Raw genomic sequence first — 138,486 nt, 5'->3', positions numbered from 1 at the left:
ACACATCCCAGAATCATGGAATGGTTTGGTGGGATCTTAAAGCTCCTGCAGTGTCACCCCAGCCATGGCAGGGACACCTCCCACTGTCCCAGAGCTCCCAGTGCCCCTGCAGGGGCTCCAGGAGAGCTGAGAGGGACTGGGGACAAGGATGGAGGGACAGCACACAGGGAATGGCTCCCAGTGCCACAGGGCAGGGCTGGCTGGGATCCTGGGCAGCAATTCCTGCCTGGGCTGGAATTCCAGAGCAGCTGTGGCTGCCCCTGTGTCCCGATGTGCTGCTCCAGCATCCTGGGAATTCAGGGGGAGCTGCCAGAGCTCCAGTGCCAGCCTCTGATCCCCACCTGGCCCCTGGGTTTGTCCCAGCAGCTCAAGGTGGCAGCTTGGAGCCTTGTCCCTCATTGTGGCACACCTGGGCTGGCAGCAGCTGCCGGTGCCAGATCCTGCTGGCTCCATGGGCGTGGGAATGTCCTGACAGGGCTCCCCTGGGGACAGGGCTGTGTTCATGGACTCAGACTGGAAAAGCCCTGCCAGAGCACTGAATCCAGCTGTTCCCAGCACTGTCCCCAAGTGCCACCTCCACAGGGATGTGAAGTCTCTCCAGGGATGGGGATTCCACCCCTGTGCCAGGGCTGTGAGCCCTTTCCAGGATGGAATTCCCTAAAATCCACCCTGCCCTCCCTGCCCAGCCTGTGGCCGTTCCCTCTGCTCCTGTCCCTGTTCCTGGAGCAGATCCCAAATCCCCCCGGTGTCCCCTCCTGGCAGGGACTTGTGCAGAGCCACAAGGGCCCCCTGAGCCTCCTTTTCTCCAGGCTGAGCCCCTGCCCATCTCCCCCAGCCCCTCCCCAGCCCCTCCCAGCTCCCCCAGCCCCTCCCCAGCCCCTCCCCAGCTCCCCCAGCCCCTCCCCAGCTCCCCCAGCCCCTGCCCAGCTCCCAGGGCATTTCCCACCCCCTGTTTGGTGCTGCCCCGGGGATACCCAGCTCCTGCCTCGTTCTCAGAGCCCCATCAGTGTCCTGCCCATCAGGGCTGGGCCTCGTTGCCTGTGCTGGGATCAGAGCTCAGCTCTGAGTGCCCCTGGCACAGCTCCAGCTCCTGGCAGGTTGTGTGGCCTCGTGCCTGCTCTGTCCCTGCCTCTGCAGGAGTCACCTCAGGGACTCCAGGCAGGGCCTTGGAGCACCAAGGATTTTCTGGTGCTGTAAAGCTGCTGAATTTATAAATAATTCCTGCAGCTAAAAGCTCTCAGAAGCCTCACTGGCACTTCCAGGCAGGGATGAGGCTGTCCTCGAAGCTGGGGGGAGCTGGAGAATCATTAATGGTGTGAAATGTTTGTGGAATCTGAAGGTAGCTGAAGTAACTGGGTGTTTGTAAAGTGATTCCACACTCTGTCCTGGCTGGACATCACCTCCAGGCTGGAGTCTGGGGGAAGGAGAGCTGGAACAGCTCTGGCTGCTGTGGGGAGGACTTGGAATTGTGGAATGGTTTGGGTGGGAAGGACCTTAAATCTCACCCAGTTCCATGGCAGGGACCCCTCCCAGTGCCCCAGCTGCTCCAGCCCCAGTGTCCAGCCTGGCCTTGGCCACTGCTGTGGGCACCTGTGCCAGGCCAGCACCCAGCTGTGCTGTCCCAGCTTTGGTTCCTCTCCATGATTTCATCCTGAATTTCTGAGGTTCAGGGGTGTGGGAGCCTGCAGGGGAGCCCTTCTTGGGACTGCTGGGCCAGGGTCCTGTGCTGGGGGTGGAGAGTGTTGGCTGTGAGGGGTGGGATGGACTGGGATGGACTGGGATGGGCTGGGATTGACTGGAATAGGCTGGGATGGGCTGGGATAGGCTGGGATAGACTGAGATGGGCTGGGATGGGCTGGGATAGGCTGTGGGGCTGGGATGAGCTGGGATGGGCTGGGATTGACTGGAATGGACTGGGATGGGATGGACTGGAATAGGCTGGGATGGACTGGGATGGACTGTGGGGCTGGGATGAGCTGGGATGGACTGGGATGAGCTGGGGTTGACTGGGATGGACTGGAATAGGCTGGGATGGACTGGGATGAGCTGGGATGAGTTGGGATGGACTGGAATAGGCTGGGATGGACTGGGATGGACTGAGATGCACTGGGATGGACTGGGATGGACTGGGATGAGCTGGGGCTGCTGTGCTCCACCTGTGAGTGCCCCAGGGATTTTCCAGGGAAGGTGGGCACGTCCTGGGAACGCTCCTGAGCCAGGCCTGGCTGCTCTCTGTGCAGGCTGAGGCCCAGCTCCTGTTTTCCCAGCACTGAGGGGACACTGGGAGCAGGGACAGCGCTCGTGTGTCCCTGACCCCTGTCCGGAGCCGTTCCCGGCACTGTCCCGGCGTGCCAGCGCTCCCAGCCGGGGTCATCCTGTGCCGTGCCTCAGCCCGAGTTTAACTCTGGGCTTATTTAGCATTTCCTGTGTTACAACAACATCCCCTGCCCTTCCCGGAGGGGCTGGGCTGCCCCAGGTGTCCCCCAGCCCTGCAGGAAGGAGGGAGCAGCAGCAGCTGCATGCAGGGAGGGCACAGCGAGGGGCACAGGAGCTTTCCCAGACAGGTCCAGCTTTCCCAGGAATCTCCAGCTTTCCCAGGAATCTCCAGCTTTCCCAGGCATGTCCAGCTTTCCCAGGCATCTCCAGCTTTCCCTGGCAGCTCAGCTGGGGTGGCAGGAGGAGGGAAGGGGCAGGAAGGAACGTGCTGATCCCACAGCCCGATATGGAGCTGAATGCTGGGAAGTGGGAAGGTCGGGATCAGCTGAGGAGCAGCTGAGGGAAGTGTGGCTGTCCAGGATCCCTGAGTCAGGCTGTTGGGGACAGTCCCTGAAATCAGGATGTGCCTGCAGCTGGCTGAAGGGTGGCAGCTCCTGGCTCTGGGAAAATCCCAGGAGTTGAGATTCCCATTGTTCCCAACAGCCCTTGGAAGGGTTTTTGTTTGTGTTGAGGAGGATGAGCCTGAGACCCTGGCAGGGAGGGGAATCCTGCCCCTGTGCCAGGTGAGACCCCACTGCAGAGCTGTCCCAGCCTGGGGACACAGCAGCAGCACCTGGAGCTGCTGGAGAGCCCAGAGGAGCCCCAGGGATCCAGGCTGGGAGAGCTGGGGGTGCTCCCCTGGACAGGAACAGGATCCAGGGAGAGCTCAGAGCCCTGCCAGGGCCTGCAGGGGCTCCAGGAGAGCTGAGAGGGACTGGGGACAAGGCTGGAGGGACAGCACACAGGGAATGGCTCCCAGTGCCACAGGGCAGGGCTGGCTGGGATCCTGGGCAGCAATTCCTGCCTGGGCTGCAATTGCCAGAGCAGCTGTGGCTGCCCCTGGATCCCTGGCAGTGGCCAAGGCCAGGCTGGGCACTGGGGCTGGGAGCAGCTGGGCCACTGGGAGGGGTCCCTGCCATGCCAGGGGGACACTGGGGGGATTTGGGGTCCGTTCCCACCCAAACAACTCCAGGATTTTATGATCTTGTATCCATTTCCCTTTAACTGAGGCTATTCCAGTGAAACCATTGCAGGGCTGGAGCTGTCAGAACCGTAATCCTGATGGGTGGATCTCAAGGGATTTTACAGTCTGGAGCTTGAGCCCAGCCCTTAACAATGGGAGTGGGGGAGCCTTTGCCCAGGGCTGTGTCCAGGGGGGCCAGGGTGTGGGAGCAGGGCTGTGTGTAAAAGCAGGGCCGTGTGTGGGAGCAGGGCCGTGTGTGGGAGCAGGGCTGTGTGTGGGAGCAGGGCCATGGTGTGGGAGCAGGGCCGTGTGTGGGAGCAGGGCCATGGTGTGTGAGCAGGGCTGTGTGTGGGAGCAGGGCCGTGTGTGGGAGCAGGGCTGTGTGTGGGAGCAGGGCCATGGTGTGGGAGCAGGGCCGTGTGTGGGAGCAGGGCCATGGTGTGGGAGCAGGGCTGTGTGTGGGAGCAGGGCCATGGTGTGGGAGCAGGGCCGTGTGTGGGAGCAGGGCCATGGTGTGGGAGCAGGGCTGTGTGTGGGAGCAGGGCCATGGTGTGGGAGCAGGGCCGTGTGTGGGAGCAGGGCCGTGTGTGGGAGCAGGGCCATGGTGTGGGAGCAGGGCCGTGGTGTGGGAGCAGGGCTGTGTGTGGGAGCAGGGCCGTGTGTGGGAGCAGGGCCGTGTGTGGGAGCAGGGCCGTGTGTGGGAGCAGGGCCGTGTGTGGGAGCAGGGCCGTGTGTGGGAGCAGGGCTGTGTGTGGGGGCCATGGTGTGGGAGCAGTGCCATGGTGTGGGAGCAGGGCCGTGTGTGGGAGCAGGGCCATGGTGTGGGAGCAGGACCGTGTGTGGGAGCAGGGCCGTGTGTGGGAGCAGGGCCGTGTGTGGGAGCAGGGCCATGGTGTGGGAGCAGGGCCGTGTGTGGGAGCAGGGCTGTGTGTGGGAGCAGGGCCGTGTGTGGGAGCAGGGCCGTGTGTGGGAGCAGGGCTGTGTGTGGGAGCAGGGCTGTGTGTGGGAGCAGGGCTGTGTGTGGGAGCAGGGCTGTGTGTGGGAGCAGGGCCGGGTGTGGGAGCAGGGCTGTGTGTGGGAGCAGGGCTGTGTGTGGGAGCAGGGCTGTGTGTGGGAGCAGGGCCGTGTGTGGGAGCAGGGCTGTGTGTGGGAGCAGGGCTGTGTGTGGGAGCAGGGCTGTGTGTGGGAGCAGGGCTGTGTGTGGGAGCAGGGCTGTGTGTGGGAGCAGGGCTGTGTGTGGGAGCAGGGCCATGGTGTGGGAGCAGGGCCGTGTGTGGGAGCAGGGCCATGGTGTGGGAGCAGGGCTGTGGTGTGTAAAAGCAGGGCCGTGTGTGGGAGCAGGGCTGTGTGTGGGAGCAGGGCCATGGTGTGGGAGCAGGGCTGTGGTGTCAGAGCTCGTGGCCAGGCTGAATCTCCTTGACCCAATCCCTGTTAACCCAGTCCCTGTGGGTATTTGGTGCCCAGTTTGGCTCCAGCCTTTCCATTTTTGGCCTAGGGCTATAAATGGCCCCTTTCCCTTTCCCTCTGCTGGTTCTGCTAAATCCAGCTGTGGTGGTGGGTGGTGAGCAGGACCCTGGGGACCGTCTGGCCTCCCAAAATAGCCCTTCCCTGGTGCTCCTCCTGCTTTCCCAGCCCCATTCCGTGGCCAGGACCCGTCTCCCAGGGTGGTCCCTGGCAGTGGGATGATCCCTCAGCAGGGATGCCTCTGGAAAGGGCTGGAATATTCCCCCTCTGGGCCAGAGTCCTCGTGTCTGTGATCCCAGCAGTGTCTGTGATCCCAGCAGTGTCTCTGATGGATGTGGGCAGTGTGGGAGCCCTTCCCAGCCTGGCAGGGGCTGTGACAGGAGCACTCGGTGCTGCTGTCACCCCGGGCTGTCCCTCAGCCTGCCCTGCTGAGCCCTTTGCAGGGGAAGGAGCAGGGTTTGGGGTGTGGGATGGTGTGTGCTGGGGGCAGTGAGGGTTTGGGGTGCTCCCAGCCTGCAGAGAGCCCCAGGGAGGCAGGAGGTGTCGGATCCCAGGCAGGGCTGTTTGGGAACGGCCAGCAGGGAGATGAGGAGCAGGGAATGCAGCTTGGATTGAGGGCTGCTGTCCTGCTGGGGTCACAAGGAGGGAAGCTGTGGCTGGAGAGGGAGCAGAGCTGCCCCAGTGCCGTTCCCAGCCCCAGGGGAGGCTCTGGCAGCTCCAGGATTCCTTGGAATCGCTGCTGTTCCCTGTGTGAGGGCCGGGCTCTGTGCTGTGCTGTGCTGCCCCATCCCCTCGCTGTTCCATTCCCCTTGGGGGGGTTCCTGCTGCCCTCTAACCCCGTCCTGTCCCCACAGGGAGCGGGGATGGCCAGGGACAGATCCTGCAGCGCTTCCCGGAGAAGGACTGGGAGGACAACCCCTTCCCCCAGGGCATCGAGCTGGTGAGTGCCTGGGGAGCAGGGGGGCAGGGGTGACAGGGACACATCCCAGGGCTGAGGCTGGGGGGCCAGGGGGGAGCGGGTCCCACTCAGGAACTCTCCAGAAACGGTGGGGTCAGTGTGCTGGTTCTGTCCCAGCCTGTCTGCACCCCCCTTTTTCTGGGATCAGCTGCTGGGGTGCTGGAATGCCTCCTGGAGGAGCCATGGCAAAACTTCCTTCTGTATTTTTACCCTTAACGATTTTAATTTTAATTTTAATTTCAATTTTAATTTTTATTTTATTCCCCACCATGGATGCAGCCCTGGTGTCCACAGCCCCCTCAGGAGCATGGCCAGGCCTTTCCCAGTGCCCTGCCCCAGGCTGGATCCCAGGTTTGGGGTCTGGGTGCCCCCCAGCCCTCTGGACACGGTCATGGTTCTCAGGAGTGCTTTGGGATCCCTCAGAGCTGGGACATTCCCGGGCTGTGCCACCTCCACGTGGGTTTGGAATCCCTGCAGGGATGGGGACTCCACCTGGGACATCTTTCAGGTGGGATAATGGGAGGAATTCCTGACTGGGCTGGAAGTGCCAGAGCAGCTGTGGCTGCCCCTGGGTCCCTGCAATGTCCAAGGCCAGGCTGGACACTGGGCTGGGAGCAGCTGGCATGTCCCTGCCCATCATCTCTGGGGTCAGTGGGGTCACTGGCTCCTCATCCCATTGCTACTGGGATTATTTTTATTTCTATTTTTATTTTTATTTTTATTTTTATTTTTTAAAGTTATTTTTATTTCTATTTCTATTTTTATTTTTATTTTTTAAGTTATTTTAATTTTAATTTTAATTTTTTATTTTTAAAGTTATTTTAATTTTAATTTTTATTTTTATTTTTTATTTCTATTTTTATTTTTCTGCTCCGAGTTTCCTGGTGTCTGCAGGGACTTGGGAACTGTCCCAAGCAGGAGCAAAGCTATTTTTTTTTTTTTTTTTCTTTTCCCAAGGGTCTAACTGTCCAGCCAAAAAATCCCAGGAATTTAAACAATTGGAGCCCTGTGCTGTTGGGAGCCAGGGGTGGCTTCAGGGCTTCCCACAAACCCTCCAAGGGAGCAGCACATGGGGCTGGTCCTGGGGCTGATCCCGAGGCAGCTCAGGAAATCCACAGGATCCATCCCCTGGGCCGGGTGGGACGTGACTCTGTGGTCAGGGCTGATCCTCCTTGGCAGCTTTTTGGGGAAAAAAAAAACCAAAAAACATCCCCAGGGTGTGCAGGGAGGTGGAATTTGGAGCTCCTGGCTGTGTCCAGTGTGTCCAGTGGCAATTCCCACTCATCCCCCGAGCAGGGCTCAGGGCATTCCCACTCTCCCCTTTGGATCCTTCCTGGCACTGGGGTTTAGGACCTTCCCTGCCATGGTCCCACAGCTCTGCCAGGCTCAGTGTGGGATTTTCCATGTCCCCAGGCAGCTCTGGGATGGTTTGGGCACCTGCTCCACCTCTGCCAGCATTCCAGGACATCCAGCAGCTTCCAGAGCCTGCAGGGGCTCCAGGAGAGCTGAGAGGGACTGGGGACAAGGATGGAGGGACAGCACACAGGGAATGGCTCCCAGTGCCACAGGGCAGGGCTGGCTGGGATCCTGGGCAGCAATTCCTGCCTGGGCTGCAATTGCCAGAGCAGCTGTGGCTGCCCCTGGATCCCTGGCAGTGGCCAAGGCCAGGCTGGGCACTGGGGCTGGGAGCAGCTGGGCCACTGGGAGGGGTCCCTGCCATGCCAGGGGGACACTGGGGGGGATTTGGGGTCCCCTCCCACCCAAACCATGGATTCCATGGGGAGGTGAGCACAGGGGTGTCCCAGGTTTGCTCCCTGGGGCCAGCACAGGGGTGTCTGTAGGAAATCTCTGGTTCCCAGCCCTGACTGAGGGGGGTTGCTGGGACAGGGAGCTCAGGATGGGGGTCCCCATTTCCAGAGGGTGGGAACTGCTGGCAGGAACCTTCTCCTGCTGGTTGGATTTAGGCACTGGTGGCTGAGCCTCACCTGGTGTGTCCATGGAATCCTGGCATGGTTTGGGTGGGAAGGGACCCCAGAGCCCCCCCAGTGCCCCCCTGCCATGGCAGGGACCCCTCCCAGTGCCCCAGCTGCTCCCAGCCCCAGTGCCCAGCCTGGCCATTCCCTCCCCTGGCAGGGCAGCCACAGCCCAGCCCTCAGAGCCCACAGCTGCTTTGGGAACGCTCCAGAGGGAGCAGAGGCACCACCACACTCCCCCAGCAGGGAAAATAAACCACCAGGAGCACGGCTTGGGACATCAGGGCTGGGATCCTTGCAAAATGAATCCTTGGGAAGGGCTGTGGAGTAACTGGGAGGAGCTGGGAGGGTCAGGCTCTGCTCCAGGAACAGGGACAGGAGCAGAGGGAATGGTCCCAGGCTGGCCAGGGGAGGGCAGGGTGGATTTTGGGGAATTTCCTCCTGGAAAGGGCTCACAGCCCTGGCACAGGGGTGAGGTCCCCATCCCTGTTGGGATTTCAGAGCCCTGTGGAGGTGGCACTTGGGGACAGGGTGTGGGGCAGTGCTGGGAATGGCTGGGCTGGGCTGCTCAGAGGGCTTTTCCACCCCAAACAATTCCATGCTCCTGCTCTGTCCATGGGAGCTGTGATTTTGCTTCCCCTCACGTGTGGCACCTCAGGGTGGCCGAGCTCCAGGTGCCACCATGGCTCAGGTGGGGCTGGGTTTGGACACCTGTCCTGGCCCTGCCAGCCCTGCCCATTCCCATGGCTTTCCTTCCTGGAAGGTCCAGCTGAGGTGTGGCACTGGGGGTGACATCACGGGGCTGCTGCAGGATTAATTATCCAGGTGGGACCCAGTGAGGTCACGCTCTGGGCTGGGAGTGACTCTGGCATTTCCCCGTGGTGCCACCTGACCCAGGAGTCACCTGCTGCTGTTGGAGGTGGCCCAGCCTCTCAGCAGGTGCTGTTTTTAGGGAGCTTTTCTGTATCCCACGGCTCAGGGAGCATTCCTAAGTGCTTGGTGGGTTTTGGGGCCTCCCACCCCTGCTGTCTCCCAGGGGAGGGGACCTGGAGTGCATTCCTGTCTGGGATGTGGCAGTGGGAGTGCTGGGTGGGACCCAGGGCACGGGGAAGGGTTAAAACTGAAAGAGGGGAGATTTAGATGGGGACTTGGGAATTGATTCCTGGCTGGGCTGGAACTGCCAGAGCAGCTGTGGCTGCCCCTGGATCCCTGGCAGTGGCCAAGGCCAGGCTGGGCACTGGGGCTGGGAGCAGCTGGGCCACTGGGAGGGGTCCCTGCCATGCCAGGGGGACACTGGGGGGGATTTGGGGTCTCCTCCCACCCAAACCATGCCAGGATTCCCTGATTCCATGATCCTGACCCAGCAGCTCTGGACCCCTCATTCCCACAGTGCCAGGAGATCTCGGTGTGGGGTGGGAGCAGCAGGAGGGAATTCCCACATGGGGACAGTGACACGGGGATGGGGAGAGAGGGGCTGTGGGATGGGGAGAGAGGGGCTGTGGGATGGGGAGAGAGGGGCTGTGGGATGGGGACAGAGGGGCTGTGGGATGGGGACAGAGAGGGGCTGTGGGATGGGGAGAGAGGGGCTGTGGGATGGGGAGGCTGTGGGATGGGGACAGAGGGGCTGTGGGATGGGGAGAGGCTGTGGGATGGGGACAGAGGGGCTGTGGGATGGGGACAGAGGCTGTGGGATGGGGACAGAGGCTGTGGGATGGGGACAGATGCTGTGGGATGGGGACAGAGGGGCTGTGGGATGGAGAGGGGCTGTGGGATGGAGAGGGGCTGTGGGATGGGGACAGAGGGGCTGTGGGATGGGGACAGAGGCTGTGGGATGGGAACAGAGGCTGTGGGATGGGGACAGGGACTCTGGGATTGGGACAGGGACTCTGGGATGGGGAGAGGCTCTGAGGCAGCTGGAGCAGGGTTCCTCAGCCCTGGTGCCACCTGCTTCTCCTGGATTTGCTGAATTCCTGTGTCCTCAGCCCTGGAAGGAGCTGGGAATTATCACAGCTCCTCGGCAGCCCAGTGCAGCCCTGGGGAAATGAAGAGACCCCCTGAGAGCCGGGGCAGTCCTGGGGGCTCTGGCTGGAATTACCCCGGCCCTGGGAGGGCTTTGGGCAGTGCCAGGGGCTGCTGCAGTGCCAGTGGCACAGCCGGGCCGGTGTTTGTGCCAGGGCAGTGGTGCCACCTCCTGGAGCCACTCCAGAGCCCGTGTCCCTCCTGTCCCCTTTCCTTCTGGGCTCTGTGTGCTGCTGCCATGGGGTGGGCTGGGGCTGGGCAGGGTTTGGGGTCTCTGTGCCATGGGATTGTGAAGAGTTTGGGGTCTCTGCTATGGGATTGTGAAGAGTTTGGGGTCTCTGTGCTATGGGATTGTGAAGAGTTTGGGGTGGGTCTGAGGGCTGTGCAGAGTTTGGGGTCTCTGTGCGGAGTTTGGGGTCTCTGTTCCATGGGGCTGTGCAGAGTTTGGGGTCTCTGTGCAGGGTTTGGGGTCTCTGTTCCATGGGGCTGTGCAGGGTTTGGGGTCTCTGTGCAGGGTTTGGGGTCTCTGTTCCATGGGGCTGTGCAGGGTTTGGGGTCTCTGTGCAGAGTTTGGGGTCTCTGTGCCATGGGGCTGTGCAGAGTTTGGGGTCTCTGTGCAGGGTTTGGGGTCTCTGTGCCATGAGGCTGTGCAGAGTTTGGGGTCTCTGTGCCATGGGGCTGTGCAGAGTTTGGGGTCTCTGTGCAGAGTTTGGGGTCTCTGTGCCATGGGGCTGTGCAGAGTTTGGGGTCTCTGTGCAGAGTTTGGGGTGTCTGTGCCATGGGGCTGTGCAGGGTTTGGGGTCTCTGTGCAGAGTTTGGGATCTCTGTGCCATGGGGCTGTGCCATCCCCCGAGCCCTCTGCCATCCCCCCGAGCCCACTGTCACCCCTGTGTCCCCGCTGCCATCCCCCCCATGCCCACTGTCCCCCCTGTGTCCCCGCTGCAGTTCTGCCAGCCCAGCGGGTGGCAGCTGTTCCCCGAGAGGAACCCCCCCACGTTCTTCGTGGCCGTGCTGACCGACATCAACTCGGAGCGGCACTACTGCGCCTGCTTCACCTTCTGGGAGGCCGTGGAGAGCCCGCAGGTAGGGACAGGGACGGGGACACACTGGGGACAGGGGGACACAGGGACAGGGACACACCGGGGACACGGGGACACACCGGGGACATGGGGACACAGGGACAGGGACACACCGGGGACATGGGGCTGGGGGACACAGGGACAGGGACACACTGGGGATAGGGGGACACAGGGATACAGGGACAGGGACACACCGGGGACATGGGGACACGGGGCTGGGGGATACAGGGACAGGGACACACTGGGGACACGGGGATACAGGGACAAGGACACACCAGGGACACGGGGCTGGGGGACACGGGGACACGGGGATACAGGGACAGGGATACAGGGACACACCAGGGACACGGGGCTGGGGGACACAGGGATGCAGGGACAGGGACACACCAGGGACACGGGGACACGGGGCTGGGGGACACAGGGACAGGGACACACCGGGGACATAGGGACACACCGGGGACATGGGGACAAGGGATACAGGGACAGGGACACACCAGGGACACAGGGACAAGGACAAACCGGGGACACGGGGATACAGGGACAGGGACACACCGGGGACACGGGGACACAGGGATACAGGGACAGGGACACACCAGGGACACGGGGACACAGGGATACAGGGACAGGGACACACCAGGGACACGGGGACACAGGGACAGGGACACACTGGGGACACACCGGGGACACGGGGACACAGGGCTGGGGACACAGGGCTGGGGACACAGGGATACAGGGACGGGGACACACCGGGGACATGGCTGGGGGACACACAGGAGGCACGGGGACACAGGGATATGAGATATGGGGACAGGGGGACACAGGGATATGGGGACATGAGGATACGGGGACACAGGGACAGGGGGTCACAGGGGCAGGGGGACACAGGGATACAGGGACAGGGACACACCGGGGACACGGGGACACAGGGCTGGGGACACAGGGATACAGGGACAGGGACACACCGGGGACACGGGGACACAGGGACAGGGACCCACTGGGGACATGGGGACACAGGGACAGGGACACACCGGGGGCACGGGGACACGGACACAGGGACAGGGGCACACCAGGGACACGGGGACACAGGGATACAGGGACAGGGACACACTGGGGACATGGGGACACGGGGCTGGGGACACACAGGAGGCACGGGGACACAGGGACAGGGACACACCGGGGAAACGGGGCTGGGGGACACACGGGAGGCACAGGGACACAGGGATTTGAGGATATGGGGACAGGGGGACACAGAGACAGGGGGACACAGAGATACAGGGACAGGGACACGGGGACACACCAGGGGCACGGGAACACAGGGATATGAGGATATGGGGACAAGGGGACACAGAGACAGGGGGACACAGGGATATGGGGACATGAGGATACAGGGACAGGGGGTCACAGGGACACAGGGTCAGGGACAGGGACACGGGGACACACCAGGGGCACGGAAACACAGGGATATGGGGACACAGGGATATGGGGACACAGGGATACAGGGGTGGGGACACAGAGATGGGGGACATGGGGATGTGGTACACAGGGACATGGGGACGGGGGACACAGACACAAGGATGGGAACACAGGAGTGCAGGGGACAGGGAACACAGACACAAGGATGGGAACACAGGAGTGCAGGGGACATGGGGACACGGGGACAGGGCCTGGCAGCATTGATGAAGAAGGATCTGGCTGCTTTTGGCTGTGGCCAAGGGTTCCTGCCCTCCCTGTGCTGCAGGAAATCAGCCCTTGGCACTGGTGGCTTGGGACAGGCAGGAGCACCCCTGAAGCCCTAAGCCAGACTGGTTTGTGTCTCCCCAGCCCCAGAGCCACTCCAGGAACGGGGAGGGGGAGGAGGAGGAGGAGGAGGCCTCGTCCCCCGTGCAGCCTGCCCAGCTGTTCGCTCCCAAGAGCCTGGTGCTGGTGTCGCGGCTGGACCACGCCGAGGTGTTCCGGGTGAGCTGCTGGGGACAGGGAGCTGTGCTGGGGGTGGGAACAGCCTGGCCCTGCCCTGCCCTGCCCTTGGCACGGGAACAGCCTGGCCCTGCCCTGTCCTTGGCACCCCGGAGCTCTGGGGCCAGGAGCTGCCACTGAGCCCGGCCGGGCACGGGACACGGGACACGGAGCAGCCAAGGCGTGAGGAACAGCCCAGCCCGTTCCTGGAGCACTCTGTGCCTGCTGTGCTGGCTCCAAATGCTGCATTGTCAGCCTGGCAAGGGCTGAGAGCTGTATGGATTGTATCCATGGGGATGGGGCTGGGAGTGCCCAGCCTGGAGAGGGGAAAGCTCCAGGGAGAGCTCAGAGCCCTTCCCAGGGCCTGCAGGGGCTCCAGGAGAGCTGAGAGGGACTGGGGACAAGGCTGGAGGGACAGCACACAGGGAATGGCTCCCAGTGCCACAGGGCAGGGCTGGCTGGGATCCTGGGCAGCAATTCCTGCCTGGGCTGCAATTGCCAGAGCAGCTGTGGCTGCCCCTGGATCCCTGGCAGTGGCCAAGGCCAGGCTGGGCACTGGGGCTGGGAGCAGCTGGGCCACTGGGAGGGGTCCCTGGCTTTCTGTGGAGTGGGAATTCCCTGAAATAAAGGATCTGGGACAGCAGAGTGGGGTCCTGCCAGGCAAAAGCTGGGGCAGCTCCAGGGGATGGGGTCACCTCACTTGTTCCCAAAGTCAGAGGTGTCCTGGCAGCTGCACTCAAACAGTTCCCAGCTCCTCATTGCAGAGCCCACGAGTCTGAGCTTCGTGTTCCCTCACCATTCCATTGGGCTGGGCTTTATCCTGCTCTTCCCTCACCATTCCATTGGGCTGGGCTTTATCCTGCTCTTCCCTCACCATTCCATTGGGCTGGGCTTTATCCTGCTCTTCCCTCACCATTCCATTGGGCTGGGCTTTATCCTGCTCTTCTCTCACCATTCCATTGGGCTGGGCTTTATCCTGCCCTTCTCTCACCATTCCATTGGGCTGGGCTTTATCCTGCTCTTCCCTCACCATTCCATTGGGCTGGGCTTTATCCTGCTCTTCCCTCACCATTCCATTGGGCTGGGCTTTATCCTGCTCTTCCCTCACCATCCCATTGTGCCAGACTCTGCCTGGCCCTGCTCTCCAAATCCCAGCGTTTGTGTTTTCCCTTTTCCTCGGTGGAAAACAACACCTTGAGGATCCCTGGAACACAAATTCCTCAAATCCCTCATTCCCAGCCTGGCTTGAGGGCTGGTGCTGGTGCCCCCAGACCCCATCTGAGCTGGGACTGATGTTGTTTCCCAGCTGGAATGGGCTGGTGTGGAGGGAAAGGACCCACAGTGACCAGCCAGGGCTGACCAGAGTCCAGTGTGCCATCAGGGCCATCACCCAAATTCTGGGCAGCTGGGAAAGGGTCTGCTCCCATTCCATCTGTGGGGTCTGGGAGTGCTGGGAGGGTGGAGCAGCCCAGCTGCTCCCATGGAGCTCTGGCACTGGGGGGTGCAGGATGGGGACACCCCCTGGCTGCAATATCCCATCCCTGTGGCCAGGGCAGACCTGGAGCTGGCACTGCCAGGGTGTGTTTGTGGCCGGGGACAAGCGCTGGGAGTGTCCCCAGCTGCCAGCCCTGCTCATCCCTGCTCTGCTCCCCCCTCCAGAACAGCCTGGGGCTCATCTACACCATCTACGTGGACGGGCTGAGCGTGTCCCTGGAGAACGTGATCGGGAACCTGCTGACCTGCACCATCCCCATCACGGGGGGAGCACAGGTGGGTGTGCTGCTGTGCTGCTGGGCTGCTGGGCTGCTGTGCTGCAGTGCAACTGGGCTGCAGTGCTGCTGTGCTGCTGTGCTGCAGTGCTGCTGTGCTGCAATGCTGCTGGGCTGCAGTGCTGCTGGGCTGCAGTGCAGCTGTGCCACTGTCCCTGCTGGTGTGTCTGTGGGCTCCTGTCCCTCTGTCCCTGCTGGTGTCCCTGTGTCTGTGTGGGCTCCTGTGCCACTGTCCCTGCTGGTGTCCCTGTGTCTGTGTCCCTGTGCCACTGTCCCCACTGTGTCCCTGTGTCTGTGGGCTCCTGTGCCACTGTCCCTGCTGGTGTCCCTGTGTCTGTGAGCTCCTGTGCCATTGTCCCTGCTGGTGTCCCTGTGTCTGTGAGCTCCTGTGCCATTGTCCCTGCTGGTGTCCCTGTGTCTGTGTCACTGTCCCCACTGTGTCCCTGTGTCTGTGGGCTCCTGTGCCATTGTCCCTGCTGGTGTCCCTGTGTCTGTGTCACTGTCCCTGCTGGTGTCCCTGTGTCTGTGGGCTTCTGTCCCTCTGTCCCTGCTGGTGTCCCTGTGTCTGTGGGCTCCTGTCCCTCTGTCCCTGCTGGTGTCCCTGTGTCTGTGGGCTCCTGTCCCTCTGTCCCTGCTGGTGTCACTGTGTCTGTGTGGGCTCCTGTGCCACTGTCCCTGCTGGTGTCCCTGTGTCTGTGCCACTGTCCCTTCTGTGTCCCTGTGTGTGTCTGTGGGCTTCTGTGCCACTGTCCCTGCTGGTGTCCCTGTGTCTGTGGGCTCCTGTGCCACTGTCCCTGCTGGTGTCCCTGTGTCTGTGTCCCTGTGCCACTGTCCCTTCAGTGTCCCTGTGTCTGTGTCCCTGTGCCTCTGTCCCTGCTGGTGTCCCTGTGTCTGTGTGGGCTCCTGTGCCACTGTCCCCGCTGTGTCCCTGTGTCTGTCCCTCTGTCCCCACTGTGTCCCTGTCCCCTGTGTCCCTGTCTGTGTGTCCTAACTGACTGTGCTCTCTGTCTGTCCCACCTCAGCCTGACGTGGAGGATGAAGCCGTGGTACGAACTCCTTTTCTCTCCCACCTCCTTTTCTGTCCCTGCTCTGGGCCTGTCCCCTCATTAGCAGCCTCTCTGTTCATTGCTGTGCCCCTCGGGTCCCTGGCCTCTGGGAAGGGCTGAATTCCTCTCTGAGTGTCCCCCTGGGGTTGTGACAGCCCAGCTCAGGGCTCTGGCTCTCCCAGCAGTGGATTTTGGGGCAGCTCTGGCCAGGAGGTGGCTGCAGTGGGAACGCTGCTCCTGCAGGTTTTCCCTGGAGAGGAGTGGAAAGAGCAGGAGAGGGGTCTGGAGGCAGCCTGGGACTGTGTGAGTGTCCCTGGGAGCAGCTCAGGGCTGGGAATATTCAGTGATATCAGAATCCTGTGCCTGGGATGTCCATCCCTCCCTCCAGGATATTCCCCAGGATATTCCCAGGATGTTCCTTCCATGGAGAGCCATGGAGCTGGGGCTGTGTTGGGCACAGCCAGGCTGGGACAGGAGAGCTGCTCCCTCAGCTTCCATGGCATGGGAGAGGCTGAAACTCCCCTGAGTTTGGGGAGCCCTGGAGATCCCTCACATTCCAGGGAGCCCTGGAGATCCCTCAGGTTCCAGGGAGCCCTGGAGATCCCTCACATTCCAGGGAGCCCTGGAGATCCCTCACATTCCAGGGAGCCCTGGAGATCCCTCACACTCCAGGGAGCCCTGGAGATCCCTCACATTCCAGGGAGGCCTGGAGATCCCTCACATTCCAGGGAGCCCTGGAGATCTCTCACATTCTGGGGAGCCCTGGAGATCCCTCACATTCCAGGGAGCCCTGGAGATCCCTCACACTCCAGGGAGCCCTGGAGATCCCTCACATTCCAGGGGGCCCTCGTGTCCCAGAGACCCTTTGAGTCCTGGGGACCCCTCATGTCCTGGGGAGCCCTCGTGTCCCAGAGAGCCACTGTGTCCACATCTCCATGCAGATCTTGGGGCCGTGGGGACATTGCTGGTGCTGCCTGGGGACACTGCAGGAGGTGACATCCTTCCTCTCAGCCCAGGGACCCACTCAAGCACCCAGTGCTGTGGCAGCACCTTCTTCTCCCTTTCCCTTTTCCTTTCCCTCTTTCCCTCTTTCCCTTTCCCTCTCTGCAGTAGAGGGGCTGTTCTGGGGCACGGTGCCGCTGGCCCTGTGCCCAGGGGGGTCTGTCTGTCCCTGTCCCCACCCTGTGTGGTGGCCCTGGTGACGAGGTGTGTGTTGCCTTGCAGAGGACGATCTCTCTGGGAGCAGGGGACAGGCAGGTGATCCAGACCCCCATCAATGACTCGCTGCCCGTCAGCAGCTGCAGCGTGGCCCTGCTCTTCCGCCAGCTGGGTGAGAGTGTCCCCACCCTGTCCCCGTGTGTCCCCACCCCCGTGTGTCCCCACCCTGCCCCCGGGGCACCCAGGGTCCCTGCGGGTCACCTCCTGCACGCTCTGAGGCTCCCCAGCTCCCTGTGCCATCCCTGTTCCAGGAGGGTGGGATTGGGGCTGGGGTCTGGAGGAGCAGCCCAGGGCTGCCACTGGCCCTGTGTCCCTGGGAAAGGCCACACCAGGAAAGGCCACCCTGTGCCACCAGGAAAGGCCGCCACCAGGAAAGGCCACCCCCAGGAAAGGTCACTCTGTGTCCCCAGGAAAGGCCACCCCCAGGAAAGGCCACCCCCAGGAAAGGTCACTCTGTGTCCCCAGGAAAGGCCACTCCCAGGAAAGGCCACCCTGTGCCACCAGGAAAGGCCACTCCCAGGAAAGGCCACCCTGTGCCACCAGGAAAGGCCACCCCCAGGAAAGGTCACCCTGTGTCCCCCAGGAAAGGCCACCCCCAGGAAAGGCCACCCTGTGCCCCCCAGGAAAGGCCACCCCCAGGAAAGGCCACCCTGTGCCCCCCAGGAAAGGCCACCCTGTGCCACCAGGAAAGGCCAGCCCCAGGAAAGGCCACCCCCAGGAAATGCCAGCCTGTGCCATCAGGAAAGGTCACCCTGTGCCCCCAGGAAAGGCCACCCTGTGTCCCCAGGAAAGGCCACCCCCAGGAAAGGCCACCCTGTGTCCCCAGGAAATGCCACCCCCAGGAAAGGTCACCAGGAGCATCTCCAGGAAGGGGGAGCACCCCTGGAGTGCCCTGAGCCAGGAATGCCTCTCTGGGGATGCTGAGCTCCTCTCCTGGGCAGGATGCAGGGATGGCAGTGGGACAGGGGCTCTGGGGGGTGGCAGAGTGTCACCCCCCCATTGCTGAGCCCCTGCTGTGCCCTGCCCAGGCATCACCAACGTGCTGTTCCTGTTCTGTGCTGCACTGACCGAGCACAAGATCCTGTTCCTCTCCAGCAGCTACCAGAGGCTGACGGACGCCTGCAGGGCCCTCCTGGCTCTCATGTTCCCCCTCAAGTACAGGTGAGGGTCCCTGAGCTCCAGCTGTGCCAGCTGTGCCCCTGCACTGGGGCAGTGCTTGGGGCTGCTCTTGAGGCTGATTCTGGTTGCAGTTTCACCTACGTGCCCATCCTGCCTGCCCAGCTCCTGGAGGTGCTGAGCACCCCCACCCCCTTCATCATCGGCGTCCACTCCATCTTCCAGTCAGAGACACAGGAGCTGGTGAGAGGCCACAGGGCCTGTGCTGCTGCCAGGGGGCCAGGGGCAGTGCTGTGGGTGTCACAGGCTGGGGTGACAGCTCAGGCCATGCTGGGGGTGCCCAGGGCCACAGGCTCTGAGTGCTCAGCACGGGGTGCAGCCAGGTGTCCCACATGAGCCAGGGGGAATGGCTGGGTGTGAAGGGAATGGCTGGGTCACAGGGAATGGCTGGGTGTGAAGGGAATGGCTGGGTGTGAAGGGAATGGCTGGGTGTGAAGGGAATGGCTGGGTGTGAAGGGAATGGCTGGGTGACAGGGAATGGCTGGGTCACAGGGAATGGCTGGGTCACAGGGAATGGCTGGGTCACAGGGAATGGCTGGGTCTGAAGGGAATGGCTGGGTCAGGGGGAATGGCTGGGTGTGAAGGGAATGGCTGGGTGTGAAGGGAATGGCTGGGTGTGAAGGGAATGGCTGGGTCAGGGGGAATGGCTGGGTCACAGGGAATGGCTGGGTCACAGGGAATGGCTGGGTGTGAAGGGAATGGCTGGGTGTGAAGGGAATGGCTGGGTGTGAAGGGAATGGCTGGGTCACAGGGAATGGCTGGGTCTGAAGGGAATGGCTGGGTCACAGGGAATGGCTGGGTGACAGGGAATGGCTGGGTCACAGGGAATGGCTGGGTCACAGGGAATGGCTGGGTGTGAAGGGAATGGCTGGGTGTGAAGGGAATGGCTGGGTGACAGGGAATGGCTGGGTCACAGGGAATGGCTGGGTCACAGGGAATGGCTGGGTCTGAAGGGAATGGCTGGGTCACAGGGAATGGCTGGGTCTGAAGGGAATGGCTGGGTCAGAGGGAATGGCTGGGTGTGAAGGGAATGGCTGGGTCACAGGGAATGGCTGGGTGTGAAGGGAATGGTTGGGTCACAGGGAATGGCTGGGTCTGAAGGGAATGGCTGGGTCCCAGGGAATGGCTGGGTCACAGGGAATGGCTGGGTCTGAAGGGAATGGCTGGGTCACAGGGAATGGCTGGGTCACAGGGAATGGCTGGGTGACAGGGAATGGCTGGGTCTGAAGGGAATGGCTGGGTGTGAAGGGAATGGCTGGGTCACAGGGAATGGCTGGGTGTGAAGGGAATGGCTGGGTCACAGGGAATGGCTGGGTCACAGGGAATGGCTGGGTCCCTCTCCTGTCAGGTGTCCCCCTGTCCCTCCAGTGAGGGATCCCAGTGTGCCCTTGGATTTGGGGACAGGGTGGGACACGGGGGGTGCTGAGCACTCAGGGAAGGTGGGGAAGAGCCAGAACCTCCCCCCAGCCCTTTCCTGAGCCTGCTCACCTGGGCAGCTCCTCCTCACCTGTGGGGTGTGGGATATGGGGTGTGGGATTGGGAAGGGGGCTCTGTCCCGCTGCTGTGTCCCACTGCTCTGTCCCCTGGCTCTGTCCCATGGCTCTGTCCCATTCTGTCCCCCCTCCCAGCTGGACGTGGTGATCGCAGACCTGGACGGTGGCACCGTGAACGTCCCCGAGTGTGTGCACATCTCCCTGCTCCCAGAGCCCCTGCTGCAGCAGACCAGGGAGGCCCTGTCCATGGTGAGTGCCAGGGCATTCCCTTCCCACAGCAGGCCCTGTCCATGGTGAGTGCCAGGGCATTCCCTTCCCACAGCAGGCCCTGTCCATGGTGAGTGCCAGGGCATTCCCTCCCCACAGCAGGCCCTGTCCATGGTGAGTGCCAGGGCATCCCTTCCCACAGCAGGCCCTGTCCATGGTGAGTGCCAGGGCATTCCCTTCCCCACAGCACCCCTGGGACCTGGCATCCACACCCATTCCCTGGGTGACACCGTTCCCTGGCAGGGACACACGTGGCCAGGAACTGGGAATGGAACTGGGGCTCCTCTGTGGGCAGGATTCCTGCCCTGGGGTCATGTTCATACCCTGGGATCCTGTCACAGGGACCATTCCTGATCCAATGGCCTCTGGCCAGCACTCTGGGACTGACACACATTCCCGAGGGAGCTGGGAGTGGAGCAGCAGGGGTTCCTCTGTGAGCCTTGATTGCTGCCTTTGGGTGCTGCTGCCCAGTCCCAGTGACCATTCCCACTCCAGTGACCATTCCCAGTCCTGTGACCATCCCCAGTCCCAGGGGCCATCCCCAGTCCCAGGGGCCATTCCCAGTCCAGGGGCCATTCCCAGTCCAGTGACCATTCCCAGTCCCAGTGACCATTCCCAGTCCCAGTGACCATTCCCAGTCCCAGTGGCCATTCCCATTCCCAGTGGCCATTCCCACTCCAGTGACCATTCCCACTCCAGTGACCATTCCCAGTCCCAGTGCCCATTCCCAGTCCCAGTGGCCATTCCCAGTCCCAGTGACCATTCCCATTCCCAGTGGCCATCCCCAGTCCCAGTGACCATTCCCACTCCCATGGCCATTCCCATTCCCAGTGGCCATTCCCATTCCCAGTGCCCATTCCCACTCCAGTGGCCATTCCCATTCCCAGTGGCCATTCCCATTCCCAGTGACCATTCCCATTCCCAGTGGCCATTCCCAGTCCCAGTGGCCATTCCCAGTCCCAGTGGCCATTCCCAGTCCCATGGTCTCTGATACCCAGCAGTGCCCAGGGTTTTCCTTGGCAGAGGTTCTTGGGAACAGGGCTCTGGCTCCTGGCCCAGGGCAGGAAGCAGCTGTGGCCTGGCTGCTCCTGTGTTCCTGAGGCACTGCTGGAGCTGCTCCTGCTCCTCCTGGGGGCAGTGGGGGGTGAAGGAAGGACTCCCTGGCACAGCAGGAGGGGTTGAAGGACACCCTGGCAGAGTTTGTCTCCAAGCCCCTCAGATCTTGTCCACAGGGACTCTGGGGTCTCTGGGGGAATCTCCTTGGCCTCTCCAGCCAGGATGGGGCCTGAGCTGAGTGTCCTCCCTGGGCAGGTGCTGGACCCAGAGCTGGAGGTGGCTGACCTCGCCTTCCCCCCTTCCACCATTTCTGCCTCTTCCCTCAAGATGCAGGTGAGTGGTGGGAGGGAGAGAGACCCTGGGTGGGGGGCAGGAGGGACAGGGACACCTGGGGCAGGTGAGGGGCTGTGCTCCAGGGGCACCTGGGGCAGGGGAGGGGCTGTTCCTCAGGGACACCCCAGGGCAGGTGAGGGGCTGTTCCCCAGGCACACCTGGGGCAGGTGTGGGGCTGTTCCCCAGGGATACCCAGGGCAGGTGAGGGGCTGTTCCCCAGGGCAGGTGTGGGGCTGTTCCCCAGGCACCCCAGGGCAGGTGAGGGGCTGTTCCCCAGGCACACCTGGGGCAGGTGAGGGGCTGTTCCCCAGGGCAGGTGTGGGGCTGTTCCCCAGGCACACCAGGGCAGGTGAGGGGCTGTTCCCCAGGGCCATCCCATGCCAGCCCTGTGTCCATCCAAGCCCTGGCTGGATCCTGCAGTGCTGTGGTCTCTGGGTTCCCAGCTGGGCTGGAGCAGACAGGGAATGTTTTGCCTTCCAGCATTCCCAGAGCTGCAGAGCTACCTCTGCTCCCAGTGCAGCTGCAGGGATCAGAGCAGTGAGCCCCAGCTGCCATGTCCCCTTTCCCTGGAATCTCAGCCACACTCTCTGGGTTGATCCCATGCTGGGGGGATGTTGCTGCCCTGCCCCATGCCCTGTGCCCCACTAGCCAGGCTGTGTTTCCCTGCTGCAGGACAAGGAGATCCGGGCTGTGTTCCTGCGCCTGTTTGCTCAGCTGCTGCAGGGCTACCGCTGGTGCCTGCACATCATCCGCATCCACCCCGAGCCCGTCATCCGCTTCCACAAGGTGAGGGAGGCTGCAGGAAACGCCCCCTGATTCCCAGCAGTGACCTGCTGAGATCCCTGCCAGGCCCAGCTGCATCCCGTGTTTGTCCTTGGGGTGTCCCAGGGCAGTTCCCTGCTTGTGCCCCGGCGCGTTCGGGTGCTGCTGCAGGCTCAGCAGGGAGGGAGCCCAGGCCTGGAGCTCCTTCTGGAGATCTTGGCACTGCTGAGGGAACCACCTGCAGTCCTCTGGCTCTGTGTCCCTGAGTGCCTCTGGCCTTGTTCCTGTGTCCCTGAGTGCCTCTGGCCTTGTTCCTGTGTCCCTGAGTCCATGTTCCTGCATCCCCGTGTCCCTGTGTTCTTGCATTCCTGTGTTCCTGTGTCACTCTGACCTTGTGTTCCTGACTACCTCTGGCCTTGTTTTCCTGTGTCCCTGTGTCCTGGAGTCCCTCTGGCCTTGTTTTCTTGTGTGTCTGTGTCCTGGAGTCCCTCTGGCCTTGTGTCCCTGTGTCCCTCTATCCCTGAGTCCCCATGTCCCTCTGTCCCTGCATCCCTGTGCCCCTATATCCCAGAGTCCTTCTGACACTGTATCCCCGTGTCCCAGAGTCCCTGTGTCCCCGTGCCCCTGTATCCTTCTGTCCCTGTATTCCTCTGCTCCTGTGTCCCTGTGTCCTGGAGTCCCTCTGGCCTTGTGTCCCTGAGTCCCTGTGTCCCTGTGTCCTGGAGTCCCTCTGTCCCTGCATCCCTGTACCCCTATGTCCCAGAGTCCCTCTGACACTCTGTCCCCATGTCCCAGAGTCCCTGTGTCCCTGAGAACCTCTGACCTTGTGTCCCTGTGTCCCCGTGCCCCTGTATCCTTCTGTGCCTGTATTCCTCTGCTCCTGTGTCCTGTATTGCTGTCTCTGTGTCCCCATGTCCTTCTGCCCCTGTATCCCCATGTCCTCTGTCCCTTTCCCCCCATGTCCCTGTGTCCCTGTATTTCTGTGCCCTTGTGTCCCCTTCCCCTTGCACCCCTATGTCCCTGTGTCCTCTGCCCGTGTCCCTGTGTCCTTATATTCCTGTGCCCTTGTGTCCCTCTCCCCCTGTGTCCCTGTGTCTGTGTGTCCCTGTATTCCTGTGCCCTGCCTCTGCATGCCGAGGTGACCCAGAGCCCTTCCCTTGCACCTTGTCCTGCTGCCGTGTGCCCGAGGCTCAGCTTTCCATGCCAGCCCTGTCCCTACACCCAGGTGGCACAGGGCAGGAGGTGGCACCGTCCCAGTGCCACCCATCCCTCCCTCTGCCCATGGCTGGCTGTCCCCACCCTGCTGATGGCGCTGTGGCTCCCTTTGCAGGCGGCGTTCCTGGGCCAGCGGGGGCTCACTGAGGACGATTTCCTCACCAAGGTGCTGGAGGGGATGGCCTTCGCTGGCTTTGTCACCGAGCGCGGGGCTCCCTACCGCCCCATCGACCTCTTCGACGAGGTGAGGCCTGGGGCAGCTCTGCATTCCCCATCCCGGGTTTGGGAGGGGCAGCTCTGCCTTCATTCCCCCATCCCGGCTTTGAGAGAGGCAGCTCTGCCTTCATTCCCCCATCCCGGGTTTGAGAGGGGCAGCTCTGCTTTCCCCTAATCCCGGGTTTGGGAGGGGCAGCTCTGCCTTCCCCAATCCCGGGTTTGGGAGAGGCAGCTCTGCCTTCATTCCCCCAATCCCGGCTCTGGGAGGGGCAGCTCTGCCTTCATTCCCCCATCCCGGCTTTGGGAGGGGCAGCTCTGCCTTCATTCCCCCATCCCGGCTTTGAGAGGGGCAGCTCTGCCTTCATTCCCCCAATCCCGGGTTTGGGAGGGACAGCTCTGCCTTCATTCCCCCATCCCGGCTTTGGGAGGGGCAGCTCTGCCTTCATTCCCCCAATCCCGGGTTTGGGAGGGGCAGCTCTGCCTTCATTCCCCCATCCCGGCTTTGAGAGGGGCAGCTCTGCATTCCCCAATCCCGGGTTTGAGAGGGGCAGCTCTGCCTTCATTCCCCAATCCCGGCTTTGGGAGGGGCAGCTCTACCTTCCCCTAATCCCGGGTTTGGGAGGGGCAGCTCTGCCTTCATTCCCCCAATCCCGGCTCTGGGAGGGGCAGCTCTGCCTTCTTCATCCTGGGTTTGGGAGGGGCAGCTCCTCCTTTCCCCATCCCGGCTTTGGGAGGGGCAGCTCCCCCTTCCCTCATTCCCCAGCTCTGCCTCGGGGCAGCTCCCCCTTCCCTCATCCTGGCTCTGGGAGGGGCAGCTCCCCCTTCCCTCATCCCGGCTCTGGGAGGGCTCTGGAGCTGTCCCTGTCACCCCTGTCCTCCCCAGCTCGTGGCCTACGAGGTGAAGCGCATGAAGGCAGAGGAGGGGAACAAACAGAAAATCCTGAGGCACATCAAGGAGCTGGCAGAGAAACTCTACAAGAATGTGAGTGCTGGAGCCTCCCAGGCAGGAGGGGGATGTACTGGGGGAGCCTGGGGTGGAGGCCTGGTCACTCTGTCCCCATGGTGATGGCTCCTGTCCCTCCTGGCACTGTTGTGTGTGGTCAGGCACGTTCTCAGAGCTCCTGGCAGTGGGATTCCCTGGTTTTATAGGATCCCAGAATCCCAGAGTCACCAAGGTTGGAAAAGACCTCCAGGCTCATCCATTCCCAGCTGTGCCTGATGCACAGAGCACTCAGTGCCACCTCCAGGGATGGGCACTGGGCAGTTCCAATCCCTGAGCACCCTTTCCATGGGGAAATCCGTGCTGATGCCACCCTGAGCCTCCCCTGGCCCAGCCTGAGGTTTCCAGTGGCACCTAAAGGCAGGAGCCTGGACGGGCTGGCACGGAGCTCCTGGTGGCACTTGGCTCATGGGGCTGGGGGCAGCAGATCCTGGGGGATGCAGATTGGGGCTGGGGACAGATTGGGGCTGGGGGCAGCAGATCCTGGGGGGATGCAGATTGGGGCTGGGAGCAGCAGATCCTGGGGGATGCAGATTGGGGCTAGGGACAGCAGATCCTGGGGGATGCAGATTGGGGCTGGGAGCAGCAGATCCTGGGGGATGCAGATTGGGGCTAGGGACAGCAGATCCTGGGGGATGCAGATTGGGGCTAGGGACAGCAGATCCTGGGGGATGCAGATTGGGGCTGGGGGCTGGGAGCAGAGCTGGGGCTGGGGGTTCCTGTCCCAGGAGGGGCCAGGTGCCCTGAGGGCTGAGCAGGACCCGTCCCTGTGCAGGAGAACCCGTACCCTGCCGTGGCCATGCACAAGGTGCAGAAGCCCACCGAGGGCTGCCACCTGAGGCTGCACCAGAAGCCCTTCCCTCACCTGGACGAGGGCACGGTGCAGTGGATCATCGACCAGGCCACGGCCAAGCTGCAGACGGCCCCGCCCGCCGTCAAGGCTGAGAAGAAGTGCATGGTGCCCTCGGGACCCCCCATCGGTGTGTGGGGCACTGGGGACCCTGTCCTGGGGGGCTGTGGGGGGCACAGTGCCCTCGAGACCCCCCATGGGTGTGTGGGGCACTGGGGACATGGGGCACAGTGCCCTCGGGGCCCCATGGGTGTGTGGGGCACTGGGGACCCTGCTTTGGGGGGCTTTGGGGGTGCACAGTGCCCTAAGGATCCCCATGGGTGTGTGGGGCACAGGGGACATGGGGCATAGTGCCCTGGGGACCCCCATGGGTGTGTGGGGCACAGGGGACATGGGGCACAGTGCCCTGGGGACCCCCATGGGTGTGTGGGGCACTGGGGACCCCGTCCTGGGTCACACCACTGGGGTACAATGTGGAGAAACAGCAGGTCCGACCCCCTTGGGCTCCTCAGCTCACTTGGGGCTCCCATGAAGGTGCCATGGTCCCTTGGACAGGGGTGCCCCATGTTCCCCAGTGCCCCATGTCCCCTACACCCCATGTCCCCAGTGTCCCATGTTCCCCACAACCCATGTTCCCCACAACCCATGTTCCCCAGTGTCCCATGTCCCCCATATCCCCCACGCCCCATGTTCCCCAGTGCCCCATGTCCCCACGCCCCATGTCCCCACGCCCCATGTCCCCACGCCCCATGTTCCCCATACCCCATGTCCCCATACCCCATGTCCCCAGGCCCCCATGTCCCTAGCACCCCATGTCCCCAGCACCCCATGTCCCCCATGTGTCCAGCACCCCATGTCCCCAGTGCCCCATATCCCCACACCCCATGTCCCATATCTCCCAGTGCCCCATATCTCCCAGTGCTCCATGTCCCCAGTGCCCCATGTCCCATGTCCCCAGCACCTGGCCATGTCCCATGTCCCCAGTGCCCCCTGTCCCATGTCTCCCAGTGCCCCATGTCCCCAGTGTCCTCATGTCCCCCATGTCCCCAGCCCCCCATGTCCCCCATGTCCCCTGTGCCCCATGTCCCCATGCCCCATATCCCCCACCCCCCATGTCCCCCACGTCCTCAGCACCCCCTGTCTCCAGTGCCCCATGTCCCCCATGTCCCCATACCCCATGTCCCCCACACCCCATGTCCCCAGTGCCCCATATCCCCCACGCCCCATGTCTCCCATGTCCCCACCCCCCATGTCCCCAGCCCCCCCGTCCCCACACCCCCCAGGTGACCGGGGTCTGTTCCCAGCCGCCATCCTGGAGCGCAATGGGAACGCCCTGGCCAACAGCGCGCGGCGCCTGGAGGTGGTCAGGAACTGCATCTCCTACGTCTTCGAGAACAAGATGCTGGAGGCCAAAAAGGTGAGGGGAGGCTGGGCTGGGGGGGTCAGTGTCCTCTGGGGATGGAGGGGGTGTTCCCTGCCCGTGTCCAGGTCCTGCTGGTTGGCTTGGTCCCATTACTGAGGTTGGAAAATCCCTCTGAGCCCATCGAGTCCAACCGTCCCCAGCACTGACCCTGTCCCCAAATGCCACATCCAGGATTTGAAATCCCTGCAGGGATGCGGACTCCAGAGCTCCCTGGGCAGCCCCTGCCAAGGCCTGACCACCCTTTCCTGAATGGAAAATTTCCCTGCTGTCCAACCTGCCTGCCCTGGCACAACTTGTGCTCCTTCTGGTGCTGTCCCTGTTCCCTGGGAGCAGAGCCCTCTCCCACCTCAGTAATGGGACCACGGAGCCGTTTGGATTGGGAATCCCTCTGGGACCATCAAGTCCCACCACTCTCCCCCAGTGGCCACTGCTGGCCCATGATGTGTCTCTCTCCTGGTGTTGCTGGGGTTTTGGCTGGTGGCTCCACACCATCACCTCTGCTGTTCCAACCCAGTGCCCCTGGACTCCTCCTTTCCTCCCTGCCTGTGTCCAGCTGGCCACACCTGGACTTTCACCCTGATTTTTCTCCACATCTGACCACATCCCATGGCAGCAGAGCAGACCCTGGAGCTGTGTGCTGTGCAGGCCCCATCCCAGAGCAGCCCCAGGAGCTGTGTGCTGTGCAGGCCCCATCCCAGCCCCCAATCCCATTATTCCCCAGCTGTTCCCAGCTGTGCTGCGTGCCATGAAGGGCCGGGCCGCCCGGCACTGCCAGCCCCAGGAGCTGTGTGCTGTGCAGGCCCCATCCCAGAGCAGACCCAGGAGCTGTGTGCTGTGCAGGCCCCATTCCACCCCCCCAATCCCATTATCCCCCAGCTGTTCCCAGCTGTGCTGTGTGCCATGAAGGGCCGGGCTGCCCGGCACTGGCAGCCCCAGGAGCTGTGTGCTGTGCAGGCCCCATCCCAGCCCCCAATCCCGTTATTCCCCAGCTGTTCCCAGCTGTGCTGCGTGCCATGAAGGGCCGGGCCGCCCGGCACTGCCTGACCCAGGAGCTGCACCTGCACGTGCAGCAGAACCGCGCCGTGCTGGACCACCAGCAGTTCGACTTTGTCATTCGCATGATGAACTGCTGCCTCCAGGTAGGGCTGGGCAGGGCTGGGGGGTCCTTGTGCTGTGGGGCACAGCAGGGGTGGCTTTGGGTTGTCCCCATGTCACCCCTGCTCTGTCCTTGCCCAGGACTGCACGGCCATGGATGAGCACGGCATCGCTGCCGCCCTGCTGCCACTGGTCACCGCCTTCTGCAGGGTGAGTGACCGCAGTGTCCCCAGCCCAGTGTCCCCCTCAGCATCCCCCTGAGGCTGCAGGCAGGTGTCCCCTCAGGAACTGTCAGCCTGCAGCTCCTGCACAGAGCTTCCATCCTGCCCAGACTGGCCCCAGGGTGCAGGAGCAGCTGTGGGCAGGGGTTTGCTCTCGAGTGCCATGATCAGGCTGGGCTGGGATGAGCCTCTGGGTGGGCTCTGAGCAAGGGAATTTTCAGGGAATGCTGGAGGAGCTCTGGTGCAGACATCCCTCCTGCCTGCCTGGGGCTTTCCCAGTGGCCAGCTGGAGGAGCAGGGATACTGAGTGCAGAGCTCAGTTAAACACAGAGCCTGGGTTTACATGGACCTTCTCTATCTCCTTGCACAGAAACTGAGCCCTGGCATCACCCAGTTTGCCTACAGCTGCGTGCAGGAGCACGTGGTGTGGACCAACATCCAGTTCTGGGAGGCCATGTTCTACTGCGACGTGCAGAACCACATCCGGGCCCTGTACCTGGACAGCACCGAGGAGAACCACACCGAGCAGGTGGGAGGGTGGACAGCAGGGCTCTCCCTAAGGGCTGGGGCAGGACAGGGCTACACAATCATGGAATGGGTGGGAAGGGACCTCAGAGCCCCTCCAGTGCCAGCCCTGCCATGGTTGGACACCTCCCACTGCCCCAGCTCCCAGTCCAGTGTCCAGCCTGGGATCCAGGGCAGCCACAGTTGCTCTGGGAATCCCGTTCCTGCTGAGATGAGGCTGAGGAGCTGCACCCCAGTCCTGGGGGATCCCCTGGGTCTGTCCATGCACCCACCCCAGTCCCCTTGCCCTGCTCCAGGAGAGCACAGAGGAGCCCCAGGAGGCCAAGTCGGCGCTGGAGATCGCGTCGGAGCAGCTGCGCCTGTGGCCCACCATGAGCAGGGAGAAGCAGCAGGAGCTGATCCAGAAGGAGGAGAGCACGGTGTTCAGCCAGGCCATCCACTACGCCAACAGGATGAGCTACCTGCTGCTGCCCCTGGACACCAGCAAGAACCGCCTGCTGCGCAGCTCCGGCCTGGGCGACGTCGAGAGCGTCAGCAACAGCTTCGTCACCAACAGGTGACACCTGGGACACTGGCTGGGACACTGGGCTCTGCACAGAGAGGGGTCCCTGCTCGCTGTGGGGGTGGGACCAGGGGATTCTAAGGGTTCTTCCCAGTCCCAGCTGTGCTAGGTTCTAGGGTTGTGTCAGGATTGTGGTGCCCAGGGGGTGTCTGGGAGTGGGAGCAGTCTGGGACTCCTGTCAGGAGTGGGAACAGTCTGGAGTCAGGAGTGGGAACAGTCTGGAGTCAGGAGTGGGAACAGTGTCAGACTCCTGTCAGGAGTGGGAACAGTCTGGGACTCCTGTCAGGAGTGGGAACAGTCTGGAGTCAGGAGTGGGAACAGTCTCAGACTCCTGTCAGGAGTGGGAGCAGTCTGGAGTCAGGAGTGGGAACAGTCTCAGACTCCTGTCAGGAGTGGGAACAGTCTGGAGTCAGGAGTGGGAACAGTCTGGAGTCAGGAGTGGGAACAGTCTGGAGTCAGGAGTGGGAACAGTCTCCCTGTCAGGAGTGGGAACAGTCTCGGACTTCTGTCAGGAGTGGGAACAGTCTCCCTGTCAGGAGTGGGAACAGTCTCAGACTCCTGTCAGGAGTGGGAGCAGTCTCGGACTTCTGTCAGGAGTGGGAACAGTCTCAGACTCCTGTCAGGAGTGGGAGCAGTCTCGGACTTCTGTCAGGAGTGGGAACAGTCTCAGACTCCTGTCAGGAGTGGGAACAGTCTCCCTGTCAGGAGTGGGAACAGTCTCAGACTCCTGTCAGGAGTGGGAGCAGTCTGGAGTCAGGAGTGGGAGCAGTCTGGAGTCAGGAGTGGGAACAGTCTGGAGTCAGGAGTGGGAGCAGTCTCAGACTCCTGTCAGGAGTGGGAACAATCTGGAGTCAGGAGTGGGAGCTTCTCAGGGTCTCTGTTAGGAGTGGGAACTCTCCTGTATCACATCAGGAGTAGGAACTCACCTGTGTTCCTGTGAGGAGTGGGAACTCTGTTGGGATCATATCAGGAATAGGAACTCACCTGTGTTCCTATGAGGAGTGAGAATTCTCCTGGTACCATATCAGGAGTAGGAACTCTCCTGTGTTCCTATCAGGAATGGGAGCTCTCCTGATATCATATGAGGAGTAGGAACTCACCTGTGTTCCTGTGAGGAGTGGGAACTCTCTTGGTGTCACATCAGGAGTAGGAACTCACCTGTGTTCCTATGAGGAGTGAGAATTCTCCTGGAATCACATCAGGAATAGGAACTCACCTGTGTTCCTGTAAGGAGTGGGAATTCTCCTGCCTTTTTCCAAGTGCAAGAGCTTTCCTGGGTTTCTGTCACAAGTGGGAGCTCTCCTGGGTTTTTATCAGGAGTGGGAGCTCTCCTGGATTTTTGTCAGGTCCATGTAGGGAGTGGTCCCTGCCCAGGGCTGTCCCTACCCGGGTCTGTCCCTGCCTGGGCTGTCCCTGCCCGAGCTGCCCTGGCTGAGCCCTGCCCGAGCTGTCCTGGGCTGTCCCGGGTCTGTCCCTGCCCGGGTCTGTCCCTGCCCGGGCTGTCCTGGGCTGTCCCGGGTCTGTCCCTGCCCGAGCTGTCCTGGGCTGTCCCGGGTCTGTCCCTGCCCGGGTCTGTCCCTGCCCGGGCTGTCCTAGGCTGTCCCTGTCCTGGGCTGTCCCGGGTCTGTCCCTGCCCGGGCTGTCCCTGGGCTGTCCCTGCCCGGGCTGTCCCTGCCCGAGTCTGTCCTGGCTGAGCCCTGCCCGGGTCTGACTCTGCCCTGGCTGAGCCCTGCCCGAGCTGTCCTGGGCTGTCCCGGGTCTGTCCCTGCCCGACTCTGTCCCTGCCCGGGTCTGGCCCTGCCCGGGTCTGTCCCTGCCTGGGCTGTCCCGGGTCTGTCCCTGCCCGGCTCTGGCCCTCCCCTGACTGAGCCCTGCCCCTTTCCCTCGGGCAGCATCGCGGGCAGCGTGGCCGAGAGCTACGACACCGAGAGCGGCTTCGAGGACGCCGAGAGCTCGGACGTGGCCAACTCGGTGGTGAGGTTCATCAACCGCTTCGTGGACAAGGTGTGCACCGAGAGCGGCGTCACCAACGAGCACCTCAAGGGGCTGCACGTCATGATCCCGGGTGAGGACACCGGGGACACGGGGGGCAGGGAGCACAGGGAGAGGGCAGGTGGGGTTGGGGCAGGGCAGGTGGGATTTAGGAAGGGACAGGTGGGATTGGGGCAGGACAGGTAGGATTGGGGCAGGCCAGGTGGGATTGGGGCAGGACAGGTGGGATCTGGGGCAGGACAGGTAGGATTGGGGCAGGGACAGGTGGGATTTGGGGCAAGACATGTGGGATTCGGGCAGGGACAGGTGGGATTGGGGCAGGACAGGTGGGATTCAGGCAGGGACAGGTGGGATTGGGGCAGGGACAGGTGGGATTGGGGCAGGGACAGATGGGATTGGGGCAGGACAGGTGGGATTCAGGCAGGGACAGGTGGGATTCAAGCAGGACAGGTGGATTGAGGCAGGGACAGGGTGGTATTGGGGCAGGGACAGGTGGGATTGGGACAGGACAGGTGGGATTGGGGAAGGGACAGGTGGGATTGGGGCAGGGACAGGTGAGATTGGGACAGAACAGGTGGGATTGAGGAAGGGACAGGTGGGATTGGGGCAGGGACAGGTGGATTGAGGCAGGGACAGGGTGGTATTGGGGCAGACCAGGTGGGATTGGGGCAGGGACAGATGGGATTGGGGCAGGACAGGGGGATTGGGGCAGGACAGGTGGGATTGGGGCAGGACAGGTGGGATTCAGGCAGGGACAGATAGGATTCAGGCAGGACAGGTGGGATTCAGGCAGGGACAGGTGGGATTCAGGCATGCCAGGGGGATTGAGGCAGGGACAGGGTGGGATTGGGGCAGGGACAGGTGGGATTGGGGCAGGACAGGTGGGATTCAGGCAGGCCAGGTGGGATTTAGGCAGGGACAGATGGGATTGGGGCAGGCCAGGTGGGATTGGGGCAGGACAGGGGGATTGAGGCAGGGACAGGTGGGATTGGGGCAGGGACAGGTGGGATTCAGGCAGGACAGGTGGGATTTGGGGCAGGGACAGGTGGATTGAGGCAGGGACAGGTGGGTTTGGGGCAGGGCAGGTGGGATTGGGGCAGGCCAGGTGGGATTGGGGCAGGCCAGGACTCACCCCTGCCCCACAGACATTGTGCAGATGCACATCGAGACGCTGGACGCCGTGCACAGGGAGAGCAAGAGGCTGCCCCCCATCCAGAAGGTAGGGACCCCCCTGCTGGGCTGGGGGCCGGGCTGGGAGCCCCTCCCCACGGCCTGAGCCCCCCTTTGTCCCCCCAGCCCAAGCTGCTGCGGCCCAGCCTGCTGCTGGGGGAGGAGTGTGTGATGGAGGGGCTGCGCGTGTACCTGATGCCGGACGGGCGCGAGGAGGCGGCCGGGGGCAGCGTCGGGGGGCCCCCCCTGCTCCCTGCTGAGGGGGCTGTGTTCCTCACCACCTACAGGATCATCTTCAAGGGAACCCCCACCGACCCCCTGGGTGAGGGGCTGCGGCCTGGGGAACGGGGGAGGCTGGGTAGGGGATCCCTGGGGAGCACGGGGATGAGTGGGGAGCCTTGAGGAGGAGTGATCCTGGGGGTCAGGGGGGTGGTGAGGGATTCTGGGGGTCAGGGGGCTGGTCAGTGATCCCTGGGGATCAGGGTTGGTGATCCCTGAGGGGTCAGGGGGCTGGTCAGGGATCCCTGAGGGGTCAGGGGACTGGTCAGGGGTCCATGGGGGAGCAGGGGCTGGTCAGTGATCCATGGGGGTCAGGGTTTGTGATCCCTGAGGGCTCAGGGGGCTGGTGAGGGATCCTGGGGGTCAGGGGACTGCTCAGGGATCCCTGGGCATCAGGGGTTGGTCAGGGGTCCCTGAGGGGTCAGGGGTTAGTCAGTGATCCTGGGGGTCAGGAGGATGGTCAGGGATCCCCAGAAATCAGGGTTGGTGATCCCTGGGGGTCAGGGGGCTGGTCAGGGATCCCTGGGGGTCAGGAGGATGGTAAGGGATCCCTGGGGGTCAGGGTTTGTGATCCCTGAGGGGTCAGGGGCTGGTCAGGGATCCCTGGGGGTCAGGGTTTGTGATCCCTGAGGGGTCAGGGGGCTGGTCAGGGATCCCTTAGGGGTCAGGAGGATGGTAAGGGATCCCTGGGGGTCAGGGTTTGTGATCCCTGAGGGGTCAGGGGCTGGTCAGGGATCCATGGGGGTCAGGAGGATGGTAAGGGATCCCTGGGGGTCAGGGTTTGTGATCCCTGAGGGGTCAGGGGCTGGTCAGGGATCCCTGGGGGTCAGGGTTTGTGATCCCTGAGGGGTCAGGGGGCTGGTCAGGGATCCCTTAGGGGTCAGGAGGATGGTAAGGGATCCCTGGGGGTCAGGGTTTGTGATCCCTGAGGGGTCAGGGGCTGGTCAGGGATCCATGGGGGTCAGGAGGATGGTCAGGCATCCCTGGGGATCAGTGCTGGTGATCCCAGAAGGAGCAGGGGCTGGCCAGGGATCCTGGGGGTCAGGGGACTGATCAAGGATCCCTGAGGGATCAGGGATTGGTCAGGGATCCCTGAGATCAGGGTTGCTGATCCCTGGTGAGCAGGGGGTTGGTTATTTCTGGTGGCTGTGGTAGGACACACCCCAGGAGTGGCCTGGGGTGGCCTGGCCCAGGCTCTGAGCCGTTCCTGTCCCGTTCCTGTCCCGTTCTGTCCCGTGCCAGTCGGGGAGCAGGTGGTGATCCGGTCCTTCCCCATCGCCTCGCTGACCAAAGAGAAGAAGATCACTGTCCAGGCCCAGGCGGATCAGTTCATCCAGGAGGGATTGCAGCTGCGCTCCTGCACCTTCCAGGTGGGACCCGGGGCTGGGAGAGAGACCCCAAACCTGCTGGGCACTGGGAGATCCCAGGAACAGCACTGGGAGACCCGGGAACAGCACTGGGACAGCCAGGAACAGCACTGGGAGACCCCAGGAACAGCACTGGGAGACCCAGGAACAGCACTGGGAGACCCCAGGAACAGCACTGGGAGACCCCAGGAAGGAAGGGAATGGGGCAGGGGAGGGGTAACGGGACTGGGGAAAGGGAACGGGAATGGGAGTGGGGAAGGGGAATGGGACAGGGGAAAGGGAAAGGGAATGGGACAGGGGAAAGGGATTGGGGCTGGGGAAAGGGAATGGAGCAGGGGAAAGGGAATGGAGCAGGGGAAAGGGAATGGGACAGAGGAAAGGGAATGGGACAGAGTAAAGGGAAAGGGACAGGGGAAAGGGAATGGGACAGAGGAAAGGGAAAGGGAATGGGACAGGGGAAAGGGAATGAAGTGAGAGGGAATGGGACAGGGGAAGGGGAATGCAGTGAAAGGGAATGGGACAGGGGAAAGGGAAGGAGAATGAGATGGAGAAAGGGAATGCAGTGAAAGGAAATGAGACTGGGGAAAGGGAATGGGAATGGAGCAGGGGAAAGGGAATGGGACAGGGGAAAGGGAATGGGACAGAGGAAAGGGAATGGGACAGGGGAAAGGGAATGGGACAGAGGAAAAGGAAAGGGACTTGGGGAAAGGGAATGGGACAGGGGAAGGGGAATGCAGTGAAAGGGAATGGGACAGGGGAAGGGGAATGCAGTGAAAGGGAATGGGACAGGGGAAAGGGAAGGAGAATGAGATGGGGAAAGGGAATGCAGAGGCAGGGCAGCCTCAGGCCAGCCTGTGCCTGTGGTGCTCCTGGGCAGATTCAGGCTGTGCCCCCATCCATGGGAAGGGCTGTCCCCCACCCTGACCCCTCTGTCACCCCCTGGCTGTGTCCCCCAGCTGCTGAAGATCGCCTTTGACGAGGAGGTGGCCTCAGAGAGCGCCGAGATCTTCCGGAAGCACCTGCACAAGCTGCGCTACCCCCAGCACGTGCGCGGCACCTTCGCCTTCACCGTGGGCCAGTCCCCCAAGCAGGCCATGCAGCCCAAGGCCAAGGAGAAGAACCCCTCGCTCAGGTGCTGTGCCAGGAGAGGGAGCCACACCTGGGAGTGCCTGGGACACCCCCTCCTGTCCCTGCTGCGGCAGAGCCACCGGGCTGGGGGCACTCGGGATGGGACACGGGGAGCTGAGCCCTCCCCTGGTGCAGGATTTGTGTGGCTGGAGGTCAGAGAGCCCTGAGGGTTGGAAAAGCCCTGTGAGATGATGGTTCACCATCCCCAGCACTGTCCCCAAGTGCCACCTCCACAGGGCTTTGAAATCCCTCCAGGGATTGGGGCTGGCAGCCCTTTCCAGGAGGGAATTCCCCCAAATCCACCCTGCCCTCCCCTGGCCCAGCCTGGGGCAGTTCCCTCTCCTCCTGTCCCTGTCCCTGGAGCAGAGCCTGACCACCTTGAATGTCCTCTTCCTGGGAACCACACATGTTCCCTGTCCTGCAGTGTCCCCAACCCCACAAAGTCACCCTGGCAACTGGGAGTTTGTCCCCTGCCTGAGGAGGTGTCCCAGGAGGGGATCCAGTTGTCTGGGTGACTCAGGCACATTGTTCTGCAGTGCTGGGTGATTTGGGGACATGGCCATGCAGTGCTGGGTGATCTGGGGACACTGTTCTTGCACAGTGTGTCTCAGGGATGCAGTGCTGGGTGACCTGGGGACATGGCCCTGCAGTGCTGGGTGACTTGGGGACATTGTCCTGCAGCACTGGCTACAGCCCTGAGCCCAGGCTTGGCTGGCAGTGGCCCTGCCATGGATCCTTTTGTCCCTGTGCTGAATCCCTTTGTCCCTGTGCTAGATCTCAGTGCTGGATCCCCTTGTCCCTGCCATGGATCCCCTTGTCCCTGTGCTGGATCCCTTTGTCCCTGTGCTGGATCTCATGGATCTCAGTGCTGGATCCCTTTGTCCCTGTGCTGGATCTCAGTGCTGGATCTCCTTGTCCCTGCCATGGATCCCCTTGTCCCTGCTGTGGATCCCCTTGTCCCTGCCATGGATCCCTTTGTCCCCGTGCTGGATCCCTGTCCCTTGCTGTGACATGGACCCTTCTCCTCCTCCCCTGGGATGAGCTGCAGCTCTGCCTGTGGCCGTGTCCCCTCGGATCCAGGGGCACTGCCCCATCCCACCTCCCCACCTCCCCAAATCCCTCGGGAGTGGCAGCACTGGGGCTCTGCAGGGCCGGGGCGCTGGCAGGTGACACAGCCGTCCCCTCCCGTGTGACAGCCCCGCGCTGAGGGCTGCTCTGGCTGTGGCTGCCAGGGTGACAGCGCTGTCCCTGTCCCCAGGACGCTGTCCAAGAACCTGGTGAAGAACGCCAAGAGGACGATCGGCCGGCAGTACGTGACCCGCAAGAAGTACACGCCGCCCGCCTGGGAGCAGCGCGGCAGCCAGCACTTCCCCGAGGACAACGAGGACGAGATCTCAGGTGGGGACAGGCACTGGGACAGGTCCTGGTGTCCCTGCAGTGGCAGCAGGGTGGGAACACCCCCTGTTCCCAGTGCTGGATAACCCTGGGGGCTGTGGGGGTGGTGACAGGTGACAGCAGCAGGGTCGGGCACTGCTCCATGCCGTCCCTGTCCTGCTGTGCTGTGGCACCCAGCGAGCTGTCCCCAGCCCCGCTGTGTCCCCGCCGTGTCCCCGCAGTGTCCGAGGAGCTGGACAGGAGCACGCTGACGCCCAGCAGCACCATGAGGCCGTCGGAGAAGATGACCATGACGCACGTGGTGGAGCGCGCCTGCTGCCGCGACTACCAGCGCCTGGGGCTGGGCACGCTGAGCAGCAGCCTGACCCGCTCCAAGAACGAGCCCTTCCGCATCTCCACCGTCAACCGCATGTACGCCATCTGCCGCAGGTGAGCACTGCCAGGCCGGGCAGTTACAGAGCTCAGAGAGTCACAGACCTCACACAGTCACAGAATTCACAGAACTCACAGAGTTCACACAGTAACAGTGTCACAGAACTCACACAGTCACAGAACTCACACAGTCACAGAACTCACACAGTCACAGAATTCACAGAATTCACACAGTCACAGAACTCAGAGTCACAGAACTCACACAGTCACAGAACTCACACAGTCACAGAACTCACAGAATTCACACAGTCACAGAATTCACAGTCACAGAATTCACAGTCACAGAGCCACAGAGTCACAGAACTCACAGAACTCACTGAATCTCAGAATTCACACAGTCACGGAGTCACAAAATTCACTGAATCACAAAATTCACACAGTCACAGAACTCAGTCTCACAGAATTCACACAACCACAGAATTCACAGAATCACAGAACCACAGAATTCACACACAGAATTCACAGAATCACAGAACCACAGAATTCACACACAGAACCACTGAATTCACAGAATCACAAAATTCACACAATCATAGAATCCACAGAATTCACATAATTCACACAATCAGAATCCACAGAATGTACAGAATCACACAATTCACACAATCACAGAATCACATAATTCACACAATCACAGAATCACAGAATCACACAATTCACAGAATTCACACAATCATAGAATCCACAGAATTCACATAATTCACAGAATCACAGAATTCACACACAGAATTAACACAATTCACACAATCACAGAATCACAGAATGACCAGGTTGAAAGGGACCTCCAAGATCATCGAGTCCAACCCATGCCCTAACACCTCAGCTGAGCCATGGCACTGAGTGCCACACCCAGCCTTGTTAGAAACACGTGGTGTCCTTGGATGGCCCTGAGCCCTGGTCACTCTGGTGTCCTTGGATGGCCCTGAGCCCTGGTCACTCTACATGTCCTTGGATGGTCCTGAGCCCTGGTCACTCTGGTGTGTCCTTGGATGGCCCTGAGCCCTGGTCACTCTGGTGTCCTTGGATGGCCCTGAGCCCTGGTCACTCTACATGTCCTTGGATGGTCCTGAGTCAGTCCTGGTCACTCCATGGTGTCCTTGGATGACCCTGAGCCCTGGTCACTCAGGTGTCCTTGGATGGCCCTGAGCCCTGGTCACTCTGGTGTCCTTGGATGGCCCTGAGCCCTGGTCACTCTGGTGTCCTTGGATGGCCCTGAGCCCTGGTCACTCTGGTGTCCTTGGATGGCCCTGAGCCCTGGTCACTCTGGTGTCCTTGGATGGCCCTGAGCCCTGGTCACTCCAGTGTGTCCTTGGATGGCCCTGAGCCCTGGTCACTCTACATGTCCTTGGATGGCCCTGAGCCCTGGTCACTCCATGGTGTCCTTGGATGGCCCTGAGCCCTGGTCACTCTACATGTCCTTGGATGGCCATGAGCCCTGGTCACTCTGGTGTCCTTGGATGGCCCTGAGCCCTGGTCACTCCAGTGTGTCCTTGGATGGCCCTGAGCCCTGGTCACTCTGGTGTCCTTGGATGGCCCTGAGCCCTGGTCACTCTGGTGTCCTTGGATGGCCCTGAGCCCTGGTCACTCCATGGTGTACTTGGATGGCCCTGAGCCCTGGTCACTCCAGTGTGTCCTTGGATGGCCCTGAGCCCTGGTCACTCCAGTGTGTCCTTGTTGACCATGAGCCCTGGTCACTTCATGGTGTCCTTGTTGGCCATGAGTCAGTCCTGGTCACTCCAGTGTGTCCTTGTTGACCATGAGTCAGTCCTGGTCACTCTGGTTTCCTTGTTGGCCATGAGTCAGTCCTGGTCACTCCAGTGTGTCCTTGTTGACCATGAGCCCTGGTCACTCAGGTGTCCTTGCAGCCCATACATCCCAGCTCCCAGGTGCAGCCCTTAACTCCCCTGGGCTTTGTTCAGTGCAGCTCCTCAGGGTGGCTTTTACCCAACTCAGCTTTGATTAACGATCAGGTTAAGGAGCAGTCGGGTGTGTGGAGCACTCAGGTGTGTGAGCAGGTCAGGTTAAGGAGCAGGTCAGGTTAAGGAACACTCAGGTGTGTGGAGCAGGTCAGGTTAAGGAGCAGGTCAGGTTAGAAGCACTCAGGTGTGTGAGCAGGTCAGGTTAAGAACAGTCAGGTTAAGGAACACTCAGGTGTGTGGAGCACTCAGGTGTGTGAGCAGGTCAGGTTAAGAACACTCAGGTTAAGAACACTCAGGTGTGTGAGCAGGTCAGGTTAAGAACAGTCAGGTTTAAGGAGCACTCAGGTGTGTGAGCAGGTCAGGTTAAGAACACTCAGGTTAAGGAGCACTCAGGTGTGTGGAGCACTCAGGTGTGGAGCCCAGCTGGCGTGGCCCTGATGGACTCCAGCCCTGCCGAGGCTGCTCAGGAGCCCCACGCCGTGCCGGGTTTGTGCCCGCAGCTACCCCGGGCTGCTGATCGTGCCGCAGAGCATCCAGGACAACACGATCCAGCGGATCTCGCGCTGCTACCGCCAGAGCCGCTTCCCGGTGGTGTGCTGGCGCAACTCCCGCACCAAGGCCGTGCTGCTGCGCTCCGGGGGCCTGCACGGCAAGGGCGTCGTCGGCCTCTTCAAGTCCCAGAACGCCCCGACCCCGGGTGAGCGTCCTGCCGCGGCTGGAACGCGGGGCTGGGGCTGTGGGAGCGGCCCTGCTCGGGGGGTGGCACTGGGGGGGTCCTCTGGTTCCAGGTTGGGACACTCAGGGGTCCCCTGGCTCGGGTGGTGGTGGCACTCGGGGGGTCCCAGGTTGGGACAATCAGGGGTCCCCTGGCTCGGGGTGGTGGCACTCGGGGGTCCCAGCTTGGGACAATCAGGGTTCCAGGGTGGGACACTCAGGGGTCCTCTAGTTCCAGGTTGGGACACTCAGGGGTCTCCTGGCTCCAGGCTGGGACACTCAGGGATCCCCTGGCTCAGGATGGTGGCACTCAGGGGTCCCCTGGTTCCAGTTTGGGACACTCAGGGGTCCCCTGGCTCGGGGTGGTGGCGCTCGGGGGTTCCAGGTTGGGACACTCAGGGGTCCCCTGGTTCCAGGTTGGGACACTCAGGGGTCCCCTGGTCCCAGGTTGGGACACTCAGGGGTCCTCTAGTCCCAGGTTGGGACACTCAGGGGTCCCCTGGTTCCAGGTTGGGACACTCAGGGTCCCCCTGGTTCGGGGCGGTGGCACTGAGGTTTCCCTTGGCTCTGGGGTGGTGACACTTTGGGGTGTCCAGCTCTGTGTGGTGATGTTTGGGAGTCCCCTGGCTCTGGGAGGTGACACTCAGGGTTCTCTCCACCTCTGGAGGTGACACTCAGGGTTCTCTCCACCTCTGGAGGTGACACTCAGGGGTCTCTCCACCTCTGGAAGGTGACACTCAGGTGTCTTTCCTTGGTACAGTGATACCTGGGCTCTCCCCGGCTGTGGGAGGTGACACTTGGGAGTGTCCCAGCTGTGGGAGGTGACACTCAGGGATCGGAGGTGACACTTGGGGGTGTCCCAGCAGTGGGAGGTGACACTCAGGTGTCCCCCCACTGTGGGAGGTTTCACTCAGGTGTCCCCCAGCTGTGGGAGGTGACACTTGGGGGTGTCCCAGCTCTGGGTGGTGACACTCAGGGCTCTTCCCAGCTCTGGAAGGTGACACTCAGGGGTCTCTCCTTGGTACAGTGATACCTGGGCTCTCCCCAGCTCTGGGAGGTGACACTTGGGGGTGTCCCAGCTGTGGGAGGTGACACTCGTGGATTCCCCAGCTGTGGGAGGTGACACTGAGGTGTCCCCCAGCTCTGGGACTGTCACACTTGGGGGTGTCCCAGCTGTGGATGGTGACACTCAGGTGTCCCCCAGCTGTGTGAGGTGACACTCAGGGGTCGGAGGTGACACCTGGGGGTGTCCCAGCTGTGGGGGGTTGCCCTCAGAGGTCTCCCAGTTCCCGGTGGTGACAAGCTGGGGGTATGCAGGTGACTGTGGGGGTGTCCCCTGCAGGCCCCTCGCAGGCAGACTCCACGAGCCTGGAGCAGGAGAAGTACCTGCAGGCCGTCATCAACTCCATGCCCCACTACTCGGACGCCGGCGGGCGCAACACCCTCAGCGGCTTCACCTCGGCTCACATGAGCAGTGCAGGTGAGGGGCAGGGGGCACAGGGGGGCTCCTGCCAGCCCTGGGGGCTGCCCTGCATCCCAGGGGAGCCTCCCACAGCCCAGGGGCCAGCACAGCCCCTCCAGAGCTCCCAGCTCCAGCTGGGTGTCCCTGCCTGCGGGTGGGGATGGGATTTGGGAGGTCTGGTGTTCCTGGGGCTGGGAGCACTGGGGGATTTGGGAATCCCAGTGTCCCTGGAGCACTGGGGGATTTGGGAATCCCAGTGTCCCTGGAGCACTGGGGGGTTTGGGAATCCCAGTGTCCCTGGAGCACTGGGGGATTCGGGAATCCCAGTGTCCCTGGAGCACTGGGGGATTTGGGAATCCCAGTGACCCTGGAGCACTGGAAACCATGGGGATTTGGGAATCCCAGTGTCCCTGGAGCACTGGGGGATTTGGGAATCCCAGTGTCCCTGGAGCACAGGGGGATTTGGGAATCCCAGTGTCCTGGAGCACTGGGGGATTTGGGAATCCCAGTGTCCCTGGAGCACTGGGGGATTTGGGAATCCCAGTGTCCCTGGAGCACTGGGAGCCACAGCCTGTGCTGTGGTCTGTGCCCTTTGTGGGGGCTGGTGGGGACAGACCCTTCCCACCAGGATCTCAGCACTGTGTGTCCCCTGTGCACGGTGCTGGGGTCAGTCTGGGGACCCCGGTAAGTCTGTCCCCTCCCAGCTGTCCCCTCCCAGCAGGGCAGAGCTCCATCATGCCCTGCCACACTCCAGTGCCATCAATGCTGTCCAGTGCCATCTGTCCTGTCCTGGTGCCATCCATTCTGTCCCATCATCCCACCCATCATCACTGTGGACACAGCAGGGGCTGAGGGCTCTGGGGAGCCCAGGGGGGAACTCCCTGATCCTGCAGGATCCCCTGGACTGGGGGTTCCCTGATCCTGCAGGATCCCCTGAACTGGGGGCTCCATGATCCTGCAGGATCCCCCTGAACTGGGGGCTCCATGATCCTGCAGGATCCCCCTGAACTGGGGATCTCCCTGATCCTGCAGGATCCCCTGAACTGGGAGCTCCCTGATCCTGCAGGATCCCCTGAACTGGGGACTCCCTGATCCTGCAGGATCCCCCTGAACTGGGGATCTCCCTGATCCTGCAGGATCCCCTGAACTGGGGACTCCCTGATCCTGCAGGATCCCCCTGAACTGGGGGCTCCCTGATCCTGCAGGATCCCCTGAACTGGGGGCTCCCTGATCCTGCAGGATCCCCTGAACTGGGATCTCCCTGATCCTGCAGGATCCCCTTGAACTGGGGGCTCCCTGATCCTGCAGGATCCCCTGAACTGGGGGCTCCCTGATCCTGCAGGATCCCCTGGACTGGGGGCTCCCTGATCCTGCAGCCGCTCCAAGGCCTTTCCCTCGGCGTGGGGGGCTGGAGCAGGGGCTCAGCCTGGCTCTGGGGGTGGCACAGGGTGACCCCACGGTGGGCTGGGGGCCGAGCCCCTGCCCCGGGGCTGCCTGGGGCACTGCTTTTCCATGGCTCCAGCTGGGTGCCCCTGCCCCAGGGCTGCCTGGGCACTGCTTTTTGGTGGCTCCAGCTGGGTGCCCCTGCCCCAGGGCTGCCTGGGCACTGCTTTTCCATGGCTCCAGCTGGGTGCTGCTTCCCGTGCTGCCTCTGCAGCCCTGGGCTCCGCTTGCTGCCGCTTCCTCCCGCCCTGCCCGGCTACCGGGAGCCCCGGGAGGGCCTCGGGAGATCTCGGGAAGCTGACGTTCTCTTGGTGCTGCAGATTTCTCCGACAAGAGGCAGCAGCCTAAGCTGGGATCGCTCATGAAGCAGGTGATGGGAGGGAAGGACGAAGGCCTGGGACTTTGAGCCGCGGAGGTGAGGACGGGGCGTGGGCACTGCCTGGGGGGGTCAGCGAGACCCCCCGGCCCCGGGCAGCTCTCGTAGAGTAGATGGATCCTGGGGGGAGCAGGAGAGCCCCTGGGAAGGGCAGGAGATCATTCCCTGGGAAGGGCAGGTGATCATTCCCTGGGAAGGGCAGGAGATCATTCCCTGGGAAGGGCAGGTGACTCCCTGGGAAGAGCAGGAGATTCCCAAGGAAGAACAGGTGATTCCCTGGGAAGAGCAGGTGATCATTCCCAAGGAAGAGCAGGTGATTCCAAGGAAGAACAGGTGATCATTCCCTGGGAAGAACAGGTGATCATTCCCTAGGAAGAGCAGGTGATTCCCAAGGAAGAACAGGTGATCATTCCCTAGGAAGAGCAGGTGATTCCCAAGGAAGAGCAGGTGACTCCCTTGGAAAGGCAGGAGATTCCCAAGGAAGAACAGGTGATTCCCAAGGAAAGGCATGTGATCATTCTCTGGGAAGAGCAGGTGATTCCCTACAAGAACAGGTGATTCCCAAGGAAGAACAGGTGATCATTCCCTGGGAAGGGCAGGTACAGGGAGGGAGGGAGGGCTCGGCCGCAGCCCCGGCGCCATCACCTCCATCCCATTCCATGTCCATGGTTCCGTGTCCGTGGCTCCATGTCCGTGGCTCCGTGTCCCTTGCTGAGGTCCCTCTCATCCTGTGCCCCCAGGGCTGGGTCACAGAGCCAGGGTCTCACCCTGTCCTCCCCCAAGTGCGCGTCGCCGAAGGGCCGCGAGACGCCCCGAGGTACGGACGCGCCCGAGTGTGACTGACCACTGACCACTGACCCCTCACTCACTCACTGACCCCCTCCCCACACCACTAATGCCCAGTAACCCCAGTCAGTAACCCCAGTAACCCCCAGTCCCCGCTGCTCCAGGTGTGCCGTGGGCACGGTAAGTACCGGGCAGCCTCGCCAGGTTTGCTTTGGGCTCCTCGGCCTCTGCGGTGCTGGGGCAGGGCTGGGGTGCAGGTGGCAGGGCTGGGGGCACAGGTGACAGGGCTGTGGTGCAGGTGGCAGGGCTGTGGTGCAGGTGGCAGTCCTGGTGACGCTGGAGTGGGGTGTGACAGTGCCAGTGCCAGTGCCGAGACACGGAGCTGCCAGGGCAGGAATGCAGCAGGCAGGAATTGCTGCAGCACCCAGAGGAGAAGGAGCCAAAGCAAACCTGGTGCCCTGCACCTCCCTGGCATGTGCCCCCCGGGCGGGCTGTGGGACAGCTCCAGCTCTGCCCCCCCAGCTGGGGCCGTGGGGCAGCACAGCCCCGAGCCCAGCCCGGCCTGACCCTGCCCCGGCCCCGCAGGGAAGTGGGGCAGCATCCGGGCCAGCGGCCGCATGAGCAGCTACGCCCTGAACGTGGAGATCGGCTCCAGGCTGGCGGGGAAGGACCTGCTGGGGACACAGCACAACGGGACCCCCGCCGAGCCCTCCTTCCTGCGGCAGCACCGCGCCTCGCTCTACATCATCGGGGACAAGTCCCAGCTGAAGGTGACACAGCCGGGAGGGGCTGGGGGAGCTGGGGAGGGGCTGGGGGAGCTGGGCAGGGGCTCAGCCTGGAGAAAAGGAGGCTCAGGGGGCCCTTGTGGCTCTGCACAAGTCCCTGCCAGGAGGAGACACAGGGGGGATTTGGGATCTGCTCCAGGAACAGGGACAGGAGCAGAGGGAATGGCCTCAGGCTGGGCAGGGCAGGCTCAGGGTGGGCGCAGCAGGAATTTCCCCATAGAAAGGGGGATCAGAGGTTGGATCTGCCCAGGCAGGGGTGGATCCCCAGCCCTGTTGGGATTTAAAATCCACGTGGATGTGGCACTTGGGGACAGGGTCAGCGGTGGCCTTGGCACAGCAGGGAGTGGTTGAACTCCACGGTCTCCGAGGGATTTTCCAGTCCAAGGAATTCCCTGGTGTGGAGGGTGGGCAGTGGCCCTGGCCAGCCCAGGCCATCCCAGCCCAGCCAGGCCGTGCTGTCCCCCGCAGGGTGTGAAGCCAGACCCGCTGCAGCACTGGGAGGTGGTGCCCATCGAGGTGTTCGACGTGCGCCAGGTCAAGGCCAGCTTCAAGAAGCTGATGAAGGCCTGCGTGCCCGGCTGCCCCTCCAGCGACCCCAGCGTGGCCTACCTGCGCTCCCTGGAGGAGTCTGAGTGGCTGTCACAGGTCAGTCACACCCCCAGGCAGGGCCTGGCCCTCCCCTACCTGCGCCCTCGGGGGGCTCTGGGCGAGCCTGGGCTCCAGAGCCTGTGCAGAGCAGCGCGGGGACACCCTGGGGACACCCTGGGGGACACTCGGGTGGGACAGTGCAGAGCTCAGGACCTGCAGTGTTGGATGCTCTGGAGGGGCTGGGACAGGACAGTGACCCCAGGGGACTGGTCCAGTGTGGAGCTGTGGGATGGGGTCCCACTCTGGAACGGGGTGAGGGTCCCTGTCCCTGCTGCCATGTCCAGGGTGGTGGCCCCTGTGACCCCACTCTGGAGAAGGGACACTGCCCCCAGCCCCAGCCCAGGCATTCCCTGTGCCCTCCTCACTGCTGGCCCTGCCCTGGGCAGATCACAAGATCCTGCAGATCTCGGTGCTGGTGGTGGAGCTGCTGGACACGGGCTCGTCCGTGCTGGTCAGTCTGGAGGACGGCTGGGACATCACCACGCAGGTGAGAGCGTCGGCCGTGCCCGGGGCGGCACCCTGGCCGTGTCCTGCAGCCCCTGGAGCCCCCTGTCCCCTCAGGTGGTGTCCCTGGTGCAGCTCCTGTCTGACCCCTACTACCGGACGCTGGAGGGGTTCCGGCTGCTGGTGGAGAAGGAGTGGCTGTCCTTCGGCCACCGCTTCAGCCACCCGCGGCGCCCAGACCCTGGCGGGCCAGAGCAGCGGCTTCGCCCCCATCTTCCTGCAGTTCCTGGACTGTGTGCACCAGGTGAGCCTGGGAGCTGGGCCAGGGAGCCCTGAGTGCCTGGTGGGACCCCCGAGTGACCAGTGGGACCCCTGAGTGTGCCCCGAGTGACCAGTGGGACCCTGAGTGTGCCCTGAGACCCCCAAGTGACCAGTGGGACCCCTGAGCGTGCCCCCAGTGACCAGTGGGATCCCTGAGCGTGCCCCCAGTGACCAGTGGGATCCCTGAGTGCCCCCCAAGAACCAAAGTGACCAGTGAGATCCCTGAGTGTGCCCCAAGTGACCAGTGGGACCCCTGAGTGCCCCCCAAGAACCAAAGTGACCAGTGGGATCCCTGAGTGTGCCCCAAGTGACCAGTGGGACCCCTGAGGACCCCTGAGTGTGCCCCGAGTGACCAGTGGGATCCCTGAGTGCCCCCTAAGACCCCCAAGTGACCAGTGGGACCCCTGAGAGTGCCCTGAGTGACCAGTGGGACCCCTGAGTGTGCCCCAAGTGACCAGTGAGATCCCTGAGTGTGCCCCAAGTGACCAGTGGGATCCCTGAGTGGGCATCAGGACCCCTAAGTGACCAGTGGGACTCCTGAGTGCCTGATGGGACCCCCAGGTGACCAGTGGGATCCCTGAGTGTGCCCCTAGTGACCAGTGGGATCCCTGAGTGTGCCCCTAGTGACCAGTGGGACCCCTGAGTGTGCCCCAAGAACCCCAAGTGACCAGTGGGATCCCTGAGTGTGCCCCTAGTGACCAGTGGGACCCCTGAGTGTGCCCCAAGAACCCCAAGTGACCAGTGGGATCCCTGAGTGTGCCCCGAGTGACCAGTGAGACCCCTGAGTGTGCCCCCAGTGACCAGTGGGACTCCTGAGTGTCCCCCAAGAACCAAAGTGACCAGTGGGATCCCTGAGTGTGCCCTGAGTGACCAGTGGGATCCCTGAGTGTGCCCCAAGTGACCAGTGGAACCCCCGAGTGCCCCCCAAGAACCCCAAGTGACTAGTGGGACCCCTGAGTGCCTGGCAGGACCCCCAAGTGACCAGTGGGACCCCTGAGTGTGCCCCAAGTGACCAGTGGGACCCCTGAATGTGCCCCAAGTGACCAGTGGGACCCCTGAGTGGGCATCAGGACCCCTAAGGGACCAGTGGGACCCCTGAGTGTGCCCCAAATGACCAGTGAGATCCCTGAGTGCCCCCTAAGACCCCCAAGTGACCCGTGGGACCCTTGAGTGTGCCCCCAGTGACCAGTGGGATCCCTGAGTGCCTGGCAGGACCCTCAAGTGACCAGTGGGACCCCTGAGTGGCCCCCAAGAACCCCAAGTGACCAGTGGGACCCCTGAGTGCCTGGCAGGACCCCCAAGTGACCAGTGGGACCCCTGAGTGTGCCTCAAGTGACCACTGGGATCCCTGAGCGTGCCCCAAGTGACCAGTGGGACCCTGAGTGTGCCCCGAGTGACCAGTGGGACCCCTGAGTGTGCCCCAAGTGACCAGTGGGACCCCTGAGTGCCTGGCAGGACCCCCAAGTGACCAGTGAGGCCCCCAAGTTCTGGGGTGGCTGTGGGGCAGGCGGGAGGGCCCGGCCCGGCCCAGCCCAGCCCAGCCCAGCCAGGCCCAGCCCAGCCCTGCCCAGCCCAACCAGGCCCAGCCCAGCCCAGCCCAGCCCAGCCCAGCCGTGCCCTGGCTCCCGGCCATCCCGGGGCTGTCCCCACAGATCCACCTGCAGTTCCCCATGGAGTTCGAGTTCAGCCAGTACTACCTGAAGTTCCTCAGCTACCACTACATTTCCAACCGCTTCCGGACATTCCTGCTGGACTCGGACTACGAGCGCATCGAGCTGGGTGAGGGGCTGTGCAGGGCTGGGGTGGCACTGCCCTGTCCCTGCCCTGCCTGTCCTGCTCACAGCCGTGTCCCCTCTGTCCCCACAGGGCTCCTGTACGAGGAGAAGGGCGAGCGGAAGGGCCAGCAGGGCTCCAAGTCCATCTGGGATTACATCGACCGCCTCAACAAGAAAGCTCCCGTCTTCTTCAACTACCTGTACGCGCCTGAGGACGGGGAGGTGAGAGCTGGGGGCACCTGCAGGGGCTGGAGCAGCCTGGGATCCTCCTGTGGGAGCAGCTGGGCTGGGAAGGGACCCCAGAGCCCCCCCAGTGCCACCCCTGGCATGGCAGGGACCCCTCCCAGTGGCCCAGCTGCTCCCAGCCCCAGTGCCCAGCCTGGCCTTGGCCACTGCCAGGGATCCAGGGGCAGCCACAGCTGCTCTGGCAATTGCAGCCCAGGCAGGAATTGCTGCCCAGGATCCCAGCCAGCCCTGCCCTGTGGCACTGGGAGCCATTCCCTGTGTGCTGTCCCTCCAGCCTTGTCCCCAGTCCCTCTGCAGCTCAGGCCCTGGCAGGGCTCTGACCTCTCCCTGGAGCCTTTCCCTCTCCAGGCTGGACACTCCCCACGCTCCCTGTGGTCACTCTGTCCCTTGCTCTGGCCGGGACTGTCCAGCCCGGCCCTTCCTGAGCCGCCCCCGCCGCTCCCACAGGTGCTGAGGCCGTACAGCAACATCTCCAACCTGAAGGTGTGGGATTATTACACGGAGGAGACGCTGTCCGAGGGCCCCTCGTACGACTGGGAGCTGGCGCAGGGGCAGCCGGAGCCGGAGGAGCCGGATCGCCAGGACACCGCGGCCCCGCAGAGCAAGCGCAGAATCATCTGGCCCTGCTACGACAACCGCAGCCGCGTGGAGCCCGACGCCATCTCCAAACTGCTGGAGGTGGGAGCGGGGCCAGGGGGTGGCACCTGGGACAGGACAGCAGCCAGAATCCGGGGCTGAGGGCAGATTCCCCCCACAGGAATTGCAGAACCTGGAGATGGAGCTGGGGCAGGTCCCGGAGCGCTGGAAGGACACGTGGGACAAGGTGAAAGCGTCCCAGCGCACGGAGGGGCGGCAGGAGGGCAGCAGGGTAGGTGACAGCGGTGACAGGGTGTGCCAGGGGCTGTCACAGGGTGTGCCAGGGGCTGTGACAGGGTGTGGACAGAGCTGTGGCAAGGGCTGTGATGGTGTGGCAGGGGCTGTGACAGGACTGTGGCAGAGCTGTGGCGGGCTGGTGCTGCTGCTGTGTGATGCTGCTGGTGGATGCTGCTGGTTCTGCTGGTTGTGATAGTGGTGGTGGTGCTGGTTGTGGATTCTGCTGGTGCTGCTGGTTCTGCTGGTTCTGATAGTGGTGGTGCTGCTGGTTCTGATGGTGCTGCTGGTTCTGATAGTGTTGGTGGTGCTGGTTGTGGTTTCTGCTGGTTCTGCTGGTGCTGCCGGTTCTGTTGCTGGTTCTGATGGTGCTGCTGGTTCTGATAGTGGTGGTGGTTGTGGGTGGTGTTGGTTGTGGGTTCTGGCTGCTGCTGCTGTTCAGCCCAGCCCGGGGTCCCCGCCCTCGCTCCCCTGACGCTGTCCCTGTCCTCCCTGTCCCGCAGACCCCCAGCTCCCTGCTGATGTCGTCGGGGCTGTCGCACCAGCGGCGCTCGCTGGGCGTGTACCTGCAGGAGAGCGGGGTGGGCTCCACGCTCAACCTCAGCCTGGACAGCGACACCAGCAGCACCTCCACCCCCTCCAGCGGCAAACCGGGCGGGCGCCGCAGCACCTCCACCCTCTACAGCCAGTTCCAGACATCCGAGAGCGAGAACAGGCACGGGGGCCGGGAACGGGCTGGGAACGGGCTGGGCTGGGAGTGGACTGGGAACTGGCTGGGCGCTGGGAATGGCCGCAGCGGGAGGGGATCCCTCCCGGGGGCAGGGCATGGATCCCGGAGCGTTCCCATCCCTGACCCCTCTGTTCCCCCTTCCTGCCCCGCAGATCCTACGAGGGCTCTCTGTACAAGAAAGGCGCCTTCATGAAACCCTGGAAGTCTCGGTGGTTTGTGCTGGATAAAACCAAACATCAGGTACTGGGGTGGGCCTTGGGGTCTGTCCTGTCCCAATCCCATCCCAATCCCATCCCTTTATCCCCTCCCCTCCCTCCCGCAGCTGCGGTACTACGACAGCCGGATGGACACGGAGTGCAAGGGGGTCATCGACCTGGCCGACGTGGAGTCCATCACCCCGGGGACCCCCACCATGGGAGCCCCCAAGACGGTGGACGAGAAAGCTTTCTTCGACGTGAGTGTCCCCGAGGGGCCGGCCCTGGGCAGCTCCGGGCCCGGGCGCGGCCTCAGCCTCAGCCCCTCCTCTCTCTGCCCGCAGCTGAAGACGACGAAACGAGTTTACAATTTCTGCGCCCAGGACGTGCAGCTGGCCCAGCAGTGGATCGACCGCATCCAGAGCTGCCTGTCGGACGCGTGAGCCCGGCTCGGCAGAGCCGCAATTCCAGGCACGGCTGCCGGGAGCAGAGGCAGCGCCAGGCTCGGGCCGAGCCCGGGACTGAGGGAGAGGAGGAGCGGCCGGGCCGGGCCGTGTCCGGGCCGGGCCGTGTCCGGGGATTCCTCGCGTTGAAGCGGGCGGGGGCCCCGTCCCGCCCCCAGCCCCGTCTGAGCCGTGTCGTGACCCCGCGTCCTCCGTGTGCCCCGGCCCCGGGCAGGGCTCCGCACCCACCCACACCGCTGGGGAGGCAGAGCTGCCCCCTCGTCCTGCCCCTCGTCCTGCCCCCCTTGCATGTCTGCCAGAGCCCCCCGGAACCTGCCCTGCCCCTCCCGGCCTGGGGGCGAGTCCTGGGAGCCGGCACTGCAGCTCAGGGGCGGCGGAGGGGACAGAGCCCTGCAGCTCAGGGGGTGGCAGAGGGGACAGAGCCCTGCAGCTCAGGGGGTGGCGGAGGGGACAGAGCCCTGCAGCTCAGGGGGTGGCAGACGGGACAGAGCCCGTCAGCTCAGAGGGGACAGAGCCCGGCAGCTCCGGGAGTGGCAGAGGGGACAGCGGGAGCAGCGGGACCATCCCGTGTCGTGTCCTGCCCTGGAGCCGCTCCCAGCTGTGCACAGGGACGGGAATGCTGCAGGCGCTGGCTCTGTGTCCCCGCGGGGACGTGGCCGTGGCCACTCTGCTCCCTGCGGGCAGGAGGCTCCCCGGGCTGGGGTCCCTGTCCTGGCTGGGGTCCCTGTCCTGACTGTCCCTGTCCTGGCTGGGGTCCCTGTCCTGCAAGGGTCCCTGTCCTGGCTGTCCCTGTCCTGGCTGTCCCTGTCCTGGCTGGGGTCCCTGCCCTGGCTGTCCCTGTCCTGGCTGGGGTCCCTGTCCCGGCTGGGGTCCCTGTCCCGGCTGGGTCCCTGTCCTGGCTGGGGTCCCTGTCCTGGCTGGGGTCCCTGTCCTGGCTGTCCCTGTCCCGGCTGGGGTCCCTGTCCCGGCTGGGGTCCCTGTCCTGGCTGGGGTCCCTGTCCTGGCTGTCCCTGTCCTGGCTGTCCCTGTCCCGGCTGGGGTCCCTGTCCCGGCTGGGGTCCCTGTCCTGGCTGGGGTCCCTGTCCTGGCTGTCCCTGTCCTGGCTGTCCCTGTCCCGGCTGGGGTCCCTGTCCTGGCTGGGGTCCCTGTCCTGGCTGTCCCTGTCCTGGCTGTCCCTGTCCTGGCTGGGGTCCCTGTCCTGGCTGTCCCTGTCCTGGCTGGGTCCCTGTCCTGGCTGGGTCCCTGTCCTGGCTGGGGTCCCTGTCCTGGCTGTCCCTGTCCTGGCTGTCCCTGTCCTGGCAGGGTCCCTGTCCTGCTGGGGTCCCTGTCCTGGCTGTCCCTGTCCTGCTGGGACAGTCTCTACCTCCAGGCTCGCTGTCCCAGGGGGCACATTCCCTGCGGGAGGTGCCAAACGCTGCGGCCTCCTGGGTGTCCCTCTGTCCCCTCCCGGCGGGTGGGGACCAGCCCAGCCCCGGGATGAGGGTCCCCTCTGGCTGCAGCCACACGGGGCTGGGACGGGGCTGGGACAGCGGCCCTGCAGGTGCCCCCTGCTCTCTGCAGGGTCTGCTTTGCACAGGTCACCCCCCCCCTGCCCCCCTCAGGGCTCTCCAACCCCAGGGTCCACAGGGGAGCAGCTCCTGTCCCTCTCCCCCTGTCCTTGTGTCCCTGTCCCCTCCCCGTCCCGCTGTCCCATCCTTGTCCCTGTCTCCTCCCTGTCCCGCTGTCCCTGTCCCCCTGTCCCCTCCCTGTCCCGCTGTCCCCTCCCTGTCCCCTCCCTGTCCCCCTGTCCCATCCTTGTCCCACTGTCCCCTCCCTGTCCCGCTGTCCCCTCACTGTCCCGCTGTCCCCTCACTGTCCCTGTCCCCTCCCTGTCCCCCTGTCCCCTCCCTGTCCCGCTGTCCCCCCGCTGCTCTGCCCCTCAGTTCCGGGGGGCTCTCGGTACCGAATCGGCTCCTGCAGCCCCGCCCTGCCCTGGTGTGAGCGGGGGGTTCAGCGTGGGGGGACCCCGAGGGACCCCCGGACCGACCCCCCCGGCTCCACCAGCCCCTCCACCCGTCTTGTTTTTAAAGTCCAGCGTTTTATTTCAGTGCAGAGCTCTTTGTACAGTCGCCCCGTTCCTCTGTACCATCCTGGCTGTGCAGGTGTAACACGGAGGTTTTGTAACTTACCTGAGCAGTTGTAGATTATTGAAGTTTCTGTACATTGTGTCAAACATGCAGAGTCCTTGTATTGTATTTGTGCCTAGAGGAAAAGGTTATTCTATAAAGAGAAAACTAACGGAATTTAATAAAAAAATTAATATGAGAGATGCTCCTTTTGCCTCTCTGAGCCCTGTGAACGGGGCAGAGCCTCGGGGCACAGCCCAGGACAGGCTCAGCTCCTGTCCCTGTGTCCGTGTGTCCCTGTGTCCCTGCCAGAGCTCCTGGGGCTGCTGGCACAGGGATCACAGTGCTGGATCCTCTCTGTGCCACCCAGCCCTGCCAGGAGGGGACAGGAGCAGAGGGAACGGCCCCAGGGCGGGCACAGCAGGGATTTCCCCATGGAAAGGGGGCTCAGGGGTGGATCCCCAGCCCTGGAGGTGTCCCAGGAATTCCTGGAGGTGGCACTGAGGGCTCTGGGCTGGGGACAGGGTGGGGATCAGGCACAGCTGGGACTGGGGGAGCTTTTCCAGCCTCAGGATTCCGTGATTCCATCGGGGCTCCAGCCCCACTCCCGACCCTGCACATCCCAAAGCTCCCGGGATCCTTGGCACGTCCTGCAGGATGGAAGAACCCAGCAGTGGCACGTGAGTTTTGAGCTTTTATTGATAGTTGGAATTTACAGCCTAAAACTGACAACATAGAGAGATGCAGAGTTTTTTTCTTCTTTTCTTTTTTTTTTTCTTTTTTTTTTGGTCACTTTTTTACAAAAAAAAAAAAAAGAGAGAAAACAAAAAGCAAAACCAAAAACGAAAACCAAAATAACCAAAAAGCCACCAGCATCAGATTTACAATATAAAAGTTTTGACAGTAGAGAGACTAAAGTACATCTGGAATTACTCAGAAAAATAAACAGGGAAAAGGCAGTAATTTCAAATTTGTCCCTCGTATTTACACATATTACACAGACATTGCTTACAAAGACCCGGATCCCAGGTTAAGGGCAGTTGGCATCGTGAGAGGCTCCCCCGGCACCGCCCCCGGATCTCCCCGCGGCCCCTCCGTGGTTTTATTGCTTTGCGGGGCCGGTGGGTGTGGAGAAAGGCATCGAGTCCCCCCGGGACACCCCCGGGACTGCCGGGACACCCCCGGGACACCCCCGGAACGGCCCCGGTGCCAGCGCAGATTTCCAGGGAGACTCAGCTCGGGACTCAGGGCAGGATTTGGGAAGGGCGGGGAGAGAGGAGGGAGCGAGGCTGGAAAGCCGGGCTCGGGCTGGGGATCCCCTGCAGCATCCCCAAATCCACGGATCCCCCCTCGGGCTGTTGGATTTCTGGGATCTGTGCTCAGGGACGGCTCCAGCTCCAGGCTCTGCTCAGCCGGGAGGGGCCGGACTGACCCCGCCGGGAGCTCCGGGATTGTTCCCAGCAAACAGCCCGGCCCCCCCGGCCCGAGGCGTTCTAGGTCAGTGAGGGATGAATCCATCCATGGGTTGTGCTAACAGTCACAGAGCCGAGTGTCCCCTCCGAGCCCCTGCAAGGGATGGAAAACCCTGGAACAGCCCTGGAAAAGCAGCTCCAGGGGCTCCAGAGGCTCCAGCTCAACAGCAACCATGGAATATCCCGAGTGAGGATGGACGGAGCAGCCCAGGAGGGAATCTGACCCTGCAGGATCAGGATGTGCCTGCAGGGATCACCCCGGGGTAGAGGAAAGGTTTGGAAATGTCACATCAGGGAGAACGCCTGGAAAACTCCACATTCCCACCCAGACTCCCCTCAGCTGCCGCTGCGGCCGGGTCGGACACGGAAGGCAAAGACAGGAGCAAGGAAAAGGGAAAAGGGAAAATCCACAACCCCGGAGAGAGCCCGGGACAGCCCGGCCTGGAACAGCCTGGAACAGCCTGGAACAGCCTCTCCCACCCGGGAAAATGGAACAGGGATGGAATTCTGGAAAGGAGCTGCTCCATTCTCAGCCCTGGGGCCCCTGGAATTCCCTGCCCAGCACCTGGGGCTGGGACTGGACTGATTGGCACCAACGCTCATTGGGAAGGTGCAAATCTGCTCCAGGAGATCCCAGCAAAGCCAAAAGCTCTGGGAAAACAGGATTCGGGCAGGTTTAGAAATCTCTGCAATAATTTTTTATAAATATTCCCTATTTACAGCAAACACTGGGAGTGGGAGCTGGGGAGGGAAGGAGGAGCCGGGGACACACCCAGAGCTGCTCCTGCTGTCCCCAGTGTCCCCTGCCTGTCCCCAGTGTCCCCTCCGCCCTCATCCCATGGATCCATCCCCTCTGGAGCTCTGCCTGTCCCCAGGGCCTGTCCCCACCCCCCTCCTTCCCGAAATCCCAAGGATTTTCACCCCAAGGTCTCTCCTTGTCCAGCTCCTGGTCCAGCCCTGGAGTCAAACCCAGGGAATGGGGAATGGGGCTGGGAGCTCAGGTCCTGTTCCCAAATCTGCCATAACTCCATAAATCACTCCATAAATCACTCCATAAATCACTCCATAAACCCACAAATCACTCCATAAATCCATGAATCCATAAATCACTCCATAAATCCATGAACCCATAAATCACTCCATAAATCCCTGCTCTGGCCCCTCCTGGGATCCCAGCCAGGAAAAGCCCGAGCCCAGCCCGGGAATTCCGAGCCCAGCCCGGGAATTAATTCTGAGCCCAGCCCGGGAATTAATTCTGAGCCCAGCCCGGGAATTAATTCTGAGCCCAGCCCCTCGCTCTGAGCCCAGCCCGGGAATTAATTCTGAGCCCACCCCCTCGCTCTGAGCCCAGCCCAGCTTTAGGGCGGGTCCCAGCACTGCTCCCTGAGCATTCCAGGGAATTCTCCACTGCCAGGGAAGGGACTCACCATCTGCAGAGGGAAAAGCTCACCAGGAATTTCTCTGGGACTGTCTGGCAGGAAATCCCTTCCCATCCCACAAACCCCAGATCCAGCAGGGGAATGTTTATACTCCAAGGGTGGAATATTACAGGTTACAGGCCTGGGGAGTTTTCATTTAAATTCCATTAAATAATCAAATATTTGGGATTAAGCATGAATTCCATCCTGTCAGAAAACCAGGACTAATCCTTTCTTTTGGAGCTTTTCAGCCCAGTTTGTCCCACTCAGAACTGGGATCCCTCTGCAGCAGCCAGGACACAGAATTCCCATTGCCCAGAGGGAATGCCCAGAGCATTCCCACATTCCCAAAGGAACTGCTCCTTCTGTCCCTGGGACTCTGCCAGGGTCACTCCCCTCATCATGGGGGTCCTGGGGACCAATTCCCATCCCTGCCCGGTGCTGGGAGCTCTGGGGGATACTGGGATGAACTGGGACACAGGGATGGATGGACTGGGACACAGGGATGCACTGACTGGGATAAGGAGCTGTGAGGTGCAGGGAAGAGCACAGGGAACAGAATCCATGGCTGGGATCAGGGTGGGTTTAAGGCACTGGGAACACTGGGAATGGAAGGGAAGGGAAGGGAAGGGAAGGGAAGGGAAGGGAAGGGGAAGGGAAGGGAAGGTAAGGGAAGGGAAGGGAAGGGAAGGGAAGGGAAGGGAAGGGATTGAAGTGTCCATGCAAAGTCACTGCCAGGAGTGGGAACAGGGAGGTGAAAAGCAGGGAATGTCAGCAGGGAATGGCACAGGGAGCTGGGAATGGCACAGGGAGCTGGGAATGGCACAGGGGATGGCACAGGGAATGGCACAGGGAGCTGGGAATGGCACAGGGAGCTGGGAATGGCACAGGGAATGGCACAGGGAATGGCACAGGGAATGGCACAGGAAGCAGGGAATGGCACAGGGAATGGCACAGGGAATGGCAGAGGGAATGGCACAGGGAATGGCACAGGGAATGGCACAGGAAGCAGGGAATGGCACAGGGAATGGCACAGGGAATGGCACAGGGAGCTGGGAATGGCACAGGGAATGGCACAGGGGATGGCACAGGGAATGGCACAGGGAATGGCACAGGAGCTGGGAATAGCACAGGGAATGGCACAGGGAATGGCACAGGGAATGGCACAGGGAATGGCACAGGGAGCAGGGAATGGCACAGGGAATGGCACAGGGAATTAGCACAGGGAATGCACAGGGAATGGCACAGGAATGGCACAGGGAGCAGGGAATGGCACAGGGAATGGCACAGGGAGCAGGGAATGACACAGGGAATGGCACAGGGAATGGCACAGGGAATAGCACAGGGAAGGCACAGGGAGCTGGGAATGGCACAGGGAATGGCACAGGGAATGGCACAGGGAGCAGGGAATTGGCACAGGGAATTGGCACAGGGAATGGCACAGGGAATGGCACAGGGAATAGCACAGGGAATGGCTCAGGGAATAGCACAGGGAGCAGGGAATGGCACAGGGAATGGCACAGGGAATGGCACAGGGAATGGCACAGGGAGCAGGGAATGGCACAGGGAATGGCACAGGGAGCAGGGAATGGCACAGGGAGCAGGGAATGGCACAGGGAATGGCACAGGGAATGGCACAGGGAGCTGGGAATGGCACAGGGAATGGCACAGGAATGGCACAGGGAATGGCACAGGGAGCTGGGAATGCACAGGGAATGGCACAGGGAGCAGGGAATGGCACAGGGAGCTGGGAGTGGCTGAAAGGACAAAGGACAAGGACCATGGAACAGATGTGAGGATCAGGAACTGCAAGGAGCAAGGGGTGACTCCAAGGGCCAGGAAGGACTCCAGGAACTCCCAGGACATGGAAGGCACAGAGACCATGGACCAGGGAACCTCCAGGAATTCCCAGCCCTGGAGGGGAGCAGCCAAAACTCCCTGTGGCTGTCCCAGCACCCCGAGGGCCCCTCAGTGCTCCAGGCTGGGGAAGCAGAGTGGGAGAAGCATTCCCATGGAGAGGAGGCTCCAGGGATTTGCTGTGCCTGTGGGGAATTCCATCTGCCCAAGGGGATCCTCAGCAGAGCCCTCAGTGCCAAAGGCACCAAACCCAGCACAGGGAATCCCCAGAGCATTCCCAAAATTCCTACAAATTCTGCACAATTTCCTCCTTTCCATCTGCCCAGGGAATTGGGGGAATCAAAAACAGAAGGGAAGGCTCTGCCCTCCAGAAAAGCCCCAAACTGAGGGAGAGGGGAGAATTCCTCTCTCCCCATCAGCACAAATACAAAAATACACTTTCCATGGCAATTCCCAGTGCTCCAGAGGTGAGGACACCAGGGAATCCCAGGAATTCTGTACAAATCCAGCTGGGAGCTGGGACACCACCCAGCCCTTCCTGGATGAGGTAAGAGAGGTTCAGGTGGGCAAAGCCACCGGGGAGGAGCCAAATTTCCATTTTTTATGTCCCAAAGTTCAGCCCTAAATACACCTGGGAAACACCTGGAGCTTCCCAGGATCAGAAATCTCATTCCCAGCCCAAGCCAACAGCATCTCTGATAGTCAGAAATGTGAGCCAGCTCTGGGGAACTGATCCAGCCCATCTCCCAAAGATCTCAGAGCTGGGCAATGCTGGAGCTGGTCCTCAAGGGCACCCCCTGCCACTGCCACACGTCATTAATGAACACAGGAAATTAATTATTCATTAACACTGCCCCATTCCAGAGAGTTACAGGCTGGGAATCCCAAATCCAGTGTGGGCAGAGCCAAGGAAAAAATCCCAACCCCGAATCCAAGGGAGAACAAAATCCAAGGGAGCTAAATCCTCCATGGCAGATTCCATGGATACACCCAGCATGGACACAGAGCCAGCCCAGGGACTGAGGGGACACAGAGGGAGTGCAGGGTGACACACACAGGGATGGCACACAGGGGACACACACTGGGATTACATCTCCCACACTGTGATTTTTGATTCCAAGCCCCCCAGCTCTGCTCCCTCCCCCACTCTGCAGCCAGGTGCCACCACAAGACGCCACTGGGAGGGGACACCTGATGTGACAGGGATGGATGGGACACTCCCCACACCACAGAGATTCCCATCCCTGTTGTTCCCACATCCCAGCCAGGCACAGATGTGCCACGAGCCAGGAATGGCCTGGCACTGGCCAAGGGGATGAGGTTTGTAACTGTGCCCAAGAGCCCTGCCCTGCCCTGCCCTGCCCTGCCCTGCCATCCCAGGGGATCACCAGCTGCCACTGCACAGAACATTCCAGAACCATCCCCAGCTACCTGGCCTTGCCAAATGCTTTTGGTGCTGCCCCTGGAGCTGCACAGAGCTGGACCCCAGCTGCCCGTGCTCCCAGTGCCCCCCAGGTTATCACAGGACCCCAGTGTGTGTGTGTTGAGTGTCTGGGGAGGGGCACAGATCCGTGTCCAGTCACACACTGTGGGTATCAGGGATTCCTGTTCTCTCACAGACCCTGTGTGAGTGTGTGAGTGTCTGGGGAGGGGCACAGAGCAGTGCCAGCCCCAGGACACCCTGTGGGTATTGGGGACTCCAAGCACCAGGCAGGAGGGAAGGGAGCAGCAGGATCTGGGGACAGCCTCCATGGCTGGGGACAAGGAGCTGAGCAGGGATGAGGGACAGGGGGACAGGGAATTCCATCCTCAGGATCCTGCAGATCCTGCTCCAGCCCTGGGAACCCTTCCCTGAGCACAGGGACAAGCAGAACCCACAGGGGACACTGCAGGCCCTCCCCAGCTGCTGAGCCCCTGCAGGGATGGGAGCTGTGCCTTGGAAGGGTTTCTGTTCCTGCTTTCCCCGAGCCTGGAGTGGCTCTGGCTCTGTTTGGAGCTGCAAAGCCCAAGCTGCAGGAGGGACAAGGCAGGGGAGAGCCCCAGCCCCAGCCCCAGAGGGAGCATCCACAGGCACAGAGCCCATGGGATTTGTGCATTCCACAGGTCTGACCCCAGTGATGTGTCTGAGCACTGAGTAATAAATTAACCCACGGATCTGGATATGCCCAAGGATATTATTATTATTATTATAATTATTATTATAAATATAATTATTATTATTAAAGCTCTCACTGACACTCAGGGACTCGAAGCCAAAGCTGGAATTGCAGCAGAAGGCACAGACAGCCCCATCCCTGCCCAGGTGGAATCCCTGCTCCCAAAGCTCTGCATCCCAGCCTGGGGGTCCTGTCCTGTCCTGTCCTTGGGGAGGGGGACCCTGCTGTGACCCTGCTGTGACCCTGCTGTGACCCAGGGAAGGAGGGTCCAGCTGTGCCTGCCCAGGACAGTCCCCTGGTCCCCTGGTCCCCCAGGGACAGCTGGCCCAGGCTCTGAGAGCACCCCTGGATCCAGGCAGGCTGCAGCACCACGGGGATCCCTCACCCTCCAGGGAATCAGCTCTGGGCCCAGCAATGCCCCAAGGGCAGCCAGTGTCCAGCAGAACTCTAGCACCAATCCTTGGAAAATTAAGACTTTAACGTTGTCTCCAGGCAGGACCTCAGAGCCACTGATCCTGCCTGAGAGTCCTGGCTGGAGTGGGATCGATCCCTGAACACCAAGTGGGGGAAGCAAAGCACAAAGTGAGATTTTTCTTTTTTCCCTCCCAGTGCAATTAACTTTAAATTATTAATTTTAAATTACACAGAGCGAGTGAAAACTTCCAGACCAAGAGTGCTGTGCCCCCTGATTGCCAAGCACTGGGGCTGGGACAGCCCAGCCCTGCCAGTAGGACACGAGTGACAGACACAGCCCTGCCAGCAGCACACGAGTGACAGACACAGCCCTGCCAGCAGCACATGGGTGACACACACAGCCCCAGCAGCACAGGAGTGACAGACACAGCCCCAGCAGCACAGGAGTGACAGACACAGCCCCAGTAGCACACGGGTGACAGCCCAGCCCTGCCAGCAGCACAGGAGTGACAGACACCAGCCCCAGCAGCACACGGGTGACACACACAGCCCTGCCAGCACATGGGTGACACACACAGCCCCAGCAGCACAGGAGTGACACACACAGCCCCAGCAGCACACGAGTGACAGACACAGCCCTCCAGCAGCACACGAGTGACAGACACAGCCCTGCCAGCACAGGAGTGACAGACACAGCCCTGCCAGCAGCACAGGAGTGACACACACAGCCCTGCCAGCAGCACACGAGTGACACACACAGCCCTGCCAGCAGCACACGGGTGACACACACAGCCCTGCCAGCAGCACACGGGTGACAGCCCAGCCCTGCCAAGCAGCACACGGGTGACAGGACACAGCCCTGCCAGCAGCACAGGAGTGACACACACAGCCCTGCCAGCAGCACACGAGTGACAGACACAGCCCTGCCAGCAGCACCACGGGGGTGACAGACACAGCCCTGCCCAGCAGCACACGGGTGACAGACACAGCCCCAGCAGCACACGGGTGACAGACACAGCCCTGCCAGCACAGGAGTGACAGACACAGCCCCAGCACCCCCAGCAGCTCCGTGCCCGTGCTGGATCCAGCCCCAGCCCAGGGAGGGTTTCAGGGATTCCAGCCTGGCCAGGCTGGGAGCAGCAGGCACTGCCCACCCTCAGCAGAGCACCCACAGCATCCCCGTGTGCAGCTCCAGCCTTTCCTCCCCAGGGAGGGTTTTCCAGGATGCCACAGGCCAGGGGGCTCCAGCTCAGCTGCCCCAGTGTCCCCAGCTGGGCTGGCAGTGAGCTCAGAGCTGGCACAGCACAGCTTTCGTGGGCACATCCCCCATCCCACATCTCCCATCCCACACCCCAAATCCCTCACCTGCCCTGCTCTCCCCATCCCAGGTCCCCCAGGCTGTCCCCCTGGCTGTCCCCCAGGCTGTCCCCAGGCTGTCCCCAGGCTGTCCCCAGGCTCAGTGTCCCCTCCCCGGACAGGTACAGCCCCAGCCATGTCCCTTCCCACGCTGTCACCACCAGGTACAAAGTGCAAAAGTGTTGCTGTTCCTGCATCCATTAAAAACTTAAAAACAGAACAAAACAAACAGAAAAGGATTTCCATCATCATTTTGCAAATACATTAATTCAGTCTCCAAAGAGCCAGCAAAGCCCCGCCTCAGCTCCTCGTGGGCCAGCACGGCCACTGGCAGGAGAGCCCTGTGAGCCAGCCCAGCTCCTGCCCTGCCCTGTGAGCCAGCCCAGCTCCTGCCCTGCCCTGTGAGCCAGCCCAGCTCCCTGCCCTGCCCTGTGAGCCAGCCCAGCTCCTGCTCACACCATCCTGGGGCAGGGCTGGCTGCAGGGACAACACATCCCCTGACAGGAGAGCCCTGTGAGCCAGCCCAGCTCCTGCTCACACAAACCTGGGGCAGGGCTGGGTGCAGGGACAACACATCCCATGGCAGGGGAGCTCTGTGAGCCAGCCCAGCTCCTGCTCACCACGATCCTGGGGCAGGGTTGGGCACAGAGACAACACATCCCATGGCAGGAGAGCCCTGTGAGCCAGCCCAGCTCCTGCTCACACAAACCTGGGGCAGGGCTGGGTGCAGGGACAACACATCCCATGGCAGGAGAGCCCTGTGAGCCAGCCCAGCTCCTGCCCTGCCCTGTGAGCCAGCCCAGCTCCTGCCCTGCCCTGTGAGCCAGCCCAGCTCCTGCTCACACCATCCTGGGTGCAGGGACACCGCGTCCCTGCACAGCTGGGTCTGGGTCACTGCCCTGCCAGCCCCTGGGAGCCCGCCCTGCTCCCCCCACGGCAGTGGTGGCATGCCTCCTGTCCTGTGAAATGTTTCTGGTAAGGCTTTATTGCTCTACAAAGCGGTGCAAAGGCTGCCCAGGGCAGCTCCATCAGCAGCTTTGGGGGTTTGTGCGCGGCCCCGGCGCCGCCGGACCTGCCACCTTCCCAAGAGAAGCTGAACACCGTGTGCAATAACACTGGGAAAAGAGCACTGAACCCCAAATCCCAACCAAAGCGGGGGACGGGGCGGGGCATGACTGCAATCAGGCAGAAGGCGTGGGAAGAGCCCGTCATGTGTGAGGGCTGAACTCAATGCTACATCTGGACAATGCCGAGTCTTTCCCAGCGGGTCGGTGCCTGTTGGATCTGCGTGTCTGGTCCTGAACGCCAGCTCGCTCTCATCAATGCAGCATTTATTAAAAAATAAAATTAAAATGAAAAAAAAAAAAATAATAAAGAATTGACAAATGCATCACCAGGGAGCAGCCTGGCCTGGCTCACACACGTCCCGGGGCGGCGGCGGCGGCATCAAGCGGGGCCGTTCAACGTGGCTTCGGCACAGGGCAAGGCCTCGTCACCCCTGGGGACAGGGACACGGGTTAGGGACGGGGATGGAGCTTGGGGACAGGACAGGGACACCAGGACACGGGTTAGGGATGGGAACAGAGCTTAGGACAGGGACACGGGGACACGGCTTAGAGATGGGGACATGGGGACATGCCTCAGGGACAGGGACACGGGGACACGGCTTAGGGATGGGGACACACCTTAGGGACAGGGACACATGGACATGCCTTAGGGACAGGGGGACACGGGTTAGGGATGGGGACAGACCTTAGGGACAGCGACACAGGGACAGGGACACAAGGACATGGGGATGGACCTTAGGGACAGGGACAGACCTTAGGGACAGGGACACAGGGACACAGGGACAGGGACACAGGGACAGGGACACAGGGACATGCCTTAGGGACAAGGACAGGGACACAAGGACACGGGGACACACCTTAGGGTCAGGGACAGGGACACAGGAACATGCCTTAGGGACAGGGACACGGGGACATGGGGCCATGGGGACATGCCTTAGGGACAGGGACACGGAGCAGAGCTGTCCCCCCCCCTCCTGGGAAAGCCTTTGTGCACCTGAGCCCCCCTGGTTGTGCCGCCTGCTCAGCTCCCAGTGGGGAAACTCCCCCAGCCCCGCATGGAATGTTCGGGAAATTGGTGTGGAATTGGGAATGGCCTGGGTGGGAAGGAACCATAAATCCAGCTCCAACCCCTCCAGGAGATCACAGGGATGGGGCAGGATCTGTGCTGAGAGCTGGGAATGTCCAGCCAGGGAGAGCTGGGAATGTCCAGTCAGGGAGAGCTGGGAATGTCCAGTCAGGGAGAGCTGGGAATGTCCAGCCTGGGGAGAGCTGGGAATGTCCAGCCCTGGGAGAGCTGGGAGTGTCCAGCCTGGGAGAGCTGGGAATGTCCAGCCAGGGAGAGCTGGGAATGTCCAGCCTGGGAGAGCTGGGAATGTCCAGTCAGGGAGAGCTGAGAGCCCTGCCAGGGCCTGCAGGGGCTCCAGGAGAGCTGAGAGGGACTGGGGACAAGGATGGAGGGACAGCACACAGGGAATGGCTCCCAGTGCACAGGGCAGGGCTGGCTGGGATCCTGGGCAGCAATTCCTGCCTGGGCTGCAATTGCCAGAGCAGCTGTGGCTGCCCCTGGATCCCTGGCAGTGGCCAAGGCCAGGCTGGGCACTGGGGCTGGGAGCAGCTGGGCCACTGGGAGGGGGTCCCTGCCATGCCAGGGGGACACTGGGGGGTCCCCAAGGTCCCTTCCCAGCCCCAGCAGGCACAGGGCTGCCCTCACTGTCCCTCGTGGCCGTTTCTGTGGCAGCTGTGACAGCACTGGCGCTCTCTGGGGCCCGTCCGTGTGCGTGGCCGCGCTGCTCCGCGCTCGCGCCGTCCCGGCTCCCGCGGGAAGTGTCCCCACAGCCGCTCCCTCCGAGTCACTGCGGGACAGGGACAGGGACAGGGACAGGACAGGAGCTGAGCCCACAGCAAAGCACTCACACTGCTGTGGGGCTCCCATTCCCACGGGAAATAGAACTCCTCCTGCTCTCCTCACACAGATCCAGGGAATGAGAACTGGCAATAAACTGGGATTAAAACCAGCCTGGAGCTCCCAGAGGCAGCAGGACACACCAGGACATCTCCTGGAGGGAGCATTCCCCATTCCTGATCCCAAAGGCAGCAGGACACACCAGGACATCTCCTGGAGGGAGCATTCCCAGTTCCTGATCCCAGAGGCAGCAGGACACACCAGGACATCTCCTGGAGGGAGCATTCCCATTCCTGATCCCAAAGGCAGCAGGACACACCAGGTACATCCCCTGGAGGGAGCATTCCCCATTCCTGATCCCAGAGGCAGCAGGACACACCAGGACATCTCCTGGAGGGAGCATTCCCCATTCCTGCTGCCAGTCCAGGCTGGAGCTCCCCAAAGTGCCACTGCTGGGATGGCACAGCCTGCTCTGCTCTGCTCCACAGGTTCTGCCCCAGGGGCCCCTCAGGCACACAAAATCCTGCATTTAGTGGCAGCTCCTAAAATCCCAGGGAGGAAAAGCCCCAGGGATTGGATGCCCAGGATCCAAACTTGCTGAAGGTGCTCCAGTGAGGCACCAACAACCAAAGCTCAAATCCTGGAATAGACCTGCAGGAACAAACCCTCCCAATCCCCTGTCTGGAATAAACCCCCCCCAGATTTCCAGCTGGAGAGGGAATTTCTGTGCACATCCCATTTTTTGGATTCTAAGGCAGAGGATGAGCTGCCCCAGGAATGATTTTCCTCCCAGTTTCCACCCAGACCAATTCCTTCTCCCCTCTCCCAGAGCAAACCTCCCCAGAAGGGAGGAAAGCTGGAGATGGCTGAGCTGGAACCTGTCACTGGTTCTGGGGGAGTTTTCATGGAATAAAACAATTCCAGTTGGATAATTGCACATGTGAGGGAGATGGGAGATGGAGGTTCTATTTTTGGAGCACTTGTCTTGAAAAAAAACATTAAAATGAGGAATAATGAGATAAAGCATTGCCTTTCCTCCAGGGTTCATGATCTCCTCAGGAGTACCAAAACACATCTTGGAGAGACACAGGGATGAGCTGCATTCCCAGGAGTGTCACTGGAAAACCCCTCCCACACAAAAAACAGGAGCTTGAATTTCCATAGCTCCAAGAGAAACTCTGAAACTCAATCCCTGAAGATTCCAGGGCAGGAGGATTCCAGAGTTACCTGGGAATTTCTCTGCCTTCCCAAGCTCCTGGAAATTCCCACAGAGTGAACAAGAGTTTGTGTGGATGTCCTGCTGTCCCTTGGGACACTGCAGGGATGGACCCTGGAGCAGCTGGATCCAAAGTGGGAAGCTGAGAGCAATTCCTGAGCTGCACCCTCCCAGCTAAGGATCCCCCTGGCAGCTGGGATGGGGCTCAGGGAGGTGGAACAGCTGGGGGAAAACCCTGGGCAGCTGGGATGGGGCTCAGGGAGGCTGAGACAGCTGGGGAAAAACCCTGAGCAGCTCCAAGGAGAGTCAGAGATGTCTGTGTGGATTCCAGGGGCTCAAGGAGAAGGAAAACCTGTTCCTACAGCAACAGCAATGGGGTTTGGTGCAGGCTGTGAGGAAGTTCTGGGACACAGCCACAAACCCAAAACGTTCCTGATTTCCCTGGAATCATGAAGGGATGTATGGACATTGCCAGTGTGGGCAGAGGGGTCTGGGGAGGCTCTGGGTGCTGATCCCCACTGCAGCCCAGGCCTGGAGCAGCTCCAGCCCCAGCTGTGGCACTGCTCCTGTCCTCCCAAGCTCCCCCTTGGATCTCTGGCTGGGGAGAGCACAGACCCCTGGCAGGGCAGGGCAGATCTGCCCACACCTCATCCAGGGCAGGAAAAGCACCTGGAGCACACCTGGCAGATCCAAGGGATCCAACTCCACACAGCCCAGGAGAAGGAGAGGCTGCAGGAGCTCAGCTGGGACTGCTGTGCCTCCCCAAACCTTCTGCTTCCCATCAAGGCACAGCCAGGCCCTTCCCAGGACACAGAGTGCATTTATCAAAATTATTGCACTTATCAAACTGAAATGTATCAAAACTAACTGGATTTATCAAAATTATTGCACTTATCAAACTGAAATGTATCAAAACTAACTGGATTTATCAAAATTAATGCACTTATCAAACTGAAATGTATGAAAACTAGCTGGATTTATCCAAATTAATGTATTTACCAAAATTATTGCACTTATCAAACTGAAATGTATGAAAACTAGCTGGATTTATCAAAGTTAATGTATTTACCAAAATTACTGCACTTATCAAACTGAAATGTACAAAACTAACTGGATTTATCAAAATTAATGTATTTATCAAAATTAACTGGATTTATCAAAATTAATGCATTTATCCAAAATAACTGCATTTATCAGAATTAACTGCATTTATCAGAATAACTGCATTTATCAGAATTAATGCAATTATCCAAATTAACTGCATTTATCAGAATAAATGCATTTATCAAAATAACTGCATTTATCAGAATTAATGCAATTATCCAAATTAACTGCATTTATCAGAATAAATGCATTTATCAGAATTAATGCAATTATCCAAATTAACTGCATTTATCAGAATAACTGCATTTATCAGAATTAATGCAATTATCAGAATTAATGCATTTATCAGAATTAATGCAATAATCAGAATTAATGCAATAATCAGACTTAGTGCATTTCTCAGAACGAGCTGCCTCCAAGCAGCAGACCCTGGGCTAACTGCTGCCCTAATTGCAGGGAATTCTGCAATGCCAGCTGTTTCCCTGGGCCCCCAGGAGCTGCTGCTGGCTGAGCACACCAGGATGACCCCAAACTGTCACCAGCCATGGCCCAAGGGCAGCTCCTGATCCTGAGTCAGGGGCACACGAGGAAATCCATGGAGAGCACGAGGAGAAACCTCAGAGCTGGCTCAAATCCTACAATCCCTGCATGCAGCAGAGCTGCCTGGGCAGCAGCTCCCCTGAGAGGAGCAGGAGGGATTGAGGATCCAACTCCTACAAAACCCCTGGACCTGCTCCAGCCTCTCCTGGTGCTTTAGCTCTGACTGGCTGTGACACCGAGGGGACAACGAGAACTGGGGGGGTGAATCCATCCCTGGGGCTGCAGGAGGATCCCATGGGAGCCCCTCTGCTGTCCTGAGTGATCCCACCTGGAGCCTGCCCTGGGCCTGGATCCCGGATCTGAGATCTGCTGTGACACTGGGGGGGACCAGAGAATGGGGACAGAGATCTGCTGTGACACTGGGGGGGCAGAGAATGGGGACAGAGATCTCCTGTGACACTGGGGGGGACCAAAGGATGGGGCCAGAGATCTCCTGTGACACTGGAGTGACCCAGAGCACAGGGACAGAGATCTGCTGCGACACTGGGGGGAACCAGAGCATGGGGACAGAGATCTGCTGTGACACTGGGGTGGATCAAAGGACAGGGACAGAGATCTGCTGTGACACTGGAGTGACCCAAAGGACAAGGACAGAGATCTCCTGTGACATTGGGGTGACCCAGAGCACAGGGACAGAGACCTCCTGTGACACTGGGGGGGACCAGAGAATGGGGACAGAGATCTGCTGTGACACTGGGGGGGACCAGAGAATGGGGACAGAGATCTGCTGTGACACTGGGGGGGACCAGAGAATGGGGACAGAGATCTGCTGTGACACTTGGGGGGAGCAGAGAATGGGGACAGAGATCTCCTGTGACACTGGGGGCCCAGAGCACAGGGACAGAGATCTGCTGTGACACTGGGGTGGCCCAAAGGACAAGGACAGAGATCTCCTGTGACATTGGGGTGACCCAGAGCACAGGGACAGAGACCTCCTGTGACACTGGGGGGGACCAGAGAATGGGGACAGAGATCTGCTGTGACACTGGAGTGAATCAAAGGATGGGGACAGAGATCTCCTGTGACACTGGGGTGTCCCAAAGGACAGAGACCTCCTGTGACACTGGGGTGGATCAAAGGACAAGGACAGAGGCTTCCTGTGACACTGAAGTGGATCAAAGGACAGACATCTCCTGTGACACTGGGGTGTCCCAAAGCATGGGGACAGAGATCTCCTGTGACACTGGGGTGTCCCAAAGGATGGGGAGAGAGATCTCCTGTGACACTGGAGTGGCCCAGAGCATGGGGACAAAGATCTGCTGTGACACTGGGGTGTCCCAAAGGATGGGGACAGAGATCTCCTGTGACACTGGGGGGACCCAGAGCACAGGGACAGAGCTCTCCTGTGACACTAGGATGGATCAAAGGACAGAGATCTCCTGTGACATTGGAGTGACCCAGAGAATGAGGACAGAGCTCTCCTGTGACACTGGGGTGGCCCAGAGCACAGGGACAGAGATCTCCTGTGACACTGTGATGGATCAAAGGATGGGGACAGAGATCTGCTGTGACACTGGGGTGTCCCAAAGGACAGGGACAGAGATCTGCTGTGACACTGGGGGGGCCCAGAGCACAGGGTCAGAGATCTGTGACACTGGGGTGGCCCAGAGCAGCCCCAACCCTTCCCTGGAAAACCCTGTGCTAAATAACTCCCTCATGCACCCTGTGCCACGCTGGGGCAGGACCTGCTGCCAGGGGACAGGAGCCCACAGGAGAGGGGACATTGGGACCAGGCAGGGCCACCCCAGCCCACAGAGATCCCTTCCCCCGTCCCACCTGGTGGGAGCCGGCCTGTCCTTGCCGGGCTCCTGTGCCGTGCATTCCGTGGCAGCCTTGGCCTTGTCGTCGTCGCTGTCGCTGTCGGAGCTGCCCGAGGAGCTGCTGTCCGAGGCCACCAGGGGCGCTTTCCGTGTCCCGCACGCGTTCCACACACAGGCAGAGGCAGCGCTGGCTGCGGGGGAACAGCCCGCACTGCAACCTCGGGAGAGCTCCCGAGACAGCCCTGGGATCCTGCCTTGGGGTGGGCTGGGAACACTGGGCTGGGCTGGGAATTCTGGGCTGGGAACCCTGGGCTGGGAACCCTGGGCTGGGAACCCTGGGCTGGGCTGGGAATCCTGGGCTGGGAACACTGGGCTGGCATGGGAATCCTGGATTGGAATCCTGGGCTGGGAACCCTGGGCTGGGATGGGAACACTGGGCTGGGATGGGAATTCTGGCATGGGCTGGGAACCCTGGGCTGGGACCCTGGGCTGGGAACCCTGGGCTGGGATGGGAATCCTGGTATGGGAATTCTGGGGCTGGAACCCTGGGCTGGGAATCCTGGGCTGGGATGGGAATCCTGGGCTGGGATGGGAATACTGGGCTGGATGGGAATACTGGGCTGGGATAGGAATCCTGGGCTGGGCTGGGAGTCCTGGGCTGGGCTGGGATGGGAATCCTGAGCTGGGAATCCTGGCATGGGATGGGAAACCCTGGGCTGGGAATCTGGGGCTGGGAGTCCCTGGGCTGGGATGGGAATCCTGGGATGGATGGGAATCCTGGGATGGGATGGGAACACTGGGCTGGGATGGGAACACTGGGCTGGGATGGGAACCCTGGGTTGGGAATCCTGGGCTGGGATGGGAACCCTGGGCTGGGATGGGAATCCTGGGCTGGGAACCCTGGCATGGGAATCCTGGCATGGGAATCCTGGGCTGGGAGTCCTGGGCTGGGATGGGAACCCTGATTGAAATCCTGGCATGGGCTGGGGATCCTGGATTGGAATCCTGGCTGGGCTGGGAATTTTGGGCTGGGCTGGCTGGGTGGGAAGGAGCCAAAGCCCACCCTGTGCCACCAGGGGCAGGGACAGCTGCCACTGTCCCACAGTGCTCCAAATGCAGCCTGGCCTGGGACACTGCCAGGGGTAAATGAAGTGTCCCTGTGACACCAGCTCCAGCTCACTGCAGCTCCAGCCCTTCCCTGCTGACATCCCAATAAACCCTCGGCATCTGCTTCACCCAGTGACCCCACAGGGGACCCTCAGGGCCGGGTCTGTGCTCCATGCAGAGCTCCCAGGAGTGAGAGCAGCCCCTGTGTCACCGTGTCACCGTGTCACTGTGTCACTGTGCCACTCACAGTTCTTGTCCTGGCCCTGTGCCGGGCTCCTGTCGGTGCCGCTGCTCTCGGTGTCCACGGGGGAGCTGCAGCGGGGCCCGGACTCGGAGCTGGGGAGGGAAGGGAAGAGCCCTGAGCACAGAGCCAGCACTGGCCAGGGCCCCCAAGAGCCCCAGGAGCAGGCACAGCCCTGCTCTTACTGCCATCCATGTGCTGAATTCTCTAAAGCTCATTTACCCATTTCCTACCCCAGTGAGCACACAGAAAGCAGGGCTGTGCCCCAGGATCATCAGAAAGGGAAAGGGAAAGGGGAAGGGAAAGGGAAAGGGGAAAGGGGAAAGGGGAAAGGGAAAGGGAAAGGGAAAGGGAAAGGGAAAGGGAAAGGGGAAAGGGAAAGGGAAAGGGAAAGGGAAAGGGAAAGGGAAAGGGAAAGGGAAAGGGAAAGGGGAAAGGGAAGGGAAAGGGGAAAGGGAAGGGGAAAGGGAAGGGGAAAGGGAAAGGGAAAGGGGAAAGGGAAAGGGAAAGGGAAAGGGGAAGGGAAAGGGAAAGGGAAAGGGAAAGGGAAAGGGGAAAGGGAAAGGGAAAGGGGAAAAGGGAAAGGGAAAGGGGAAGGGAAAGGGAAAAGGAAAGGGAAAGGGAAAGGGGAAAGGGAAGGGGAAAGGGAAAGGGAAAGGGAAAGGGGAAAGGGAAGGGGAAAGGGGAAAGGGAAAGGGGAAGGGAAAGGGAAGGGGAAAGGGAAAGGGAAGGGAAAAGGGAAAGGGAAGGGAAAAGGAAAGGGAAAGGGAAAGGGAAAGGGAAAGGGAAAGGGAAAGGGAAAGGGAAAAGGGAAAGGGAAAAGGGAAAGGGAAAAGGGAAAGGAAGGATTACAGCCAAGCACTCCACTGAAACATATCCCCACTATTCCCCTGTTCCCAAGCCCCAAGGGAGCTGGAATCCCACGGCTCTTACCAGCAGAAAGGCTGGAAGTCTGTGAACTTGGCCCAGCCCTTCTCCTCGGGGGCAGTGCTCTGTGGGGCAGCTGAGTCCCACACGCTGGAGCCCACGTCCATGGCCACGGGCGGCGTGGGGCTCGCGGGCTCGAACACGGCCGTCCAGCCTGCCCCTGTGGACAGCACAGCCTGGGGTGCCAGCCCAGCCCAGCCCAGGGGGCCAGCAACGCCCAGGGTTCCCAGGGACATCCCAGAGACATCCCAGGGACACAGCCACCAGCCCAGGAACACCCCAGGGGTCCCAGAGACATCCCAGGGACACAGCAACCCAGCCCAGCAACGCCCCAGGGCTCCCAGGGACATCCCAGAGACATCCCAGGGACACAGCCACCAGCCCAGCAACACCCCAGGGATCACAGGGACATCCCAGGGACATCCCAGAGACATCCCAGGGACACAGCCACCAGCCCAGCAACACCCCAGGGATCACAGGGACATCCCAGGGACATCCAGAGACATCTCAGGGACACAGCCACCAGCCCAGCAACACCCCAGGGATCACAGGGACATCCCAGAGACATCCAGAGACATCCCAGGGACACAGCCACTAGCCCAGGAATATCCCAGGGATCACAGGGACATCCCAGAGACATCCCAGAGACACAGCCACCAGCCCAGAACATCCCAGGGGTCCCAGGGACATCCCAGGGACACCCCAGGGACACAGTAACCCAGCCCAGCAACACCCCAGTGATCACCAGGACATCCCAGGGATCCCAGGGACACCCCAGATACATCCCAGGGACACCCCAGAGACATCCCAGGGACACAGTCACCAGCCCAGGAACATTCCAGGGATCACAGGGACATCCCAGGGGACACAGCCACCAGGCCAGCAACACCCCAGGGGTCCCAGAGACATCCCAGGGACACAGCAGCCCGGGACACAGCAGCCCTGGGGTCCCTGGGGCACAGCAGCCCTGGGACACAGCAGCCCTGGGACACAGCAGCCCTGGGGCACAGCAGCCCTGGGGCACAGCAGCCCAGGGACACAGCAGCCCAGGGGTCCCTGGGACACAGCAGCCCTGGGACACAGCAGCCCTGGGGTCCCTGGACTCTCCCCGAGGGGCTGCCTGACACCAGGGCTGTTGTGGGGCAGCTCCCAGAGGTCTCAGGCACAGTGAGGGGCTGGCACTGCCGTTCCCCCCGGCAGCTGGCAGGCTGTGAGTGCAGCTGTGCAGCCCCTGCAGCCCCAGCAGGGCTCCCCATGGGGCAGTAGCTGCAGTACCTGGGGAGCAGTCCCGTGTCCTTGCGCTCCGGGGGTGCCGCCCTTGTGCGGGGAGGGGGGCGGCGGCTGCTCCTCCTCCTCCTCCGAGTCCACGCTGCCGTCGTGGTCCCCGTTCTCCAGGTCACTCTTGGAGCTCTCTGACGTCTGTGATGCTCCAAACCTGGAGGGGACTGGGAATGAGGCACGCCCACATCCCTCAGCCCCTGCTCCCTGGGGACACAGCCCGGGGCTCCTCCAGGGCTGTCTGCCCCAAAACCCTTCCCCCATTGCTCAGGGCAGTGCTGGGTGCTCAGAGAGCTCCCCCTCGGTGTCAGGATCCCCGAGGTGCAGGGCAGCCTCACAAACCAGTGCCCAGCAGGACCCCGGGTGTGGCACCCACCCTGTTGCCCTGGGGCTGCCAAGGACACAGCCAGGTCCTGGATGCTTTCCCTGTCTCCTCTGATCACATTTCACATTGGGAATTATGGAAATAACTTTATTTAATGAATGGCTCTGTCAAAGGGATGAAAAATTACAGTAATTTCACGATTATAAGCCACACTGAGTATAAGCTGCACTTCCAGGTGCAGCAACTTTTCATTCTCTGTCCATACATAAACCACACCTGATTATAAACTGCAGGTTACAATACAGAGTGTGATAACAGGTATCTGTTCTATCACCATCTGCTGAGGGTGGGGCAGTGATCCTGATCTCTGTGGGAGATAATTCTGCTAATGGGGCATCCATTGAAACCAGCTGGGGGCAGTGTTCTTTATCATCATGGGATATCTCCTGTTCATGGTTTATAAACCAGCTGGGGCAGTGTTCTTTATCTCATGGGATATCTCCTGTTCATGGCCATGGTTTATAAACCAGCTGGGGCAGTGTTCTTTATCTCATGGATTCTCCTGTTCATGGCCATGGTTTATTAAACCAGCTGGGCAGTGTTCTTTATCTTTTCACAACCCATCCTTCCTCCAGCCAGTCATTTTCTGCTCATGGCACTGAGTCCCACTGTGGGACTGATAAAATTACTGCATCCCATTGGGAGTTGCTCCAGCCAGGGGGAAGAGCCCAACATTTCTTACCAAGATTAAAAACAGAGGTTTTGGGACACTAAGGAGCCCCTTTCTCCACTGGACTCCAGAGGAAAAACGGATTTCTCCACATCCCCACTGGAGCTTTAGAGGGAAACTGCACCTTGTACAGGAGCACTGCTCCAGCTGAGCCACATCTGTCACTGCAGGAGGATGCAGCCACCATGGGATGGGACTGCTGCCAACACCCTGCCTGACGGGTGTCAGGCTGTACTCTGACTGTGTCAGGGTTTGGGGTTTGTTCTTTGTAGTGCTGTATTTCTATTTTAATTTCCCTAGAAAAGAATTTCCCATATTTTTGCCTGAGAGCCCCTTGATTTCAAAATTACAATAATTTGGAGGGAGGGGGTTTCCATTCTCCATTTCAGAGAGAAGCTCCTGCCTTTCTCAGCACACAACCTGTCCTCCAAACTAAAACAGCAACTTTTCCTTCTTTGTCCATACACAAACCACACCTGATTATAAGCCGCACTTTGGGTTCGGACCAAAATTTCAGTCAAAATGGTGCAGCTTGTAATTGTGAAATTACTGTATTTCAAAGCCTGAGATGCCCCTGTTCTCACTTTTCTGATTTGAACATTCTGAGAAACAATGTTCTGCCCACTCCTCAGTCTCACCTCCTGCTCTCCAAGGATGAGGGAAGGAGCAAATTTCACACTAAGGGTGGGAGGGTTAATGTGTTTGATAGAAAACTCATTAATTAGGTGCTCCCACTGTTAATGAAGTCCCTGGAGCTGGACCTGTCCCCAGCACAAGTGGCAGGGAAGGCACTCAGGGTTGTCAGATCAAACCCCACAGCCCCAAAGGACACAAACCCCAAGGAATCCCTCTGGCCTGGACTGGCTGCACACTCCCAGCAGCAGGGGGAAGGTGAGGGCTCTGCTCTCCCCTTACCGTGTCCTGGACTTGACCTGGGCAGCGTAGGAGATCTCCTTCTCCTCCCAGATATCCTCCTCCTCCTCGTTGTCGTCGAACTGCTGGATGCGCTCGTTGCAGCAGGCCTCGAACAGGGAGGCGTTGGGCTGCAGGAGCAAAGGGAAATCACATTCCACAGCTTCCCTGGGGACTCTGCTCCCAGCCCAAGGCTCAGGGCTGACCAAACCCAGCTCTGCTCAGCAGCTGGGATCACCACAGCCCAGCTGCTGCTTGGCTTTGTGGCAATAAACCAGGGAAGGCTGGGAACAGCCAGCAAGGTTTGGATCCATGGGGAATCCATCTCTGCCTCCCTAAGCTGTGCCTGGAGAGAGGAGTGAAAGCTGGGAGAGATGGGGGTGTTCACGTGGAGAAGGGAGGATCCAGGGAGAGCTGAGCCCTTCCGAGGGCCTGCAGGGGCTCCAGGAGAGCTGAGAGGGACTGGGGACAAGGATGGAGGGACAGCACACAGGGAATGGCTCCCAGTGCCACAGGGCAGGGCTGGCTGGGATCCTGGGCAGCAATTCCTGCCTGGGCTGCAATTGCCAGAGCAGCTGTGGCTGCCCTGGATCCCTGGCAGTGGCCAAGGCCAGGCTGGGCACTGGGGCTGGGAGCAGCTGGGCCACTGGGAGGGGTCCCTGCCATGCCAGGGGGACACTGGGGGGGGATCTGGGGTCCCTTCCCACTCCCACCCAAGGATCCATGGTTCTAAGAGCAGACTGACTGCAGGGAGGGAGGGAGGGAGATTCCCTCCATGCCAGGGGTGCTGCTCCACAGGGAACATTTCCCTTGAGCCCTGAGCAGTGCCCTGGCTCTCTCAGCCCCCTCTCTCTTGCCCAAACCTCCCCAAACCTTTGTTCTGTCAGAATGCAAGCAGGACCTTTCCAGAACCACATTTATCCAGCACTAGCCCAGCTCCCCACTCACGCTGTCGTCGTCAGCGTCGATGTTGAAGTTGATCTCGGCGATGCGGTCGAAGGGAGCGCTGGGGGAGGAGGAGGAGGGAGGGAAGAGCCTCAGGGGGGGCTCCAGGGGCTTCCAAAGGGACAGGGACAGCAGGGGACAGCCACTCCTGGGCTGGGATCCCTGCACAGCCACTGCTGCCCCTGGGCCACCAGGTCCCCTCCCTGAGGAAAGAGTTACTCCAGCCTGGAACATTCCCTGCCCATGGCTGGGGGGGATCCCTGGGGGACAGCTGGGCTCTGGGATTCCTGGGGACAGCTGGGATCTGGGATTCCTGGGGGACAGCTGGGCTATGGGATCCCTGGGGGACAGCTGGCTCTGGGATTCCTGGGGACAGCTGGGCTCTGGGATCCCTGGGGACAGCTGGGCTCTGGGATTCCTGGGGGACAGCTGGGCTCTGGGATCCCTGGGGGACAGCGGGGCTCTGGGATCCCTGGGGACAGCTGGGCTCTGGGATTCCTGGGGGACAGCTGGGCTCTGGGATCCCTGGGGACAGCTGGGCTCTGGGATTCCTGGGGACAGCTGGGCTCTGGGATCCCTGGGGGACAGCTGGGTTCTGGGATTCCTGGGGACAGCTGGGCTCTGGGATCCCTGGGGGCCAGCTGGGCTCTGGGATCCCTGGGGGACAGCTGGGCTCTGGAACAAGGACAGGGACAGGAGGAGAGGGAACAGCCCCAGGCTGGGCACAGCAGGGATTTCCCCATGGAAGGGGGCTCAGGATTGGAGGGGTGGATCCCCAGCCCTGGAGGTGTCCCAGGAATTCCTGGAGGTGGCACTGAGGGCTCTGGGCTGGGGACAAGGCTGGGTTGGGAGGTTTGGGAAGGTTTTTCCAGCCCCAGGGATCCTGGGATTCTGTGACACTCAGTGCAGGAGTGGCTCAAAGACTGAGGTGGGGCTGTGCTGTGAACATCCCAGGACAGGAACATCCCAGGATGTGAATATTCCAGGACAGGAACATCCCAGGGTGTGAATATCCCAGGGTGTGAACATCCCAGGATGTGAATATTCCAAGATGTGAATATTCCAGGATGACCCAGTTCCCAGCCCAAGCCAGGGGAGCCCTGGTGGGAACAGCAGAGGGTGCTGCAGGCCCAGAAATTCCCAATTCCCAGCTTTGGATCCAGGAAGAGCTCACTCCCCCTACTCATGGATCTGTAGTTTTTTCAGGGTTATTTTCTTTGAAAGACTCTGCAGTTCTACACTCCTGCAATCCCGGGGACACTGACACAGGACTGGTATTAAATATTAATATTAAATATTATAATCCTCTTCCAGGCCAGTGTCCAACAGCTGGAAGCAGCTGGCAGGGAGCACCACTCCCAGAATATTCCAGGTTCTGCATCCCATCCTCCCTGTGCTTCAGGTTTACAAATGAGCCTCATTATCCCTCCTCAGGCTGCAAACAGCTCCTTGTTTTCCAGGAGCCAGCCCCATCTCCACAGCCAGGTGGAGAAGCAAGGAAAAGTATTCCTTCATTTTAAAGAGGGATACTGGAAATAAAGCAGGCAGCTTTGGCCAGCCCTGGTCTGGAATGAGTTGGAATGGGAGCAAACTGGGTAGTTAGATCTTTTCCAAGGAATTAAATCCTTGTTGGAATGAGGAGGGGAGGCACAGGGCTCTGCTGGGATCCATGGAAAGTGCAGCCACTTTCCCTCCTGGGGAAGGGAGCACTGGCACTTCAGGGAGACAGGAAGGGGGACACCCCCAGACTCACTTGGTGCCATTCCCAAACTCCCCAGACTCACTTGGTGCTGTCCCCAAACTCCCCAGACTCACTTGGTGCTGTCCCCAAACCCCCCAGACTCACTTGGTGCCATCCCCAAACCCCCCAGACTCACTTGGTGCTGTCCCAAACCCCCCAGACTCATTTGGTGCTGCCCCAACCCCCCAGACTCACTTGGTGCCATCCCAAACACCCCAGACTCACTTGGTGCTGCCCCAAACACCCCAGACTCACTTGGTGCTGCCCCAAACACCCCAGACTCACTTGGTGCTGCCCCAAACCCCCCAGACTCTCTTGGTGCTGCCCCAAACACCCCAGACTCACTTGGTGCCATCCCAAACCCCCAGACTCACTTGGTGCCATCCCCAAACACCCCAGACTCACTTGGTGCCATCCCAAACCCCCCAGACTCACTTGGTGCCATCCCAAACCCCCCAGACTCACTTGGTGCCATCCCAAACACCCCCAGACTCACTTGGTGCCATCCCAAACACCCCAGACTCACTTGGTGCCATCCCCAAACACCCCCAGACTCATTTGGTGCCATCCCAAACCCCCCAGACTCACTTGGTGCCATCCCAAACCCCCCAGACTCACTTGGTGCTGCCCCAAACACCCCCAGACTCATTTGGTGCCATTCCAAACACCCCAGACTCACTTGGTGCCATCCCAAACCCCCCAGACTCACTTGGTGCCATCCCAAACACCCAGACTCACTTGGTGCCATCCCCAAACCCCCCAGACTCACTTGGTGCCATCCCAAACACCCCAGACTCATTTGGTGCTGTCCCAAACCCCCCAGACTCACTTGGTGCTGCCCCAAACACCCCAGACTCACTTGGTGCTGCCCCAAACACCCCAGACTCACTTGGTGCTGCCCCAAACCCCCCAGACTCACTTGGTGCTGCCCCAAACCCCCCAGACTCACTTGATGTTGTCATCCTGGTCTGCAAACTCCTCGTCGTTGAAGCCGAACTGATCCACGAAGTTTGCCGTCATCTGCTGGATCTGGTACTCAGAGAAGGCCTGGGGAGGGTCCCAAAAATCCATCATGAGGGTGTCCAGAGACATTCCAGAGACAGGCAGGGAAACAGCTCCTCCAGGAAAGCACAACAACCCCAGGGAGTGTGTGGAGTCCTCACTGCACCCCTTCCCAGGGCAGGGTGAGCTCTGGGATTCCTGCCCCAACCCTCCTGTGCTGCTCCCAGGTGGATCCCAGGTGGATCCCAGGCCATGGAACTTTCTGGGAAGGCCCAAAGGAGCTGAGCACATGGGCTGGGAGCAGAGGTCAGGAAGCTGCTCCACACCAGGAGCAGTGAGTTTCCCTGGAACAGTGAGGATGATCCCAACTCACCTGCTGGAGAGTGAGCTCGTTGGGAAAAGCACTTTCAATGTCCTCATCCTCACTGGAGGAGTGCAGGTGGTGGGTGCTCACCTGGGGAAGCACAGAGCAGTCAGGGAGCCAGGAAGGGCTGGAAAAGCTCTGATGTTTCAGCTCCACCAAAGCCCCAGGTCCTGCCCAGGCAGGAGCTGCCCCAGGGAATCCCAGCTCAGCACCAGGGATCAGCTCTGCTGCTATGGAATTTTATGGAAATGCTTTCCAGCCTGCCCTGAAGTGTTCTTCAGCACAACAAGGCAATGAGGAACACCAGGAATGTCCCTTTCCTCTGTCAGGGGGAGCCCAGCAGCACTGCAGTGCCCAACTCACCAAATCCACCGTGTTCCTCCGGTTCGTCTCCGTCAGCGTCTCCTCCACAAAACTCTCCCACCTGCCCCTGCAGTCCTCAGGCAGCTCTGCAAGGACAGGGACACAGAGACCATGGGCTTTGGGAGCTCTGAGCCAGCTGAACTCACCTGGTCTGAGCACTGAGAGTTCCCTCACCCTGCTGGGAACAGCCCCGAGCAGGACCTGAGGGCTGAGGACAGGAAATGGAGAAAGGATAAAAGGAGAAAAGAGCACAAAGATGTGCCCCCAGATTGTCACTGCCCAGCTGTGCCCCCTCCCAGCCTGGCAAGGGCTGAGCAGTGGGGAAGGGAAATGTGGAAAGTGGAAAATCTTCCTTCCTGCCACCCAAACCCATGGGACAAAACCAGCTCTCCAAGGGGATGCAGGGAGGGCAGGAGGGACACAGCTGGCAGTGGGAATATCCCTGAGGAGCACATCTGGGGTCTGTGGGGACATTTAACCTTTCCCCAGAGGAGTCACAGAGTCATGGACTCATGGGCTGGGTGGGAAGGGACCTCAGAGCCCACCCTGCCATGGCAGGGACACCTCCCACTGCCCACCTGAACCTCACTGTGAAAACCAGAGCAGCCAGAGGGGTCTCACTGGACTTTACATGATGGGACACTGGGATTTCCCTGGAATCCTTCCCAGGGGGAAAGATCTGAAGGAAACCCCTGCAGTGAGCCCCCCAGGAGCTCCCAAGGGCTCTCTGTCCCTGGAGAGCAGTGAGGGGGAGCTGAGGGAGGAGGAAGAGGAGGAGGAAGAGGAGCAGGCAGTACCTTTGATGAAGTCACTGATCTGGGCCTGCATGGGCCCCTTCTCCATGTTGTGCACCACGGCGTTGGCGATGCGCGTCAGGTGCCCCATGTTCCCTCTCCTCCTGCCCCCCTCTGCCCTGCAACAGAGACAGCCACTGCCACAGGGAGCCAGGACACACAGGGAGCTGGGATGGGACACACAGGGCTGGGATGGGACACACAGAGCTGGGATGGGACAGTCAGGGAGCCAGGACAGCCAGGGAGCTGGGATGGGACACACAGGGAGCTGGGATGGGACACACAGGGAGCTGGGATGGGACACACAGAGCTGGGACAGCCAGGGAGCTGGGATGGGACACACAGGGAGCTGGGATGGGACACACAGGGAGCTGGGACAGACACACAGGGAGCTGGGACAGACACACAGGGAGCTGGGACAGACACACAGGGAGCTGGGATGGACACACAGAGCTGGGATGGGACACACAGGGAGCTGGGACAGCCAGGGAGTTGGGACAGCCAGGGAGCTGGGACAGCCAGGGAGCTGGGACAGCCACACAGGGAGCTGGGACAGCCACACAGGGAGCTGGGACAGCCAGGGAGCTGGGATGGGACACACAGGGAGCTGGGACAGACACACAGGGAGTCAGGACAGCCAGGGAGCTGGGATGGACAGCCAGGGAGCTGGGATGGGACACACAGGGAGTCAGGACAGCCAGGGAGCTGGGATGGGACACACAGGGCTGGGATGGGACACACAGGGAGTCAGGACAGCCAGGGAGCTGGGATGGGACACACAGGGCTGGGACAGGACACCCATGGAGCCAGGACAGCCAGGGAGTTGGGATGGGACACACAGGGAGCTGGGATGGACACAGAGCTGGGATGGGACACACAGGGCTGGGATGGGACACACAGGGCTGGGATGGGACACAGAGCTGGGATGGGACACACAGGGCTGGGATGGGACACACAGGGCTGGGATGGACACACAGGGCTGGGATGGACACACAGGGCTGGGATGGACACACAGAGCTGGGATGGGACACACAGAGCTGGGATGGGACACACAGAGCTGGATGGGACACCCATAGAGCCAGGACAGAACCCTGGGAATGCCCACAGAATTCCTGCCCCAATGGACACAGAATTCCAGCCCTGGGATAAATCCAGATCCCAGCAGGAGCCTGAGCAGCCCCAAATCCCCTGGGATAAACCCAGATCCCAGCAGGGGACTGAGCAGCCCCAAATTCCCTGGGATAAACCCAGATCCCAGCCCCAAATTCCCTGGGATAAACCCAGATCCCAGCCCCAAATTCCCTGGGATAAACCCAGATCCCAGCCCCAAACCCCCTGGGATAAACCCAGATCCCAGCCCCAAATCCCTTGGGATAAACCCAGATCCCAGCCCCAAACCCCCTGGGATAAACTCAGATCCCAGCAGGAGCCTGAGCAGCCCCAAACCCCTTCTCTGGCTCCTCACTGCTTCCCCTCCTGGACAGTGAAGCCTTGCCCAAAACCAGCTCAGGGAATCCTGGAATTTGGGGGGAAGGGACCCCAGAGCCCCTGGAATGTCACCCCTGCCATGGCAGGGACCCCTCCCAGTGTCCCAGTGCTCCCAGCCCAGTGTCCAGCCCTGGACATTCCAGGGGTGCAGGGGCAGCCCCTGCTGGCTCCTCTGCCCTCTGAGAGCAGCCAAGGACCTTTCTGGAAACTCCAGCTTCCCAAAGCCCCAGCTGAGATTCCTCTGCCTAAATCTCTATTTTTTCTCCTTCCATTCAGATTCTTTCCAGTGTGGGGGTGACTGAACTCTCTGGCAGGACACAGGGATGAGCTCTGGCTCCTTTCTGCTTTCAGCAGAAAACTCCCAGGCAGCACCCAGGGATATTTTTGGTCCTAGAGAACGGGTAGGGAAATGCCCAGCAAAATTCCTTATGTGGACAAGGGGCTGTAAAAAGGACCAAAAACCCAAAAATCCCAAACCAAACCAACAGAAAAATGTAATCCAGACCTCAACCCATCAATTATGGCCTAAACAATTCCAGTGGGGCTCCAGAGCCCTTGGAAACCACCAGGAGCAGAAATAGAAAGGGAGGACCAAACACTGAGCTGGACATGGAAACTGAATCCTCTGGAACATTTCCACTTGAATGTTTTAGTTCTTTTAAAATATTTAGATTTTATCAGCCCAGTCAGCACAAAATGCAGGGGATTTATAGAGCTAAAATAGGAAATCCAGGCACAAATGCTTGGCCATGCCAACTTCCAGCAGTTTTCTACTCCAGGGAGAATAAAACTGTGCATTTAAACAAAAGAAGTGACTTTTGCAGGGGTTCCCCGAGGAAAGCAGCAGAGTGAGTGTTTGGGATGGGGTGCTGGAAACATCCCTAAACCCATCATGCCTTCAAATCCCAAAAGCTGACCGGGAATCTGGCTGGCAGCAGGAAACCCCCAGCTCCAAACCCCAAAAGGAGCCCCTGAACTGGGAATTCCCCAGGGATGTCCCCAAAGATTGAGCCCTGGGCACCAATTCCTTACTGGATTTTGTCATTGGCTTCCCAGGCATCCAATATCCTCTGCAGCAGGCAGCACTTCTGGAAGAGCTGGGGAAGGAGAGAATTCCACACTCAGCACTGGTCACACTGGGATCCCTGAGCAATCCCAGCACTGCTCCCCCTGAGCAATCCCAGCACTGCTCCCCTGCCCCTGAGCAATCCCAGCACTGCTCCCCCTGATCCTGAGCCATCCCAGCACTGCTCCCCTGCCCCTGAGCAATCCCAGCACTGCCCCTGCCCCTGAGCAATCCCAGCACTGCTCCCCTGCTCCTGAGCAATCCCAGCACTGCTCCCCTGCCCCTGAGCAATCCCAGCACTGCTCCCCTGCTCCTGAGCAATCCCAGCACTGCTCCCCTGCTCCTGAGCAATCCCAGCACTGCTCCCCTGAGCAATCCCAGCACTGCTCCCCTGCTCCTGAGCAATCCCAGCACTGCTCCCCTGCTCCTGAGCAATCCAGCACTGCTCCCCTGCTCCTGAGCAATCCCAGCACTGCTCCCCCTGCTCCTGAGCAATTCCAGCACTGCTCCCCTGAGCAATCCCAGCACTGCTCCCCCTGAGCAATCCCAGCACTGCTCCCCCTGAGCAATCCCAGCACTGCTCCCCCTGCTCCTGAGCAATCCCAGCACTGCTCCCCTGCTCCCCCTGCTCCTGAGCAATCCCAGCACTGCTCCCCTGAGCAATCCCAGCACTGCTCCCCTGCCCCTGAGCAATCCCAGCACTGCTCCCCTGAGCAATCCCAGCACTGCTCCCCCTGAGCAATCCCAGCACTGCTCCCCTGCTCCTGAGCAATCCCAGCACTGCTCCCCCTGCTCCTGAGCAATCCCAGCACTGCTCCCCCTGCTCCTGAGCAATCCCAGCACTGCTCCCCCTGAGCAATCCCAGCACTGCTCCCCCTGAGCAATCCCAGCACTGCTCCCCTGCTCCTGAGCAATCCCAGCACTGCTCCTGAGCAATCCCAGCACTGCTCCCCCTGAGCAATCCCAGCACTGCTCCCCCTGCTCCTGAGCAATCCCAGCACTGCTCCCCCTGAGCAATCCCAGCACTGCTCCCCTGCTCCTGAGCAATCCCAGCACTGCTCCCCCTGCTCCTGAGCAATCCCAGCACTGCTCCCCCTGCTCCTGAGCAATCCCAGCACTGCTCCCCCTGCTCCTGAGCAATCCCAGCACTGCTCCCCCTGAGCAATCCCAGCACTGCTCCCCCTGAGCAATCCCAGCACTGCTCCCCTGCTCCTGAGCAATCCCAGCACTGCTCCTGAGCAATCCCAGCACTGCTCCCCCTGAGCAATCCCAGCACTGCTCCCCCTGCTCCTGAGCAATCCCAGCACTGCTCCCCTGAGCAATCCCAGCACTGCTCCCCTGCTCCTGAGCAATCCCAGCACTGCTCCCCCTGAGCAATCCCAGCACTGCTCCCCCTGCTCCTGAGCAATCCCAGCACTGCTCCCCCTGAGCAATCCCAGCACTGCTCCCCTGCTCCTGAGCAATCCCAGCACTGCTCCCCTGCTCCTGAGCAATCCCAGCACTGCTCCCCCTGCTCCCCCTGAGCAATCCCAGCACTGCTGCCCCTGCCAACACCACAGCATGCTGTGCCGTGCCGTTCTGTGCTGTGCCGTGCAGTGCAGTGAGTGCTGTGCTGTGCCGTGCAGTGCAGTGAGTGCTGTGTTGTGAGCGCAGTGCTGTGAGTGCCATGCAGTGCCATGCCGTTCTGTGCTGTGCAGTGCTGTGCCGTGCCATGCTGTGCTGTACAGTGAGTGCCGTGCCATGCTGTGCAGTGCCATGCAGCTCTGTGCTGTGCCATGCAGTGCCCCTGCCCCGCTCTCACGTGTGTGACCATGCCGCTCTGTGCAGTGAGTGCAGTGAGTTCTGTGCTGTGCTGTGCTGTGCTGTGCCATGCAGTGCTGTGCCATGCCGTGCAGTTCAGTGCCCCTGCCCCGCTCTCACGTGTATGACCATGACACTCTGTGCAGTGAGTGCAGTGAGTGCAGTGCTGTGCCGTGCCATGCAGTGCTGTGCTGTGCAGTTCATTCCCCTGCCCCTCTCTCACGTGTGTGACCATGACGCTCTGTGCAGTGAGTGCAGTGAGCTCTGTGCTGTGCCATGCTGTGCTGTGCTGTACAGTGAGTGCCGTGCCATGCTGTGCTGTGCCATGCCGTGCAGTGCCCCTGCCCCACTCTCACGTGTGTGACCATGACGCTCTGTGCAGTGCTGTGCAGTGAGTTCTGTGCAGTGCCATGCAGTGCCATCCTGTGCAGCTCAGTGCCCCTGCCCCGCTCTCACATGTGTGACCATGCTGCTCTGTGCAGTGCTGTGCTGTGCCATGCAGTGCCCCTGCCCCTCTCTCACGTGTGTGACCATGACGCTCTCTGCAGTGCTGTGCAGTGAGTGCAGTGCAGTGCCATGCAGTGCCGTGCAGTGCAGTTCAGTGCCCCTGCCCCGCTCTCACGTGTGTGACCATGACGCTCTGTGCAGTGCAGTGCAGTGACATGCAGTGAGTTCTGTGCAGTGCCATGCAGTGCCATGCTGTGCAGCTCAGTGCCCCTGCCCCTCTCTCACGTGTGTGACCATGACGCTCTGTGCAGTGAGTGCAGTGAGTGCTGTGCTGTGCCATGCCGTGCAGTGCTGTGCTGTGCCATGCTGTGCTGTGCCATGCAGTGCTGTGCTGTGCCGTGCAGTGCCCCCGCCCCTCTCTCACGTGTGTGACCATGCTGCTCTGTGCAGTGCTGTGAGTGCAGTGCCATGCTGTGCAGTGCTGTGCAGTGCAATGTGGTGCTGTGCAGTTCATTCCCCTGCCCCTCTCTCACGTGTGTGACCATGACGCTCTCGGTGCCTCCCGGCCCCGGCTCCGCGGGCTCCGCGGGCTCCGCAGGCTCCGCAGGCTCCGTGGCTCCGCTGGCGCTCGCAGCCTCGTCCTTGGTACCCGGCTCCCCCTGCTTCCCCTCGTGCACCGAGTGCGACAGGATGGCTGCTATGGACAGCTCCACTTGGAAATGCAGAAAGTTATTCCACGTGTATTTAAAAAATAAATCCTGCAGGGGGAAGGAGACGTGCCAGAGTTACTGGGGGTGAAGTTTGATGGTTTTAACATCAGTGACACCAGGGATCTGTAACCCAACCCAACCCATGCCAGCACCCTGCCACTCTGGGATATTCAGTTGTTGCCCAAGCTGGTTTGGCTCAGCAATTCCCCTCAGCTTTCCTGTAACACACCAACACCCACTGCTGGCTAGGCTCTGTGTTCCCAGGGGGCTCAGTCTGCTGGGAAATCAGTGAATGCTCCCAGTAAATGGAGCACTTGGGAATCCTCACACACACACAGCACTCACAGCACAGAAACGTGAATAAAACAGCTTAACTCTGCTGGGGCAGTGCTAATGAATGAGGGAATGAATCCCAGGAAGAACAGAGCTAAATCATTGCTAAGGGTGGAAGGAATTCTCTAAAGGCTGCCCAGGCTCTGGGAAGCCTTTTCCAGCCTCAGGGATCCTGGGATAAAGTTCATCTCTCAGCATTGTAGGAGCTCACACACACAGAGCACAGAGCACAGACTGCTTCACAGGTGAGGCTCAGTCCAAAATCACACACACACACACACACAGAGCACAGACTGCTTCACAGGTGAGGCTCAGTCCCAAACCACACACACACACACAGAGCACAGACTGCTTCACAGGTGAGGCTCAGCCCAAAACCCCCACACACACACACACAGAGCACAGACTGCTTCACAGGTGAGGCTCAGTCCAACCCCACACACACACACACAGAGCACAGACTGCTTCACAGGTGAGGCTCAGTCCCAAACCCCCCACACACACAGAGCACAGACTGCTTCACAGGTGAGGCTCAGTCCAACACCACACACACACAGAGAGCACAGAGCACAGACTGCTTCACAGGTGAGGCTCAGCCCAAAACCCCCCACACACACAGAGAGCACAGACTGCTTCACAGGTGAGGCTCAGTCCAAAATCACACACACACAGAGCACAGACTACTTCACAGGTGAGGCTCAGTCCCAAACCCCACACACACAGAGAGCACAGACTGCTTCACAGGTGAGGCTCAGTCCAAAACCACACACACAGAGCACAGACTGCTTCACAGGTGAGGCTCAGTCCAAAACCACACACACAGAGCACAGACTGCTTCACAGGTGAGGCTCAGCCCAAAACCCCACACACACAGAGCACAGACTGCTTCACAGGTGAGGCTCAGTCCCAAACCCCACACACACACAGAGCACAGACTGCTTCACAGGTGAGGCTCAGCCCAAAACAACACACACACACACACAGAGCACAGACTGCTTCACAGGTGAGGCTCAGTCCCAAACCCCACACACACAGAGCACAGACTGCTTCATAGGTGAGGCTCAGCCCAAACCCCACACACACAGAGCACAGAGCACAGACTGCTTCACAGGTGAGGCTCAGTCCCAAACCCCACACACACACACAGAGCACAGACTGCTTCACAGGTGAGGCTCAGTCCAACACCACACACACACAGAGCACAGAGCACAGACTGCTTCACAGGTGAGGCTCAGTCCAAAACCCCACACACACACAGAGCACAGACTGCTTCACAGGTGAGGCTCAGTCCCAAACCCCACACACACACAGAGCACAGACTGCTTCACAGGTGAGGCTCAGTCCAACACCACACACACACACACAGAGCACAGACTGCTTCACAGGTGAGGCTCAGTCCAACACCACACACACAGAGAGCACAGACTGCTTCACAGGTGAGGCTCAGTCCCAAACCCCACACACACAGAGAGCACAGACTGCTTCACAGGTGAGGCTCAGTCCAAAACCACACACACAGAGCACAGACTGCTTCACAGGTGAGGCTCAGTCCAAACCACACACACAGAGCACAGACTGCTTCACAGGTGAGGCTCAGTCCAAAACCACACACACAGAGCACAGACTGCTTCACAGGTGAGGCTCAGTCCAACACCACACACACACACAGAGCACAGACTGCTTCACAGGTGAGGCTCAGTCCAAAATCACCACACACACACACAGAGCACAGACTGCTTCACAGGTGAGGCTCAGTCCCAAACCCCACACACACAGAGCACAGAGCACAGACTGCTTCACAGGTGAGGCTCAGCCCAACACCACACACACACACAGCACAGACTGCTTCACAGGTGAGGCTCAGTCCCAAACCCCACACACACACACAGAGCACAGAGCACAGACTGCTTCACAGGTGAGGCTCAGTCCCAAACCCCAAGCAGTCAGGAGCACAAAAGCTCCTCCAGGGCCTGGGGCAGTGAGGGAAAGAGCAGGACCCCGACCCCCAGCACACAGCAGACCCCAGCAGGAGCCCCCCCAGGTACTCACAAGTAACAGGTCCATGGTGCCCAGGCGGCAGAGCTCCAGGTTGATGCTGGGGGTGTTGGTGTGCAGCAGCGCCGCGATCAGCCGCGAGCCGTGCAGCCGCGCGTTCCCCAGCGGCTCCTCCAGCACCCCCAGCGTGGTCAGGATCGCCGGTTTCTGAGGGGCAGGGACAGTCAGGGAGGGAGCACTGCCACAGAACAGGGCTCTCCCTGCCCTGGTGCCCAGGAGGGACAGAGCCCTGGCTGGATTCAGCCATGGGGCACAGCTTTCCATGGGGGCTCAGAGCCCAGCAGCGCCCGAGCCCCCACGCTGCAGACACCCCAGAGCCAGGGGATGTGTCCCTGTGCCCCCTGCTCCAGGGGACCCTGCCTGCAGGGGCTGCACTGGATGATCCCTAACAGGCCCAGTTGTCCTGAGATTCTGGGATTCAACAGAACCCACTCGTTTCAGGAATGTTCTCAGCAGGGAAACCGAAATCACCTTCCCAAGAGGACGGTTCTGGGATCACTGTGATATTAAAATCCAGCCATCCACTGAAAGTTCCTTCTCCTCCATCCCCTATATCCAGTCATCCCCCAGTCCCAAAGATTTCCCTGAACACAACCCTCAGATTCCTGCTGCAGATTCCTGCTGCCTCATCCCCACCCACAGAATGTTGTGGATGTCCCTTCCCTGGCTGTGTGTCCCCCCAAACTGTCTGTCCCCCCCAGAGCTGTCTGTCTGTCCCCTAGAGCTGTGTGTCTGTCCCCCAGAGCCGTCTGTCTGTCTGTCTGTCCCCCAGGGCTGTCTTTCTGTCTGTCCCCCAGAGCTGTCTGTCAGTCTGTCTGTCCCCCAGGGCTGGCTGTCTGTCAGTCTGTCTGTCCCCCAGGGCTGTCTGTCAGTCTGTCTGTCAGTCTGTCTGTCCCCCAGAGCTGTCTGTCAGTCTGTCTGTCCCCCAGGGCTGGCTGTCTGTCAGTCTGTCTGTCCCCCAGGGCTGTCTTTCTGTCTGTCCCCCAGAGCTGTCTGTCAGTCTGTCTGTCCCCCAGGGCTGGCTGTCTGTCAGTCTGTCTGTCCCCCAGGGCTGTCTTTCTGTCTGTCCCCCAGAGCTGTCTGTCAGTCTGTCTGTCCCCCAGGGCTGTCTTTCTGTCTGTCCCCCAGAGCTGTCTGTCAGTCTGTCTGTCTGTCAGTCTATCTGTCCCCCAGGGCTGTCTGTCAGTCTGTCTGTCCCCCAGAGCTGTCTGTCTGTCTGTCTGTCCCCCAGAGCTGTCAGTCTGTCTGTCTGTCTGTCCCCCAGAGCTGTCTGTCTGTCAGTCTGTCTGTCAGTCTGTCTGTCAGTCTGTCTGTCCCCCAGAGCTGTCTGTCAGTCAGTCTGTCTGTCAGTCTGTCTGTCAGTCTGTCTGTCCCCCAGAGCTGTCTGTCAGTCTCTCTGTCAGTCTGTCAGTCTGTCTGTCCCCACCCCCCGTACCTTGGGCGGGCGCAGCAGCAGCTGGTGGAAGTCCTTGAGGCGGGGCTCGATGCCGTGCAGGATGCTGCTGCTGACAGTGTAAGACCTCTCGAATCCCTGAGTGTACGAGTCCATCAGGCCTTCCACGCTGGGGGAACACTGGCATTCACTCAGGAGTCACAATTCCCTCCTCCCACTCTGAACCAGGGCTCCTCAAGGTCCCTCCCAGTCCCACCCCAGTCCACCCTGGGACTCTGGGACTCTGTGACATTGCACCATTGCCCAGCTGGGTGTTAGATCAGCAGTGCCACTAAAACCACTTCCCACATCCCATCTCCCTTCTCCTGGGCCCAGAACTGCCCCCAGCATCCAGAGGTGGAGACTTTGTTGAAGAGCCACCAGTGACACTGGCCATGTCAGTGATTTTCTCTTCAAAAATGAGGATGAAAAATAATAATGTTCAGCTCCTGAACACATTCCCATACCTGCATTATATTGATTCTATGATATTAATTACTTCTATTATTTATTGTACTGTGTTAATGAATACTGTTATAATTTCCCAGGTGCTGTTCACACAGCCAAAGCTGTGCTGGGCTCAGGGGCAGATCAGAATTAACCTCCAAGTAGAGCTGGCAAAAACATTCCCAAAGCACTTCCAAACTCCCCAACACTTCCAAGGGAAACAGCTCAGCAAGAGGAACCCAACAGAAGTTTGTTAGTGCCACTGTCCCAGGGGCTCCCAGCCCCAGTGTCCAGCCTGGCCTTGGGCACTGCCAGGGATCCAGGGGCTGCCCACCCTCCCAAGCAGGAATTCCTCCCCAGGACCCCACCCAGAAATCCCCTCTTGCAGCTGGGAGCCATTCCCTGTGTGCTGGCACTGCCCCTCCCCTGGTGCCCCACAGAGCCCTGGCAGTCCCAAGGCAGGGTCCAGTGTTCCCAGTGATCCCAGTGTTCCCAATGATCCCAGTGAACCCAGTGATCCCAGTGTTCCCAGTGATCCCTGTGATCTCAGCGTTCCCAATGATCCCAGTGATTCCTGTGTTCCCAATGATCCCAGTGAACCCAGTGTTCCCAATGATCCCAGTGCTCCCAGTGTTCCCAGTGATCCCTGTGATCCCAGTGTTCCCTGTGATCCCAGTGATTCCTGTGTTCCCAATGATCCCAGTGTTCCCAGTGATTCCAATGATCCCAGTGAACCCAGTGATTCTGGTGTTCCCAGTGATCCCAGTGTTCCCAGTGACCTCAATGATCCCAGTGAACCCAGTGATTCTGGTGTTCCCAGTGATCCCAGTGTTCCCAACATTCCCGCTGCTCCCTGTGATCCCTTGGATCCCAGTGCTCCCACTGTTCCCATGTTCCCACTGTTCCCATGTTCCCACTGTTCCCAGTGATCCCACTGTTTCCAGTGATCCTGCTGTTCCCGTGTTCCCAGTGATCCCACTGTTCCCGTGTTCCCGCTGTTCCCAGTGTTCCCACTGTTCCCAGTGATCCTGCTGTTCCCGTGTTCCCACTGCTCCCAGTGTTCCCAGTGATCCTGCTGTTCCCGTGTTCCCAGTGTTCCAGTGTTCCCATGTTCCCGCTGTTCCCATGCTCCCAGTGATCCCAGTGTTCCTGCTGTTCCCGTGTTCGTGCTGTCCCCATGTTCCCGGTTTCCCGTGCTCCCGGCTCACCCGGAGCGCCGCGTTTCCAGCAGCGTCAGGAGCACCTGGGTTCCGTTGACGATGCAGGTCTCGCTCTGCTCGCCGTCGAACATGTTCCTGAGGAGCTGCTCCACGCACTCCTGCCTGGGGACACAGGGGTCACTGCCAGGAACTGATCCCAGCCCGCCCAGCCTGCTGCTCTGGGCACCGAGGAACCATGGCAGGAGGAACTGAGGCTGAGGCCAGCACATCCTAGCTCCTGCAGCTCCAGCTTCAGCCCCAGCTCCCCACCACATCCCAGCCCTGCCTGCAGCTCCAGCTCCAGCTCCCCATCACATCCCAGCCCTGCTCCCAGCTCCTGTTCCCCATCACATCCTAGCTCCTGCAGCTCCAGCTCCTGTTCCCCATCACATCCCAGCCCTGCTCCCAGCTCCTGTTCTCCATCACATCCCAGCCCTGCTCCAGCTCCTGTTCTCCATCACATCCCAGCCCTGCTCCCAGCTCCTGTTCCTCATCACATCCCAGCCCACTCACCCCGCTGCTCTGGCCACCAAGTAATGACAGCCAGAAGGAACTGGAGACAGAAGCCAGCCCAGCTCCCAGCTCCAGCTCCAGCTTCAGCTCCCCATCACATCCCAGCCCTGCTCCTGAAGCTCCTGTTCCCCATCACATCCCAGCCCAGCTCCAGCTCCAGCAGCTCCTGTTCCCCACATCATCCCAGCCCTGCTCCAGCTCTTGTTCCTCATCACATCCCAGCCTGCTCACCCTGCTGCTCCGGCCACCCAGGAACCATGGCAGGAGGAACTGAGGTTGAGGCCAGCACATCCCAGCCCTGCTCCTGCAGCTCCAGCTTCAGCCCCAGCTCCAGCTTCAGTTTCAGCTCCCCATCACATCCTAGCCTGCTCCCAGCTCCTGCAGCTCCTGTTCCTCATCACATCCCAGCCTGCTCCCAGCTCCTGTTCCCCATCACATCCCAGCCCTGCTCCAGCTCCTGCAGCTCCTGCTCCCCATCACATCCCAGCCCTGCTCCAGCTCCTGTTCCTCATCACATCCCAGCCCAGCTCCAGCTCCTGTTCCTCATCATATCCCAGCTCCAGCTCCTGTTCCTCATCACATCCCAGCCTGCTCACCCTGCTGCTCCGGCCACCCAGGAACCATGGCAGGAGGAACTGAGGCTGAGGCCAGCACATCCCAGCCCTGCTCCTGTAGCTCCAGCTCCAGCTCCCCATCACATCCCAGCCCTGCTCCCAGCTCCTGTTCCTCATCACATCCCAGCCCAGCTCCCAGCTCCTGTTCCTCATCACATCCCAGCCCAGCTCCCAGCTCCTGTTCTCCATCACATCCCAGCCCTGCTCCCAGCTCCTGTTCTCCATCACATCCCAGCCCGCCCAGCCTGCTGCTCCGGCCACCCAGGAACCATGGCAGGGGGAACTGAGGCTGAGGCCAGCACATCCCAGCTCCTGCTCCTGTTCCTGCAGCTCCAGCTCCTGTTCCCCATCACATCCCAGCCCTGCTCCCAGCAGCTCCTGTTCCCCATCACATCCCAGCCCTGCTCCCAGCAGCTCCTGTTCCTCATCACATCCCAGCTCCAGCTCCTGTTCCTCATCACATCCCAGCTCCAGCTCCTGTTCCCCATCACATCCCAGCCCTGCTCCTGCAGCTCCTGTTCCCCATCACATCCCAGCTCCAGCTCCCCACCACATCCCAGCCCTGCTCCAGCTCTCCACATCACAGCTCCTGATCCCAGCTCCAGCTCCAGCTCCCCACCACATCCCAGCTCCAGCTCCTGTTCCCCACCACATCCCAGTTCCTGCCCCCCACCACATCCCAGCACCTGCTCCAGTTCCCCACCACATCCCAGCTCCAGCTCCTGATCCCAGCACCTGCTCCAGTTCCCCACCACATCCGAGCTCCTGTTCCTGATCCCAGCTCCTGCTCCAGTTCCCCACCACATCCCAGCTCCTGCTCCAGTTCCCCACCACATCCCAGCTCCAGCTCCTGCAGCTCCTGTACCACACTACATCCCAGATCCTGCTCCAGTTCCCCACCACATCCCAGCTCCAGCTCCTGCTCCCCACCCAATCCCAGCTCCATCCCTCAGGGACAGCTCCCCAAAATCCAGCTCTCAGGAAGTCCCTTCCTGCCTTCCCCAAAGGCAAACCCAGCCAAACCCAGCATCCCTGCAGTTCATAGCCCAACCCTGACTATTTGCTAACGTTCCAAAAGGTCTCCTCTCCATGGGTGTAAATAAAATATGAGACAAAAATGTAAAAACAGCTGAATAATTCATGAGGGAGGATTATTTGAATAAGGAGCATCTAAACACCCTCTGCAGCAGAGCAGAGGAGGCAGGGGCAGGAAAAGGAGTCAATTTTCTGTCATGAGCCAAATTCCCTTTATTGCACCCAGCCAGCAGCTCCTGAACCTGGATCTGGGGCCCATTCCCTGACCCCACCTCCTTGATGCTGATCATCCATTCCTGGCTCAGGGCTGACAGAAGTTACACAAAACCCAAAGGTCACTGCAATGCTGGGGAAACTGGCCAGGAAGGGCCATGAGCTTTGAAACCTTCAGCAGAAAGTGAAGAGGAACAAAAGACTCCCTTTGCCCAAAATGCAGAAATTCTGGAGCTGGTTCCTGGAAGTGCAGGGTACCACAACCCTCTCCAAAACTACCAAGAAAACCTAAAATTACCAATCTGGAAGTGCCACATCTTCCATGGCCATTGCTGCAGGGAACACAGCCCTCATTAAAGGGCCTGGGATTCCCAGGGGGAGTGACTGAGCAATTCCAGCTCCAGAATTCTGGGGGCTCAGAACTGACAGGAGAGGTCCCAGGCTGCAGTCAGGGATGTGACCTCCAGTGCCTGCAGCTCCAGAGCACAACTGCAGCAGCACCTGGAGCTGCTGGGGAACCCAGAGGAGCCCCACACAACCCTCCCTTCTCCAGGCTGAAATTCCTTGGGTTTTTGCCTCACCTGGATCAGGCTGGGAGCTCTGGGCTCCCTGACCCCCTCTCCTGCCTCTGGCCAGAGCCCCAAACCCCAAACCCCTGCAGAGGCTGCCTGGGGCTGCTCCAGCTCCCAAGGAACATCCCTGCAGTGTCTGCTCCCTGTGGAGTGATCCAGGAGCCCCCCAGTGCTCCCAGTGCCCCCAGTACTCACGATTCCAGTGCTGTGAGAAGTGGATCTGGCTCTGGGACATCCTGGAGCTGAGTGCTCTGGTCTCTGCTCAGCCTGATGATGTCACACAGGGTCTGGGAAGCGTTGGATTGCCTCTGGAAAAGGGACAGGAGCAGGGTCAGGGTCGAGCCTGGCCAGGCTGGGACTGCCCCAGCTGGGATCAATCCCATTCCTGCTCAGGGATGAGGATTCCTGATCCCCTCCTCAGTCCTGCACACAAACATTCCAGCCCTGCTCCCACTGCCCAGCTTTCCTGCAGGAGGAAACCCTTCCCCATCTCATTCCTGGGGACCCAAAGCTCTCCAGGGCTGTCTGAGGAATTCATCCTCTGGCTCTGGTTATCAGTCCAAGCCCCTCTGGAGCTGCTGGACCTCAGCATCTGCCCAACACAAACCCATGGGGGTTCCCAGATTTCCTCTCACAGAGGGAAGTTTGCCTGGATGAGCTGAGGGAACTGGGCTCACAGAAGTGCATTTTCTGGACTTTACAACTGAATTCCTACTCAGGTTAAAAAGATCTGAAAATGGCATGAAGTGGCAGATTCTAAAGGATCTTCCAGGAACTCCCTAATCCCAAGGGAAGTCCCCATTGTCTGTAGGTTTGAGATGAACTCAGGCAGCAGAACCAATAAATTTGGAGTAAAATAAATCAAAAGCAGATGGAACCACCCCAAAACTGCACATGGTGCTGAACAGAGGATGGGACATCCCAAGGCCATCCCCAGGGGCTCCTCACAGGTCACTGGGACAAGAACAGGAATTTCCAGGAGCCTGCAGCCCAAACCCCAGCCCAGGCCCACTCACATCCTCGTCCTGGCTCGAATGGATCAGCTCCACGAGTCTCTGGATGATCCTGGCTTCATTCAGCCACTGCAGGGAAAGAGCAGGAGAGGAAATCCTGGATGTCCAGGAACTGGAACAGGAGCAGCTCTGCAGGAAGGGGAAGCCTTTCCTTCCCTCTCCTAATCCCATCCCTGAGGCAGGGACAGGCCTGGGTGTGGATGGGGATGGATTTGGATCAGCATGGGTGGGGATGGATCAGCATGGATGGGTTTGGATGAGCATGGATGGGATGGGTCTGGATCAGAATGGATGGGATGGGTTTGGATCAGCATGGATGGGATGGGTTTGGATCAGCAGGGATGGGATGGGTTTGGATCAGATTGGATGGGGATGGGTTTGGATCAGCATGGATGGGATAGATCAGCATGGATGGGATGGGTTTGGATCAGCAGGGATGGGATGGGTTTGGATCAGATTGGATGGGGATGGGTTTGGATCAGCATGGATGGGATAGATCAGCATGGATGGGATGGATCAGCAGGGATGGGGATGGATCAGCATGGATGGGATGGGGATGGATCAGCATGGATGGGATGGGTTTGGATCAGCATGGATGGGTTTGGATCAGCATGGATGGGTTTGGATCAGCAGGGATGGGTTTGGATCAGCATGGATGGGATGGGTTTGGATCAGCAGGGATGGGATGGGTTTGGATCAGATTGGATGGGGATGGGTTTGGATCAGCATGGATGGGATAGATCAGCATGGATGGGATGGGTCTGGATCAGCAGGGATGGGTTTGGATCAGCAGGGATGGGTTTGGATCAGCATGGATGGGGATGGATCAGCATGGATGGGATGGGTCTGGATCAGCATGGATGGGATGGGTTTGGATCAGCATGGATGGGATGGATCTGCAGGGATGGGATGGGTTTGGATCAGCAGGGATGGGATGGGTTTGGATCAGCAGGGATGGGATGGGTTTGGATGCCTCAGTGAGCAGCAGTGACAGAACCCCCCAGGTCCCCCAGCAGCTCCTGCTCTTCCTGCTGCTGACACTCCTGCTGCTCTCCATGCAGACCCTTCCCCAGTTCCCTTTCCAGCCCAGGCTACCCAGGAATGTCCCTCCAAAGGCTCCACTGCTCCCTCCCAGCCCCAGCTGCAGGCTCTGCCCCTCATCTCCACCCATGTCCATTCACATCCCACTCCTGCTCCAGGGAAACTGCTGGATGTGTGACACCCCCCAAACTCATCCCAACAATTCCAAACATTTCCAAACTTGGCTGCCTGGAGAATGACAAACTCCCATTACAAGGAAAAACATTTCCAGGGATGGGTCTGGAGCCCCTCAGTTCCCAGGGATCCAGGCTGGGAGAGCTGGGGGTGCTCCCTGGACAGGAACAGGATCCAGGGAGGGCTCAGAGCCCTGCCAGGGCCTGCAGGGGCTCCAGGAGAGCTGAGAGGGACTGGGGACAAGGATGAAGGGACAGCACACAGGGAATGGCTCCCACTGCCACAGGGCAGGGCTGGCTGGGATCCTGGGCAGCAATTCCTGCCTGGGCTGCAATTGCCAGAGCAGCTGTGGCTGCCCCTGGATCCCTGGCAGTGGCCAAGGCCAGGCTGGGCACTGGGGCTGGGAGCAGCTGGGCCACTGGGAGGGGTCCCTGCCATGCCAGGGGTGGCACTCCAGGGTGTCTCTAACCCAAGCCATTCCAGGATTCCTTGACTCTTGATAAGGAATTGCCCTAATCACTGTCCCAATCAATGTCTGAATTTCTGAACACTGGCAAGAGCACAGATTCCCTTTCTCCAAGCTCTCCATGAGAGGCTGCTCCATGGAAACGTGAGTGGGAACCCCTCTGCTGCCAGGAGTGACCCAGGCCTGCCCTGGAGCCACAGCCTGGCTGAGGGACCCAGCCCTGGGCCAGGAGCTGCCAGAGGGGTGGGTGTGCTGCTGGGATGGACACCCAGAGCCCCTGGGGCAGGCAGGGTGGGAAGGGAAGGGAAGGGAAGGGAAGGGAAGGGAAGGGAAGGAAGGGAAGGGAAGGGAAGGGAAGGAAGGGAAGGGAAGGGAAGGGAAGGGAAGGGAAGGGAAGGGAAGGCTGCAGGGAGCCCTCACGTTGAGCACGTCCTGGCGCAGCGCCGTGGGCTCCACGCAGCTGATGAGGCGCAGCAGCAGGTCCATCATGGCTGAGGTGTCGATGTGCTTTAGCACCAGGCTCAGGAACTTGTCCTTTTTCCTCAGAAACGAGATCACCTGTGCAAACAGGAGCCTGCATCAGCCAGCAGTGGGGGACACAACTTCTCACAGCTCACTCACAAATTCCCTGTAACTGTCCCAAACTCTCTCACAGCTCCCTCACAATTCCCTCACAAATCCCCCATAACTGTCCCAAACTCTCACAATTCCCTCACAAATCCCCCATAACTGTCCCAAACTCCCTCACAAACTCCCCATAACTGTCCCAAACTCTCACAATTCCCTCACAAATCCCCCATAACTGTCCCAAACTCCCTCTCAGCTCCCAGAGCTTCTCCTCTGTGTCTCAGCCACCGACCTTGGGTTGGGAACTCTCCAGGAAACAAAGGAATAATTCTTATTCCAAGGCAACACCAAATCACATCTTTTCAGCCAACTTTTCTCCCCTCTGTGCCACACAGAAACCCAAGGCCATGGAAATAAGTGAAGCTGGAGAATTCTCCTTTCCTCTCAAGCATTTAAAACCCCGTGTTTATTGGGATGTGGGTATTCCTGAATCCCTGCTCAGCCCATGCTCAGCACCCCTTCCAGAGGAGGGATGATGGATTGGGGTGACTCTGATGATCCCCAAAAGGCTGTGGTGAGAGGTGCAGCTTTAGCTGCGCCATACCCTGGGATGTCCCAACCCAGAACTCTGAACAGTCCCTGAGCAATTCCCAAACCTCCCACAGCCCCCTGCACCTCTGACCCAAACCCCAGTGCAGGGACACCAGGAGCTCCCAGGGCCACAGCAGAGGGATATCCCAACCCAGAACTCTGGGACAGTCCCTGAGCAATTCCCAAACCTGCCACAGCCCTTGTTCCACCTCTGACCCAAACCCCAGTGCAGGGACACCAGGAGCCTCCAAGAGCCAGCAGAGGGATATCCCAACTCAGAACTCTGAACAGTCTGTCCCTGAGCAATTCCCAAACCTCCCACAGCCCCCACTGCACCTCTGACCTTAAACCCCAGTGCAGGGACACCAGGAGCTCCAGGGACACAGCAGAGGGATATCCCAACCCCGAACTCTGAAACTCTGTCCCTGAGCAATTCCCAAACTTCACACAGCCTCTGTTCCACCTCTGACCTTAAACCCCAGCACAGGGACACCAGGAGCTCCCGAGGACACAGCAGAGGGATATCCCAACTCTGGAACTCTGTCCCTGAGCAATTCCCAAACCTCCCATAGCCTCTGCTCCACCTCTGACCCAAACCCCAGCACAGGGACACCAGGAGCTCCCAGGGCCACAGCAGAGAGATATCCCAACCCAGAACTCTGGAACTCTGTCCTTGAGGAATTCCCAAACGTCCCACAGCCCCCACTGCACCTCTGACCTAAACCCCAGCAGCTCCCAGGGCCACAGCAGAGGGTATCCCAACTCTGGAACAGTCCCTGAGCAATTCCCAAACCTCCCACAGCCTCCATTCCTCCTCTGACCCAAACCCCAGGAGCTCCCAGGACCACAGCAGAGGGATCTCCCAACCCAGAACTCTGAACAGTCTGTCCCTGAGCAATTCCCAAACCTCCCACAGCCTCTGTTCCACCTCTGACCCAAACCCCAGCAGCTCCCAGGCCCAGCAGAGGGATCTCCCAACCCAGAACTCTGAACAGTCTCTGAGCAATTCCCAAACCTCCCACAGGCCCCACTGCACCTCTGACCCTAAACCCCAGGGCAGGAGCACCAGCAGCTCCCAGGGCCACAGCAGAGGGATATCCCAACCCAGAACTCTGGGACAGTCCCTGAGGAATTCCCAAACCTCCCACAGCCCCACTGCACCTCTGACCTAAACCCCAGCACAGGGACACCAGCAGCTCCCAGGCCCACAGCAGAGGGATATCCCAACCCAGAACTCTGGAACAGTCCCTGAGCAATTCCCAAACCTCCCACAGCCTCTGTTCCTCCTCTGACCCAAACCCCAGGAGCTCCCAGGCCCAGCAGGCAGTGCCAGGGCTGGTGCCAGGCACAGCCATCCCCACCTGCTCTGTTTTGCGTGCAATGAGGTTGCCGATGGTCTTGCTGAAGAAGCTGGCCAGGAGGGGGTTCAGGGGGGGCTCGTGCTCCAGGAACTCGTAGAGGATGTTGAGCAGGGCCTCGTCCCGCCCAGCTTGTCGTTGATCTGCGGCACGTCCGAGGTGAGCAGCTCGCAGGCCGTGTTGGGGTACCTGCAGGGAGGGACAGGGGTGTGAGGGGACAGGGGCACACCTGGGCACAGTTGGGCACAGCTGGGCTCTGCACACCTGTCCTGTGCACACCTGGGCACTGCACACCTGTGCTGTGCCGTGTTGGGGTACCTGCAGGGAGGGAGAGTGGTGTGAGGGGACAGGGGGCACAGCTGGGCTCTGCACACTGCACACCTGGGCACAGCTGTGCTCTACACCTGTCCTGTGCCGTGTTGGGGTACCTGCAGGGAGGGACAGGGGTGTGAGGGGTGACAGGGGACACACCTGTCCTGTGCTGGGCACACCTGTGCTCTACACCTGTCCTGTGCTGTGTTGGGGTACCTGCAGGGAGGGACAGGGGTGTGAGGGGGGACAGGGACTGCACAGCTGGGCACAGCTGGGCTCTGCACACCTGTCCTGTGCACACCTCCCTGTGCACACCCGGGCACAGCTGTGCTCTGCACCTGTCCTGTGCACATTTGTCCTGTGCATACCTGTGCACACCTGTCCTGTGCACACTGCACACCTGTCCCCTGCACACCTGTCCTGTGCACACCTGTCCTGCACACACCTGTCCTGCACACACTGCACACCTGTCCTGTGCACACCTGTCCTGTGCACACTGCACACCTGTCCTGTGCACACCTGTCCTGTACACACCTGTCCTGTACACACCTGTCCTGTGCACACCTGTCCTGTGCACACTGCACACCTGCCCTGCACACACCTGTCCTGCACACACCTGTCCTGTGCACACCTGTCCTGTGCACACTGCACACCTGTCCTGTGCACACCTGTCCTGCACACACCTGTCCTGTGCCACCTGTCCTGCACACCTGTCCTGTACACACCTCCTGTGCACACCTGTCCTGTGCACATCTGTCCTGTACACACCTGTCCTGTACACACCTGCCCTGTGCACACCTGTCCTGTGCACACCTGTCCTGCACACACCTGTCCTGTACACACCTGTCCTGTACACACCTGTCCCGTGCACACCTGTCCTGTACACACCTGCCCTGTGCACACCTGTCCTGTACACACCTGTGCACACCTGTCCTGTGCACACCTGTGCACACCTGTCCTGTACACACCTGTCCCGTGCACACCTGTCCTGTACACACCTGTCCTGTGCACACCTGTCCTGTACACACCTGTCCTGTGCACACCTGTCCTGTGCACACCTGTCCTGCACACACCTGTCCTGTACACACCTGTCCCCTGCACACACCTGTCCTGTACACACCTGTCCTCTGCACACCTGTCCTCTGCACACCTGTCCTGTGCACACCTGTCCTGCACACCTGTCCTGTGCACACCTGTCCTGCACACCTGTCCTGTGCAGACCTGTCCTGTGCACACCTGTCCCATACACACCTGTCCTGCGCACACCTGTCCTGTGCACACCTGTCCTGTCCACACCTGTCCTGTGCACACCTGTCCTGCGCACACCTGTGCTCTGCACACCTGTCCCCTGCACACCTGTCCTGTGCACACCTGTCCCGTGCACACCTGTCCTGTGCACACCTGTCCTGTACACACCTGTCCCGTGCACACCTGTCCTGTGCACACCTGTACACACCTGTCCTGTACACACCTGTGCACACCTGTCCTGCACACCTGTCCTGCACACACCTGTCCTGTGCACACCTGTCCTGCACACACCTGTCCTGCACACACCTGTCCTGTGCACACCTGTCCTGTGCACACCTGTCCTGTGCACACCTGTCCTGCACACACCTGTCCTGTGCACACCTGTCCTGCGCACACCTGTCCTGTACACACCTGTCCCGTACACACCTGTCCTGTACACCTGCCCTGTACACAACTGTCCCCTGCACACCTGTCCTGTGCACACCTGTCCCATGCACACCTGTCCCCTGCACACCTGTCCCCTGCACACCTGTCCTGTGCACACCTGTCCTGCACACCTGTCCTGTGCACACCTGTCCTGTGCACACTCGTGCTCTGCACACCTGTCCTGTGCACACCTCCCTGTGCACACCTGGGTACAGCTGTGTTGTGCATACCTGTGCTCTGCACACCTGGGCACACCTGTGCTCTGCACCTGTCCTGTGCACATTTGTCCTGTGCACACCTGTCCTGTGCACACCTGTGCACACCTGTCCTGCACACCTGTCCCGTACACACCTGTCCCATACACACCTGTCCTGTACACACCTGTCCCGTACACATCTGTCCTGTACACACCTGTCCCGTACACACCTGTCCCGTACACACCTGTCCTGTACACATCTGTCCTGTACACACCTGTCCTGTGCACACCCGTCCTGTGCACACCTGTCCTGCACACACCTGTCCTGTGCACCCCCAGGGCAGTCAGGAGCTCTGACCCTTTCCCTGACCCCTCCCTTCCCCAGCAGCCTCCCCTGCTCCTGCCCTTCCAGCCCTGAAGCTCCAAAATCCCCTCAGGCCCCGCTGCTCTGTCCCGGGAGCTGAGGCTGAGGATGTCACTGCCACCAGCCCAAAGGGACACCAGGACTCATTTCCTTCTTCCCTGGCTCATTCCATGCAAAAAGCACCTACAATTCCTAAAGGTCTGTGTGTACCTCCCTGGGACACACACCCATGGCTGTGGGAGCAATGGGAGCTGCCCCTGTCCCAGCAGGTTCTGCTCCTGCAGCTCCCAGAGCTCTGATCCAACCCCTCACATTCCCATTCTGGCAGCACATCCCAGCCCTGGAGGTTCCAGGCTCAGGGAATTCCAGCCCCTCACCATTCCCATTCTGGCAGCACATCCCAGCCCTGGAGGTTCCAGGTTCAGGGAATTCCAGCCCCTCACCATTCCCATTCTGGCAGCACATCCCAGCCCTGGAGGGTCCAGGCTCAGGGAATTCCAACCCTCACCATTCCCATTCTGGCAGCACATCCCAGCCCTGGAGGTTCCAGGCTGCAGGAATTCCAATCCCTCACTGTTCCCATTCTGGCAGCACATCCAGCCCTGGAGGTTCCAGGCTCAGAATTCCAGCCCTCACTGTTCCACTCTGGCAGCACCCCGCCCTGGAGGTTCCAGGCTCAGGGAATTCCACCCCTGGAAGCTGAGCCTCCCTCACCCCTGTGCTCAGCAGCTCATGGGCAGATCCAAATTCACACTCTGCTTCTGCTCCAGCCTCTTCAGGGTTTCATTCCCCAGGTTCTGCTGGGATGGGGATTTACAGGAGACTTTTCCTCTCTGCAGTTTCTCCTCTGCACTTCAGGAACCTCCAAGGCTGTTTTCACAGCCCTTGCATGATCCCTGTCCACACACCCTGAGCCCCAGAACCTCCCAAAGCCATCGAGTTTCTCCCTGTTCAACTTCACAAACTTTCATAACTTTCCTGAAGAGCCAAGAGTGGGATTCCATCTGCATTTACACAAGTCCACTCTTCCTGCTCAGCCTTTATTATCCCAAAAGCTTCCCTGGTTTCTAAGGAGCCTCTCCAGGTTTTGGAGATGCTCCTGGGCCTGCTCTGCCTGGGATTCCCAAATCCTGCCAGGAAAATCTTGCATGAACATCAGCCCTCATGTCCCAGCAGGAATTCCCTTCTTAAACCTCTGTCCTTGTCCCCCCTTCCCTCAATCTTCACCTGTTTGGTCACAGTCAGGGAATCCTGGGGTGGTTTGGGATAGAAGGGACCCCAAATCCCCCCAGTGCCCCCCTGCCATGGCAGGGACCCCTCCCATGGCCCAGCTGCTCCCAGCCCCAGTGCCCAGCCTGGCCTTGGCCACTGCCAGGGATCCAGGGGCAGCCACTGCTCTGGCAATTGCAGCCCAGGCAGGAATTGCTGCCCAGGATCCCAGCAGCCCTGCCCGTGGCACTGGGAGCCATTCCCTGTGTGCTGTCCCTCCAGCCTTGTCCCCAGTCCCTCAGCTCTCCTGGAGCCCCTGCAGGCCCTGGCAGGGCTCTGAGCTCTCCCTGGATCCTGTTCCTGTCCAGGGAGCACCCCCAGCTCTCCCAGCCTGGATCCCTGGGGCTCCTCTGGGCTCTCCAGCAGCTCCAGGTGCTGCTGCTGTGTCCCCAGGCTGGGACAGCTCTCCCAAATTCACCCTTGCACAGCAGCCACAGGACATTCCAAGTTACCACCCCACATATTCCAGGCATTCCCTGGGCATGCCACCTCACCCCATTATCACCCTTTCCCAAAACCTGAACCTGGCATTTCTGTGGCTTTCCACAACCCCAGGCTGATCCATTCCCACCAGGAAAAACCTGCCAGCTTTATTTATTTATAGTCAGAGCAGCTTTTATTTTTACATAAACTTCACAAAGGCAAACAAACTCCCCAACCCAAATGTCAATATTTTTGAGTATACACTGGGTTAAAAAAGCATAAACACCACTCTGGTGAGAAGCAAACCCTGTGAGGAGCTCAGGTCTGAGCAGAGGCAGGGCCTGCCTGGAGCTGGGATCCCTGAAATCAGCAGGATCTGGATGTGCAGCACAAAATATCCCAGATTTTATTCATTTTCCAGCTCACTTTGTTCTGTGGGATTGGAAACCCACTGACTTCAGAGATCTCTACCTCTTGTGCTTCCCTTTCCTATAAAACTTATCAAGGAGCTTTGGATTTTGAGGGAACAGCAAGATAAGATTTTCTGGAGACATCATTTGAGACAGGATTTTCTTTTGGACACTACTTGAGATTTGATTACTTGAGCATTACTTGAGCTATGTTTTTATGGAGACATTATTTGAAATGGGTTTTTTGGGTTTTTTTGGGGACCAACTCAATGTTAAACCATCAAACCAAAGCAACAACTGCTGACAATTCCCTCCAAGATCCCCATGCTCCAAGCCTGCTGTGCAGCCCTGCAGGGTGCAGAGCCCAGGGCAGTGTGTTTCTGCAGCCCTGCAGGGTGCAGAGCCCAGGGCAGTGTGTTTCTGCAGCCTGCAGGGTGTATCTGCAGCCCCAGGGTCCCTGGTACAGCCCTGCAGTGTGTTTCTGCAGCCCTGCAGTGTGTATCTGCAGCCCCAGGGCAGTGTGTGTCTGCAGCCCCAGGGCAGGGTGTGTCTGCAGCCCCAGGGCAGGGTGTGTCTGCAGCCCTGCAGTGTGTATCTGCAGCCAGGATCCCAGTGCAGCCCTGCAGTGTGTGTCTGCAGCCCCAGGGTCACTGTGCAGCCCTGCAGGGTGTTTCTGCAGCCCCAGGATCCCAGTACAGCCCTGCAGTGTGTATCTGCAGCCCCAGGGTCGCTGTGCAGCCTGCAGGTGTTTCTGCAGCCCCAGGATCCCAGTGCAGCCCTGCAGGGTGTATCTGCAGCCCCAGGGCAGTGTGTTTCTGCAGCCCTGCAGTGTGTATCTGCAGCCCCAGGGTCACTGTACAGCCCTGCAGTGTGTATCTGCAGCCCAGGATCCCAGTACAGCCCTGCAGTGTGTATCTGCAGCCCTGCAGTGTGTTTCTGCAGCCCCAGGGCCCCAGTGCAGCCCTGCAGTGTGTGTCTGCAGTCCCAGGGTGAGGAGCCCAGGGCAGTGTGTTTCTGCAGCCCCAGGGCCCCAGTGCAGCCCTGCAGGGTGTTTCTGCAGCCCCAGGGCCCCAGTGCAGCCCTGCAGTGTGTTTCTGCAGCCCCAGGGTCACTGTGCAGCCCTGCAGTGTGTTTCTGCAGCCCCAGGCCCCAGTGCAGCCCTGCAGTGTGTTTCTGCAGCCCCAGGGCCCCAGTGCAGCCCTGCAGGGTGTTTCTGCAGCCCAGGGCCCCAGTGCAGCCCTGCAGTGTGTTTCTGCAGCCCCAGGGCCCCAGTGCAGCCCCAGGGCAGCAGGGAGCCAATACCTACTTGAATCGGACCTTCTCGTCCATGTCCACGGGGGGCTCGTGGGTGATGAGGGTGACCAGCTGCTCCATGCACTGCTGTTGGCACAGGAAGTCCAGCAGGCGCCGGTTCTGGGCCTTGCATTCCTGCAGGACGTCATCCTCGTCCATCAGCTCCTCCAGGGTCACATCCTCCTTGTCCAGCAGCTTGTCCACGTGCGACGTCGTGTTCAGATCGAACTTCCAGAACATGGTGATGGGACTGCCTGGGGGGAGAGACTGCTCAGTGCTCACAGCTCACAGCTCACAGCCACTGCTCACAGCCAGCACTGCACTGCCTGGGGGGAGAGACTGTTTCAGTGCTCAGAGCTCACAGCTCAGATCCACTGCTCACAGCTCACTGCTCACAGCCAGCACTGCACTGCCTGGGGGGAGAGACTGTTCAGTGCTCAGAGCTCACAGCCACTGCTCACAGCTCAGATCCACAGCTCACTGCTCACTGCTCACAGCCAGCACTGCACTGCCTGGGGGGAGAGACTGTTCAGTGCTCACAGCTCATTCCTCACAGCCACTGCTCAGTGCTCACAGCCAGCACTGCTCACTGCTCACTGCTAGCACTGCACTGCCTGGGGAGGAGAGACTGTTCAGTGCTCACAGCTCATTCCTCACAGCCAGCACTGCTCACTGCTCACAGCCAGCACTGCACTGCCTGGGGGGAGAGACTGTTCAGTGCTCACAGCTCACTGTTCACAGCCACTGTTCAGTGCTCACAGCTCATATCCACAGCTCACTGCTCATTGTTCACAGCCACTGCTCACTGCTCACTGCACTGCCTGGGGAGAGAGACTGTTCAGTGCTCACAGCTCACTGTTCACAGCCACTGTTCAGTGCTCACAGCTCAGATCCACAGCTCACTGCTCACTGTTCACTGCCAGCACTGCACTGCCTGGGGAGGAGAGACTGTTCAGTGCTCAGTGCTCATAGCCACTGCTCACTGCTCACTGCTAGCACTGCACTGCCTGGGAGGAGAGACTGTTCAGTGCTCAAAGCTCACAGCCACTGCTCACAGCCATTGCTCACTGCTCACAGCCACTGCTCACAGCTTTACAGCTCACAGCCACTGCTCACTGCTCACAGCTCACAGCCACTGCTCACTGCTCACAGCTCACAGCCACTGCTCACTGCTCACAGCCACTGCTCACAGCCAGCACTGCACTGCACTTTGAATCCCCCATTTCCATCCACTCCTACCCCACCCCTTCTTTGCCCTTTTATCCCAATTTTTCTCTGTGTAGATTCTATTAATGATGATTTTCCACTCTGCTTTCCTAACACCTGGAGTTTTGGAAAAGCTGTGAGTTACACCAAAACAGTCAGATCACTCTGAGGAGACTCTTCCAGGGCTCTTCCTTTGCTTTACATTTCCTCTTCCAATTCTGCCCTTCACCATCTCAGCTCAGCTCCTCAACAACCCTTCACAGCCCTGCTCTGGCCACGGTACCGGGTCATGGAATCAGGGAATCCTGGGGTGGTTTGGGGAGAAGGGACCCCAGAGCCCCTCCAGGGACCCCTCCCAGTGGCCCAGCTGCTCCCAGCCCCAGTGCCCAGCCTGGCCTTGGCCACTGCCAGGGATCCAGGGGCAGCCACAGCTGCTCTGGCAATTGCAGCCCAGGCAGGAATTGCTGCCCAGGATCCCAGCCAGCCCTGCCCTGTGGCACTGGGAGCCATTCCCTGTGTGCTGTCCCTCCAGCCTTGTCCCCAGTCCCTCTCAGCTCTCCTGGAGCCCCTGCAGGCTGTCCCTGCCCAGGGACACAGGTGACACAGGTGCCACAGCTGCCCCCAGAGCCATCCTGGGCAGTGCCAGCCCTCTCCCACACTGCACACACAGTCCCTGGCTGAGCTGTGTCCCTGTGCCACATTCCCAGCTGATCCTGCAGCACCATGTGATCCCTCTGAGGATCACGAGGCTGTTTCTACCCTAACCCACATCCCCATTTCTGCACACACAACTCTCTCCATCCATTCCTTGGGCTTTTCCAGTATCCAAAATTGTCCCTGTGCCTGATCCCCCACCAGTCCCACTCTGCATCACCTCAGACACAGGACAGCCTGGACACTGTCCTCTTAAAAACCCATTTTCCCTTCAGGAATGACACTGAGGGGCTCTGCCTTCCAGTCACCAGAGCAGGATGAAGAGCCCAATTTTCTCCTTAGGTTTTAAATCTCTTGGTCCCTCATGATGCAACTTCCACACTGAAGCTCCAAGTGAAGCATTCACAAAATCAGGACATGGAACAGGGGGAAAACTGAGGGGTTTTTTTACACGTCAGGATTTTCCTGCCCAGAATCCTGGGGGCAGCTCTGGAGAGCCCTGCAGGGAATGGAGCTGGGCAGGGAATGGAGCTGGGGAGGGCTGGGGGAGCTGGGGAGGGACTGGGGAAGGACTGGGGAGGGGCTGGGGGAGATGGGGAGGGTCTGGGGGAGCTGGGGAAGGGCTGGGGGAGCTGGGGAGGGGCTGGGGGAGCTGGGGAGGGGCTGGGGGAGCTGGGGAGGGGCTGAGGGAGCTGGGGAGGGGCTCAGCCTGGAGAAAAGGAGGCTCAGGGGGCCCTTGTGGCTCTGCACAAGTCCCTGCCAGGAGGGGACACCGGGGGGATTTGGGATCTGCTCCAGGGACAGGGACAGGAGCAGAGGGAACAGCTCAGGCTGGGCAGGGAGGGCAGGGTGGGCACAGCAGGAATTTCCCCATGGAAAGGGGGCTCAGGGATTGGAGGGGTGGATCCCCAGCCCTGGAGGTGTCCCAGGAATTCCTGGAGGTGGCACTGAGGGCTCTGGGCTGGGGACAAGCTGGGACTGGGCTTTTCCAGCCCCAGGGATTTTGGGATGCTGGGATTTCAGCACTGAATTTCAGAGCTGGAGCAGCCATCTGAATGTTCAACCTACGTGACACAGCAGTGGCAGCGCTGCTGGGCTCGCTGTGTTCCTCACAAACTGTTCTTTGGGTATTTTTAACCATCTCTGCTTGGTTATAAATTCACCCAGGGAAAATCTGGCACCAAAGGCCTTCAGTGAAGGAGGTTTGGGGCTCAGTCACCCAAATGCAGAAATTCCCTCCTCTGGTGTGCAATGCACACAGGATTCTCCCCCTCCCAACTGACACCCATTGTAATCCTGGCAATCCCACAGCTCTGCTGGACTTTTCATGCATCTCTAGGAAAAGCAATTCCTGATCTTCCCTGGAGGGTGGGGAGGGGCTGGAATGGAACTGCCAGAGCAGCTGTGGCTGCCCCTGGATCCCTGGCAGTGGCCAAGGCCAGGCTGGGCACTGGGGCTGGCACAGTGGGAGGGGTCCCTGCCATGCCAGGGGGGCACTGGGGGGCTCTGGGGTCCCTTCCCACCCAAACCATGCCAGGATTCCCTGGTTCCATGGGATCTGCCACTTCTCCCATCTCAGCACTTTGATTTAGGTCACTTTTGCCACCAGTAAAGCAGAGATGATTTCCCTTTTTCAGGGGGACTCTCAAAGCCCTTCCCAGCTGCTGCTTTTATTTCTGGGGTATCCAAGGAGAGCAGAGCCCAGGAGATGCTGCAGCCAAGGAGAGCCCAGGTCTGGGACAGCTCATTAACAACAGCAATTAAACATCCCCAGGCTGGGCACCACAGGCTCAGGTTTGTGTAGCTGTGTCTTTGGGCCCAGCTGGATTGAATTCCCCTGTCCCAGCCCATGGCTGAACTGCTATCACTGACAGGAGCAGTGTTGGGCTGTTTGAATGTTTGGGACAGTGCAGGAGATTTTTAATCTCCCTGTTGCAACACAGAATTCCCAGACAAACAAACCCTGCCTCCTCAGGGCTGGGGATATTCAATTCCCTGCCAACAAAATTCCAGCTAAGTTTATAAAAAGTTCCAGTTTGTTGTTAAATACCCCAAACAAACAACCCCTTCTGCCACCTCTGCTCTGTTCAGCTCTTCTTCTCCATCTGCCCTGGAACTGGGGGGAGAGGGAATATTCTATTCTATTCTATTCTATTCTATTCTATTCTATTCTATTCTATTCTATTCTATTCTATTCTATTCTATTCTATTCTATTCTATTCTATTCTATTCTATTCTATTCTATTCCATTCCATTAATTTTCTATGTTCTTTTATTTTATTTATTTTTATTTCATTTCATTTTCCACCCTCCCCAGAGCTGTGTCCTGCTCCTGCCCCAGAGCTGCTCATTTGCATAAAGGACAAAATCAATGTTTTACACAACAAGGAGTTCCTGGCTGGCAATTCCAGTGGGGAATTTGTCCATTTATTGTTTATTTTCATGGTTGATGTCACAGCCTCCTGCTGCTGGCAGCCCCCAATGGCAGCTTTTGGGAACTGCAGTGGGAACAGCAGGGAAGGGACCTGGGGACAGGGACAGTGCCAGGGCCACCCTCAGGGCCAGGGTCACTCACAGAGCCAGGGTCACCCTCAGGGCCAGGGTCACTCCCAGGGCCAGGGTCACTCACAGGGTCACCCTCAGGGCCAGGGTCACCCTCAGGGTCACTCACACTGCCAGGGTCACCCTCAGGGTCACTCACAGGGCCAGGGTCACTCACAGGGTCACCCTCAGGGCCAGGGTCACCCTCAGGGCCAGGGTCACTCACACAGCCAGGGTCACCCTCAGGGCCAGGGTCACCCTCAGGGTCACTCACAGGGCCAGGGTCACCCTCAGGGCCAGGGTCACTCTCAGGGCCAGGGTCACTCACAGGGCCAGGGTCACTCACAGGGCCAGGGTCACTCACAGGGCCGGGGTCACTCACAGGGCCGGGGTCACTCACAGGGCCGGGGTCACTCACAGGGCCAGGGTCACTCACAGGGCCAGGGTCACTCACAGAGCCAGGGTCACTCACAGGGCCAGGGTCACTCACAGGGCCAGGGTCACTCACAGGGCCAGGGTCACTCACAGGGCCAGGGTCACCCTCAGGGCCAGGGTCACCCACACGGCCAGGGTCACTCACAGGGCCAGGGTCACTCTCAGGGCCAGAGTCACTCACAGGGCCAGGGTCACTCACAGGGCCAGGGTCACTCACAGGGCCAGGGTCACCCTCAGTGCCAGGGTCACTCACAGGGCCAGGGTCACCCTCAGTGCCAGGGTCACTCACAGTGCCAGGGTCACTCACAGGGCCAGGGTCACTCACAGAGCCAGGGTCACTCACAGGGCCAGGGTCACTCACAGGGCCAGGGTCACTCACACAGCCAGGGTCACTCACACAGCCAGGGTCACCCTCAGGTGCCTTTTCCAGCCCGCCAGTCCCACAGCTCCAGCAGTACCCAGGCCCTGGGCTGCTGTCATTTGTCATTTCTCCCTGGGCTGCTGTCATTTGTCATTTCTCCCTGGGCTGCTGTCACTTCTGTCATTTTTCCCTGGGCTATTCCCAGCCAGGTCTGTGTCACCAAGGGCAAACACCCACAGCATTTTCCAACCTTTCCCAAATGCTCTCCCCACTCCAACACCAGGAAAAGTGATATGGAGGGGCAGGAACCCCCAGGCAACTCCTCCTGGAAAGCAGCACAGAATTCCCAGCATTTACTGAAGTTTCAGACCATCCCTGCTAAAATAAACACTGCATGTTTTCACCAGGTGGGAGCATGTGAAGTGCTGAGGGAAGGACATTCCCCAGAGAGTTCTGGGACCCTCCTGCCCTCCCAGTACCAGCCAGTACAAAATCCCAAAGCCAAGCCCAGCTCCAGCAGCTCTGGCCCAGCTGAACAGGTCCCAGTTCCATCCAGGGTGGATTTTACCTGGGACAGACACAGATTCCTGATGGGAATTTCAAGCTTGTTGTTTTTTTTTTTGCCAAGTTTTAATACAAAATCTCCCCTATTTCCTCCATAAGAATAAATAATTTTAAGCTTTGCTACACAAAGCAACAAAAAATACCCCAAAACGTAGAGGATTCCCTCCAATTCCCATAGGAAGACGTCTGGAGCACACCAGGAGCACAATCCATCCCAGAGCTCTCCCCTTCCATCCCAGTTATCCAGGGACAGTTATCCCAAATCTCACTTTACTGAACCTGCTGAACATGAAGCCCCAGATCAGCTTTTCCAGCAAACTGCTCCACCACTGGAAAATCCAGCTGGAAATCACAGATGGCTCAGCTGAATTCCCACTGGAGCCTTGGGCATGGAATTCCCAAACAGCTTTGGAGCAAAACTCCCTCCCTTTGGTGAGCCAGCAGCAGGAGGAAAGGTAGGAAATGAATCAACACAAATCAGAAATAGGAAAAGGCACTGGCAGATCCCAAAGCAGGCCCAGTGCATTTGGGAGTGATCCCAGAAGGAAGAGAACAGCAAGGACACAAAATTAATTAGGCTGGGCCTACCAAAGCTGTCCCAAGGACCAGGCTGCTCCCAGCCCCATCATTCAGGGACATTGCAGGGATCCAGGGGCAGCCACAGCTGCTCTGGCACTTCCAGCCCAGCAGGAATTCCCTCCCAAAATCCCACCTAGCCATTCCAATCTGGGCATCTTGAACTCATCACCATGGGAGAACTTGTTTTACATAAATCTCTCCCTTGGGAGCATTAGTGAAGCTTTTCCCAGCTGAATTCCCAACAGGAAAATGCCCAAGCCAGCCCAGGGAAGGATCCAGCTGTGGCCCTGGGGAGGATCCAGCTGTGGCCCAGGGAAGGATCCAGCTGTGGCCCTGTGGCCCTGGGAAGGATCCAGCTGTGGCCCTGGGAAGGATCCAGTTGTGGCTCTGGAAGGATCCAGCTGTGGCCCAGGGAAGGATCCAGTTGTGGCCCTGGGAAGGATCCAGCTGTGGCCCAGGGAAGGATCCAGCTGTGGCCCAGGGAAGGATCCAGCTGTGGCCCTGGGAAGGATCCAGCTGTGGCCCTGGGAAGGATCCAGCTGCTCCCACAGCTCCAGGGAATGCCAGGGCAGGGAATCCCAATGGAATCAGAGCTGCAGGGAAGGGCAGCTCCTGCTGTGTGCCCTGAGCTGCTCTGCTGGATGCTTCCCACTGCTCCCTGGGGAGATCCCAGCCTGTTCCTTTCCCTGCCCCAGGAGATCCCAGCCTGTTCCCTTTCCCTGCCCCAGGAGATCCCAGCCTGTTCCTTTCCCTGCCCCAGGAGATCCCAGCCTGTTCCTTTCCCTGCCCCAGGAGATCCCAGCCTGTTCCTTTCCCTGCCCCAGGAGATCCCAGCCTGTTCCTTTCCCTGCCCCAGGAGATCCCAGCCTGTTCCTTTCCCTGCCCCAGGAGGGAGATCCCAGCCTGTTCCTTTCCCTGCTCCCTGGGGAGATCCCAGCCTGTTCCTTTCCCTGCCCCAGGAGGGAGATCCCAGCCTGTTCCTTTCCCCTGCTCCCTGCACAGATCCCAGCCTGTTCCTTTCCCTGCCCCAGGAGATCCCAGCCTGTTCCTTTCCCTGCCCCAGGAGGGAGATCCCAGCCTGTTCCTTTCCCTGCTCCCTGCACAGATCCCAGCCTGTTCCTTTCCTGCCCCAGGAGGGAGATCCCAGCCTGTTCCTTTCCCTGCCCCAGGAGTTCCCTGCACAGATCCCAGCCTGTTCCTTTCCCTGCCCCAGGAGGGAGATCCCAGCCTGTTCCTTTCCCTGCTCCCTGCACAGATCCCAGCCTGTTCCTTTCCCTGCCCCAGGAGATCCCAGCCTGCTCCTTTCCCTGCCCCAGGAGATCCCAGCCTGTTCCTTTCCCTGCCCCAGGAGATCCCAGCCTGTTCCTTTCCCTGCTCCAGGAGGGAGATCCCAGCCTGTTCCTTTCCCTGCCCCAGGAGCTCCTGCAGGAATTCCCTGGGCACCTCCAGGGCTGGGGATCCACCCCTGCCTGGGCAGCCCTGAGCACCTTTCCATGGGGACAAAGCCAGGCCAGGCTCAAGGATGGCACAGGGACACAGGACTGAGCTCCTCAGCCTGGACTGCACCCCCAGGAACACCCCTGGACACCACAGTTCCCTCTCAGAGGGCTCCAGGTATTAAATATCAGGATCAGTGCCAGGAGCAGCCACCAGAACTGAGCACACAGCTCACAGAGCTCATCCTCATCACTGGGAGTTAATTGGTGCCTTAATGAGGAACTTCACAGGCCCTGGCCAGACCCCCCAGTGCTGGGCTGATCCCTGAGGGGATGTGCCCAGGTGAGACCCCACTGCAGAGCTGTCCCACCCTGGGGACACAGCAGCAGCACCTGGAGCTGCTGGAGAGCCCAGAGGAGCCCCAGGGATCCAGGCTGGGAGAGCTGGGGGTGCTCCCCTGGACAGGAACAGGATCCAGGGAGAGCTCAGAGCCCTGCCAGGGCCTGCAGGGGCTCCAGGAGAGCTGAGAGGGACTGGGGACAAGGCTGGAGGGACAGCACACAGGGAATGGCTCCCAGTGCCACAGGGCAGGGCTGGCTGGGATCCTGGGCAGCAATTCCTGCCTGGGCTGCAATTGCCAGAGCAGCTGTGGCTGCCCCTGGATCCCTGGCAGTGGCCAAGGCCAGGCTGGGCACTGGGGCTGGGAGCAGCTGGGGCACTGGGAGGGGTCCCTGCCATGCCAGGGGGGCACTGGGGGGATTTGGGGTCCCTTCCCACCCAAACCATGCCAAGACAAAAGGACTGGGAGGTGTTCCTACCTTCAGTAGAAGTTTCTTCAAACGTGAAATCTCCTCCACGGACACAGAAACATTTGGGTTACAGTTCCTGGAATAGATCCAGCTTCAGGAAATGGTTTTCATCCAGTGTGAATTCCTTTGCAAGACTCCAAACCTGGAAGAGAATGTTAAAAGTTACCAATAACCAAAGGTACCTGAGGGCTGAATGTTTTTATTTTTTTCCCTAAATGAACTTTGACAGAACCTCCCAGCACAGAGGGAGCTCACAGGGACTGAGAGACCCTGCCAGCCTCACCAGAGGTCACACAGGATCTCCCAGTTATCCCAGTTCCCCCTGCCAGCCATCACACAGGATCTCCCAGTTATCCCAGTTCCCCCCTGCCCAGAATCACACAGGATCTCCCAGTTATCCCAGTTCCCCCTGCCAGCCATCACAGAGGTCACACAGGATCTCCCAGTTATTGCAATGCAATGTTCCTGGGAGTGAATGCATTTCCTCCTGCAGTCAGTGATCACAGCTGGATGGCAGTGAATGCATTTCCTGCAGTCAGTGATCACAGCTGGATGGCAGTGAATGCATTTCCTGCAGTCAGTGATCACAGCTGGATGGCAGTGAATGCATTTCCTGCTGCAGTGATCACAGCTGGATGGCAGTGAGTGAATGCATTTCCTCCTGCAGTCAGTGATCACAGCTGGATGGCAGTGAATGCATTCCTGCTGCAGTCAGTGATCACAGCTGGATGGGAGTGAATGCATTTCCTCCTGCAGTCAGTGATCACAGCTGGATGGCAGTGAATGCATTTCCTGCTGCAGTCAGTGATCACAGCTGGATGGCAGTGAATGCATTTCCTGCTGCAGTCAGTGATCACAGCTGGATGGCAGTGAATGCATTTCCTGCTGCAGTCAGTGATCACAGCTGGATGGCAGTGAATGCATTTCCTGCAGTCAGTGATCACAGCTGGATGGCAGTGAATGCATTTCCTGCTGCAGTCAGTGATCACAGCTGGATGGCAGTGAATGCATTTCCTCCTGCAGTCAGTGATCACAGCTGGATGGCAGTGAATGCATTTCCTGCTGCAGTCAGTGATCACAGCTGGATGGCAGTGAATGCATTTCCTGCTGCAGTCAGTGATCACAGCTGGATGGCAGTGAATGCATTTCCTGCAGTCAGTGATCACAGCTGGATGGCAGTGAATGCATTTCCTGCTGCAGTCAGTGATCACAGCTGGATGGCAGTGAATGCATTTCCTCCTGCAGCCAGTGATCACAGCTGGATGGGAGTGAATGCATTTCCTGCTGCAGTCAGTGATCACAGCTGGATGGCAGTGAATGCATTTCCTGCAGTCAGTGATCACAGCTGGATCACACTCACCCAAACCAGGCACTGAGCTCAGCTACAGCTGCTCAGGTTTAACTCCAAACTGACACCTCCATCCCTGGAGTGTGTGCCCAGAGCCCCTGAGCCTGCCCAGATCCAGAGAGGCTGGAACAGCCCCCCAGAGCCCCTGAGCCTGCCCGGATCCAGAGAGGCTGGAACAGCCCCCCAGAGCCCCTGAGCCAGTCCTGGATCCAGAGAGGCTGGAACAGCCCCCCCAGAGCCCCCAGAGCCCCTGAGCCAGCCCTGGATCCAGAGAGGCTGGAACTGCCCCCCCAGAGCCAGCCCCGGATCCAGAGAGGCTGGAACAGCCCCCCCAGCCCCCCCAGAGCCCCTGAGCCAGCCCTGGATCCAGAGAGGCTGGAACAGCCCCCCCAGCCCAGCTGTGCCTGTCCCCACCTTGTCCCCAGCACAGAGCCTCAGTGCCACCTGCAGGAACTCCCTGAACTCCCTGAACAGCCCCACACCCCATGTCACTGCTGTCACCTCAGCCAGGGCTCCTGTCACTGCTGTGTCACCTCAGCCAGCACTCCCTGTGTGTCACCATCCCATGTCACTGCTCTGTCACCTCAGCCAGCACTCCCTGCCACCATCCCGTGTCACTGCTGTGTCACCATGCCCTGTCACTGCTGTGTCACCACAGCCACCAATCCCATGTCACTGCTGTGTCACCACAGCCACCATCCCATGTCACTGCTGTCACCACATCCAGCACTCCCGATGTGTCACCATCCCATGTACTGTGTATCACCAGAGCCACCACCCCATGTCACTGCTGTGTCACCACAGCCAGAATATCCTGTCACTGCTATGTCACCACAGCCACCACCCCATGTCACTGCCATGTCACCACAGCCAGCACTCCCTGTCACTGCCGTGTCACCACAGCCTGCACTCCCTGTCACTGCTGTGTCACCATGCCCTGTCACTGTCATATCATCACAGCCAGCACTCCCTGTCACTGCTGTGCCACCACACCATGTCACTGCTGTGTCACCAGGACACATCTGGTGGCCAAGGGACACGCCTGGTGACAGCAGCAGTGCTGGCACTGCTCCCCAGTGCCAGGGCAGCCAAACCCTGCTGGGCATTGGGACCTGTGGGCAGCAGGGACAGGGACAGGGACAGAGATGGGACAGGGACAGAGACAGGGACAGAGACAAGGACATGGACAGAGACACAGGGACAGGGACAGAGCAGAGATAGGGACAGAGATGGGACAAGGACAGGAACAGGGACACCTCCCCTTTGGGAAGGAGCCCGAAGAACTCACCTGAGTTCAGTGGGAGTAAAACACAAACTGATCTGCAGCTACTTCCAGCTGGCCCCAAAATCCCAATGACACACAAAAGCTGTGGCTGTCACCAGAAAGACACAGTCCCAAAAATAGGGACAAATCAAAATATCAGCCAAGAGTGTGAGTCCATTTTGTATAAATCAGGGAATCCTGGCATGGTTGGGGTGGGAAGGACCCCAGAGCCCCTCCAGTGCCAGCCCTGCCATGGCAGGGACCCCTCCCAGTGCCCCAGGGTGCCCCAGGGTCCAGCCTGGCCTGGGACACTGCAGGGACAGGGCCAGAGTGTTCAGGGACATGGGGCAGCTGCAGATCCAATGAAGTCAGACTGCAGCTTTTCCACACACCTGTGTGCCAATGCCCTGTGAGCAGAGCCCACCTTCCCCACCTGGCCACACCTTCCCCATCTGGTCACACCTTCCCCACCTGGCCACACCTTCCCCACCTGGTCACACCTTCCCCACCTGGCCACACCTTCCCCACCTGGTCACACCTTCCCCACCTGGTCACACCTTCCCCATCTGGTCACACCTTCCCCACCTGGCCACACCTTCCCCACCTGGTCACACCTTCCCCACCTGGCCACACCTTCCCCACCTGGCCACAGCTGAGGACAGGCAGTGCCAAGGTATTCCACAGCCTTCCCATGGATCCACTCAGGCAAGGAAGGAAAGCTGCTCCTGAGCAGGCAAAAACTCACTGCAAACCCACTGCAAACTTACTGCAAACCCTACAAACCCACTGAAACCCACTGAAAACCCACTGAAAACCCACTGCAAACCCTATAAACCCACTGCAAACCCACTGAAAACCCTACAAACCCACTGCAAACCCACTGCAAACCCCACAAACCCACTGCAAACCCTACAAACCCACTGCCAACCCACTGCCAACCCCTGCAGTGCCTCTGGAAAAGCATTTACACCTTAGCAAGTCATGAACAACTCCTCAATGTATCCCAGCTCCTCTCCTGAGCTCTCCTCAGGGAACTTCCACCTGGGCCAGCCCTGCTGGAGCCCTGCAGGGCCCAGGAGCAGCAGATCCATGGGGATGTTCCTTGGATCACCTGTGCCAGGTGCTCTCTCTGTGTGTGTGACACAGCCCTGCAGGGCCCAGCAGCAGATCCCTGTTCCTGGGGATGTTCCTGGGGATGTTCCTGGGATCACCTGTGCCAGGTGCTGTGTGTGTGTGACACAGCCCTGCAGGGCCCAGGAGGAGCACATCCCTGTTCCTGGGGATGTTCCTGGGCCCCAGCACCCTCTGCAGAAGAACCTGAGACCCCCTGACCCTCCCTGCTGAGGCTGCAATGTCCCTTCCCTGAGAGGAATCCACACCCACCCCTGCTCTGAGCCAGCCACAGGAAAGGGTTCTGTGGCTGGAAGAGGATGAGGAGGATTGGGATTCCTCAATAAAAGCTGTCACAAGGTCCATTTAACCCTTGAACATGAGAGAACAGAATTCCTGCCTTTCCCACCCATGCCATGGCACATGCCAGGAGGCTGCAGTGGGATGGGAGCGTTTGGAAAAGGACAGGCATGTACAAAACACAGCTATTTTTAACAGAATTGAAAGTCTTCCCACTGCCTCAGTTACTTTATCATGAAATACCAACCCAGATGAGCTAAATTCAACCTTTTATATAAGTTAGAACTTCCCTCAAGACTTCACTGATAAAGGAAGAGCTTGAGCTGCTGGAATTGAGGAAGAGCAGCATTTCCCTGCACTGCTGACAGGAGAGCACAATCACCACAAACCATTCCCTAATCAATGTCCACTCACCAATTTAGGATTTATTCAGCCTCTTCACCTGCTTTAGGAGCAGTCCCAACAAAATCCCAGAATCCCTGAGGCTGGAAAAGCCCCCAGTGCCAGCTGTGCCCTCCTTGTGCCCAGCCCAGAGCCCTGAGTGCCACCTCCAGGAATCCTTGGACACTCCAGGGCTGGGCACTCCAGGGCTGGGCACTCCAGCCCTCCCTGGGCAGCTCTGCCAAGGCTCAATACAGTCAAAGGAAAAAAAAAAATAAAAAAAAAAACAGCCTAAAGCTCTGCAGCTTTTTCTCTCCAGAAGTGAGATGCAAAGTCTGGGAAGAACAGCCCAGAGGATTTCCCATTTGGGGTTTTACACCATCAACACCTGCACTGACATTCTGCAGCTGGGGCTTTGTGACACCTTCAGCTCCTCCCTACCCCTCCAGGAATTCAGGATCAAGGGGTGGAGGAGCTGTAAAAGCAGGGAGGCACAGCCCAGGGCTCAGCCAGCACCAAGGGACCACAAACATCAAGTGACCAAGATGGTCACTGCAGATAGTCCTGATTAATTCTACAAATTCACAAACTGCTGCAGCCACCCCTGGCTGCACACAGCCCTGAGCCCACTGGGCTGGGCTCTGCTGCTTCCTCAGCTCCAGCAAACAAATAAATAAATACATAGATACATAAAGATCCTGCCACCAACTCTTCTGAACCTCAGCCACAATCAGGGAATTGAAATATTCCCAGAGCCACTGGTCCTAACAGTAAATAAACAGCTGAGATAAACTGCTGGGCAGAGTGCAGAGAGCAGGGAGCTGCTCCAGGGCTGCAGCCAGGCTGGAGGGCTGAGGGTGACACCAGGACAGGAACAGGATCAGGGAGAGCTGGGGGGTGACACCTGGACAGGAGAGGGATCAGGGAGAGCTGGGGGTGACACCTGGACAGGAGAGGGATCAGGGAGAGCTGGGGGTGACACCTGGACAGGAACAGGATCAGGGAGAGCTGGGGGTGACACCTGGACAGGAGAGGGATCCAGGAGAGCTGGGGGTGACACCTGGACAGGAACAGGATCAGGGAGAGCTGGGGGTGACACCTGGACAGGAACAGGATCCAGGAGAGCTGGGGGTGACACCTGGACAGGAACAGGATCCAGGAGAGCTGGGGGTGACACCTGGACAGGAACAGGATCCAGGAGAGCTGGGGGTGACACCTGGACAGGAACAGGATCCAGGAGAGCTGGGGGTGACACCTGGACAGGAGAAGGATCAGGGAGAGTTGGGGGTGACACCTGGACAGGAACAGGACCCAGGAGAGCTCAGAGCCCTGCCAGGGCCTGCAGGGGCTCCAGGAGAGCTGAGAGGGGCTGGGGACAAGGATGGAGGGACAGGACAAGGGGTGCCCATGGCAGGGACCCCTCCCAGTGGCCCAGCTGCTCCCAGCCCCAGTGCCCAGCCTGGCCTTGGCCACTGCCAGGGATCCAGGGGCAGCCACAGCTGCTCTGGCAATTGCAGCCCAGGCAGGAATTGCTGCCCAGGATCCCAGCCAGCCCTGCCCTGGGGCTGCTCTCTGGAGTTCCTGTTCCAGCCCACTCCTCTCTGCTCATCCCCAAATCCTCTCCTCCTGGCAAACATCATTTCAACTCTTCCTTCATCAACTCAGGGTCAGAGCAACAGTGAATTTCTTTTCCTGTGCATGTGGACATTTGGAAAATGAGATGCAAATCATGAGATCCCCGGAATGATCCCGGTAACTGGAGAAGCCACCAGGAGCAGTTACTATTTTAAACTGGCCAAGCTCTGGCAACCTTCCACAGGAGCTGATCCAGCACAGAACCAGCACCTTGTGGGGCCAGAGCCTGCTCCTAATCTTCCCAAATCTCCATGGAGCTGTGCCAGGGAGGCTCAGGCTGGGTGTCAGGAAAGGTTCTTCCCTCCCCTACAGGTGCTGGGCACTGCCCAGGAACAGCCCCAGAGCTCCAGGAGCTCCCAGGGGTGCCCAGGCTGGGACTGCTGGGGCTCTGTGCAGGGCCAGGAGCTGGGTCCATGATCCTGTGGGGCCCTTCCAGCTCAGGAGATTCCTGGCTCTGAGATCCCAGGTACAGCACAGGATGGAGGTGCAGCTGCTGTGGTTTTCCAGTCAGACATTGAAACCACAGCAGCTCCTCCCCAAGGCCAGGCAGCCGTGGCTGAGGAAATGCAGCCAGGAGATCCCAGGGCAGCAATGAGCTGCCCACACCTGCAAGCACAGGGGCTGCTGTGGTTATTATTATTATTATTATTATTATTATTATTATTATTATTATTGCTATTATTATTATTATTATGGTTATGGTTCTCCAGCCCAGTGGTGGCTGGGAAGAAGCTGGAGCCTGCAGGGATGTGGAGGTGCCTGCTGACTGCCAGGCCAGGCCAGGGCCATTCCCAGCCCTGTCCCTGTCCCTCCTGCTGGACAGCCAGCCCTGTCCCTCCTGCCCAGCTGGAAGGCAGCCCTGCTCCATCCCCAGCCCTGCTCCATCCCCATCCCCAGCCCTGCTCCATCCCCAGCCCTGCTCCTGCTCCATCCCCAGTCCTGCTCCATCCCCAGCCCTGCTCCATCCCCTGCCTGCTCCATCCCCAGCCCTGCTCCTGCTCCATCCCCAGCCCTGCTCCTGCTCCATCCCCAGCCCTGCTCCTGCTCCATCCCCAGCCCTGCTCCGTCCCCAGCCCTGCTCCTGCTCCATCCCCAGCCCTGCTCCTGCTCCATCCCCAGCCCTGCTCCTGCTCCATCCCCATCCCCAGCCCTGCTCCATCCCCTGCCCTGCTCCTGCTCCATCCCCTGCCCTGCTCCTGCTCCATCCCCAGCCCTGCTCCTGCTCCATCCCCATCCCCAGCCCTGCTCCTTCTCCATCCCCAGCCCTGCTCCATCCCCTGCCCTGCTCCTGCTCCATCCCCTGCCCTGCTCCTGCTCCATCCCCAGCCCTGCTCCTGCTCCATCCCCATCCCCAGCCCTGCTCCATCCCCATCCCCAGCCCTGCTCCATCCCCAGCCCTGCTCCTGCTCCATCCCCAGCCCTGCTCCATGCCCTGCCCTGCTCCATCCCCAGCCCTGCTCCTGCTCCATCCCCAGCCCTGCTCCATCCCAGCCCTGCTCCATCCCCAGCCCTGATCCTGCTCCATCCCCATCCCCAGCCCTGCTCCATCCCCAGCCCTGCTCCATCCCCATCCCCTGCTCCTGCTCCATCCCCAGCCCTGCTCCTGCTCCATCCCCATCCCCATCCCCAGCCCTGCTCCATCCCCAGCCCTGCTCCTGCTCCATCCCCAGCCCTGCTCCTGCTCCATCCCCATCCCCATCCCCAGCCCTGCTCCATCCCCAGCCCTGCTCCTGCTCCATCCCCAGCCCTGCTCCTGCTCCATCCCCATCCCCATCCCCAGCCCTGCTCCATCCCCATCCCCAGTCCTGCTCCATCCCCAGTCCTGCTCCATCCCCAGCCCTGCTCCATCCCCAGCCCTGCTCCATCCCCAGCCCTGCTCCATCCCCAGCCCTGCTCCATCCCCAGCCCTGCTCCATCCCCATCCCCAGCCCTGCTCCATCCCCCGCCCTGCTCCATCCCCAGCCCTGCTCCTGCTCCATCCCCAGCCCTGCTCCATCCCCTGCCCTGCTCCATCCCCTGCCCTGCTCCATCCCCAGCCCTGCTCCATCCCCTGCCCTGCTCCATCCCCAGCCCTGCTCCTGCTCCATCCCCAGCCCTGCTCCATCCCCAGCCCTGCTCCTGCTCCATCCCCAGCCCTGCTCCATCCCCAGCCCTGCTCCTGCTCCATCCCCAGCCCTGCTCCATCCCCAGCCCTGCTCCTGCTCCATCCCCTGCCCTGCTCCTGCTCCATCCCCAGCCCTGCTCCTGCTCCATCCCCAGCCCTGCTCCATCCCCTGCCCTGCTCCTGCTCCATCCACTGCCCTGCTCCATCCCCAGTCCTGCTCCATCCCCAGCCCTGCTCCTGATCCATCCCCAGCCCTGCTCCATCCCCAGCCCTGATCCTGCTCCATCCCCAGCCCTGATCCATCCCCAGCCCTGATCCATCCCCAGCCCTGCTCCTGCTCCATCCCCAGCCCTGCTCCATCCCCAGCCCCAGCCCTGCTCCTGCTCCATCCCCAGCCCTGCTCCATCCCCAGCCCTGCTCCTGCTCCATCCCCAGCCCTGCTCCTGCTCCATCCCCTGCCCTGCTCCATCCCCAGCCCTGCTCCATCCCCAGCCCTGCTCCTGCTCCATCCCCAGCCCTGATCCTGCTCCATCCCCAGCCCTGCTCCATCCCCAGCCCTGCTCCTGCTCCATCCCCAGCCCTGCTCCTGCTCCATCCCCAGCCCTGCTCCTGCTCCATCCCCAGCCCTGATCCTGCTCCATCCCCAGCCCTGCTCCATCCCCTGCCCTGCTCCATCCCCAGCCCTGCTCCATCCCCTGCCCTGCTCCATCCCCAGCCCTGCTCCATCCCCAGGAAAGCAGGTGAGGAGCAGTGCCAGGCTCACACACAACACCCCACTGCCACCTCACAACAATTTACGCTCCCCAGTATTTTTATCCCCAAGCTCTTCCCAGGAAATTGGATCATTTGGGTTATCAACATTTCTCAAGTGCACGATTTCACTGCCCTAAAAATGACCCAGGTTTCCTTGAGAGAGAAGCAAACACAGAATTCAGAGCTGTAAATGCTCAGGGCAGCCCTGAGGGGCTGCAGGCACCTCTGAGTCCTTATCCTGGGGACACAAAGGCACCATCCTGCAGGAATTCAGCAGGGATTTCCCCATGGAAAGGGGTCAGGGCTGCCCAGGGAGGGCTGGAGTGCCCAGCCCTGGAGAGCCCAGCCCTGGAGAGCCCAGGGAATTCCTGGAGGTGGCACCGAGGGCTCTGGGCTGGGCACAGCCTGGACTTGGTGATCCCAGAGGCTTTTCCAGCCTCAGTATTGCTGGGATTCTGGGATTCAGCCTGCCAGGGGAAGAGAATCATGAGCTGCTCAGCTGTTTCAGAGCTCTCTCATCCTCCTCAGGCTCCCACCTCAGACTCCTGTGCAACACACTCTGGCTCTGCCTCCAAGATGGAATCATTCCCATCCCCATCCTCAACAGAGCAGAGTGTGAATCCCAGACCTGGGTGGATTTCTCCTCAGAGGAACGGTGGGGGCACAAAGCACAGTGAGAAACTCCAGAGGAGGAGAGGAAATGCTTCCTGTGGAAATGCTGGAGCTCAGGGCCAGGCTGGATGGGGCACTGGGAGCAGCTGGGGCAGGGGGAGGTGGCACTCCAGGGACCCTGAGATCCTTTCCCCATGGATCCCAGGGTGGGATTCCAGGATCCATCACTCCAGGAACACAAACCATGCCAAGCCAGGAGCCCCATCCATGGCTCCAGGAACACAAACCATGCCATGCCAGGAGCCATCCATGGCTCCATGAACACAAACCATGCCATGCCAGGAGCCATCCATGACTCCACGAACACAAACCATGCCATGCCAGGAGCCCATCCATCACTCCATGAACACAAACCATGCCAAGCCAGGAGCCATCCATGACTCCATGACTCCATGAACACAAACCATGCCATGCCAGGAGCCCATCCATGACTCCATGAACACAAACCATGCATGCCAGGAGCCCATCCATCACTCCATGAACACAAACCATGCCATGCCAGGATTCCATCACTCCATGAACACAAACCATGCCATGCCAGGAGCCCATCCATCACTCCATGAACACAAACCATGCCATGCCAGGAGCCCATCCACGACTCCAGGAACACAAACCATGCCATGCCAGGAGCCCATCCATGGCAGCCATGGGAGCAGCCAAGGGACAGGAGTGGGACAGGTTCACACAGGACAGCTCTGGGAGCCCTCCCAATGGCAGCACACAAATCAAACAGCTCAAACAAATCAAACAACACCAGTATTTTACACAACTCCATTCTCATTCAGCACCATCCCCTTTGCTCCCTGCTCCCTCATTTGCTGATTCTTTTTGGAATCCCTGACTAAAGGCAAAGCAGGACACACCAGAGGCCTGGAGCAGTGATCCTGAGTCTCTGGGGGTTCCTCATTGCCACACACCCCCAGAGAGTCATTTTAGCTCCCTGAGACACCCCTGGCCCAAGCTGCTTATTGAAACCACTTGGATACACTTAAAAATTCACAGATAAAATTTATTCTCAACCAAATTATTTCACCAGTTTGCCAAGAATCTCCTTTTGTTTTCCCCTTGTGAGCTATGAAGAGGAATTTCTTTATTCTTCCTTAATATCTGACAAATTAGAGAGATGTCTGCATTTGCATTACAAAATCCTGGCACCACTTAGGCTGGAAAAGCCCTCCCAGCCCATCCAGTCCCAGCTGTGCCTGATCCCCACCTTGTCCCCAGCCCAGAGCCCTCAGTGCCACCTCCAGGAATTCCTGGGGCACCCCCAGGGCTGGGGATCCACCCCTGATCCCCCTTTCCATGGGGAAATTCCTGCTGTGCCCACCCTGCCCTCCCTGCCCAGCCTGAGGCTGCTCCCTCTGCTCCTGTCCCTGTTCCTGGAGCAGATCCCAAATCCCCCCGGTGTCCCCTCCTGGCAGGGACTTGTGCAGAGCCACAAGGGCCCCCTGAGCCTCCTTTTCTCCAGGCTGAGCCCCTGCCCAGCTCCCCCAGCCCCTCCCCAGCTCCCCCAGCCCCTCCCCAGCTCCCCCAGCCCCTCCCCAGCTCTGCAGCCCCTCTGCCCCAGCCTGGAGCGCTCTGGGGGCTCGGGGTGTCCCCAGGGCAGCACCTGGCCCTGGCCTGGCTGTCCCTGCTCCTGTCCCTGTCCCTGGCCCGGCTGTCCCTGGCCCTGCTGCCCCCATGGCACAGACCCAGCCTGGCCCAGCTCTCTGCAGAGCTCCCTGAGCTCCCAGCTCAGTGCCAGCCCCAGGGGGATGCTGCTCTGCATGGGAAGGGGCTGTGTTGAGCTTTTTCCTGAACAAAAACCTGAGCAGTAAACCCTTGAAGGGCTCTGTGTGGGACAAACGTGCACCCGACATGAAGAGCTCCTTCTAATCCTGGCCGGGCTCTGAAGCTCCCAAAGAAAGAGATGCTATCAGGAGTGCTTTGTTTTGATCACCAACCTTATCCTCACCCAGTATCTCGTTAAGCAGCCTCCTAATTGCTGCCCTACCCCATGCTAAGGACAGAATTTGCACAGCTCCTTGATTTAAATGTTACTTTTTTAATTAACTGCTCCACACCCAGACACCAAGAAACCACAGCCTTCAAAAGCTGCAAAAAAAAGGATCCCAAACGGCCTGGGAACAGAGCAGCACAAAAAAGGGGTTTTTAACAGCTCAGTCAGTCCACACGGAGCTCAACACATCTCTAACATCCACTCTAAGGGCTGCTGGGCTTACACCGGCTCCGAGGGCAGGGCAGTGTCCCAGTGTGTGATTGCAGAGCAATCACTCAGCACCATCGCTATTTCCAGCTGCTCCTCCGTGCTGCCACGGAAGGAAGAGCAGCCCCAAGGGACCCGGGGGACTCCCATTAAACAGCAGCCTGTGAGTGTGAGATGTGCAATGCACCTCAGTGTTAAAGCAGCAGAACAAAGTGCTGGGGTGCCCCAAGTGCTGATTGCCATCCCCTGCAGGACTCCAGGCTCCAGCCTGTGAGTGTGAGATGTGCAGTGCACCCGAGTGTTAAAGCAGCAAAACAAAGTGCTGGGGTGCCCCAAGTGCTGATTGCCATCCCGAGCAGGACTCCAGGTTCCTCCTCCCTCTCGGCCTGCCTGCATCCCCTCGGTGCTGCTGGGGCTGGGGACTCTGCTCGCACAACAAGGGACATTTTCTGCTGGGCAAGCACAGCCCAGCCCCACAGAAAGCCCTGCTCCTGAGCAGAGTGGGATCTCAGAGCAGGGGGCTGGTTTGTACAGGGTGCTGGGTGCACAGCAGCACTGCACAGTCCCCCTGTGTCCCAGTCCTTCCCTGGACCTTGGCCATTTCCCAGTCCCCCTGTGTCCCAGTCCTTCCCTGGACCTTGGCCATTTCCCAGTCCCACTCTGTCCCAGTCCCACTCTGTCCCAGTCCTTCCCTGGACCTTGGCCATTTCCCAGTCCCACTCTGTCCCAGTCCTTCCCTGGACCTTGGCCATTTCCCAGTCCCACTCTGTCCCAGTCCTTCCCTGGCCCTTGGCCATTTCCCAGTCCCTGTGTCCCAGTCCTTCCCTGGACCTTGGCCATTTCCCAGTCCCCCAGTGTCCCAGTCGTTCCCTTGGCTGTTTCCACCCCTGCTGCCCACGCACACCCAGGCACTATTACAAAAGACGCCTCTTTGTGCTCAGACCGAGGGCCAGCATTTGCAAACTGAGATTTCCTGCTGCACCCCACGGGCAGATCAAGGGCTGCCCGTTGCACAGACACCGATTTGATGCACACAGGCCTCAGGAGAGCCAGTAAAACAACTGCTGAGCTGCTTCCCTGCTCCTTCATCCCAGTTCAAAGCTCCAAGGTGAGTCTGTGGCTGTGCACCACAGCAGCCCAGCCTGTCACACTGCAGCTCCTACCAGAATATTCCAAAGCTCCTGCACCCCACAGAGCCACAACTGAGGCCCCAGCGAGGCAGAGCCCTCCAACAGCACAGTCAGTAATTGCATTTTCATCTCCTCAAGCTTTGGGCCATTACAGACACAGTCCAGTTTAAGAAGTTTTGCAGTTAAAAGAAATAAAAACACTTCAGAAGGAGCTCAGAATGGCTGAGGTTGGAGAAGATCCTCCAGCCCAAGCTGTGCCCCATGGCCACCCTGTCCCCAGCCCAGAGCACTCAGTGCCACATCAGGAATTCCCTGCACACCTCCCTGGGCAGTTCCAACCCCTGCCCTCCCTTTCCATGGGGAAATTCCTCCCTCTTCACCCAGTTCCTCAGAACTGGCTAAAACATCTTTCCCAGGACAAGGCAGCACCAGCCTGTTCTCCCTGAACCTCTATTTATGAGCCAGGCTCCATCCATCATAAAACACCCTGAAAGGAGCACAATCCCTGGGAACTCTCAGAGCCACCCTCAGGAGTTCCATGGGTTTTACCTGGACAGAAACATCAAAGCTCAGCCTGCCCTGGGAACCCCAAGGCAGCAGGACACACTCCTGATCTGAGGCACGGCTCACCCAGTGTTAAACCTGCACTGCTGGGAAAAAATGGCTTTTCTCTGCCATGCAGTATTAGCAGGGAAAAATAATCAGCTGGATGATTCCCCCAGACAGTGCTGCAGGAACGTCTGAGCAGGAGGGAGGGCAGGGAAATGGGGGCAGGAGGGGCAGCAGGAAGGGGGACAGAGCTCCAGCTGAGATGTCCATCCAGCTCGGCCTTGGAGCACTGATCCAAGGAGTCCCTGGCACTGGGACTGAATTCCCCTCAGACACAACAAAAGCACTCACCAAACCCTTGCAATCTGTAAGGTGAGCAGTTCCAAAGGGCTGAACAGGATTACATTTATTTTTCCAAGCTTAATAAAGAATCCTAGAGATTGGATCAACATTGGGAAAATACTGAACTTGCACCTTCCACAGAAGACCATCAACAGCTCTTGTTCGTGTGTGTGGAATGGTCTGGGAGGGGCTGGAGTGCCCTGGGATGTGAAGTGTCCCTGATTTCCTCAGCAGGAACTGTCCCAAGCATCAGAGCCCAGCAGGGCACTGCCTCCCTCCAGGAGATGCTCCTGCTGCCCCCAGTGCTGGCCCTGCTGCTTGGCTGGTGCTGACCCCACCTGCTTTTCCCAAAACAACACACTCCTGCCCAGGGCACAGTCCACAGCTCCAAACAAACCTGGATTACACAACAGGGCTCTCCCCACATGGCCCAGATCTCCTGTGCCCCACCCAGTGATCCCATCTCACTCCACTGCTCCTTGGAAAACTCCAGCACGGATCCAAACTCAACACTCCTCCTCGCTTTTCTCTTCCAGAACTAAAAATAACTCATCAGATTTCTTCTTGGGACCTGCACTGCTTCATTCCAGCACTTGCTGCCAGCACAGAGGGAGCTCTAAGAATCCCAAAATCGCTGAGGCTGGAAAGCCCTGCCAGCCCAAGCTGTGTCCAGCCCCACCTTGTCCCCAGCTCAGGGCACTCAGTCCCTCAGCCAGAACTCCCTGGACACCTCCAGCCCTCCCTGGGCAGTTCCAAGGCCTGGCCCAAAATTCACCTGTGAAAAGTGAAGTTCAAGTGGGATTTTTTCCTGCCAGACACAGCACTCCTCAGCAGAGCTGCTGCTGGCAGCAAGGGAGAAGCAGGAGCAGGGAGCCCTGGGCACACTGGGAGCACTCCCCACACTCACAGCACTGCCCTGCTCCACACATTTCACGTGTCAGAGCAAAGGTGACAGAAGGGAAGGAAAAACACAAGGTCTGAAATTGCCTCTTTTGCAAGAGGAAGCCAGGTGTAACAGCCATGAAATGGGGGGTGCAGTCACTGCTGGCACCACATCCCAAACCCCACACCAGCCCTGGCACCACAAAGCCCCTCACAGCTTTTGGAAACTCCTCTGCTGCTTCATCCTTGAGTTTGCACAGCCCTCAGCCACACACAGCACTCTGGGACCAGCCATAAATAAATGAACTTGCTCTGAAGCAGAAGGAAAAGACTCATAAAATATTGATGAACTTCTGAGCTTTGGGTCCTCCCCATGCCAGGGAAATCCAGTCCTCTGCCTTAGGGACCTCAAATCCCCCCAGTGCCCCCCTGGCATGGCAGGGACCCCTCCCAGTGCCCCAGCTGCTCCCAGCCCCAGTGCCCAGCCTGGCCTTGGCCACTGCCAGGGATCCAGGGGCAGCCACAGCTGCTCTGGCAATTGCAGCCCAGGCAGGAATTGCTGCCCAGGATCCCAGCCAGCCCTGCCCTGTGGCACTGGGAGCCATTCCCTGTGTGCTGTCCCTCCATCCTTGTCCCCAGTCCCTCTCAGCTCTCCTGGAGCCCCTGCAGGCCCTGGCAGGGCTCTGAGCTCTCCCTGGATCCTGTTCCTCTCCAGCCTGGATGCCTGGGAGCTGAGGGGCTGCAGCAGCTGCAGGTCCCTGTGCTGTGGGAGCTGCAGCTCTCAGAGGAAGCAGCAGCAGTTCCCAGGAAGGGGAGGTGTGTGAGCCCTGCTCCCTATGAGCCTGGCACGGGCACAGGACACCAGGGACACGCTGCACCACACACTGCCCAGTGCCAGCCAGGCAGGGCCTGGTTAAATGGCCGGCACAGCCTGGCCCTGTCCCCCTGCTGGCCCTGTCCCCCTGCTGGCCCTGTCCCCCTGCTCCCTGCTGGGTGCTGTGCCCAGGGACAGCACTGCCCTGCCCTGTGCCAGCTCAGAGCCAGCACTGCCCTGCCTGGTGCCTGCACTGCCTGATGCCAGCCTTGCTGTACCCGGTGCCAGGACTGCCATGTCCTGTGCCAGCGCTGCCCTGTGCCAGCACTGCCCTGCCCTGTGCCATCACTTCCCTGCCCTGCCCTGTGCCAGCACTGCCCTGCCCAGTGCCAGTCCTGCCCTGCGCCAGCACTGCCCTGCCCTGTGCCAGCACTGCCCAGTGCCAGCTCTGCCATGCCCTGCCCTGTGCCAGCACTGTCCTGCCTGCTGTGCCAGCACTGCCATGTCCTGTGCCAGCACTGCCCTGCCCAGTGCCATCCCTGCCCAGTGCCATCCCTGCCATGTCCTGTGCCAGTCCTGCCCAGTGTCATCCCTGCCCAGTGCCATCCCTGCCATGTCCTGTGCCAGCACTGCCCTGTGCCGCTCCAGCCCTGCCCTGTGCCAGCACTGCCCTGCCCTGTGCCAGCACTGCCCGGTGCCAGCACTGCCCGGTGCCAGCCCTGCCCTGTGCCTGCCCGGTGCCATCACTGCCCTGCCCTGTGCCAGCACTGCCCTGCGCCAGCACTGCCCTGCCCTGTGCCAGCCCTGCCACGTCCTGCCCGGTGCCAGCCCTGCCCTGTGCCAGCACTGCGCCAGCACTGTCCTGCCCTGTGCCAGCCCTGCCCGGTGCCATCACTGCCCTGTGCCTGCCCGGTGCCATCACTGCCCTGCCCTGTGCCAGCACTGCCCTGCCCTGTGCCAGCCCTGCCCTGTGCCATCATTGCCCTGTGCCAGCCCTGCCCTGTGCCATAATTGCCCTGTGCCAGCACTGCCATGTCCTGCCCAGTGCCAGCCCTGCCCTGTGCCAGCCCTGCCGTGCCGCCCCAGCTGCCGAGCGTCGGCGCTGGCCCCGATCCCGCGGCCGTGCCGCTGCCATCCCGCAGGACACGGTGCCAGCGCGGGGCAGCCTGGCCCTGTGCCCGCTCCTGGCACGCTGCAGCCGTGCCCTTCGTCCCCTGCCTCGGGGACACGGGGACACTTTTCAACCTGTGAGCTCCCGGCTCAATTATCCTGCTCAAAGAAAAGAGATCCATCTTAACAGAAAGGAATCCAATTCCAGGGCGTCCCGGGGGATGTGCCGAGGGAAGAGAACACAAACAAACAGCCAAGGAAACGCAGCCTTCTCATCCCAGCCCTCTGCACAGCCAGGCCAGAGCTGACACGAGCTGCAGCCTGGGCAAGGCTACCAGGAACGGAAGGAAAGGAAGAAAACCCCAAATGTCACAGCAGAGCTGCCGGTGCCTTCTCTGAGGTGTGACAGAACTCAGTGCTCACAAGGAATCGAAGGTAAAACTGAACTGAAGCAGCTTCTGCTGTTCCATTTCCTCCTTCCTTCCTGTGGCTGCAGCAGCCAGACCATCCCCAGTGCTGCAGGTCTGTGCCTCTCCCAGTGCCAGGTTCTGCTCTGCTGCCTCTGCTCCGGAAGCTGCCCGTGGAAAGCAGAATCAAAGCGGCTCCAGAGCCATCGGTGTCACCCCAGGCCACAGAGCCCTGAGCAGCAGCAAACCGCAGGACTGAAACCCTGCAAGTGCAGCAGGGGCACTGCCAGCCCCACTCAGCCTGGGCTGAGCAATCCACATGTTTGGGAGCTTCCCTGCAAAGCCAAAGTTGCACAGAGCTCAGGCCCAGCTCCCTTCAGCACCTTCCAGATGACCTGTGCAGCTCAAGGGGACACAGGGAAGGGTGCAGATGGTACAAAACCAGGAGGAGCTGCTCACTCCCCAAAGGCAGAGAGGCCCTGCAGACAGATCTGAGGGCTGGGAATCACAACTGTGTGAGGTTTAACACGGGCAGGTGCCACATTCTGCACCCACAGGCTGGGATGGACACGCTGGAGAGCAGCTCTGGGAGGGGACCTGGTCCTGGGGGATGGCAAGGGGGACCTGAGTCAGCTGTGCCCTGGAGCCAGGAGGGACAGGGGGCAGCAGGGGACAGCATCGAGGGAGGGAGGGGATTGTCCTGCTGTGCTCTGGGGAGGCCTCACCTCCAGTCCTGGGACTGGGCACGACAGAATAAAAACAGCTAAAGCTGCTGGGGAGCATCCCAAGGAGGGACACGGCCATGGGAAGGGTCTGGAGGGGCACACGAGGAGCAGCTGAGGGCACTTGGAATGCTCAGCTGGAGGACACAGAGCTCAGAGCTCCCCAGGGGCTGCAGCTCCTCCAGAGGGACTGGCTCTCTGCTCCCTGGGAGCAGTTACAGATCCAGGAATGGCTGGGGCTGTGCCAGCGAGGCTCAGGCTGGGTGTCAGGAAAGGCTCTTCCCTCCCTCAGAGGGTGCTGGGCACTGCCCAGGGATTGGGCACAGCCCCAAGGCTGCCAGAGCTCCAGGAGCTCCCAGGGGTGCCCAGGCTGGGACTGCTGGGGCTCTGTGCAGGGCCAGGAACTGGGTCCATGATCCTGTGGGGCCCTTCCAGCTCAGGAGATTCCATGGAAAGCTGTGCCAGGGAAGTTTTACACTCTGCCCTGAGCTCTGCCTGCCCCCAGTGCCTCTCTGCCCTTCGCCATTTCACCACAAGGTTTTTTTTCTCACACCTTCCGGCTTCCCCTCCTGCCTGGTGTCCTCAGGCAGCCCAGGCTGACTCCAGGGAAGGAATGGGGCGTGTGGGTGCTGTGACAGCGGGGACAGCCACCCCCAGAGCGCTCAGGTGACAGGTGGACACAGGAGTGAGAGGCTGGAGGGAGCAGGAGGAGCAGTCCCAGCCAGCAGCTGCAGAGCTGCCAGCCCTGAGCAGGCTGAGGAGCTGCACTTCCTCCTGACATCACCTCACCCTGCTGTGGTGACAGCCCTGGCCATGGCTCCTGCCACGTGGGGTTTGCTTTAAAGGCACCCCTGACAGAAATGACAATTCTGCTCAGGCTTCAGGCCCTGCACTTTATCACTGTCGCTCTCGAGGTGCCTCTGCTCCATCTGGGACTAACAGGCACTAAGAAACACAAACTTCCCACTTCCACACCTCATCCAACAGCAATATGTGTGGCACTCCAATTCCACCTAAATCCGAGCCCCTTTCGGCTGAGATTTTCAAGCCTGGCTGTGAAAGTTTCATTTCCTGAGATAACTGATATTTATTTGCCCAAGTTTCCCTCCCAAGCAGAGTTAAGGTGCAGGTATAAATAGTGCAGGCGGTGATAATAATGTCAATATTGCCTATTGCAGTGCCGGCGGCTGGGGAGGATCAAAACAAGGAGCAGGGGAGTCCGTCAGGAGTGAGGGGAGGTGGGAGGAACAGGGAGCACAGACAGCAGAAAAGCTCAAGTAGGGAAACACAGCAGCAGCCAGGAAAGACAACACACTCCTGCTTGCAATAACACCGAATCAAAGAGACACTTAAGAGCCTTTGTTGCTACTCCTGGTCACACAGAGGCCACATTCCTTCCCACAAAGCCCCAATATCTGCGGATTTGCCGTGAAAAGGAGGGAAAACCACCCCAGCCCATGAATGTAATGGGGCTGTGTTCCCTACAAACAGGGCCAGGAGTGAGGGACTGCTGCTCCGGGCCCAGGCTGCTGGGACAGCCCTGCCGGCCCTCATTAACTCACTCTATTAACTCCTCAATTAGTTCTGCAGGAATTCTGCATCCAGCTAAACAAGACCTCCCACAAACCTTCCTCCTCCCTGTAAAGTTCTCTGAAGTTCTGTCAGCCTGGCACGGGCTTCCCAGGGAATGCCAGAGCTCCAGGAGTGTTTGGACAACGCTGCCAGGGATGCTCAGGGTGGGATTTGGGGGTCCAGGCAGGGCCAGCAGCTGGACTGGAGGATCCCTGAGGGTCCCTTCAGCTCGGGACATTCCTTGATCCTGTGACTGAAGCACCCAGCTCGGGATATTCCTTGATCCTGTGACTGAAGCACCCAGCTCGTCCTTTGCTCTCAGCTCCCCGACCTCACCCCTTCCCCCTGCACCATTTGCACCCAAATTTCCCAGTTATTCTTGTTCTACTCCTGCTCCAAACCCAAGCCTGACTCCACCGAGAGACTCTCCTATTTCCTGGCATTCCAGTTTGCCCATTTTGCTGGCTGAGCTGCAGCTCCTGCCCTTCAGGCACTGTGTTAACCCGTGCTGCTGGATGCCATCCATGGCTGTGATCCCGAGCACAGAGCCCACCTGCACAGTGCTCACCTGCACACCTGGCTGCCAGCAGGACAGCAGCAGAGCTCACAGCCCCTGCTCCAGCCCTGAGCTCTCTCCAGGCTCTGGAGAGCAGGGGCAGCAGCCAGCAAGGGCTGGGGCTGTGCCAGGGAGGCTCAGGCTGGCTGTCAGGAAAGGTTCTTCCCTCCCCCAGAGGTGCTGGGCACTGCCCAGGGAACAGCCCCAGAGCTCCAGGAGCTCCCAGGGGTGCCCAGGCTGGGACTGCTGGGGCTCTGTGCAGGGCCAGGAGCTGGGTCCATGATCCTGTGGGGCCCTTCCAGCTCAGGAGACTCCCTGGCTCTGTGATGCTGGAATTCCTCTACACCACTGCTGGGCTCAGGGCAGAAAAGTTTTGGGTCCCCTCTGCCACCAGAAAACTCAGGGGAGACCTCAAGGGAAGCATTCCCTGCACAGAGCATGGAGAAGCACCACAGGAAAACGCTGGGAGATCTCCTACCAAAGAGGAGAGGAAGCTTTAAGGAACCCACACCCCCTCCTCGCTCAGGATCTCACTGAGGGGGCCAGCAGGGACGGGATTCCCCCCAGCTGCCTCCCAACCCAACCAGGAAACCGTGATCAGGACTGGGGGATCCCACTGTGGAACACAGCTGGGCCCCACAGCCCCTGCTCCCCAGGGAAGCTCTGCCAGCAGAGGCCTGGAGCTTCCCAAAATCCCTGCAAGCCCACGGAGCGCTCTTCTCCTGGTAACAAACCCCCGAGCAGCAGCTCTCACACAGCGCTGCCTCGTCGTTATTATTTTTGACAGTTTCCAATTTGTGAAGTCAGAAATGCACCCTGTCCCTCCCACAGCACAGCACAGGCAGAGCTCCTGGAACACCAGGCTGAGCAGGAGATGCTCCACAGCATCCCACAAGAAACCTGCCCTCAGTGTGAGGCTCTGCAGGAACCTCCTGCAGCACCTGCCCCACAGGCACCTGCTGCTGCACCCCCCTGCCAGCCAGGACATCCCCACATCCCTGCATCTCAATGCCCATCCAAAGGCAGCACAAAAACCTCCAGGAATATCAGTGCACACACACAGAACCAGCCTTGGCTTCAGAGCAGTTTGTTCCCACCCAGCCCTCATCACCTTCTGCCGAGCAAATGTCACCCAGGCCAGCCCAGGCCATGATGTGCTCCCACTGACAGCCCAAAATTTAACTTTGCTTCCCATGAGATCACCATTGGTTGCCATGGAAATCCCTATACTACCATCCACCAAGGGTTTTTTTTACCACTGAAGTATTTTGGCAGCATGTTCGCTTTTAAGTGTCAGAGTAATAAGAGAAAACATAAATGTTTCTTCTCTCATCAGGCTTTAAACAGAGCTTTATAACCCAAATCTGCTGCTAAGAGCTTGGTTCAAACCTCTGGGGCTGGGCAGCGCTGGAATCACCACCTTCTCCTTTCTGAGACACCAAATAAACAATGAAAACAACCTGCAAGTTTTTAAAACGTGAATTTCCAAGTGGGGGATCAAGCGAGGAAAAACCTCTCAGGCCCCTCCGAGTTCTCTCAGTTTCTCTTTTTCACTTCCTAGTTTGTTTTTTTTTTTTAGCTGGTGCAAAACAAGGCCCTCAAATTGAGCAGGGCCCTCCCAGCCTCTGCCAGGAGCCGCTTTCCTGTCAGATGAATCTTGTGGTGATTCCGGCGGGGCCTCCACTCCCACCCTGCATTCTGGCCCCTAATGAAACCAGCACGGTGACATTTATACATTTATGGTGACGCTCTGCACCCCGAGGGGGCAGGTCCCCAGGAGGGTGACACCCTTGGGAGGCTGATCCCCCTCCTGTGACCCCCGCAGGGACCTGACCCCGGGAGAGGGACCTGAACACTGATCCCCCTCCTGTGACCCCGGGAGTGGGACCCTGAACACTGATCCCCCTCCTGTGACCCCAGGACAGGGACCCTGAACACTGATCCCCCTCCTGTGACCCCAGGACAGGGACCCTGAGCACTGATCCCCCTCCTGTGACCCCAGGAGGGACCTGACCCCAGGACAGGGACCCTGAAACACTGATCCCCCTCCTGTGACCCCGGGACAGGGACCTGACCCCGGGAGAGGGACCCTGAGCACTGATCCCCCATCCTGTGACCCCGGGACAGGGACCCTGAACACTGATCCCCCTCCTGTGATCCCAGGACAGGGACCCTGAACACTGATCCCCCTCCTGTGACCCCGGGAAGGGACCCTGAGCACTGATCCCCCTCCTGTGACCCTGGGACAGGGACCCTGTACACTGATCCCCCTCCTGTGACCCCCAGGAGGGACCTGACCCCGGGACAGGGACCCTGAACACTGATCCCCCTCCTGTGACCCCGGGAGAGGGACCCTGAACACTGATCCCCCTCCTGTGACCCCGGGACAGGGACCCTGAACACTGATCCCCCTCCTGTGACCCCGGGGAAGTGACCCTGAACACTGATCCCACCTCCTGTGACCCCGGGACAGGGACCCTGAACACATGATCCCCCTCCTGTGACCCTGGGACAGGGACCCTGAACACTGATCCCCCTCCTGTGACCCCCCGGAATCAGGACCAGAACCCCAGAGGACAGGCTGGACTCTCGGGAAAGTGGCCAGACCCTCGGGAAGGGGATCTGACCCTGCGAAGGGGACCTGACCCCTCCAGAAGGGGAGCCAGACAGCCGAGAGGGACTTGACCCACAGGAGGGGAACCAGACCCGCAGGAAGGGGGACCCTCAGAAGGGTGATCTGAGCCCCGGGGCTCCCAGCAGGAGAACCTGACCCCCGGAAGGGAGCTGACCTCCGGACTGAGCTGACCCCAGCAGGGGGACAAGAACCTCGAGAGGCGGAGCTGACCCTCGGGAAAGGGAGCAAGCGCCAGGGCTGTGCTGTGACCGCCGGGCAGGGAGCCCTCGGAGGGGGAGCAGACCCCCGGGAAAGCGCGCCCAGCCTGAGAGGGGGGTCTGAGCCCCAGGAAGGGTGACCTGACCCCTGACCTTGCCACCGCCACCACTGCCGCCAGCTCCGGCCCCTCCCGGCCGGCCAGGTGCGATCCGGGAGCAGCGGCCAGCAGCGGGAGCCCGCAGCCCCAGCCCCGCCAGCCCGCCCCGCACGCACCAAAACACGGCTAAAGGAAACTGTCACGCGCACAGCACTCGGGTTTAACCCAGATCCGCACGGAAACAGGCGGCGGGAGCACGGCCCAGCCCCGGACAGCGGCTCGGCGGGGGAGCTTTTTAACCTCCCAAACGGTGCCGAACCCCCGGACCGCGGGGGGCGGCTCCGGGAGGCCGGAGCGGAGCCGGGGGAGCGGCGGGGCCCAGCCCGCGGCGCCGGGCCCAGCCCTGACCCCGGCCTCGCCAGGGTGGCGGTGACAGCCGCGTCTCACCTGCGGGTGCCGGGCTGCCCTCGGGCGCTGCCGGGCCGGGCTGCGGGCCGGGCCCGCGGGCTGGGCCGGCCGGGGCTGCGCGGGCAGCGGCGGCGGAGCGGCGGCGGCGGAGCGGCTCCAAAATGGCGGCGGCGCCGCGGTTCTCTCAGGGCGGGGGGAGAGGGGCGGGGCCGGGGCGGGAGGGCGGGGCTGGGGAGGGGCGGGGGTCCCGGGTGGGCGGGGCGGGGTTAAGTGGGTGGGCGTGGTTCTCGGGGATGGGCGGGGCTGGGGCGGGGCCGCGGGGACACCGGGATGTGGGACGGGGACAGGGGAACGGGAATGGGGACATGGGAACACAGGGACAGGGGGATAGGGGCGGGAACACGGGGACGGGAATGGGGATATGGAGATGGGGACACGGGGATGTGGGGACGGGGACAGGGGAACGGGAATGGGGACATGGGAACACAGGGACAGGGGGATAGGGACGGGAACACGGGGACGGGAATGGGGATATGGGAACACAGGGACAGGGGGATAGGGACGAGAACACGGGGACGGGAATGGGGATATGGAGATGGGGACACGGGGATGTGGGGACGGGGACAGGGATGGGGACAGGGACGGGCAACGGGAATGGGGGCACAGAAACACAGGGACAGGGGGATAGGGACAGGAACACGGGGACGGGAATGGGGACACGGGGATGGGGACACGGACATAAGGACATGGGGACGGGGGCAGGGATAAGCACGGGGAATGGACATGGGGACACGGACATGGGACACTGCAGGACGGGGATGGGGATGGTGGGGCGGGAATGGGGACGAGGACAGGGAGCCGAGGATGGGGACACAGGGACCGGAATGGGGATGAGTGGACAGGGACGGGAATAGGGGACAGGAACGGGGACAAGGGGACGGAGACTCGGGGGCGGAGATGGAGACTCGGGGGCGGGGACAGGGAGATGGTGGGACGGGGATGTGACGGGGACAGAGACACGGGGGACACTGGGACGAGGCGATGGGGACACGGGGACAGGGGTCAGGGACGGCGGGGCAGCCCCAGCTCCGGGGACAGCCCTCGGGGTGCCGGGGTGGGCGAGCTGCAGCCGCCGAGAGTGGTCACGGCCTCGGGTGAGCAGGAGGAGCCCGAGGAGGACAGGACCCCACAGCTGAGGGGACACGGGGACAGCGAGCCCACGGCCTTCAGGTGGCCCCGGTGTCACTGCCAGAGGGGGACCCCAGAGATGTGAGGAACAGGGATGTGAGGACGGGCACGGAGAAGGGAGCAGGGAGAGAAGGAGACGGAGGGAGCAGCCAGGCAGGGCTGGAGCAGGGATCTGAGTCATGCTGCCAGCCTGGGCTCCTGGATCCGCTGTGGCCGTGCCCGGATTTGCCTTTGTCTCGTGGATAAACTGCTTTCCAAGTGCCAGCATCCTCCAGGAACCAGCAGGAAGCGATCCAATCCTTCATTCCAAAGTGAATTCCTGCCATGAGCTTTAGCACTAAGCTGCTCTCGCCCAGGCCTTGACCCCGCAGAGATTCCTGCACGTGGTTAAAGTTTACAGGGAGAGCCTTTTGCCATGGGAAAAGGGGCCGGGTTTTGTGCTGCCCTGCTGGCAGGGGTCGGGATCACGGGATCCTGGAAGGGCCGGGCTAGGGAGGGAGCTCCGGGCTCCTCCCGTGTCACCCCCCTGCCACAGCCAGGCTGTGCCACAGAAACGCCACTGAAAGTGTCCCCCACGATGAGTAGGTAAAATTCCTCACTTACGGACGCTTTTCCAGCGTGAGGGCTGCGAGTGGAACGACTCCAAGAATTATATGGCACCCAGTGTGGTAATTAGCACTTTGGTGGCCATTAATGCAGGGAAAAAATAGCACAACCTCAGGAGTTTCACTTCCCTGTTTCGTCTGTTGGAGGGAAATGGGCTTCTAAAGCGTTTTTGTGGCTTATTGTGGCTTCTGGGGACAGGACAAAACCATCCAAGCAAATTCCCAAATCTTCCAGCCGCCCCCAGAGCCTATTCCCACCCCCAGCAGGGCCAGGGCTGTACAGCCTGACTCCTCCAGCTGATTTCTAGAGCTCCAACCTTGGAACAGCTTCCTTCTTCTCTGCCCCAGCCCCCTGGAACATGCTAAAATACAGCTGAACTCTGAGCTTGGCAGTGGCAGGGCCAGGAGCTGCCAGCTGCCCTCTCCCTCAGGGACAGGGACAGGGACAGGGACAGGGACCCAGCCCACGGTTCCAAGCCCTGGTTGTGACACAGGGCAGCTGGATCCCACTGGGAACAGCTCTGGAATCTCCTCCAGCACTGACACGAGGGGCTGAGCCCAGGCTGGACGGGGCTGGGAGCAGCCTTGGGCTCGGGAAGGTGTCCCTGTCCCTGCCCCTGCCCCTGTC

General features: G+C 60.2%; 2 protein-coding genes and 1 long non-coding RNA gene across 4 annotated transcripts in view; 2 read left to right on the top strand and 1 right to left on the bottom strand.

Moving 5' to 3' along the window:
* The window catches only part of SBF1 (SET binding factor 1), a 75,829-nt gene extending 25,328 nt beyond the window's left edge, over positions 1-50,501 (top strand). The window contains exons 2-41 of one of the 2 annotated variants that reach the window (XM_033058024.1): positions 5,758-5,843; positions 10,799-10,936; positions 12,754-12,888; positions 14,545-14,655; positions 15,677-15,700; positions 16,925-17,030; positions 17,947-18,079; positions 18,169-18,277; positions 19,723-19,836; positions 21,166-21,243; positions 21,916-22,029; positions 23,336-23,464; positions 24,320-24,418; positions 25,212-25,416; positions 26,591-26,703; positions 27,699-27,848; positions 27,946-28,014; positions 28,396-28,554; positions 28,847-29,106; positions 31,005-31,177; positions 32,250-32,323; positions 32,401-32,596; positions 33,796-33,923; positions 34,877-35,052; positions 36,307-36,446; positions 36,665-36,872; positions 39,295-39,491; positions 40,851-40,988; positions 44,161-44,345; positions 44,829-45,005; positions 45,395-45,495; positions 45,570-45,756; positions 47,426-47,552; positions 47,640-47,770; positions 48,242-48,472; positions 48,552-48,662; positions 49,168-49,379; positions 49,547-49,634; positions 49,717-49,848; positions 49,933-50,501. In XM_033058024.1, the coding sequence (XP_032913915.1) occupies positions 5,758-5,843; positions 10,799-10,936; positions 12,754-12,888; positions 14,545-14,655; positions 15,677-15,700; positions 16,925-17,030; positions 17,947-18,079; positions 18,169-18,277; positions 19,723-19,836; positions 21,166-21,243; positions 21,916-22,029; positions 23,336-23,464; positions 24,320-24,418; positions 25,212-25,416; positions 26,591-26,703; positions 27,699-27,848; positions 27,946-28,014; positions 28,396-28,554; positions 28,847-29,106; positions 31,005-31,177; positions 32,250-32,323; positions 32,401-32,596; positions 33,796-33,923; positions 34,877-35,052; positions 36,307-36,446; positions 36,665-36,872; positions 39,295-39,491; positions 40,851-40,988; positions 44,161-44,345; positions 44,829-45,005; positions 45,395-45,495; positions 45,570-45,756; positions 47,426-47,552; positions 47,640-47,770; positions 48,242-48,472; positions 48,552-48,662; positions 49,168-49,379; positions 49,547-49,634; positions 49,717-49,848; positions 49,933-50,031 (5,543 nt within the window). In that variant the 3' untranslated portion in view covers positions 50,032-50,501. The remainder of the gene's footprint in view (positions 1-5,757; positions 5,844-10,798; positions 10,937-12,753; positions 12,889-14,544; positions 14,656-15,676; positions 15,701-16,924; positions 17,031-17,946; positions 18,080-18,168; positions 18,278-19,722; positions 19,837-21,165; positions 21,244-21,915; positions 22,030-23,335; positions 23,465-24,319; positions 24,419-25,211; positions 25,417-26,590; positions 26,704-27,698; positions 27,849-27,945; positions 28,015-28,395; positions 28,555-28,846; positions 29,107-31,004; positions 31,178-32,249; positions 32,324-32,400; positions 32,597-33,795; positions 33,924-34,876; positions 35,053-36,306; positions 36,447-36,664; positions 36,873-39,294; positions 39,492-40,850; positions 40,989-44,160; positions 44,346-44,828; positions 45,006-45,394; positions 45,496-45,569; positions 45,757-47,425; positions 47,553-47,639; positions 47,771-48,241; positions 48,473-48,551; positions 48,663-49,167; positions 49,380-49,546; positions 49,635-49,716; positions 49,849-49,932) is intronic. The other variant, XM_033058025.1, reaches the window with a different exon arrangement.
* LOC116995355 lies at positions 42,955-43,327 on the top strand. The gene is made up of 3 exons (XR_004417707.1): positions 42,955-42,967; positions 43,058-43,078; positions 43,147-43,327. It is a non-coding gene; the product is annotated as an uncharacterized LOC116995355 (long non-coding RNA).
* Positions 50,502-61,405: 10,904 nt separating the features above from the next.
* On the bottom strand, positions 61,406-136,161 carry PPP6R2 (protein phosphatase 6 regulatory subunit 2). Its single transcript, XM_033058704.2, is given in 26 exon segments — positions 61,406-62,331; positions 63,611-63,653; positions 63,656-63,750; positions 68,497-68,671; positions 69,835-69,923; positions 70,762-70,931; positions 72,031-72,190; positions 74,004-74,131; positions 74,949-75,006; positions 77,636-77,733; positions 78,062-78,142; positions 78,416-78,501; positions 79,213-79,328; positions 81,730-81,794; positions 84,544-84,768; positions 87,103-87,255; positions 88,544-88,670; positions 90,196-90,309; positions 93,329-93,441; positions 94,150-94,215; positions 96,248-96,385; positions 98,347-98,468; positions 98,471-98,532; positions 104,298-104,538; positions 112,880-113,012; positions 136,105-136,161. Coding segments are annotated over 24 exon segments (2,766 nt in total). The 5' UTR covers positions 104,525-104,538; positions 112,880-113,012; positions 136,105-136,161; the 3' UTR covers positions 61,406-62,276.
* Positions 136,162-138,486: the final 2,325 nt, after the last annotated feature.

The sequence above is a fragment of the Catharus ustulatus genome, chromosome 4 (assembly GCF_009819885.2).
Source record: "Catharus ustulatus isolate bCatUst1 chromosome 4, bCatUst1.pri.v2, whole genome shotgun sequence".
Classification (NCBI taxonomy): domain Eukaryota; kingdom Metazoa; phylum Chordata; class Aves; order Passeriformes; family Turdidae; genus Catharus; species Catharus ustulatus.
This window is presented reverse-complemented; position numbering and strand designations above follow the sequence as displayed.